Here is a 144179-nt window from a genome sequence, read left to right on the forward strand (position 1 = left end):
CTGGATGTGGACTTACGCTGCAGCCAGGGCTTGACCCTGAGCTCAGGAGTGCACTTGGACACTCAAATTTGATAATAACTCCAGGGCTAATGCTCTTTTGTCTTCACACATATGTGATTGTCTTTCTTTCGCTGCAATAGCCTGCTTGTGCTCACTCCCAGTTGGACTGCCTGTCCCTGGAAAGACTAATCCATACGTTGATGGTTCTCTGCATAAAGAGTCTCTCTTTAAAATGGAAAGAGGAAAAGTTTACCATGGCTAACTTGTAACTTGGAATAGCAGGTGGCAATTTAATTGGAAGATGTAAGCTGCTTACTACTAATTTGCATGATTATAAGATTTTGTAATTGCCCTGTAAAAGTTAATTTGGCATTGGGTTCAGTGAAACTCAACTGTGTTAGCATGATATTGATGTGTGTATGAGATTCGCTGTTGCTGTTTGATATGTTCCCCGCTGAAAGACCAAAGGAGAGATTTGAGGGGGCTATTTTTAAATATATACATGCACACACACAGAGGTGAATCTCATTGTAATGACCCCCGTGGGGCCTGGGTAAATGCATGTTGTATCAAGGAGTTCACTGCAGCAAGAGTTGGTAATTTGTTCTTTCAAAATAATGAGGAAATATCTGGTTTGAACTGAACATCGATATCTAGTAATTTTTGTGAAGACTACCTCATTGATTAACATTTAACCCACATTTTAAAAAGAAAAATGTTTAAGAAATGAAAATGTACACTTATAGGCTAAATATAACTTGCGCTGAGGAAAATGAGAAAAAATACGATTTTGTATTTAGGTCAACCTTGTATTGGTGTTTGCTCTAACACAGCTAATTAGGAAGGAAAGATTGCTTTTGTTATTGGGCATTCAGAAAGGGGAGTCTGAAGCGGAGCTTATCTTAGCGCCGCTTGACTTTGTGGTGTGTGTGTGTATTATCTGCCTGCCTCCTTCCCGCATTGTATAGACACATCTTGCAGGCTGCAATGTATGAAGGGTTTCTGCTGCGTGGCACAGGTCCCTGCCGGAGGTTTCAGGGCACGGCTGCAGGAGCGCGGAGCCATGCTGGGCTGTGGAGAGGGATTAGCTGGAGTCTCGTATGCGGGGCAGGGGGCCGGGGGCTGCTGGCTGGCGGGTGGGTGTCAGGGTTCCTGCCAGCCCTGGGTGGGACTGCCAGATCTGCCGCTCCACAGGGAGCCCGGAGTGTGAGGATACCTCAAGGCAAAACAAAGTGCCCTTGAAAAGCAGAGGGCAATGCCAGATTTGCCACCTTCTTCCTTTTCCCCTCCCTGGAAGCTGGCAGCCCGGAGTGGTGCGGAGGGGTGTCAAGGGCTGAAATAAGCCAAAAGAGGAAAGGTGCAGTGAGGGTTGTGCTAAAATGCCTGATTCTGATCGAGTATCTACATCATCAGAGAACAAACTACGCTTGACTGAGTTGGTAAGATACCCAAGCACGTACCTCGCTAAAAGTACAGTAACGGAGTTGCTGATGTTGTATATTTAAATTAATAACATGTCGATGTGCCTCAGTGGGCTGGGACCCAGTGTTGCTGAATGCAAACACACACACACATCCATATTGGTTTTTATCAGGTAAAACTTGATTTCTGAATTATTTTTTTTCTTTCTCTCCCCCTTTTGTCTCCTCCCCTTCCTGTATTCCATTATGTTTGTGGGAAAGAAATAAGAGGAAGGTTGTGCGTGATGTTTGCAAATATGATAGCCAAGTTAGCTTCATTGAGCGTGGCACAGAGGGGGGGGTCTGTATGCTGGTCTGCAGAGCATGAAGGAGGCACCTACAGACAAAAGGACCAGGAGTGTTTTATCTACTCCTGGCAGCAGGGGAAGGTCCTGCCAAAAGTTTGGCAGATGAGGATGGCCTGAAAGTTATCCTTGCAACTGTGTTAGTGTTGTATGTGTTACTGGGAAGAAAGCTGGAAGATTCAGAATAAATTACTACTGCGAGTGAAAGCACGGGGAAATGTATGACAAAGGTTTAAATATTGCATTATAGTCCTTAGACAAATTCTTTTAAGTTGAGAGCATGGGAATGTTTTTCTAATGGGATGCTGAAAGATGTGTAGATAAAGAAACAATTAGGGAGGAAATTGGAAATCTGGAGATCTGAACCTATCTTTTACTCAAATGCTTTAAAGTCATTCAGGTGTTCACAACTATTTAAATCCTTCACTTGTTTTATGTGCCTCATACAAAGCAATGAAGCAACGCTGTCATAAAGAGCTCTCGGCCCTGCTCCAGCCTAGATTCATCTGACATAGACAAAACAAAACAAAACCCCCAGAAGCCCAACAATGCCATTTCATGTGCAACATTATATCTACTGAATGAGAGGAAATGTAGGCATGCATCAGAGTAAAGTACTCTTAAAAGCTCATTTGGATGGTATGTTTTTTACCTAGAGGGGAAACTACTGTATATGCAAAACTCAGATGAATATTTACAATATCCAGGAATAGGTACCAGAGGGGGGGAAAAAACATGCCGCAAATGTAATCATCTTCCGAATGGTCCAAAAACAAATTGTTCTCACTGCTGTTGCTGAGCAACAGTCCCACGATGGGATTCAGCCTGTGCAAATGTACGGTGGGAGAGTCCAACCTACCCAGAGAATGAGAAATCAGAATATCAGGAGAGGCGGCGGAGGGGGCCTGGCGTGGCTGAGCTCCTCTTCCCAGCAGTTGTGACCCCCTAAGTACATATTTTCACCATTCTCCTGACCTTTCGCTGCCTCCCTGCTCTCATAACTGGCTTAAAATAAATAGCGAAGCAAGACCGGTACCGGAGAGCAATGGGACTCTGGCTGTTGTTGTAACAGGCCAGTTTGTATCTAGGACATTTTCTGTGAAGTAAAGCATTAGCGCTTCTTCTGAGGTGTTCAAAGGCTAGGAAACTCTGGGGAGGGAGAGGAAAAAGCAAATAACAAGTCTACCAGACAATTCATGGGATTTAAAAGCAGTGCCCCTCTGTGACTTCAGCTCTGAAGACCACATGTGCTCTCATTAGGTGGTAACACAGTAAAAATCCACTGTCTAAAGGGACAATAATCCACTATATTTTGAAATAAAAATTCTGGAATGCTTAATCATCTGACACAGTATGATGTCAGTTTTCATTCACTTCCTTCAACGGGTTATTCTTACAACAGTTTAGAGACACAGAAAGGAAAAGGAAACCACAAAACATGCATGTTCAAATAATGCTAATAGACTGTTCTGAAGTTAAAAAAAATAAATTAAAAACAACCAAAAAGTGATTTGTGGCTGATGGGATGACTTGAGAGAGCTCACTATACCGAGCTGTGGAAAATAGTACATTGGAATAGAGATATTTCAAATGTGTGTATGACAGACTTGGTAATTTAGTACTTGGTGGATATTGCTGTGGTTGTTCATAATGCAGTGTAAAGCTGGCAGTCTTCTGGGTGGAGGAGTAAATCTGGGCTTGCCCTGGTTTTCATGATCAATACATTTTATAACACTTTTTATTTTAGCTATTTTTTTAAAAGCTGACATGCAAGGTCATTATTTTTCTAAGTAACTTTGCCACCAACATGGTACTTGTTGTGTGAAACAAACTCTGCCTAGCTTTCATTTTGTATCCCTAAAATTATTATCCTACATGAAACTCTAATTGAAAATATGGTCTTTTAGGCTGAGATATCAATGGACAGGTTGACTCTTTATAGAAAGAGGCTTATGGGGAAAGAAAGGAGTAATGGAGTAAAATGAACTGCTGCAGCCTCAAAATATCTTATTCCAGTTTTGAAAGGTGGTAGCCGGTAGCTGTTCTTAGTGATAAACCAGCACTAAGTGTCCGTATCCCAGTCCCCAAACTGCCAGAGTTGTTCTGACCGCCTGTGTGGACACATTTCAAAATCATCACAGCTGGATCTCACCTTAATATTGGACCAAACTGAGCGCTAAGTGTAAACAACCGTAACCTTTCACATGCTCCAAATCAAGATCCCATTCCTGTCGGGGGACAGGAAGAAAAACAAAAGCCAGAGAGTAACCTCTTACAATTCCACTTCCTTGGTTCAAGGGGAAAACTTCCTTTTAAAATACTGGAGAATAAAGTTTTCCTGCTTGTTAGACTGGCTGCCAAGCTGCTGCTTTTGGGGTAGCAGTTTAATAGAGTTCCTCACATACACAACAGGCTAGGTGGGGAATCGCAGAAGAGCACAGAGGAAACTCTCACAATATATTTCCCCCCTATTATTTCTCAGCCTATTTTGAAATTAGGAAATCACATGGAAACAGCAGGAGGATTCCTAGCCTTGCACTATTTCCTTCCCCTGTGATCATGAAGTTTTATTGCTGCATGAGCCCTGCTGCCTACCATTTCAGAGAAACTCAGCAAGAGGTAAGGTTTTTCTAAGTGTGGGTGGTCAGGTCCGTGTATTCAGCAGAAGCAATAGGGCTATTCAGCTTGAAAAAAGGCAGCTCAAGATGAAGTATGGAAGAATAATTTTCAAAGAGAAAATAATGAAGAACTAACAAAAGCACCCAGGGAATTCATTCTTTTTTTTTTTTCCCCTTCGGTAATTGCCGCTGAAGAGGCTGGCGCTGAAATGACATCATTAAGTCAAGTTATCTCACTCGTACACTTGTGGGGAAAATTGGATGAAAAGAAGGGAAATTTCCCCAGGACTCAGCCCGTTGCATTGGAAAGCTCTTCTGGTGAAAAACAGTCTTACACACGGAAAGAAGAGTAGACATTTTTCGGTAGTTGGGAGGATAGATTTTGAGTTTCTAAAATTTTAGTATTATTTGTACATGCAGATATTCACATTCGTATCCACCTTTATGAGTGCATTAACATTATCTGTGTCAGAGCATGTTGCTTATTTTTCAGAAAGCATGTACAAATGAGTTTCCTGGAAGGCAATTTCACCCAAACAAACTTTGCTTTTAAGCAAATAGCGCATAATATTTCTAGGAAAAAAATATTGACTATTGTGTATTAGCAACACACTGCTCATAAATAAGCAGCAAAGTAATATTGGCACAAACCATGCAGTGGGTAACATTGACCCACAAGGAAAATCTTTCAAGAACTTCATATGATTGGAGAAAGATGAAATTTTTTCGCTAAATTGGTGATTAACTGAATTGTTCCACTCAGTACGGCTAATATTCCCCAGCCTCTCCCATAGGTATAGCACGGAAATTCATAATGGCAGAGCCCTGTTCTTTTTTTCCTTACAATATTTGATATCCCCACAAGCAGTTCAGGGGTACGTGCTACAGCATGCTATAGCGCGGGAGAGCGTTAGGATATAATCTGCATTCTGCATCTGCAAGTAACCTCTCTGAAGATCATGAGGAAAGGAGCACCTCCAAATACGATACTACGCTTGACTATTTTTTTTCTGAGATTAGTTAACCAACATTCAAGCTGCAAAAGGAGAAAACACCCTTCCCATATTTATGTATTTCTTTGCTTATTAACAATACTCATGGAAAGTTGCTATGAGTAGAGGCATACTTCAAAACAGACTACTATTATCTAGTCTAAATTACGATATTACAGAATCACAGGATGATAGTGGTTGGAAGGGACCTCTGGAGATCATCATATTGGACATCCTAGTTTCAGAACACATGAAAAACAATCCACAAAAAGCCTGGTTCTTCCAGTTTCACGAGGGAATGTAGTAATGTTGGAAGGACAAATAGGGGAAATTATGGCATGTAAAACTAGCCATTTTTTAACAGAGCAACATTTTTATTACAAAAGTTATACTAGTAACTTCATAACCAAAGGCAAAATTCTCTCTCCTGAGCACCTGGATGCTACAAGCTTTTGTTTTGGTTTTGGTCCTCACTTCCTCCCCTCATGCTGATTTTCAGCCTGCTGTGGGAGACGAGTGGTGTTGCAGTGTTCTTGAAAGCAGAAAAAATCTGCTCCTCTGATTTGAATTTACAAAGCAAAATGCTCTTCTTTTCAAGCTCTGCTCTGTGCTTTGTGTACTTTCATATGGTTAAACTGGATTAATTTATTTTCTACACTTTCTGTTATCTCTTCTCACTCTGGGGCTGTCACATCTCTTGCTCAGACAGGCATGGGAAGGGAAAACTTATCATTGCATTTAGATGGTATTCGAGGAAATATTTGGTCAAATCTATTGCTCTGCATCATATTTATCTTCTTGATGCATGAGCTCCTCATTGCTGTTCCTCCACGGCCAGGTAGGGAGGGAGCTCTAGAGCTGTAGCTGCGATTTGCCCTGTTACTCAGCATAACTAGCTGTTAACAGAAGAGCCTAAATTGCTTCCTTTTGTAAGTGAAATGTCTTACGCACAACCCTGCCCCCACTCTGAACACTCCAAAGGAGGATACTGCTGCTGTTTCCTACCATACTGCAAGTTATCTTCTCCTTTAAATAAGGTTTTACATTGAGATCTCCCCTCTTGTTCTTTAAGCCACCTTTTCCCCATCTTTGGACACAGGGGATGTGTCAGATCAGGAGAGGAGAAAGCCAGAGGAGCCAGTACTCTCGGTGACTTTCGGCTGGTAGAAAATGTCACTGTGCAACCTTTTTGGAGGTTCAGCCTGGAGCACAGGGCAGCCTGTGCCCTGGCTTCAGCATTTCAGGAGTGACTGCAAGGCACAGGCACTTGCGCTGCCTTTCCCCTCTGCAGCGCAGTGCCATTACCCAGCCACGGCGCCGAAGCGAGCCCACGTACACGGGATGCATACAAACTGCTTATTGTCTTTCTGTCAGAAGCATCACCAAATAGTCTCGCTTTCCCCAGACAAAAGCAGATATGGATTGCAGAGCTGGCAAGAAAAACAAACAGCAACCCTGTTTTAAGCGAAAACACTGCCAGATACCATGAGTAACACAGAGAACTAGCGTCAGACAGATACTGGGTAAGAGTAACTTACTCGTTTTAATAGAGGTTTTCTTACCTCTAGCTGTTTATGAGCGCAGTGAAGCTAAAAAAGCCTTCCCCTCTCTCCTTTCTTTACGGAGCAATGCATACTCTGCGCTGAGTACCTTGGTATAGTGACTCTTTGCGTTCTGTCAACTTAATGTAGTAATCTCAATATCACTGAGCAGGTTGGGGTTTGGGCCAGTCTTAATGAGATAATATCTCATAAGGGATTGATCCCAGATACAGTTAAGGGGCCTCGCAGCTAGTGTTTTGCAATACACTGCAGATTCTGCAGCTTAGTGAAAGAAACGGAAAATTAGTAAGGCATATGAAGAAATGCAGAATACGGACTCTTAGTCCCCAAGACATTTCATGCTCTGTGGATTTCAGACTCTTGTACCAGGCTTATGCAGTCGTTTATTTTTTTGTCTGCCAAGCATGGGTGACATCATTTGACAGGCAGTATGCTTACTTATCTGTTTTCGCGAAGTAATGCTTTTGCACGTTTTTCTTCATTATAAGCTCTGAATAAGTGAAGTGCAACGTTCCACTTAAATAGCTTTCGCATGCAAACATCAGCATCACAAGCCAGGTTGTAGGAGAAAATACAATAGGAAATAGAATTTTAAAAGCAAGTACTGCAGAAGCAGGGCAAAATATATTTCCTTAAGTGTTATTTATCCTTTTCGAATTGTTCACTTTGTGCCGTGACAGGAATGAAATGTATTCCATGGTACAAAATTGTTTCCTGGAAATGAAAAAGTGATTGACACCTAAGTTTGAATTATTGTGAATATGTGGAAAAAATGGGATTTTACACATTGACAAAACCAATAAGAAGTTTTAAAAGCATGTTTATATTGGAAAATTTTAGTACAGAACAGCCTGGCTTTTAAAAGCAAAATGGTCTTCATGCAACAGGCTCTAGTTGAGAACAAAGTGCCATTCAGCACGAAGGAACTGATTTAACAGCTCAATTATTGATGATGCTGAGTCAGGAATCTGCAGATTTAAAGTCTCCCTTTGCTTCGTCACTGGAAGTAGGGAATCAGCAATAACAGACTTATCAAAGATTTCTGATAAACCTGCGCTGTAAATGATGCATTTCTGATTACGATTAAATTTCTGTTGGACAAATGATGGACCAAGTACTGAAACCCTTTCTTGGCTATAATTCCTTGCTTTGCCAGGCTGGTACTGCTTACATCCAGTGGAGCTTTTACCGACAAAAGAAGAACCGTTGTCTGCCCCACACTCCCCCCAGTCCTGGCACCTCTGGGAGATCCCTGTGCATCCCCTCAGGGACGGCGACTCCAGAGCTGTTCACTCGCCCCTGCCTTTAACTAACCCTTCTACAGTGGAAGCAATACGTGGCTAAGTAGAATAAAGCATCTGAATAGCAGAGTGTGCTGCCTCTGGTTTTCTCAAATACAAATTGAAACTACTTTGTGTAAAGGATGAAAGAAACTCTGCTCTCCAACAGAAACATCCAAAGGAAAACCAGGAGCTCATATCGGCAGAGCATTGTTTGGCCTTTCATATTCACAGCGCTCGGGCTGAATTATCTATTCCCATTGCCTGTATTGTCTGGACACTATGAAACAAATTATTCTACTCTACCTGTCTCCAGAATAAAAGGGCATAAGCCTTCATAGTCTGCAAGAAAATATTTTTCCCCCTTAGATTTTTACCGGGCCGTTCCTAGTAAACCTTTTTACACAATTACTTTACCTTCCAACCGTTACAGTACTGTACAATTTTCAAGAATAAAGTGACCATTAGGAGGCATTAGCCAAGAAGTGAGAACATTAATTACTTCTTCAAGTAAGCAATAAATGAAAGCGGCTGAGTTTCCGGAGGGTCGGCACCTTTGCAGTCATTTTCAACAGACCTTTGCTACCCTTGGATACTTTTAAACCAGGTGAAGTGGAACACTAAATGTAATGCACTTAGTAGTATTAGTCCTACTGTTTTGTTTTCTTCTTTGAAGAAAAACTTACTTGATCTCCCTGCAGCCTCACCCTCGCCCTATGAAGAAGCATTGAGAGCGTAGACTTATTACTGTAAAATATCTTTTGCATGTGCAATAAAACCTGGATGTCCATATGGCCTCCAAATGGTCCATGCCCAACTGAGAAACAATGGGGTTCTGTTGTTTCTTAGATAAAAGAGTATCAAAACCAGTCTGACTCATAGAGATAGGTCTGGTTTCTTTTACATTTAAGTGTGTGCAGTTTTTTGACTCAGCAGGGGAATAGCTGGATGCTCTTTTCTTGAGGGTGAATAATGTCCCCCCCTGCTTCAGTATGACTTGATTTGTTGTACTACTGTCTGTTAGGTGTCAGTTTTGGAGAGGAAGGTAACATTCCCCCAAGAAGAGGCACCATTCTGCTCCCAACAGACCCTCCACAACCAGAGGGGCATTCAGGGCGTGTGGTGCGGCAAACCTGGCAGCATCTCTAACACACAGCACGCTCTGCGTCTTGGCTGCTTTATTACCAATATATATACTTGTTCTATGTACTGCTTGATCTGTTACCTATCAATTGGTTGCCTTGGTAAATTAGACAATTTTTTTAAAAGCATATATATTCACATACAACACGTGGGTGGTGCTTTTCCCTTCTTCTTTGTATAAGTATGGTCTATCCCGATTACAGCAAGCCTTTTGGGAATATTATAGGATTAGAAGCTCCAGAAAACTGATAGTTAAGTACTTATCAGGAATAAATGAATCAGACCAATTTTCTTTCATTTTTACTTTCAGGCAGGTGATTTTGTGGGACAAGGCTCTTTAATTGGATGTCTCAGCACTGTGAGGTCAACACAAATTCTGTTTCTCTGCATAAAGAGAATATATCACAGAAAAGATGGTAGAGTGCAGTAATACTGTCCATTATATAGATATATCTTTCTAGCTCACACTGATTCTCTGCATCAGCTGGGGTTTTTAACACAAATGAAAGCATATTAGCTTCAGAGGCAACCAGTCAGGAGTACATGTTCCCTAATTAGCACTTTGATGTAGTTTTGTCCAGGTAACGTACATAGCTTTAATCATAGCAAGCCATTGTCTGTGATGGTCAGCAAATCCCTGGGTCATCTTTTCATCTTACAGTCTGATGTCTCAAGGATAAATGCCTGGAAAGACTTTCTTTTAATACCTGCTTACTAGCAGATGCATTATGGGAGGCTCACCTTGATCCCTAAGATGCAGAAATTGCTTGGAACAAAGACCCAATAATAATGTAAAATATTGTCCCAAATGTATCTATTTCTCTGATCTTTTCTGGCTTATCAGCAAGTTTGATGACAGAAGAAGTAAAAGGGGAATTTCATTTGGAAAGAGTGGTAGTAGACCAGGTCCCAACTTCTTCCGAATGTCTGTCAAGAGCAACAATATTATAAATTCATCATACATTAATCATGTATACCCACTAGGGAATTTGCTGTTTCGGGATTTATCTGTCATAGGGAAATTCACACAACCAAATTATTCCATTTATTTTAGTATGATAACCAATCAAATGCAGCTTGTGACTCCGTAGTTTGTGATGCATTCAGACTGGCTCAGAAGATGCTGGCAGGGGACAAGCTGGGTCTGTACCTGAGCTTCGCTAAGGATGAGGACTCCCCATCTGCTCTGCTCCCTTTTGCATTGCACAGGACGCTGTTGGGTTTTCCAGACCTCCCTGGAAGGCTTGATTTCACTTGGTTACCCCTCAATGGGAAGGCTTGATTTCACTGGGCTGGTTGTGGTGAGCACTGTGGATAGTCATTCGGGCAGCTGTACAGATCTGTTGGCTTGGAATTATCATCAAGACTTGGGAAAGCAAAATTGATCGTGGAGTACCAGCTAAAGGATTTGAATCAAAAAGGTTTCGATGCAAAGAAGAAATGCAGGGTGATAGTGCAAGGTTGAATATTGTTAGTACGGATCTGTTCTGATAAATGTGGTCAATGGTTTGCTTTTCACAGTTCATTTAACATTTATTTCAAGGCTGAGAGGAAAACGCTATGGAAATTTCCAACCCACTTAGACACTGTAGGTGCAGGAAATTCTGCTAAGGACCAAAAAAATCATGAAATCAGTGTAGCAGGGTCTTCCTCTTTAGAAGCAGTGAGTGAGGGAGCGTGCATACATTTACCCTGCTAGCCTGCCTCACCCCGGGCCAGCAAATAAATGACATGGCATTAACAAAGCAGCAGCTTTGGAGGTAGTTGGCAACAGGCTTCAAGAGTCGCCCAAGTGCGATGCGTGTCAGAGGTGGCCCAGAAGGTCCTGTTCAGAGAAGAGAAGACAATTACCCAGAGGGGACTGGAGACCAGAGAAATGCCAGCGAATGAGTAGCAGAGCAAAACGGGGCAGGCTTGGTCTGGGCTGTGCTTAGGCACCTGCGGAGGAGGGGAGACAGGGACATGGCTGCCCCGGTGGCAGAGGGGGACCTGGGGAGGGGAACGCTGCCAGCTGCCGGGGCAGGAAGGACAGAGACAACTTGATGGCAGTGACAAATGAGCAGTAAGCACAGATAACACTGAGAGTAAAAGAAGGAGGAGTGGCAGGGGTGGCCGGGGCAGCGAGCTCCCAAAGCGGCCACAGGCAGCCACCCCAGCCCTGGCACCACAAAGCAACCGGCAAAGGGGCAGAAGCGAGCAAGCTGATTAGTGGCTGCCGGACGGGAAAACAGCGACAGAAAGGCCACTCTCCGTGTGGATCTGATAGAGCCCTGGCTGCAGTCAGCACAAAGATCCCAGTTCATCTCTGTGGGCTCCTGGTAAGGCCCGTAAGAGTGTGAGGACAGCCGTGGGGGAGAGGAGCCATGAGAGTGCATGGCTCACCCCCTTCAGGGTTAGAGGCATAGTCCGACACTGGTCCTGCCCGATAAACACATGTTGAACAACTTTTTAGAATTGTCCATATTTCTTGTCCCTGCTGTTGCCCTTGGTCTGTCAGGGGACTCATTCCCTGTGCAAGGAAGTCCTGCCCGGCCCCGCTGGCACCCTCCCTCCGCTGACGTCTATGCCTCCCTGCCCTCACTGGTGTCACCAGCTCCGAGAGCCTCCTATCGTTTTTCCTCTCTTTTCCCCTTAGGATGGCATGTACCGCAGTAAGGCCTCCTTTTAATCTTCTATCCTCAGCCATACAAACCTGGATTTCATCTCCAGTCCCTGGATAATCAAGATATTTCAACAGCTGTCAGTTTCTGGCAGAGGCCTATTCTACCATTTTTTTTCAACAACATATTTTTCATAGCTGGTTAGAAATATGCAATATTTTGTCATAAAACCAGCCTCATTTGCAGGATTTGAATGATTTTTTTCCCCTGCTTTACAGTTACCTTTCTCTATCTTACACTTTAGAGATTTTTTTTCCAGTTTCTTGCTGCTGTTCAGCACTTTTGCTTATGATGTTAGAGCTTTATCTGCCACTAACCCCATATGCTGTGCTTCTGTAATGTCTTGTAATGTGTAGTTATTGAGTGGATATTTTCTCTTCTTGTTTTTTGTTCCCAGACTCATTACCTTACATACTTTGAAACTTATAAGCTACTTATCTGTCTCCAGCTCCTAGACCATATATCCTGAATTTTGTTGCCCTCCTTCTTTGTTTTGACTGCCCCTTCACTTCATATCATCAGCAAATGTAATCCACTTACTGCATCTTCTTTCTTCCAGGTCGTTGATATATAAAGTGAAGAAAATTGATCCTCACACTAATCCTTGTGACTCTCTTTTAGTCACATCCTTACATGCTAGACTGTTAGCATACGTAGTTACCTCTTAAAAAAAGATTTGAGCTAGTTCATAGCGTATTGAAATCGGATATCCCAAGAAGGCTGAGACTGCAAATATAGAGAAACAGAATAGGAAGAAGGAGGGGTACCTGGAAGCCATCGGTCTTTCCCCATGGGGCAGGAGTTGAACAGGGGTCTCCAGCCCTCCTGTGGGTGCAGGCACCTCCCTAGCCAAGGGCAAACTGCCTGTGGGGAGCAGGGGCTGATGTGGGATATGGTCTGGGAATGCCAGCAGCCACTGACAGGTTTGCATCTCCTTGGTGAGTCCCAACATGAATGGCCGCATGAGCAATTCCCTCTTCCTAATGTTCTTGATTGTGTTTTGAAGCTTCTGGAGGTTTAAAGCTGTCTTCTCATCCCTGTCTCCATGATGTGAGAGAGGAGTCTTTGTAGTTTTAATGGAAAGCTGTCATAAGCAGGTGTTAAAAGTGTATTTCTTTTGTATACCTTCACTTCCCAAAGTCAGACATATAACATAAAGAGCCTGACTTTTCTAAATAAAAATCTAGTTAAACAGAATGTACGGATTCCTGTTATCAGATATTTTTATTATCCACCCTGAAAAAATCCCATCAGAGGATTGTTAAGCACAAGCTTGCTTTTTTGAATTCATGATGACTTTTCATAATTAAACCATAATTTCCCCAAGCCTGACCCTGACTAGTATTTAAATTTTTTCCTACTGCTGCAGTCAGACAAGCAATGCAGGGCTCTTGCATCAGAGGCTTTACAGTCACCTTTTCAGAGGGGAAAGACAGCCTGTCTAGCACACTGGGCTGGGACTCGTGAGACCTGGCTCTAAACCCTTGCTCAGATGCAGGTTCCGTGTGTGAATTTAGGCAATGGACCTAATCTACTATATGTCCTAGTACCACATTTCTGAGCAGAGATAATAACTTCCTATCATCCAGGAATCCAGCGCAGACAAGAGTGAGGCACTGAGATGCATGAAAAAATACCCAGTAAATGATTTTTGTGACGATATGGTGCTTCTTTATTGAATCATCTTGGTTGAAGATGTAACTCCTCAAAGGTGGTGGGCATCTGACTACAACAGGAATGAGACATCTAAACAAATACTTTTGAGGCACCAGGCCCAAGTTTACACCATCAGACTGGCTTCAGACTGGCCGCGGTTCAGCAGTGGGTCCGGCCTCTTTAAGCTGAGCTGGCTGAGTAACAGACACTGCTCTAGCTCCATTATAACTGAAGATGTCTTTCCACAGATGTGTCTGTGGCCACAGCATCTGAGCTGAGCAGGGCAGGCACCATGCTCTGTTGGGGTGCAGTTCCCACACCCCCTTGGTGCTGGCTCCCCCCCACTCCCCACCGGCCTCTGGAGGAGGACGGAGCAAGTGCTTTTGCCTTTCAAGCTGAGGACCCACACTACCTTTCTGGCTGGTGTTCAGGAAGCTGCACAATACTGGGGTAACAAAAAGGCTCTGGCTGTAAAAGAAAAAAAGTGGGAAAAAAAGGACCTCGTGCCTGCTGTTGTATCACATTCACTCATCCACTCAACCCACAGCTAGCATTCCTCTGGCAGGACACCCTGTCTCCAGCTCCTTACTGAAAAAAGAAAAAAAAATTCCTTCACTAGCAATGCATAACTTTATTATGTCTATTTTGCAGATGGGTTGGCTGAATTGAAGTAAAGTTGTGACTTTTTCACAAGACACCTAAAAGTGCTCTATGCTGAGAATCCTGGATTCTGTTTCTCTTCTCCAACTCAAAATTTCAACATTTAGAGCCAGGAGTGAATTTGTCAGTCATGGGCAAAAGAGACCATACTTGCCTTATCAGCATTGGCTAGCACAGTACCTGTTTCTGATCCTGTAGTGGGGAAACAGCTCCAAACTCCTCATCCTCATCCCATATCTCAGATGCCTTCATCAGTCCATACGCTGCATAGTACACAAGAATTTTCCTTTGTTTTATTCAATTTTTATTTTAATGCCACAATTGTAACTTGCATCTCCTGCAAACCTGCTCCGAAGAGACCAGGCCTTTTACTGAGACGTGTGAAGGTGGTGTTCACCAAATGGGTTAGGAAATGGGTGCTTAAGAACAAGGAATTAGTCTGGCTACTATGACAGACATCCTGAATGGGAGCAATTTACCATAGGGGGGCTGTGACCTGGAGAGGGAGATAATGGTAAATGTTAGGATCAATTTTGTTCACTTTCTGTACCTATGAAGAAATAAAGAGGCGTTAAGTGGATTCATTTGCTCTTCAATTGTGAAGTGGCAGTCAGGACAAAAGAGGAGGGCAACAAAGTTCAGACTGAAATCATAAGGAGCTGAGAAAGAAAGGTAACCTAAAAATTTCGAAACAATGTTTTTTTGTCTGGAAACAAAAATAAAAGCAAAGTAGATTTGCTATGCACTCAGAAGTCATAAATGATGAAATGGATACATACAGTACACTTGCATACACAGGTGCTGCCATTATGGATGTACATTATAAATCTGCAGGGCACTAAAGTGATTACTCTTTCCCCCATGTCTCTGAATGCCATATTTTTCCAGCATGCTGGATCCCATCTGGCCTCAAAGTTCCGTCATTCTTCAGACATTTCAATTTCTTGATTACCTGTCAGGTTATGATCCTCAGTTGTTTTTCTTTTTTAATATCTCTTCCTTCTCACTTGGGAGATGTCCATGTGTTTCTGACATCTGCCACCCCGCCTCGTGAGTCCCATGACAAAGCACTAATTAATCTGTTTATTTCGACAGTGTCCTCACCTCCTTTCAAGAAAAGACCCAGCCTTTCTCTCAGAGCACCCATACCAATCTTAGTTCTTATATTTGAGCTCTTCCATAGTTTACCATAACTGTCTCCAGGTTTTTCATTGAGAAAGAATGGCCTTTGAATCCAGAAAGATTGCTCTTCAAGGTCACAGCTGAAGGTGTTATGCAGAAACTATTTCCATTGTACACCTTTAATAGATAAGCTTATTTTCAGTTCTGCTGTCAAGCAGGACCATATCCCATCTGTTGATCTTCCTATGAGGTTCTGAATACCTTAAATTTTCATTAATTCTAAAAGCAAAGACATGATTGATTATTTTGAAAAGTAAATGCTCTCATGCTCTCATGTTACTGGAAGAATCCAATGACAAATTTTAAATGTGGATCCATATTTCCACCTTCCTTCCCACATTCTTCTAATTGTAATGGCTTAATACCATGAGAAACATATGAGGAAAATCTTGCCCTAAGTAAATACACAGCAGGTGTGAAATTTTGATCTGGACTTGTATGCTAGTCCTTGGTCTCTTCTGATGACAAAGGACCATTCAGAATCCAGAGTTTAATTAGGATTGTACCCACTGCTTTTGTGTTGTTTTCTGTGACCACAACCAGCACAAGTGCTTGGTTCTTTGTGTAGAGTCCAAAGATGAAGTTGGACTTCTATTGCTTCCGGGCAGGGATGGGAGCCTTTCAGAGGAGTCCAAAACAGCCAGATACTGAGTTAAGGCTTACCTAAGAGAGCCAAGAGAAAGGGCAAAGGAAAGCCAGTAGGACTCTGACCGACTGCTTATGATGGCCAAGGCAGAAGGGGTTGTGAACACCTGCAAAACCTTTGTCTCTTAGGGAACTTTATTGGCGCAAATGCAAGCAAATAACGCACTTTGAGAATCACTTTTTTTGGACTTAGATGCCCAAGTTCCACTGAAATCACCCTTTGGATATTTAAGCAATTTGGAAGGATTTGGGATGAATAGTTGTCTTATTTGTACAGCTGAAGAGCTAGTGTTGCCTAACACTATGAAGATTAGCATGTATAAATATACGAGCAATAAAGCTCACTTTTATTGTGCTTGTTTCCACCTCTTCCACTGCAGTGATATTTTTCTTGATTCTTATCCTCCACTTATGTCATTACTCCATAAAATTGTATTTTATACTAAAACCATTTTGATCGGTTCATAATTAAGGGCTTTAAAGCAGCAGATGAAAATGGGAGAGAGATGTCAGCTTTTTAGGAAATTAAAGAATTTACTTCATTTGAAAATGACCACAGTGCTTATAGAAGCAACCTCTGCATTGAAGTATTAGCATTACAAGCAAGAGCAGGTTACGGTGCCCTGGAAGTGAACTTGGATTGCAGTGGGGTCATGCCTGAATGGCAGTGCCCTTAGAGGATTACCTGTTCCTCTGAAGACGCCAATCGAGACAAAGTTTAGACTCACACATTGAAACGATGGTGCAGTTTGTATTGTTCGGGAGTTTGAGGATTTTGGAAAAGATACAACCGTTTACATTATTCAACCTACATTTTATTTGATAGTCTGTTTGTCAGGCAGTAGTTACAAGAGAAACAGGGCTGAGGAGCAGTTGCTTGATGAGCAGTAGGCTTCAGACTGCATGCTTTAAGTAGGGATAATTTGTAAATACTGATATTTCTTTTGGCTGAAGCCTATAATAATGAAGTGTACAGGGTACTGCTTTAGTTATCTCATTATCTTACAACCCCAAGCAACCTTTTGACATATTATATTGATTAAAGCCAGAGAAAGTTGGGCATTTCAGCATAATTTATGCAAACTCAAACCAATAATTAGAACAGCTAATTAGCTATTGGTATCTGATTTTGTAATAATCTAGGAACTAAGATAACAGAAACAATACACACAAGTCTTGTTTGGTAATAAGGAATTTGGTTTCTCTAGCCTAGCAGTGATCATTAATTTTGCTGTGTTTTGATTTAGTGTTTGTGTTAATATATTCCAGTATGTCTGAGGATATGAAAGTAACACCTGGTGTGCTCTGTGCAAATGTTTCTCTGCTTCAGGAGAAAAGCCAAAGGGGACACTCAGTTAAACCTAGAGCATCATTATAAACAGTCTGGTGGGGATAAATGCCCATGCTTTCTAAGGCTAAAAAGAAAAGCAAATGGAAATATGTGATTCTGTTTATGTATTTCTATACATGCAAAGAGAGTGCAGGGGGTAGTGCAGAAAGAGCATTTATGCTGTGAAGTTTGTTTGGTGTCTATTTGAACAGTACAAGGGGTTCTACATGCAGGTTTTTGTTTACATCTACGTTCGGTCTATGTTTGCAATTTGTTAGTGAAGGCAGCAAGCCCAATTAAAGGAAAACCCCTCTGCGCTCAGAGTTTTAATTTTGCTGATATCCCAAGACTGTCAAAAGTAGATATTCCACCTAGATTTGAGCATGCCAGCACTGAGCTTTGCTAGGCTAGAAAGAAAACAAAGACACTCCACTGCCTTTTATTTCCTCAGCTTCAAAACAATCTCTTCTCTCCTTATGAACAATACTCATCTCCTTAAGCAGAACTGAGATCTAGTAACTCACATAGTTAGCTTATTACATAAAAAAAAAGGCTCCAAGAATAACAGGCAGGGCCACTGACCCTGAGACACAAAACCAGAAAATTGTTCACACCAAGCCAAGTTGCTGGGTTGCTGGAGAAATGTGGCATAAACTAAGTCAACTTCAGCAAAGACAGAAGTATCTACTTTTTAATTTCAGAACATAAATACATCAATGTCCTTTGAAGATAGCTTTTATTCTATTATGCCTTTTCAAGAAAGGTTGGTAGCTGAATCAGACCCTTTATCAGATGGCATTTCCCACTGGTATAATACCTAGAGATGAAAACAAAATTAATCTGGCTCAATCATTCACTTTATTAAACTCGTCTTTAAAACAGGAAACTGTAGCCTACCTTTATGTAACAGAAAGCCAGAAAGAGTTGTTCAGACCTCTCATGTATCTTACACTAAATAGGTAAAACCATCATCTTTCTTACGTCCAGCCATCCCACGTGCATGTACTTCCCACTCTTTTCTCCTTATATACATTATTATGCACACTTACAAGCACTTCTAGCATTATTAGCACACAGAAACTGGAGCTTATTATATCCAGTGTATCTATACATTAGCATAGCATCTCTGGCTCAACAAGATGTGGCGGAGCTTCAGCATGAATTTTCTGGCCCATGAGGTGAATGTAGTGGTCAGCGGAGCTGAAGGGTTAGCTACATCAGCTAATTTACACGCTGCCAAATGCATTTTTGGAGCTGTACTGGAAGAAAATGAAAATCTGACTCTCTAACAAGCCTTCCTGAAGGCAGTATGAGAAAATGATTACATGCACCATAAACCCATGAAATCTCAAATCTCATCTTTGGGCTTTCAGACCTGGGATTTTGACTCATGCCTACCTCTGTATAAAACCTGAAAATCTAAGAAGAGTTTGGCCAATAGCAGGAATACTTTCTACTTCTTGAGTGGCAGCTTTTAAAAATGGATTCAAGCATGGTCCTGTCTTATGACTTGGTCCTATAACCCAGCCTATTTGAAAGAGCCCCCTTGCCCACCACCCCCTTGCTGCCCTGTGTATACACACACACACACACACAAAGCAAAGCTAGTGAAAAGAGAAAGAATGTGAGAGGGACTACAAAAAACCAGGCTCAATGTCTGTCTTGTTCAGTTAGCATGTCACCAACAGTGGCCAATGGCTGATGGCCAACAGAGATTTTAGACAAAGGCAAGTATATAGTGACACTTCCCTAGTTTATTTTTCCACTCTGCAGCAATCTGTAGGTCAGGGCACTCATGAACCAAAGAAGATTTCTTCCTTTTTGGTGGGCCTTGATGTTGCCTACTAAGCACTTTTCCAAAAACTTTTTTAAGCCTAGAAATGTCTGCCACCCACAACATCCTAGGACTCTGCATTCCATAGCTTGACTACGTGTTATAAGAAGGATTTGATCCCACCGTGCTCATGCAATATGAAGTCGCTTTGCACATACACTGAAAGTCAGACTCTTGATCTCCTGCAGATGTGAGGAGTGCAGGGTAGGGGACTGGGTTGGTGAAGAATTCATAGCCATCATTGTTGCTGCAGAAGGCTTTTTGAGAAACAAAATCCCCAATAGTTAAAAGAAGGGAACCTTATGGGGATAGCCATCTGATTACCAGCCAGGTTACAATGGCAGATGGATACCAGTGCTCCAAATTCGTGTGATGCAAAAGCAGAAATGTCACTTTGGGCATCACTCTCTTTCTCTCTGTACCTACCACCTAAGTAGGACTTCATAAGGTTCAGAGAGTAGGGGCACATGAAAACTTGTTCAAAGCCCCCTACTCACAGCTGTTGGAGTTCAAGTGGCTCTGGTGGAGGCACGTGGAGAGCAATAAGGGAGAGACAGCTGCTCCTGCAGTCTCCAAATGTTAGCCACAGAAACGTGCCTGGGGACAATGTCATAACTACAGGGGCAACTAACTCATTTCCCCAAAGCCTTTTCTAGCCCACACAGCCTCTGGAGTGGACTGGACAGGAAATGGTACATAACCCCTGAGGAAATGCAGTAGTGGCATTTGGAAAGATTGTGGCTAATTTCCACAGCCACAACTTCCAATGTTGGAATTTCAGCTGCTCGGTCTGTGCCCAAATTTTTCCACAGGATGAACCCAGGCTCATCTCAGCTTTTGAGTTCAATAGACGGTGTTCAAGATGCCCCATACAGGCTTACAAAATGACAGACCACATTTTTAATTTTCTGTATCTGTGTGCATGAGATGTTACATTTTGGACTCCATTCAGTGCCCTGAGGCTAAGGGGCAGGATGGGAGGAGGGGGCTACTAGAGACTCACTCCATCTCTGTAGCTCCATGCACCTTCTCACCAATGATCGTTGCCTGTATCACTCAGTGGCATCTCACCTGTAACTGTAGTATAGCTGTAATATACCAGCCTTACTCCGGGGAAGCACATGTCCATCGTCATGACTATGAATTTTGTGGTCCACGTGTGCTCAGCTCTGTTGTTGGTTGTGTGAGACCTGACTGCTACGAATGTATCGCTTTTTTTTTTTTTGGGGGGGGGGTGGGGTGGAAAACAACAAAAAAAAGACTTCTGGTGAATGCTCGTGGAGGAGGACTTCAAAGAACGTACTCAGTGCAATTGGATATATTTTCATTCCACTAAAATATGTGTGCACTTTTATATCTTGCAATATTTGTTCAGCATTGGAAACAGCCAATCAAATCACACAATTGGCTTTATTTTAAAATGTGCAACCAAAGCCATAAAGCCAAACAAGACAAAATTAAAAGTAAACCAGCCAGTTTCTCTCTTCTGCTAAGGACCTTTGCAGCAAGCTGTTTTGCAGTACCTATTCTTCCTCATAACCGTATCCTTTTTCTCCAGGGGATCATTTTAAGCTTTAGAAACTGCAGAAGTCATCCTAAAGCCATTTTTCCTGAAGGGTGTGCTCAAATGGAAAAGAACCCTCTTCTCTTGATTTAGGGTGTGTAAAATGCTGTCCTGATCCTACCAGGCTGAAAGCTGCACACCTCGTTCTTTCCCATAACTCTTGCATCTGCAAAGAGACCCACTGACTGGAGAAAGGCAGTGCATGGGTTTAGCAGCATGCCCATGTGTTCTACATTATAAAAAGGGGCCTAAGAAGCCATTTTCCTTGCACTTTCCAGAGAAACCTCCCTTTTATTAAAGAGCGCTTAATCTGTTGGGATGAAAATTACTACCAACTGAAAATCCACCCAGAGTCTTGAGACAATCCCAAATCGAGCATTTTCAGACACTGAATCTTTTCAGTTAGTTTAAAAGATTTTTTTTCCCCCCCATGTATAATGCCCTGCCCTGTCTCCTGGTTCCTTCCCATAAAGAAATACAGGATTGCCAGCATATCACAAGTGAGCCTGTGCTTCAAATATTTCCTGCCTGGTGGGAAGTAGTAAATATGATGAGAGAGAAAAATTGTTCCTGGGAGACATTCAACCTAATTTTGTAGACTTAAGACATCTGATTGTCCTGGGAACTCTGCGCTTGCAGCTCCCATTAATTTCGGTTGCAGGTGTCTAAATATTTCTCATGCCCAGAGGTTCACATATTTGTAGGAGGATGTAGATAAGGTTTGGATAAGCATATAGCAATTCTCAGGTTAAACAAAGCAGAACTCCTTTCCTCTTGCTGTTCACCTATTGCTACTTATTGTCGGATATTAAATACACGGTGACAAGGATGTGCCAAGCTGATCTGAGAGAGAACCAGAGGATGGTTTCCACTTCCAAAAGCACAATGCCATCTGTATAGGATGTGGGATACAATTTGTAAACTTTCTTTAGTGGATTCACTGAAATTTCCTCATTCAGTTTCTTAAATTTTGGGAAGAAAGAAAAAGGGAATAAAGGTCATTGTCCTCATCGTCTGTTTTCAGAGATTTGTTCTTTTAATCTAAGCCATTTTTCTCCTTCCCTCACCACTTTTTGGTCCCTGAAGGGAGGGGTATGCCCTATCCCACGATAAACTTGCTGTGATTCAGAAGAAAAGAAGCCCGCAAGTCTCAAAAAGTACATGACTCATGCTTCCAAGGAGACCTCTTGCTACTAACGTAGCACAGTGATTTTAAAACAACTACGATGAGTAGGATGGTGGCACAAGCTTTCTCTGAAAGTTCAATTGCTGCTTTGCTGGGGACACATACACAAAACAAATATTGCTTAGCTTGCATATGGTGACTTCCACTGAGCAAATAGTTGTGAAGTGACAAATTAGCCTTAGTGCCTTCACCCCGCTGCAAGGAGAGGCACATATGTGTCATTTCCCTGATGCCCTGGGGGTCAGAGAGATCTGTCCCTGCATCTGGCTGCCGCTTCTCTTAGAGATGCAATCCGTGGATCGCACACCCAAGTTGGGGAAATGGTGTTTATCTGTAGCTGCAGCACAGCAGACGTTCGATCTGAGATGATTATATTTAAGTTAAGGAGTTGTCAGTGACAGTCTGTCCAAGTGGGCTGATGAGGTCTTTTTTGCTTTCTCTTCAGCAGTGAGGAACACGTGATGCTCACGTCCATCTCCTCTATGACTCGTTCAGTTACAACCTTTGGCATGCCAGGACTAAAGGGCACGTCCTTAACGTTTCTGAGAGCAAAACATTACAGCTTCTTTCCTACCAAGGATTAAATTGCAGCTTCAAAATTTGATTCATAAAGTGAGCATTATAGCCCTGTCTATATACCCAGATTAATCCAAGGGGACCGTGGCCAGGTTGCAGCCATTTATTTCTGACATGTTAAATGATCTGAAAAGGATTTTTTTTAATTGAGTTTGGTTTCTTTCTATTTAGTTAGTTGTTTTCCTTATATCATTTAAGAAAGTCTTATGAAGGACTATCACTAAAATACGCTTCCTAACAATACAGGAGCTGTTAAGGGAAGGTAGTGTGAGAACATGGTTTTGATAGGTGCAAAAGCTAATATTTCTATGTCTTTGTATTAAAAAAAATAATAATCCCTTGCAGCTTGCCTGACAGCTCGATATGCAATGGCCCCATTTTGACTCTTTGTTTTGATTATTTTCTCTTTTTTTGTGGTGATTTTCTTTCTTTTTTAACTTCTTAAAAATGTTGATACGTAGTAGTGATATATTAATGCACAACCAGATAGGCCAATCAGAATGATAAAATAGGATAATGCTGATGAGGTAAAATGCTTCAAAAAGAGACATTATTTTAATATTTGTGGTTTTGATCTGGGTCTACGATAGTGTCTCTCTAGATTCCTTTTTTATCTGTTCATTGCCTGACTTGCCTTCCCACTTCGTTAAGACATTCTTTAATTTGCATTAAGTAACTAGAATCAGGCATTAAGGATCATCTAATAAAGATGCCTTAAGAGCTGGGCAGTTCATATTCTTGCCCGTAAGTCTCACATTGCCTGTTTTCTCTGAACTCTGTGAGTTAACTGTGAGATATTACTTAGTTTAAAATAAATAGAAAATCATAACATGGACCATGCTTCTGTGACTCTGAAAGACATGGAAGAGATTTTTATGCTTTTCTGATATAAAAATGTTCTTCTGATTTATTAGATTTTCTTGCCCTTTAACTTCAGATGTATCTTGAATGTCAAGCTTGATTTTTTCGTGTTTTAGTCATGTGCATTCATTTAGTGAGCTCAAATAATTTCCCTGCCTTTCTGGTTAAATTATGCCTTTTTTAAAAGTGTCCTTTAGACAAATAGCAGTCTCTGTTAACAAGAACTAAAATTTTACAGACAAACTAGTATGTTTTTTTCTCGGAAATTTGATTGCCATGCTCCTGACTTCTTCTGAGTTGGATTTTTATAATTTTTAAAGAGGAAGTGTAGATGGATGCAGATAGTATATGATGTGAGCTTGTTTTTTTATAATGTTCTTATGATTAGTTGATGCACTACACGTTGTAATCAATTGTTCCTACAGCAGGTTTTGAGCTCCAGTGTTTTTACCCAGTGGCTAGATCTGTTGCAGATACTCTGTTCTATATTTTAGAGCAAAAAATATCATAATTCCCCTCTGTGAAGGATTAGTGAGAGCGAGTGAGCTTTCAAATACCAAGTTTGTGGTTTTGATACCAGATGCAAAATGGCTAAGGGATATAAAATTAAGGGTAAGCTGGAAAAGAATGTTTTAATTAGCCTGAAATGTTATTCTGATTTCATTTTACTTTGCTGAAAATAAGTAATAGCGATGGCTGTGACGTTACAAACAATAGCAAGAATCTAGCGATCCGAAGTCCCCTTTGAAGAAGGATCCCTGGATGACCCACGTCTGCTGACACCTGGCCCCCCAAGACCTGTCTTTGTTGGCTGGACCACTGCAGTCATTTGTCTACATTAACACTAGCTCAAAAATCACAGTGGTATAAAACGTTGGCTTGAGAAACACCAGGTAAATGAGGAAAAGCTGAGGGTAGGGCAAGAGCAGTTTGTTTTTATAGGGCAGATAAAAGAAGTCTTTATTTCTAAATTGAGTTATATTTTTTCAGCTATTCCTGCCTATAAAAGTTTTAGTTCCTTGCCTTATGCCCTTGTCCTGCCCCATAAACTGGATGTTTTCACAAGACAATATCTTCCGCAACGCATATGGGTCACCTTTTTGAGCCAATATTGTCATCAGGTTCACATGGCTACTGTATGTTTCTGAAAAAATAAATCCCTGGTTTTGCAATGCATGCAGTAGTTTCCTATTGTCATCAAGAACAACAGAAATATAAATCCGTGCTTGAATTAAATCCCACAAATGCTATGGTTCTTTGACAGTTGTTTCTGTATTTTTGTAAGGGTTATAATTTTCAAGTTAGATTAAATATCAGTATTTTCAATGTAGTTCAAAAATAATATATAACAGCTGTTGATAAGGAAAGCAGCAACGAATCCTGGCATTAGATCCACTGGCACTACATTCATGCTTTTGCTGTACAATGTGTTATACCTCTTAGACACACTCGGTTCTGGCCAAGGACAGTGCAGCAAAGAATTAAAATTCAAGCACTAGAGGCAGTCTCTTTCTTTCCTTCTGAATAAATGAAGGAAAACACAGAAGAAGGATAAATACAGAAAACAAAGCAATGGGTGTATCTGCCAGGATTCATACCAAATATTGCCATGCTTTGTTGATACAGGTTTAACTAATGGTTAACTAATTTTCCTCCTTGAAAATCGTAATGTCTGTGAAAATATACGGTACAATATTCTAGTGCAGACCGACAATTACTATTGGCTTCACTGGGAGTGCAGATTGCAAGTCAGGGTGGAAGTGGGCCCAGACTCCACATATTAGACATGCAAAGGCTTATGGAGAACTTGTTATATACGGGAGCTACCTTGCATATACACACTAAGGAAAACATGGGCTTGCTGGTTTTTAGCCTTTGCATCACATTTGCAAAATAAATGCAGTTTGCTTAAGTATTTTCTAAAAAGAGGGGAGAAAGAGTTTGTCTGCAATAAACGCAAGGCACAAAGATACCCGTGTGAGTATGTATGACTAAAGCAGAGCAAATAAATCAATAGGTAAAGTATTCTTCAAAGAAAGCAGAGTCAGCTGAAAGGTGACGTTACACGGGGGCTAAATCATTTCTCCCTGCTCGTGTGGGGACAGAGGAGGGACAGGCCAGCTGTGCAGGAGGGAGGTGAGAGCCATCTCCCTGCACAGGGGCTGTGGGGAAGGGATGGTGGGAAAGCATCCCGCAGGTGAAGGCAGGACTGCTGGAGAGGGGCGGGAGGGGCAGGGCTGGCGCGGCTGTCCCTCGGGACCCCTGTGCCTTGCCCGTGCCCTGCAGCTGGGCCACCGTGGCTGTGACAGGGGGGCCCTGCGCTCCCCTCCCTCAACGCACCTCTGTCTCCTGTGAGGCATCACCCGGCCTCAGCTGTCCTGAGGCAGTGGTGTTTTCCTTGAAAAACACATCTTTATTGCCTTACAAATTCATTATAACAAGGGACTCGTGTTCAGACTGAAGGACACACTTATTATTGTCCTGTGGTTTTCAATTAATAAGTTCACAGCTAACAGTTTTTAAGTACAGTGAATCATGCAAATTTCCATATCACAGCAGCTAATTTATTTGTTTGTTGGGGAATAGCAGGCGCCACATGAATCTGTTTTGAAATAAATTCCAAGAAAGGCAGACGATGTTGGTCGGAGCTGTGGGAGGGGGGAGCAGGAGCGACCGGCGGGGTAATGTAACGAAGCCTCTGCGCAGTGCAGGGTGTCTAACGTGTGGTATGAACATGAAGTGAGCAGCAGCACGGATCTGATATCCTGGGGACAGATCCTGAAGCCCAGCCCTCACTAACTGGGGGATTTCTGGCCAGAACTAACATGACTGTATCTCCAGGTTGGAATGATAAAATCCAGGTGCATTCTGTACGTGATTGCCAATGACTTCATTCTGTCTTCCACATACAGTTCCAGCTTTTGTTCCCCAGGCAGTTTTCACTGCTGGTTGCAAACACAAGGATCATTAAGTTACAAGCTGGATTTATTTACCGTTTGCAGCTAGATCTGAAAATAGTTGTCTGTTGTACCAGATTTTAATTTCAAGCCTGTTTGATGGGTATATAAGATGTGTTCTTACCTGTTCTTGCAACTTCACACAATTATGCTTTGGATTCAGTTCTGCCTGTAAGAGCCATAACTGAGCTCAGATGGAGACTCAGGCAAGAAAGGCACAGCAGAGTGCTGTGCCAGAGGTTTCCAGGACACGGGAGTGTTGTGGCTTGAGGTGTTGCTGCTGCAGAGCTCAGGTATGGACACAACACCCACAGAGAGTTCTGCAGAAAGCGTGTCAGGCTGTGGCCATCACTAGAAGTTTGCTGGACGCCAGTGGTGCAAAGGCCCTGCTCTGCAAGGATGAATTTCATTCATCGTTCATATGGGTAATCTGCAGCTCATGTGGGCGCTCTCATATTGAAGCTGACACTGTGTTTTTGGCCTGGTCTTTGTGGAGAAGGAAGCACAGTAGATATTTTAGTGACCTTTTCTAAATAATCAGCACCATAGGCAAGGGGCTGGGCTCCAGATCCATCTCACTGAATTTTAGGCACCTGAGGCTTTTAAGTGAGCTGTCCTGAACTACATCATTGGTGAAGGGAGCTTGAGGTTACCTGTCAGCTCAGATCTGGTGCCTTGATTTCTGATTTGGCTACAGAGGCAGGCCAGGAAGACTGAGCTTCAAATGGTGATATGTCAAAAGCAAGGGGGGGGTGGTTCTGCACCAGCAGCACCCTTCCCGCAGGTGGCAGGTCACTGACTCACCTTTCTGGGCCCTCTTCCGAGTCATCTTTCTTTTATTTTTTTTTTAATCAGGCTGAGATATGGTCTAAACAAGTCTGCAACCCGTGCACTTTGGCTGCTTTATAAGACGGAACTAGTCTGCCTTATTGTAGTCATCTGTGCAAATGATAGCCCCTAAATGCTTACACAATGAGGCCATAATTTAAACTATAATTTCAATGTAAAAGTGACAGGAGGCTTAAGCAGGCTATCCAAGGGAGAGACTGAATGATGTTCTTGATGTTTGAAAGGAGATGAAAGAGTCACTGATATGGAGAAGCCCATTTGAGATAATGGCAGCGGAAGAGGAAATGGTTCCTGCAACACGAGAGATGAAAGTGGAAGAGGGAAACACTTATGCAGCTGTGAGAAGGAATTTGGCTGGTTGTGACTGAAAAAGAAAAGATGCTGGGAAGAAATAACATTGTGAAAGTAGCAAGGGGGGAATGGCGATGAACATTTTTAATAGGGAAATAGACCACTGGTCAGAAATAGGAACGTAACCAGAGTGTGATAGTACTGAAAAATTTCCCAATGTCTCTCTTCATGCAGGATGGATATTCACATCAACTGCTGCGATTTAATTAAAAACATATTAAACTGAATAACTCCTCTGACTGTCCTTACATGTGTATTTTTTTCACATTTTTCATTTTGTTTAACCATCCAGAATGGGGAAAAGGCATAGTTCCTTCAATTCGAGGAACCTGACTTGAATTTGATGGTTCCTTTTACAACCCATAAAACTCATATGGCTAATAAAGAACATTTCTGACCTTTCACATTAGGATCACTCTGACTGCTTTCCACATATTCAGCCCATCTGTCTTCTTCTGGATCTGTACTTCTCACCAGCAGTAAAAAAAAACAAACCAAACAACAGAAACAGGTAACAAAAAATGAAACTATTTAAGCTGCAGAAGACAGGAAAATACTTAAATAGTGTCTTTGGAAGTGGTTTACATTTTTCTGTTTGATGGAATAAAACTCAGATGTCCCAGTGTTTTCATTCAGTGAAGATGAAGGCAGAGCATCATGGCAGACAGAATCTAGAATGTCCCAACAGTTAACATTAAAATGTGTTTTTTTTCACACTGAGAGCAACTACTGATTCGCAGCATGGAGTTGCTGTAGCATCACTTGCGTCAGTAAAGTCTGTTCCTTTAAAACAGAAAGGATCTCTCAACTGCTCTTTATATTTCTCCAACATAATTTCACATGTTTTTAACAAGAAATAAATAGGTAGCAGGAAAAAGATATTTGTTCTGGCTTAAGTGATCCCCATGTAGTACACTAAGTTCACATTCTGGCCACAAACACGATTAGTATGTAAATAGTTCTGTTTGTAATCAAAGCCTTCAGAAACTCAATTTCTGGAAGAAAAGAAATCCTACAAATTACAGCACTCAGGCAGACCCACTGAAGTCACTGCAAATATCGTCTTTGTCAAGGTGGACTTTGAATCTTGGTCTTACAATAAAGAAATATTATCCACTGAATAGCTGCTTAAACAACAACAGTCTCTTGAGGGAAACGAGAGCATGAAAAAGAGGACCAAAAAGAGAAGGGGAATGAAACAACCAGAAGTCAGGAAGGGGAAAAAAAACCAGACACAAACTGGAACTGATCTAGAGGATAAATAAAGGCAAAGGGCATGCTTAATGCAGGGGAGAAGAAAATGACAGTAAAAGAGACAGAGGGAGAATGACAGGGAGAAATAGTGGGGCAAAAAATCCCAATAATAGAAAAATAGAGGCTTAAAATAAGAGTGAATGCTGAAAAGACAGATAGAAACAATGCTAAGAGGGAAAGAGGAGAAAGACTGGCATGAGGCCTCAGTGGCACTGTGAGGAGAGAGGCTTGAAAGAAGCCTCAGCAAAACAATAGAGGGATGTGAGACGGAGGCACGAGGGGGGCAGGACGGATTAAATGAGAACCAAATGTAACCGTAACAAAGGCTCTGAGATGTAGGCAATGAAAGCATGTTAACAGGGAAATGTTGTGAGTGTATGTGTGCATGTGTGCATGTGTGTTTTCACCCACTGGAAAAGATTCTGCCTGTCCCCCGCTCAAAAAAAAACCCCAGCCACCCAAAACAGCTCAGTCTCAAAAACAAAAGCCAGGAACACTCAATGTCATTCTGGGCTTCAGTTATTATCCGGTTTTTTGCTTTCTTCCATTTCTCAATTTTCAAACAAGCACCTCTGCAGTTGCTGCCCCTCCTTCAAATCCATTTAAAAAATCCTCTCTTGCTGTGATGGCTGCAAAAGATGCGACAATTGGCAGGCGGCTGCTGTGCTGAAGCTAGTATTTGTCGTGCTGACCAGTTTTCTACCTGTTTCCTTGTAATTCCTAGATAGCTCTTTGTACCTGCTTATTGTCTTTTCTCTCGGAGAGGAAGCACTTTAGGATGGGGCTGTCTCTGTGCTTGTGCAGCAGCCAGTGAAGAGGAATATTAGCAAAGATTCTCCTGTGATTGCTATAAGTCGCTTCTGAAAATTTCTGCCTGTGTCTGAGGGGGTCAAAATTGGCCTTTTTCTTGGTTGAAAGGAGGTATTTAGCTGCAACACTGCATTCCTGTTTACACGTGCTACATCAGAGCTCACTGAAAAGCCTCCAGAGCTGAAGGGAGGCTGTAGCAGCACCCACATGGACTGATGGCTGTAGCTCCCGTTGTGCTGGTGCAGCAGGGGTGGCCAGGGCTGTGTGGCACAGGCTTGCTGTGTCAACACTTCAGGCTCCCCGCTCACTTTCCCATGACCCGCTGTGGCAGGTGAACGTGCACGGTCCCTCAGGGTGTGTTTGTGTTGGCCCAGTCACCCACGGAGCACAGCAAGAGCCAAGAGAACATGAGGAAGAAAAGCAAAATTGTTCAGGCCTGTTCTGTGCCTGGAGGGGCTGTAAATCCTGCTCCCCTTGTGTCCATGCTCCTGTGAAGGGTGCAGAGCTCAGGAGGGCTCCCCTGGACAGCTTTGCCTGCAGAGGGGGTGGATTTCACACCCTGATGTCCTCTCAGACCCAGGTGGCTGCCCACTGTCACACAGCATCAACCTGGCCTGCCCTGACCACCATTTTGTTACCCATTCAGCTTTCTACACCAATGTCTGTCCATCGGCCATCTCCCCTCCTGGTGCCTGTGGCAGCAGATACACCATGACCATAGCAATGTGTCTGTACTGTGCCATCATCTGACGGGGAGGGTGGCTGTTGGTCCAGCTGGGGAATGAGTCCCTGGAGGGACCTCCTCCAAACCACTGCCTCAGCTGCAACTCAGCACATCATTCCCCTGGCTTTATGGACCTGCGTGCGGTGCAGTTCCTTAATTCTCTTCTGCAAAACAGCACAGAAATACAGCAACACCTACCATGACCTCCTGCTCGAACAGGCGGTACAAGAGAGCCCCTAAATCCAGGTGCAGCAGTGTGGGATATTCGAAGATGTTCCTTAAATATTGACTGCCACTGATATTTTGTGCAGGTTTTTCTTTTTCAAAAAAGAGCTACTGTGAGAATTGAACAGGTCACTTGGGACGAGAAGGGGAACATGGGAGAGGAATAAAATGCAATTATTTACAGTGCAACTGAACAGGTTTTTTACACAGAGGGTGACAAGAAGCAACAGAATTGAGGAATAACTGCTAACTTGACAGAAGTAAAGCTTCCTGGTTCTTGGTTAGATTTTTTAAATATTTTTCTTACCATGACGAGGGAAAAGAAACTCTTGACCTACTAAGTGCAGCATATGGGGCAGGGCGGGGAGCTGCTGTGAGTACCAGACAGTGCTTCAAGAAGCCAGTGCTCCTAAAGGTACTGCTCAGGTACCGTTCAATGCACAGATTGAAATAGGCTCAGGTTGTGAAGTTTGGATCAAAACCTGCAAAGAATTCCAAGCTTCCCAAAATCTATTTGCGGATACATTACTGGGAGGTTGCAAGGATGAATTTCTGTGAGTGGATCTGATTTCCCCAGAAGTCTGAGCTGTGCTTCCATGCCAAGAAATCCACATTATTGTGTTTTAAACAAATGATCATTAATGATGATCTTAATGATCATTGACATTGTTCTTGTAGAAGAGCCAGAGAAATGTCACCCAGTGCAATCTTTGTTGCTAAGGGGTTAAACACTTTCTTGGCTAAGGCTGCTTGCTGACCTAGCTGAAAGAGAATAAAGCTATAGGTCAGCGAGTGAGATTGCCCTTCCTTTAGAAGAACTGCCCAGACAGACCAGGAAGATTACAATAAGTGTGTAGAGACTAAGCTAGGAATTAGTGACTAGGGAGTGCTGATTTCAGTTCTTTTATGTGCAGTCTTTGGGCTGAAATCCAGGGAGCTGCATTGGCATAAACTATTCTGGTAACAGAGGATACACTGCTAAGGCCCACATAGCCCGGGGGCTTGAGCACCACCGTACTGGGGACTGCTGACACTTGAACTGGGAACTGGCGGAAGAAAAGATAGATTGGTCTTATTGGATAAGGGGAGTCATGGTTAAATGGTTACGCAGGGCAAAAGGGGATCTCAGGAAGAAAGCATTATTAATAATCTTTAGATTTCTCTCCATGAGACTTTTGTTCTCCAGCAATGAGAGGAAAGGAGGTGGCGAAGGCAATGTTGAACATACATTCACAGAAATGGTGTTGCATCTCAGCTGATACGTGGGATAGGAGGTTGTATGAAAAAGATCAAATTTGGCAAATGCAGGACACGATCTCACTGTTGGACTATTAATATGGTTTGGAGCCTTGGAGCAACAGCACCAGAGAGGATCCTCAATCTGCTGTTTCTCTGGGTGGAGCAGTAACAGAACAAAAAAAATGCAGATACTTGTCAACAATAGAGATTAGAGCTGATATAATTAGTTATAATTTACCAACAGCAATATCTCCAACTTAGCATTCTGAGTGTCTGGCAATGCCAGGCAGTCAATGGCAGCCAAGTTTACAACTGACAGCCAGTGTTTTCTTTTAACAATATTTTAATAACTTGTCTGTTTGAGCTCACAAGTACCCAGCACCTTGTGTCAGCTGGCTGGCACCTGTTCTCACAAAAGTAATAGAAGTAGTATATCATACTTTGGAACAGCAGTTGGCACTTAACAATGTGACCATGAATAGCACCACGTTCAGCTGTAATCATACTTCACCTTTTGGAAGTAAATAGCAGGAAATACCAACAGTGAATTCATCAGGAGCGATTTGGTTAGAAGAAGAAACGAATGGCTGTGCATTGATTCAAAACTCAAGTCACAGATGGAGATGGGTAAAGAAGAGGCCTGGAAGTGTCTATAAGAAACTGAATGGGGAATCTGAAAGCAATTCCTTAAAGTTCTCCTGGACGAAGCAGAAGACAGGTTGCAAAGCACTAAGTAGAAATCTGTTGGGAAATCTTTCTGAAGAAAACCACCTGGAGGCAGATTGCTTTCAAATGCGGCCTTGAAAATCACTCTGAAATTAAGGGACCCTGCCATAGCCACAGTGTACTGCCTTTGATGCACTGAGACAAGGACCATCTCCCTTCCGTGCTGACCTGTGCTCCCATGCAATTACCTCTCCAGCTGATTGTACAAGCCTCTTCCTCACAACTGGGAGCTATTTTCATAGACCTCATTGTTTTAGACAGTTTTAGAAATGATGGTCTATTTCTAATGCAAGAGAGCCCTAACAGTGGCTTCCCTGCTAATGGACTGTAATTACAGGATTGATCCCACATCCCTGGCAATATGAACCCTTCTGTGCTTTCTAAGGCAACAACAACAGCATAAATCAATGGTCTGCCACAACAAGCTTCAGAGGATTCAGGGTGAACAGACCTTGGTATATACACAGTAAGGCTTGGCAAATGGGGACAACACACACCTGATTAGCATAGTATCATTAACTTATCTCCATGGACATGCAAAGGATTGTCCTTGTACTGTACTGCATTTAACAGCTGGCAAGAAACTATCATTTTCAAAATGGGTCTTTACACTTGAGAGTGGCCCTATCTGTGTTAGAGGCAACAGCAGGAGCTGCAGAAGACATAGAACAGATGTTGAACAAGATTCTCCCCTTGAGGGAGAATGATTTCTTTCTTCCGTGAAGATATGGCCCTGGCATGTTATTGGATAGGAGCAGGGAAACTATCACAGCATGGACATTCACTTTACAGTCTCTCATGGATAAAGTGTCTGCAAAATCATGTTAATAAAGAGAAACACTTGTCTGTGAAGTAATAAAGAGGATTCCTTTCGGTATATTCATGAAAAAGGATAGCTACTTCATATTTTTGTATTTGAAAGTAAGTGAGACATCTGTTATGTCACATTACCAAAACTATACTTACAAAGGATAATAGATCTGATTCTTCCCACCCTATATGTTTTGGCAGGAACTGTTAAACGTGCTGTATGAGAGCCTTGGTCCTTGTCTCAGCAATTTTTCAGCTACACCTGTGCCTGGCCATACACGCATTGACGTGAGTTCTGACACTGACAGGCAGACTTGGCCTCCTGGCTTGACTTCGGACCTACCCCATTACTACAGACGTGTCTGGAAAACTTGACTCTAGGTTGGAGCCAGCTCCTGCCCCTGTACCTGCCCTGCTTTTGTTGCTGGGGCACTGTGAGGCTGTGTGGTGAGACCTGTGCCCTGCCTGCTTTGCTGCTGTGCTCAGCCCCTGGCCTTACCTTCCCTTCCAGAGCAGTCTGCTCCTTTTGTCTGAACAATCAGTTGATCGTGTCCAGCAAAAATGCCTAGATCCCCCAACTCTCATTTAATAGTGACATGACAGAGGCAGACACGGTGGGGTCCTGTAGCAATCTTATGCAGAATACAAATATGTGTCTTTGACAGTCAGCCCCTCTATTCAACAACTTAGGTGGATCCAATAGCATCCAGTGTACCCAGAGTCTTTGTCAGATTCAATTGTTCCGAATGTCCTAGAGAATGATCTCTAATTTAACAACAGAAAAGTGTTTACTTCTTATGAATCAAGAATCTGTATACACTGTCACATCAATCAAACTGGTGAGTTAGAGCAGTGGTTCAATTAAACTCTGAGGGAAATGATAAAGTGATTTATCTGAACCTATTCCTGCAACCAGGAGATACTGCTGTTTATTAACAGTGAGAGTAGTTTCACCAGGTTTTTCTCTTTTTGGCATCCTATATGGTCCACATCCAACAATAAAATGTTGCCTGAGGGGACAGGAAAACAACGCCCCTGCCATCATGAAGTATACCCAGAAACTAAAAGGTTGGCTAAGAACTTTATGTGACTTTGCACAACATGATGTCCATTGGGTCCAGACAGGGCAAGAACAAACAGATAGAGAAGGAGCCAGATGAAGAAAATGTGAGTCTGGGACTGAGTCTTGGTGTTAGAGTCCAGTTGGCCTCATTATTAGCCAGATGGCACATTCAGTATCAAGCCCTTGGAAGGGTCAGCCCAGCAAATTACAAGATCTGCCAAGTAGATTTGGAAAAAGAGAAGAAAAAAGAAAAAAAAAAAGACAGAAAAAAGCCAGATTTATCATGTCCATCTGCTGGGCAGATGGATGGCCAGAGAAGGGTTTCTCATAGTCTCACATAAGTATGATCCAGGGCTGGAGTTAAGTGGTAATTCCTCAGAGTACAAATTATACCAAGAAGATATCTAATCCTCGCACAGTACAAAACAATAACTTGTTTTGTAGACATGTTCAAGGCAATCTTTTTCTAGTTCTATTGGATTAAATATCGCTTATCTTCCAGTGCTCATTTCCATACTCCCATTTGGGTGTCTGATCTCCTTTGTGAGGGCATGAGGAGTGGCAAAAGAACTGTAGAAATGTGGAAGATGGGCACCATTTGTTACAAGCATTTGGAATAGTCTCATTGATTTTAGTGCCAGTCCAGATTACCCTGTGAAGTTCTGCAATGACCTCACCAGTATGTGTCTTACAGAAGATAGTACTGCTACAGGAATATGAGGAAAAAGGAATATCCAATGTCAGATTCAAGCCCACAGGTCCAATGTGGTAATGAAGGTTACAGTACATTAAGACTCTGAAATGCTGATATTAATAGTAACATTTTGTTTTATTTTATCTACCTTACATAGTACCTTGGGAATTATGATACAGTAGCATACTTGCAACAATTTTATTTCCTGATGAATCACAGAATCACAGAATCTAGGTTCTGAAGGGATCTCTGGAGATCATCTAGTCCAACGCTCCTGCCAGAGCAGGGTCGTCTTAGAGCAGGTTGCACAGGAACGCGTCCAGGTGGGTTTTGAACGTCTCCAGAGTTGGAGACTCCACCACCTGTGGGCAGCCTGTTCCAGTGCTCTGCCACCCTCAAAGTAAAGAAGTTCCTCCTCATGTTTAGGTGGAACTTCCTATGTTCAAGTTTGTGCCCACTACCTCTTGTCCTGTCCCCGGGCGCCACTGAAAAGAGCCTGGCCCCATCCTCCTGACACCCACCCTTTAAGTATTTATAAGCATTGATAAGATCCCCTCTCAGTCTTCTTTTTTCCAGACTGAAGAGACCCAAATCCCTCAGCCTTTCTTCCTAAGAGAGGTGTTCCAGTCCCCTAATCATCTTTGTAGCCCTTTGCTGCACCCTCTCCAGCAGTTCCCTGTCCTTCTTGAACCGGGGAGCCCAGAACTGGACACAGTACTCCAGGTGCAGCCTCACCAAGGCAGAGTAGAGGGGGAGGATAATCTCCCTTGACCTGCTGGCCACACTCTTCTTGATGCACCCCAGGATGCCATTGGCCTTCTTAGCCACGAGGGCACATTGCTGGCTCATGGTCATCCTGTTGTCCACCAGGACTCTCAGTTCTCTTTCAGCTGAGCTGCTCTCCAGCAGGTCAGCCCCCAACCTGTACTGGCGCATGGGGTTGTTCCTCCCCAGGTGCAGCACCCTACACTTGCCCTTGTTGAATTTCATAAGGTTCCTCTTTGCCCAAATCTCCAACCTGTCCAGGTCTCTCTGTATGGGAGCACAGCCTTTTAGTGTGTGAAGAATTGCCTGGATGACAGAGGATATTTGCATTCTTTGTTTTATCCAGGATGGGGTTGTGGGGAGCTGTGAACCAACCAGGAAATTAGCTTCTAATACATATGTCTGACCTGAATTAAAACACTCAAGTGGATGCACCTGTAGCCAGTTGATACAGCCCAGTTCATGTCTACCTAACCTCTCTCTCTCTAACTCCCAGGCAGGGCAACTATATCGAAAGATTTAATTTGAAACAAGCTCTGCTTGTTTCTTGCTTTGATCCTGATGATCCCTGAGCCATGTCCATTGCTTGTCTGGGAGAATATTGGACTGCCTGGTCCAAAGACATGCCGTGTACCTTGTTAACAGTTTTCCAGCATGGATAATGGCGTGCCAGTACTTGGGATATGCCCTAACCTTACTCAATTTACTGGCATAGTTGTAGGCGCAGGGTTCCAGGAAGGGTTAGGGGGATGAGGACAGGCGGAGGAAAATCAGATTCAATTACCAGCTCCAGTAGATGTGCTGCTGAAGCCTACATAGACGAGTGGTTTATATTTAATGGAACTAGAGACTGTTAATCCTGTGATAGATTATGGTCATTCTAGATTTGGCACCAAGGAGTACCAAGAATAATTTTAGCAGAGATCTAGCATAACAACTGGAAATTTGAGTAGGAAAGTAACAGAGACCCCATGACAAACCTCTTGCTCTCCTCTGCTCTTCCTGAGCTCCAAGAGGTGAAAAGCTGATGAAATCAGGCTCTGAATGAGATACTTGGTGCTCCCTTACAGCTGCTTTCTCATCTGCACTTCATACTGCTGCTTCTGCACTGCGCAAAGCATATGTTATGTGCTCACTGCTGGTGTGCACTTGCAAGGTACTCAAGGGTCAAAAATCTAACAAGAAGATGGGGGGAAAGCCCAGCTTGTGAAGGAAAGAGTTGATGAGTTTCAAAATTCTCAGTGAAGTAAATATATGATTTCTACAATATTCCTGCAGGCATCATAGGTATTGTGTTGCAGCTTTGCACATTTTTTCAAATTAACTATGATTTCTTGAATTTTTTGAGAACTTTTGGTCTTGTCAAGAAGTGAATGAAAATGGGGACAGTGGCTGGACTTTGGCATGTCATGTATTCTGCAACAGAGTTTCTCAGAAAGACACACATGGGTTGATGCGCTATCGTCACAGCAAGCTGAGGTAGACACCAACCAAATTAGGAGAAGCAGAGAGCTGGGGCTGTGCCTCCTGAGCAGGGGAAGAGTTGCTGACTTTTAGACAAAAGTGGCATTTCTTAAGTGAATCACAAAGGATTCTCCCACTGCTTGAGTCAGCAAAAGCAATGTAAACTTGTCTCATCCAGACGAAATTTTCATTGCTCTTAGCTCAGTGCATGCAGTTGACTCAGTGTAATCCTTCAGGAGGCAATATTTATCCAGGGAATATCTTAGTGTCAGTAGGCAAAGCAGTAAGTCAGCAGCACCCATGTAATTGAAGCCACAGCATGCCATTGCATGTAATGAAAGCAGCTCTATACAAGGTTACCAAATCTGTGGAAGCAAGACCCATATGAGGTGATGCGGCCATTAACTTTCTTTATCTTTTCCATTATGTTTGAGAGCCTGGTTGCAGGCTAGCAACCTGTGGCAGCAGGCAGCAAAGACAAAGTTTTGCCGAGATGCGATCCCCAGAGAGAAAATGTGTGACAAAATTGTACTCACTAGGTAATGTCCTGTTTATAGCTTGTGGTTGGGAATGGCCTTATCTGTGTTCTTTTATACACTGAGAAAGTGATTAAAGCCTCATTTTCATTTCCTTTCATACCTGACTGTTATCATCCAGATAATTTCAGCATCCTTAATCAACATTTGCAGGAGTAAACAATGCTATGCTAATAACAGTGTTGTGCCATAAACATTTCCTAAGTCATGAAACGTTACCACAAGGAAGGCAAATGTTAGATTGTCCCATTTTTAAAGATAGCAAAATGGAAGAAGAGACTGGTAAAGCAAGTGGTCTGTGATTATATTGGTCTGTGTCAGACCTGATATTCCCAGCTGTCCTGTATTTAAGCGCCAGACAGTTGTACATCCCAAGTTTTGCAGCTCTGCATAAAAACCTCCCATGTGAATTAGTCTATAGATTTTAACATGAAGAAAATTAAAAACAATAACCAAACCCAAAAACCCAAACCCCAAAACCAAAACACCCAACTTGAAGGAAAGAGATTGTCTTATCCAATCAAGGACAACTGTTTCTGTTCACAGGGCGGTGGATGACTAGAGAAAGAGATACACAAGTTACCACTCATTACCTGTTCCACAAGGAGGAAGCAAAGATGATGAACAAACCTGTTAACAGATATGACACCCCAAGCAACCATGAAGCACTTGCTGAAACAGTTGGGATTTTAGTGCCAAACATCTTGATCTTATCACTATCACATTACATGGCTAAATAATACAGAAGTGAATGCGATGTGTTCTCTCCAGCGACGACGTTATCCCATAAATGGAAAAGTGTTGAAGACAGAATGTGCTATATAAGCATAAAATATAGATGTAGGCCTTAATTTCCACTAAAATCAATGAGCCTGGCTTGTGCTTTGCACTTGTGTAGCACATTCCATCTTCCCTATGTTATTGCCTCACCAATTAGAAAAATTAAAAAGCCAAGATAGGGGCAGCAGCTGCAACATCCAACAAACAACACATAGAGTCTAGGACCTGAAGAAAATAATGCACATTTCTCATAAAAAGATAAATAATAGCAACCTTAAAGGCCTAAGAGAATTCCATCACCTTTATCTCATATTCTTCCAGTTTACTTGTAGTTGAAGCATCATGGCACTCCTGTCAAATCCTCTGAGTTTGGATACTGTAGATAGAAGTTTACTCTGAGTACATACTCTGAATGCAAATCTCAACTTAAGAAGCTTGGTCAGAGACATATTTTTGACCGTCTGTATTTTTATCTTTCTAAATTACATTTCTGCTTTGCCTGAAGTGCTAAAGACATGACTTTTTTTTTTTATTTTATTTTTTTTTTGAGTGCCACTATGACTCATCTTGCCTGTAATCACTAAACAATGGGAACATGACAGTTTCTGGCAGAGCACATGAGACATTTTATCACTACGACAGACACTCAAGATGGTCTGATTGCAAGGGGAAAAATATACCCGGTCAAATTAATATACGGACCAGACAAGAAAAACTACCATCAAACCAATATTTCAGACACCGTGCAATAAAGTGTTACTATATGCGTGTACATAAACAGTAACAAGGGGTGTCTTGAGCTACAGGAGCAGGATACAAAACAAGAAAGAGAGTGCTTCTTCCACAAAGCCGTGTGTCCTCCTCCACCCACCTGCAGCACAGACATCCTGGATGGCAGCAGTGCCTGACCCATTCTTACTGTTGTGCAAGTCCAAGCAGCACCTGGGAGCCTGTAGCAGCAAAGAGAGGGGATGGCATGGGTCAGGTCTTGATCCCATGCTCAGAGGCTGTTAGTTGCTCAGTATAGGCACAGGCAATGTCCACGCTGTCACGTAGATGTCAGTCCCAGCCCCCACTGAGCCTGCCTGTTGAGGCTGTCCTGATGAGCCACTGGGGTTGCTCTGGCTAAGCCCAGGCAGGTTTGGTGACTACCAGGGTTCATAGTCATGTTCGCATGTTGGGTGTGTTGGATATGGGCAGGGTTGGACATGTCCAGTGCGGGCCAACGGCAGGGAGTCTGACCTCAACTCTCACTGGGTAGCCCCACTGAATACAGTTGATAACCCAGTTACAGCCAACAACGAGGAAGGCAAGAGCATAATCATGGTGCTTTTGTCTAGTTACCATTTCATTCTTCTGGTAGAGCAGACATGGCTAAGAGATTGCAGTGTCCCAGCTGGTGTCTGGGATGGAGACATACAGACCTAGTGGAGTGGCAGTACTCACCTGAACTTCTGTTTAGAGATCCTTCTATCATAAGTGTTTCCCCTAACTTCTAGAGATCCTTGAGGGCATGTGGTTGCAGTGACAGATGAGATAATGTTGGGACTAAACTACAAACCCAGTATTTTTTGTGTGGAAACTTTTGAAAAAATTATGATTAAAATTTGTGTGAAAACAAAAATCATTTCTACACCTCTTGATTCTCATCAGAATAAGGGTCCAGCCAGTTGGAAGATATTTAGATTATTTTAGATTATTTTAACCTGGTGACCTGCAAGAACTGTCAGAAAGACTGTTCTCACAAGAAAAAAATCATGTAAATATTGCAGACAATTGAAGAGTGGAGACTTGATGGGGCAAAATAACTCCAGATTCAAAGCTCTGTTAAGACAAAACTCTCCTTGGCCTCTAAAAAATTTTGAATAAACTTGAAAGCAGAACATGGATATCAAATAACTTCAAATACTTTGTTTTCTGCATAAATCCAGCCTGCAATGTCAATAAAGGAGAGAGACCTAATTATTATCTGGGAAATGACTGCCTGGTGCACTGGGGAGAAATACCACACATTCCTCCTGTTCTTTCCTACTTTGATTCTTAGGAGACAAAATATTTGGTTTCATTTTTCTTTGAGTAGATAATATGCCAACATTAGCTGATATGAGGCTGTCACCCGCTCACTCTTTATAAGTAAATTACTACAAGCTCACTGCTTAATCTTGCTGATTGGCAAGTCTAAGAAATAGATATCTGTAAAGGGACCTGTGCTGTTAATCAGTGCACCAGCATCAAATTAAAAAATGTTCTCTGTCATGCAGATGACCAGCTGGCTAAAGCAAATAAGATAGAAGTCCAAGAAGCTGCTGTGCTTTTCTCTGTGAAGTGAGCAAACTCTTTCATGTCTAGTATTTCCATGCAACTAAATCCAAGCAGAACACCCAGGGAAACCAGACAAGAAAGGCAGATGTTTGGACTGACTTCTACTCACCACAATTTGATTGACACATTGGTTGGCTTTGCTTAGTTGCTGAGGAGACCTGTATGTGAAGTGGGACCTTTCCCAAGAATTGCAAGGCCACCTGTGACTTTAAGTCTTCCTTCCTCCTACAAGTTAAATGGTACCATGGGGATTCCTGAACTGGAATGCTGGTATGTCTGATCCCTCTGCTTGAGTTCAGGGAAATGGTATTAAATGGGTCAGAGATTGAGCTCAGGCAGTAAATCACAAGCAAGAGGTTCTTGGATTATTTCATACAAATATTTACTGATCAATTACCCATATTGCTCCTTGAGTTCTGTAGCTGGTCAGTCACTTGCCAATTTGTGTTGCTATTGCTGGCCCAGGAGACTGCAATATATTGACCAGTATGTGGGAGTTGGAATGTTTTGAATAAATTAGGTCTAAAGAGAATAAAACATTGCAGACTGCTTTCTAGCTGAGACATTCCTAAAGGACATATTCAGGGAAGGGGTAATTCAAGAATAACGGGTTAGGAAATTGCCCAATCAATGTAGTTTGATGTTTACGTGTAATTTCACAATATGCTATTATGCTAACCACTTGATTGGCATGTATTTATATTTTTGTGGTTTCCAAGCACTCAGGAAATGTGGACCCAAGGAAGGGGTGATTTCTTTGGGAGATAAAATAGCCATCAAATACAAAGAATACTGATTGCTGCTCCACTTTGCTTACCTATTTCTGCTGTCCTAACAAGTGAAATGAAATGGCAAAGCCCAGCGCAGCTGACACGTCAGAGATGAAGAACAACATTTTCGGAATCCAAGGAAGTTCAGCACCTTTGTGTTTATGGTTTTTTGAATGAAATTTGCTTCCAAAATCAGTTGCAAAACCTTTCAGCCCTAACCTGCTTCCTGCACCATCATAGAGCGTGGAGCTGAGCCTATGCTGACTTTGGTAGGTCTGCACCAGTCTTTAGCTTCCAGTAAACCTATGCAATTGTGCTGGCTTCTCATAATGGAAGAGTTTTCACTCCAAATCAGCAAACAAACATTTCATATTGGTCCTTGCTTATCACAGTTAGTCCTGTCCTTATAAATAACATTAATAGTTCAATAGCTTTTGTACTTTTGCCACACTACCACTTAGTCAGTTTCCATCAATCACATGCTCAAATAAATCTCTGATAGAATCAAATTAAGTGCTCTGTGAACAGTTTACATCACTTCCCGAGCTTAGTCCCTGAACAAGGACTCTCCAGTGCCTATTGAATATTTACTTCATGCTACCCACTGCACAATACAATCTATTGCTCTTATCCAGAATCCCCATCCTTAATGAGTCTTTTAGCGTGTGGAAAGGAGAGATTTATAAATAACTACACTATCAGAAAATACCCTCGAGCACTTCCTTTTACAGTATTTACTAACAGCTTTTCTATGTTATTTTTTATTATTTATCTTGAGATTAAAATCAGACTTTATTGTGTCATGTTCAATATTCTATGGGAAAATATATCTATAGCAGATCTTGTCTCACCAACTGCCATTCACAAATTGCCTGCAAGATGCAAAGCAAAGTGACATGTGGCCCAGAAAGTCATTATATGCCATGATAGATCCAATTGTGTCTGTCTCTAATGGATTCTTATATAAATTCTACCCTTAAGGTTACTTCCATGAAAGCAACATTCAAGAAGCTAGTCCGTGTCCTGGAAATGGCTGCATGGACACATCTCTCAACAGGTGGTTCTGTTCTTTGTCCCTGAATTCAAAGTAAGCATTACAGAGCAATTCTTTGCAGAATATTGTGATAATTTTGAAAAGAGAATAATATCTCTGAACATATTCGGAATAAATGGATCTGAATGAGGCATAAGCAAGCTTATCTAGAAGTGTTGCGCAACCCTCCTTCTGCCTTTAATTATGAGCAGGACATGCTGTTAAAGATCCCATCCTTGCCAACAACGAGGGAACTGTCCTTCATTCCAGAATAAATCCAAAATTTGTTTAGAACAAAGGCTTATATCCTGCAGTCTCTGTTCCTCCCCTGCTACGAAACCTATAGAATAAATACATCCATTGGGGAAGAGTTGCTGCCATTGTTGATGAATTTGTGTGTTCATATTTCTGAAATAATTATCAAAGTAGTAAAAGACTTGCTTAGGTTTAGAATGAGCTTTCGTATATGTTTGTATCTTAAAAAATATTAAATAGTCTTAAATAGAAAACAGTCTCTTCTTTCCTTCTTCTAGCAGCATATACCTGTAGATTTGTGTGTATACTTGTATTGGGTTTCTGTGTCAAGGTTTTGGTAGTGGAGTGCTGCAGCGGTGGCTTCTGTGAGAAGACAGGAGAAGCTGTCCCCATGTCAGACAGGGCCAGCTCCAGCCAGCTCCAAGACGGACCTGCTGCTGGACAAAGCTGAGTCCATCAGGGATGTTGGTATTGCCTCTGTGATAACACAGTTAAGAAGGGGTAAAAACCACTTCACAACAGCTGGGAGAGAGGAGCGAGAATGTGTGGGAGAAACAACTCAGCAGACACCAGTCAGTGAAAAAGAAGGGGGAGGAGATGCTGCAGGGCCCAGAGCAGAGATTCCCCTGCAGCCCATGGAGAAGACTGTGATGATGCAGGTTGTCCCACTGCAGACTGTGGAAGTTCATGGTGAGACAGATATCCAACCCGCATCCTGTGGAGGACCCCACACCAGAGCAGCCATATATGCTCTGGAGGAAGCCTACAGAGAGCCCATACAGAAGCAGGCTTCTGTCAGGAACTGCATCCCATGGAGAGGAGCCCATGCAGAGCAGGTTTTCTGGCAGGACCTGTGACTCCACAGGGGACCCACACTGGAGCAATCAGTTCCTGAAGAACTGTCCCCATGGAAAGCATCCACGCTAGAGCAGTTCTTGAGGAACTGCAGCCTATGGGAGGAACTCCTTGGAGCAGTTTGTGAAGGACTATATCCCATGGGAGGGTCCCCACAATGGAGCAGGGAAGACCATGATGAGGAAAGATCAGCAGAGATGAAGCATTATGAACTGAAAGCAACCCTCATTCCCCATCGCCCTGCTCTGCTCGGGAGGGAGGAGGTAGAATTGTTGGGAGTGAAGTTGAGCCTGGGAAGAAGGGAGGGGTGGGAGAAGGTGGTTTTAGATTTGTTCTTAATTCTCATTATCCTACTCTGTTAAATTGGCAATACATTAAATTAATTTCCCTAAGCTGAGTCTGGTTTGCCTGTGATGCTAATTGGTAAATGATCTGCCAGTCCTTATCTCAACCCAATCTCAACCCATGAGCTTTTTGTCCTAATTTTCTCCCCCTGTCCTGTTGAGACGGGGGAGTGATAGAGCAGCTTGGTGGGCACCTGGCAACCAGCCAAGGTCAACCCACCACAAAATCTGAATACATCTACTCATTTAAGGGGTAAAAAAGATATGCTTCTGCTTGTTATATATATAAATTTCTCTTCCTTTATTCCTTTTCCACAGGTTTCCATTAGATCAGAAGTGAGAAGAACAACTATAGGTTCACAGAATCCTAGTTATATACTTCTGTTGCTGTAGATGATATGTAGCATTTTTTGTGTAAAACTCCTAACCATTTTCAGATTAATTAAATTTTTTTTCTTCTATTGAAAATAACAAACATAACAGCAAGAAATATGAAGATTATACATGGAAAATATTTCTCTTTATTAATAAAGTGCTTGGATTCTTGCAAAATTTGAAATCAAAGTCTGTAGTGTCTATAATAGAATTGTATACAAATGCATCTTTTATTTGTTTTTCAATTTTGTGAAGAAATATTGCACATTTTAAAACATTTCCACTGGAAAGAGCAAACCCTGAAGGGGAATTTTTTTAGGAATTTCCAGGAAGAACCTGGATGTAGAATTTTTATTTTTGACACAAAATGAAGAGGTTTCATAGCTTTCCATTTGGGAAGCTTCCTCTATATGTCAACCTTATTCTTCTCAGAAAATGTTAATATGTAAAAGAACTTAATTCTTCACTTTTACGGCACATTTCCAGGGAAATTGATTAGTTTAAAAACAGGTACCTTTTGTGAAGAAACTCTTAGCTTTAAACTTTTTACACATATAAGGATTTATAAGGTTTTGTACAAAGAAGGATTTTTAATGCAGATTTATATTTACTTGATATCATTCTGCACAATTCTACCTGAGAATCTGTCAAAAAGAATTTCTAGATTAATTTTACTTGATACAATACAGGATCTTCAGTTGCATGTCCATTACTGCCATGCACGTGTAATTCAGGTGTGCCTCTTAACTGCACAGCGTACCTTGCTGCTTCGCAGGCATGTCACTACCTTCAGATCGCTGCTTTTTCACAGTTAGGCCCAGGAAATGTATAAATGATAGATGGAATAGGATGGTGGCACGGACTTTTTAAGGAAGCTCAGAGAACGTGATGAAGGTGGGTCTAAGAGCTAAAAAGTTCCTTCTGTCAAAACCACTGAAGAACATACGCCTTGCTATTCCTCTGTAACTGCACTAAAGCCCACTAAGATGTCAACTCAAAATGATGGGAAGGTCCTTATTCTCCATCCCAATAGCTCTGAAGAAGCTATTGATTTTTTTTTTGTAAATAATAAGCCCAGTTGCAGGAGAACCATAAAACGTCATGTTGCTCCTTCCAAAAGTGCTACCATGTAATGTCAGTAGCTTTGGTTTTATTTAATTTTGTGATTAAAGTTTTTATTGATTTCTCTGCAGTGTAGAATATATCAATATCTTTGGTTTCAAAGGAGCATTCGGTAGCACAGAAATAGAGAAGGACTCAACATAGAAGCAGGCGCTTTATTTTAAATTTATGAAACCTCCATAGCGAATCCCCTGAGCATGCTGCCAGCAATACCTTTCAATTGTGCAACTCAGCCTCTGTTGTCAAACCAAGTCCCTTTGGTGCATCTCAGTTCACGCGCTTGTGTTTTTTAACTAGAAAGAAGCTCGTTTAGGAGTCAGTAGGAACTAATATTATTATATGGAAAGCTTTTAAGCCGTCAAGCGAATGCCATCACAAGTTACTGTAAATCATGCGTGCTTATCCCTTCTCTACCATTGGCAGGCCATGGCATGCTGCCTGGGAGAGGAGGAGAGAGGTCTTTCTGTTGGAGCCTACGAGGACTCGTATGCTTCACACTTCTGAAGAATTATAGCCTCCCTGAGTTCAGCATGGATGATGAAACCAAAGCCCTGGCCACTGTCACACCTGCAACTTCTATGATGTCTAGAAAGACACGGACGTGTTGTGTTGGAGTGGGCCCAGAGGAGGGCCACAAAAATGATCAGAGGGCTGGAGCACCTCTCCTATGAGGACAGGCTGAGAGAGTTGGGGATGTTCAGCCCGGAGAAGAGAAGGCTCTGGGAACACCTCATTGCAGCTTTTCAGTACTTAAAGGAGCTCATAAGAAAGATGGAGAGAGGCTTTTTACTGGAGCCTGTAATGATACGACAAGGCGTAACGGTTTTAAAAGTAAAAGAGGGCAGATTTAGGTTAGATATAAGGAAGAAATTTTTTACTATGAGGGTGGTGAGACACTGGAACAGGTTGCCCAGAGAAGTTGTGGATGCCCCATCCCTGGAAGTGTTCAAGGTCAGTTTGGATGGAGCTTTGAGCAGCCTGGTCTAGTGGGAGGTGTCCCTGCCCGTGGCAGAGGCTGGTTGGAACTAAATGATTTCTAAAGGTCCCTTCCAACCCAAACCATTCTGTGGTTCTATGATTCTATAAACCCATAATACAGATTCAGTGGTTCATGGTTACAGAACTTCAAACAAAGCCACTCATCCAACTTACACACCTGTTTTTCCTCCAGGGTTGTTGTATAGTAGCGCATTTCAACAACAAACACATTGGCAGCCTTACATGGGGAAATTGTTACAGCCCACTCACACCTGAGTGCACGTGCATAATTCTTGGTATGTCATGAGGAGACCAGGCCTTGTAGGTTGGTGAATTCATAAATGACATAGGTAGAAAATCCTTTCACAGAAAACACAGCCCAAATCCCCTAGAGTACTTGAAATGGTTTTTTGAATAAACAGAGAAAGAGCCAAAGAAGAAACTGAATTCACAAAAGGAATCTCCAGATAAAAATGGAGCAGAGTTTACCTGAATGCACACGTTACTTTATTAATGTGGTTTTTTTTTCAGACAGGAAGGAGGTTGCCTAATAACCTCTTTGACAAGCCCCCGTCTGATCAGCTCCCGTTTCCACTTTAGAGAGAGATTCCACATCTAAGTGGTTTGTAAAGGGTTAATTAATTATTAATAATGTCTGAATACATAATAGGTGCAAGGGGCTATGCCATAGCTGGATGTAAGCATGCCGGTATGAGGTACTCTCGTTAATGGTGAACCATGGATAAAAGCAACCTGTTGACCCGCTGGACTGCTTACAACATTCTTAAACATCTATAAACATGTTATCTATGAACATTCAAACCTTTGAATGCATTTTGTAAGTAAATCCTTATTACAAAAGTGTAATCCTTTTTCCTTTCCTTTTATCAATCCATTGCTTTTAAACATTAAAAATGGCATGACGGCATAAGACCAGGTTGCAAAGGCATAAGTGCAAAAACAACTGACAGAGCGGGATACTGAGGGTTTGCGGGAGGACCTAAACACGTGTGCTGTGTCCTGCGCTGGGAGAGCAGGCGGGGTGAGATGGCTTCTCCTCAGTAAAAACAACATGTCGAAAGAATTCAATAAAAACAGATGAGCTTCATTTTTGCTACAAGGGTGGCCATTCCTCTTGACCCTATGAGCCACGTGCCCAGATCTTTGTGTGGCTGAGAGCCATGAGACACACACCTCGGAGACCCTGAAGGAAAGGGACCTCCAGGAGCGTTTCGGAGGCAGGAAACACTAACTGCTCCCCAGGGCGCCGCCGTCACAGCCGAGGCCGGGGTGGTCTGCAGTGACCGCTCTGCTCAGTTCCCCCGTGACCCCCCCCTCAATGGCAATTTCTGCCGCCTTGCCTGTCACTGCCAGGGCTTCGCCTCCCACGGCAGAGGAGAGCTCCCACGCTGTCCTGCCTGCACAGCCCCATCGCCCTGTTCTGCCCAGGTTTAACCCCAGTACGAGAGCCACATTTCAGCTGCTTGCAAGCCTCGGGCCACTGCTATTCTACAAGAACAAAAAGGAAAAATAAATTGGAGGAAGAGAAAAGTGTGCTTACTTTGCTAACCATAGCTGTTATGCCATCTTTGTCAGTTTGTCCCATCTATCTATTTCTTATTGTGTGTAGATTAGGCGACCTTTTGGGCAGAAATCCTGTTTTCACAATGTGGTCATTGCAATTCCTAAACAAATGGATGAAAACCTAACATACGTCCTTGTATCTAAGTAAATCTGGTGGGGAGCCATGTTCACCTAACTGACCAGTGCCCCAATCCTTTGGTCTTGGCAAAACCACTAAACTCCTTGGGAATGTTTCCTCAGATGTTATGAGGTACTGTTCCTATTATGGCTTTTAAACTGGGTTTGTTCCACTCTTAGTTCATGTTCAAACCACCAACGACTAGTTAATATTATTATTAAGGTCTTAAACCAGCATGTTTTAGTGCACAGATGCATGGTCTCCTTTTAAGCATGGGCAGAATGTTTCCATCCTGCCAGGCTTAGTTTCAGACATCTCAACCCCACAAAAACCTCACCACTCTTCACTGGAACACCACAAAAACCCCTAACAAGCAGGCAGGGAAACATTTGTTACTCCTTTCCACTTCCAGAACGTCTGATCATTCAGGACCCACCATAAATATTTCCTGGCTGACTTTGCCTTACACATGAACCGTGTTTTGACTTTTTTTCCCCTTCCCTTTTTTTTGGCCTTCTTTACAAGCATCGTTGCAATTTGTCAGCAAGCAACTTGGGCCAATCTCACAAATAGTTTAGTTAACAGCTTATGAAATGAAATGATGTAAGGGACCACTCCAAACAGGGTCAATTTAAACAGGCTGCCAAGTCTGTAACCTCGAGGGACTTGGATGGGGTTGAGGGGAGGCACCAAGCAGTGTGGGCTTGCAAAGATTGCTGCCAGGTGGGCTACAGATGTTCGGCTTCAGTCCACTTGCATGGCATTCACCTAGGGAGATGCTAATTTGGTCCTACGCACGTAGAAAATTAGCATGCGTATACACATTCACCCTGCAAAGGCCCCTCTCTGGCTCTGCTTTCTGAAGTGCTAAGGTTTATAGGTAGAGTAAAATGGCTTCGTAGGAAGCCGCAGCACTGCTTGTATCAGCCCTGAGTTTGAATTCGTTTAGTCAGCTATCTCAGAAAAACAAAAACACAGTGTCCCTTACTATAGATGGAAGCTGCGTTTCACGGCACAGGCAGCTGCGGTCACTGTCTTGCAGCTGTTAAATGAAGAAATACCATGTGAACACTTGGTCTGGTTTCAAAAGACCTAAAAACACTGGCCAAGAAAAATGGTACATCACGGTGCTGCTTGGCCATTTGCCAAGACAAAGAAACTTGTAGATTTCTAGGGACAAGAGGCCATGTGAAAGGAATTTTCCTCCTTTCAAAGGCACATCAAAATATACCGGAGGGTTTATTTATTTATTTATTTTGTGTGTGCTCTTGGCAAAGGTTTGATTGATCACTAATGCAGTATCAGCATTAAACGCACATCACTTAAAGAACAACTCAGAAAACAAGGCAAAGGGCGATATTTTAAAACCGTAGGTCTGAGGTGCACCAAAGAAGTTAAAGGCAGAATTATTTCACACATCGAATAACAAGTAGATGGATAAGAGTCCCAAAAAGGCAATTAAAGATAAAAGTTTATAGGGAGGAAAGGATTATTCTGTGGCAAAGGCTCAAGAAAAAAAGCTATTGGAACAAAATTTTTTTTTTTTTTTTGACTCGGGCTCAGACATCGGCATGGGCATGTCCACAGGGCAAAATGCTGTGCTGTGGAGCAGAGGTTCACAAGTTCTCCCTGCAAGACCTACCTCAAATCCCCAAACAATATAGATGCAATGCTCTGCTAATGGCTAATATTAATTCGGAGATGACAGTCCTCCGCATAGGGCTTTCCTCACTACCCGAGCTAATGCATATGTCCCCCCAAGGAGCTGCAACTACAACCTCCTTTCACTACCTGCAAAAGAGGGACAATTCCAGTGCATCTCATTTGCATCAGGAACAATCGCATACGTATCAGGAAACTGTCTTCAGAGTCAGCTGAAAATTTCATTAGAAATGCAGCACGAAATAGTAAGCTTTCTCATTGCTTTTGTTTGTCTGTTTCTCCAGAAGGATGGAGAGAGATGTTTAAAAAGCCAGGCAGAGGGATATAGGACACCCAAAAAGAGATCAGGTCCTCTGGGGGGAATTATATTTTCTTCATTCTAAAGCATCTTCTGCAGCTAGCTGTGCAACACGTCTGGCTTGGGCCAGCTCCTGGGCTTGTTTATGTACTGGAGACTGAGTGCCAAACTCTCCTGACAGGAAATGAGTGAGACTGCAAAGAGAGTATTTCGACAATACAAGAGAAACTCGTAAGTTTTGGTAACCATGTTATTTTATTGGTTTGTTTGTTTAATGTTGATACTATATTAAAGGTCAAAGGTACAATAGATGTTAGGGGAAATAAATATGCTGGTGAACAGATAAACGCTATGGAACCCCCAGTAATTAACAAGGTCCATATGTATAGTTTGTTCATAAGAGAAGAAACTTTTTTCCCTTCAATCTGAAAAGGCAAATCCCTTTTTTGCTAAATCTACATGCAGAGTTTATGAAGCAAACCTTGCCGCCCTTTCTCAAGGGAAACTCCCACTGAGCTCAGGGGGAGTTTCCTCTGAATAAGACTTTGGCCTATTATTTTGGTCTTCTTTACCTTGCCCTTGAAAATCCTCTTCAGCTTCAGGCGCCATAAAATTCAGTGCTGGAGTCACCCCACACTGACCACGCTTCTGTGAGCAGAGGACATGTTCCCAGGCTCTTTTGCCTGGTTCTCGGAAATAATATTTCCATTTCCACTTGGTTTTCTTGCTCACATTCCTCTGTGTGTACAAATTTAAAGAAGGAAGTTAAACTTCCTGTGTGTGTTAGTCTGAAATAGCATCCGAGGACTGGAAGAAGCGGTTGTATTATGGACTTAGTCCAAAGCTCTAAGAGGTCGAGGGAAAGATTCTCGTGACATCACCAGCTTTAGGATTAGAGTCCATTTGCAATAGAAAACTTGAGAAATATATTCATCCTTCTCATAGGACACTAGCCAGATAGCCTTTGCCAAGAATATTCCACAGATCTCTTCTAGAAGAAAGAGGTTAAAATCAAAGCCATCAGAACACACAGTTAAATGCATTGCATCTCATATGAAATATGTGTAAGAATCACTACCAGGAGATTACGATGGAGGCAAAATGCTATTTGGAATTGAAGCCAAATGCTGATTAAAGGAAGCTGAATGCTTCGCGCAGTGACCCCTCCCACAAACATATCTTGCGTTTGCATTCCCTTTGTGCTCCAGCAATCCTCTGCGACTGCATCGTTATCCCATTCAAAGTGTCCATCCTAGATGCTCAACAACCAGGACTAGTTGATAGTCTCATTTTCCCCAGGATTCCCCAGAGCACAAGTGAGCAGAGCTGGGATTCCAACCTTCAGCTGCTGGTCCTCCAGAGCCCTCCTAACCATGGCTCTGGATTTGTCTCGGAGAGATTGTTCAACATCTGAACTTATAAAAATAATTTAAAGAGTCAAAATCAATATCACACTGAACATTTCTAGGAAGAGAATTTAAATATTGTCATTAGCCCCAATTTTCAGGGACAGTTAAAGATTTTTTATACCACCCTTCAAAGCTGTCATGTTCTGTGAAGAACTTTAGAAAGGTAAGGTTGTGGGTTTTCGATGACATTCTGTGGTTAGCCAAGGAACAAGTCACAGCCCTCACCAGAAGCATCATCAGGGCCCATGCTGAGGCTGAGTGGTAATTCCCCCCCTTACCCCTTCTCTGTGAGCAGTTGCATCAGAAAGGCCGCGGGGATGACCGGCGTCAGGACCTGGGAGGGGAAATGAGGGGGTGAGCCATGACTCCTGCATTGAGGACTTTCTTTGAAGAGCTGCCAGTCTAGGATCTTTCACCAGTAATAACACTTGTTTCCTAAAAAAATCCAAAGGTAATAAATTACAGGGAGAACAAGGTATTTTATGCTTTGTGGTGTGATGATCAAAAGATGTTATCATTCCGTTTCATGTTTGCAGACAGTTAGTTGTTACTCCAGGTAAGTAACAGGCAGCTATTGTTTCCTTTGAATGCTGAAATTTTATGTTCTTGTCAAAGGATGGTCTGTGGGTGAGTCCACAAGGGAAAAGAGAGGAGACTCTTCACCCTTCTGGCTCCCCTTTCTGCCTTGTCTGGGATCCAGCCTCAGGTTCTCCAATAGGAATACTGATGCGGAGAGTAACACTGGGAAAAAGAAAGAACAGAGGCAAAAATGTCAGGTGCCTCTCTGGTTAGTATTTACAGAATATGCTAGAGAAATTTTGCTGGAATATCTAAAGGGTTTAGAAACATAGAATCATAGGATGATTCAGGTTGGAAGGGACATTAAAGATCATCTAGTTTCAGCCCTCCTGCCTGGGGGCTGGAGGGTAGGGGACGGGGGGTAGTAGGCTGGAGGTAGAGGAATGGGTAGGGACACATTCCACTAGACCAGGTTACTCAAAGCTCCATCCAACCTGGCCTTGAACACCTCCAGGGATGGGGCATCCACAGCTTCTCTGGGAAACCTGTTACAGTGTCTTCCCACCCTCATAGCGAAGAAATTTTTCCTAATATCTAATCTAAATCTGCTCTCTTCCAGTTTAAAACCATTATCCTTCATCCTATCCCCACACTCCCTGATAAAGAGTCCTTTCTCATCTTTCCTGTAGGCCCCCTTTAAGTACTGGAAGGCTGCAATAAGGTCTCCCTGGAGCCTTCTCCAGGCTAAACAACCCCAAATCTCTCAGCCTGTCTTCATAGGAGAGGTGCTCCAGCCCTCAGATCATCTTCGTGGCCCTCCTCTGGACTCACTCCAACAGGTCCATGTCCTACTTATGTTGCGGGCCCCAGAGCTGGATAGAGTACTCCAGCTGGGGTCTCACCAGAGCGGAGAATAAGGTCAGAATCACCTCCCTTGACCTGCTGGCCACGCTTCTTTTGATGCAGCTTGGGATGCAGTTGGCTTTCTGTGCTGCAAGCATGCATTGTTGGCTCATGTCCAGCTTTTCATCCACCGGCACCCCCAAGTCCTTCTCGTCAGGGCTGCTTTCAATCCATTCTCTGTCCAACCTGTATTTGTGCTTAGGATTGCCCCAACCTACGTGCAGGACCTTGCACTTGGCCTTGTTGAACTTAATGAGGTTCACATGGGCCCACCTCTCAAGCCTGACCAGGTGCCTCTGGATGGCATCCCTTCCCTCCAGCGTGTTGACTACTCCACACAGCTTGGTCTCATTGGCAAACTTGCTGAGGATGCACTCAATCCCACTGTCCATGTCATCAACAAAGATGTTAAAAGGCACCGGCCCCAGTACTGACCCCTGAGGAACACCACTCATCACTGGTCTCCATTTGGACATCAAATGGTTGACAAAAACTCTTTGAGTGCAACCCATCCAGCATATTCCTTATCTACCGAGTGGTCCATCCATCAAATCCATGTCTCTCCAATTCAGAGACAAGGATGTTGTATGGGACAGTGTCAAATGCTTTACCCAAGTCCAGGTAGATAATGTCAGTTGCTCTTCCCTTACCCACCAACGCTGTAACACCATTGCAGAAGGCCACCAAATTTATCAGACATGATTTGCCCTTGGTGAAGCCATGTTGGCTGTCGCTGATCTGCTCCTTATTTTCCATGGTCCTTAGTATAGTTTCCAGGATCCATGGTCTTGCCAGACACAGAGGTGAGACTGACTGGCCTGTAGTTCCCCGGCTCTTCCTTTTTCCCCCTTTTAAAATGGGGGTTACATTTCCCTTTTTCCAATCAGTGGGAACTTCACCAGACTTCCGTGAGTTCTTGAATATGATGGATAGTGGCTTGGCAACTTCATCTGCAAGTTCCTTCAGAACCCATAGACGAATCTCATCAGGGAGCATGGATTTCTGCACCTTCAGGTTCCTTAGATGGTCTCGAACCTGATCTTCTCCTACAATGGGCGGTTCTTCATTCTCCCAGTCCCTGCCTTTGCCTTCTGTGGCTGGGGTGGTGTGGCAAGATCTCTTTCTGGTGAAGACAGAGGCAAAAAAAAGTCATTGAGTACCTCAGTCTTCTCCATATCACGGGTAATAAGGTCTCCTGTTTCCTTCTGAAGAGGGCCTACATTTTCCCTAGTCTTCCTTTTACCACTGACATACCTGTAAAAGCTTTTCTTGTTGCCCTGGCCGGCTTTAACTCTATCTGGGCTTTAGTTTTCCTAATGTGATCCCTGCTGCTCAGACAATTCCTCTGTATTCCTCCCAGGCTACCTGTCCTTCTTCTACCCTCTGTAGGCTTCCTTTTTGTGTTCAAGTTTGTCCAGGTGCCCCTTGTTCATCCATGCAGGCCTCCTGGCATTTTTGCCTGACTTCCTCTTTGTTGGGATGCATTGCTCCTGAGCTTGGAGGAGGTGATCCTTGAATATTAACCAGCTTCCTTGGGCCCCTCTTCCCTCCAGGGCTTTATCCCATGGTACTCTGCCAAGCAGATCCCTGAAGAGGCCAAAGTCTGCTCTCCTGAAGTCCATGGTAGTGAACTTGCTGTGTGCCCTCCTCACTGCCCTAAGGATCTTGAACTCCACTTAGGATGACACACAGCTCTGAGTTCTCCACAAAATTACAAATATTTGTACAATATTTGTGCAACAGAGCTCTGACTCCATTGCTGGAGTACCAGGACAGTCCTCCTCCAATCCTACACCCTGTGGACACTGTGGCTTAAAAGTCACCATGAAAGAGACCAAGCCTCTTTTCTTGATCTGAAAGAATCAGAAATCTTTAATTTCGTGGTGGTTTGTTCTAGTTTTTATGCTGTTCTATATTTCCAGGTTCCATCTGGTACCTGAAATGAAAATGTTGTGAGAAGCAATTCTGGTAGTACAGCTGAGGTGGCAAAGAACAAAAGCAAATCCCTATAAAAAAAGGCAACCACATCTTAGACTGATATCTAATCTTGATTAGATTTTTAGTATTTCTTTGAAAGTTTCCACTTTGCATCTCAGGAAATAAACCCTGCATGTTGTTCTTTAAATGCAAAAGCCATTGGATAAACTGAATCTTAAAACAAAACACAAAAAAAAAAAAAAAAGAAAAAAAAGATATATTTGTAATGCAACATCAAACAATTGTTCTATTGGCACACCTTCATAATGGTTTCTTTATGCAAACTTTATAGCCTTCGCACCGTTTCCTGATTCTGTTGTTTCCAGTACATTTATTTCAATGAACGCAGGTGTAAACCTTTTAAACAATTCTGAAGATCGGTCCTTATTCTCGTGCTTTAGGATGTGCAGTTATACAAAGAGCTTGCATAAACTGCTAGTGGGTAGCATAAATGGAGCATCCTCCTCTTCAAGCTACACCATTTACACCCCTGTGTAAGTACATAGTGTTTATGGTATACTTCCATGCTGCTTCTTATTTCCTACAGAGATCTTTTTTTACATTGTTAGATAGATGAAGAACAAAACAGGAGCACAGGGTAAATTGCTTTGAATAAACAAGAACTGACCAGATGCTTTACCAAGACCTTGAATTAAATAAAATCTAAATCCTTTGTGTGTTTACATAGAAGAGTTTGCGTCCTTCTACTTTCTGGTCTGATCCAGTCCTGTGAAGATTAATTTGTCAGTATACACATCCAGTCACAACCCAGCAATACTGCAACCTTTCAAGAGGCTCTACTGTGGCAGGATTTCTAGCCTAGTTAGCCTAGTTTCTTCTCCATATGTTCTAAATTTGCAGGCATTTCTTTGGACCTTGAAATGTCAAGATATGAACAGAGGTAATCTGAGCTTTGGGCAAAATTGGCTGCTGAATCTCACACTATGGCTCGAGTCCCATCTCAAGGTTTGAGGCTTGTTTGTCATCAAACCAGAATAGTGATAATATCATACAAAATATTCTTCAACTTCTATCTCAGCAATTTCAGTACCATAATATTTGTATAATAGCAAAATTTACATTGCTTTCTTGTCTTCTCTATGTCTTCAAAGCATGTGCGGGATTTATTATTATCATTATTCTTCTTTGGTATTTTATCTGTCTCCCCATCTTTGTTTGTTTTGCTGAGAATGAAAAAGTGAATCAGACGCAATAAGTTTTGGTTCTGACTTTGAAAGTTATGAGATCTGCAATCACACTCACCTTTTTCAGAAGAGAACATTGTAATCTTTGGCCATATGTTAAGAGGATTCTGTGACTTGCTGAACTTTAACAGAAATGTCAGCTTCCCTAATCAAAGTATGTGCCAGGGTTGCTCTTTCAAATGCTGGAGATACCATCTCAAACACTTCATTTATGGTGTCAGGCTGCTGAAAAGGATTTGCTTAAGTTTGCTAAGGCCATTGAGAATCATATCCTTAATGTTGTGTGGTTGGTATTGTCCTATTTGTCTTAGTAACCTTATCTCTTAGCAAAGTAGCTAGATGACAAAGATATTTTCTCTAAGGATCTTTAATCTCTTGTGTTGCATGTAAACTGTGTACAGAGAGCTTGCAATAACGTAAATTAAAAGATGTGGTTTCTCTTACCCTTTACACAGGCATTAGTCTAATATTGCTGAATTCTACCACGGTGAATGGGATACTTTATGAATAGCTGCAAAAAAGATTGGAAGGATATCAGGGTGGAAGCTTTATAGCTTTTTTTCCCCTAAAAAGAGAATGCTGGAGCTATCCCGGGGTTTCTTTGCATGGTGTGGTTTAGCTCTACTAGCCAGCCCCTGGCAGTAGGGTGCTAACAGCAGACACAGTCCCAGCTCCACACAGTCCCAGTTCTGAGCTGTGCTCAGAATATAAGCTGAAGAAGTTTTAAAACAGTGTATTTAAGGGCATGATGATATTTTCCCTGAGTATTTTCGGTTTTTATTGAAATCAGTATCTGTGAAGTCTGCTCAGATCCTTAACAATTTCCTTTTGAATTTATGAGTTTGCATACTGAAAGCAGTTTTACATATATCTTCCTTTTAATTCGCATGGGAAAGATATTCACTAAGTCATTTTATTTCTTTTTCTCATGGGAGAAAGAGCTGCTGCACCCATCTCTATTTACGTTTTTGTTAACTCTTTTCAAAAATACAAGCTGAACTTAGATCTTGCACCTCTCATTCAGGAAGAAATCCAAAAGAAATATGGGTGAATTTAGCCTGACCAAAGAACATAAGATTGGATTTTAAGATTTTAATGGAAATTCAACCCTGTCCTTTGAGGGAGATTTTTTCCCACTCAGGACTAAAATAGAACTACAGTTTGATGAGCACTGTTAAACAGGAGCATCTTTATTCAAATCTTCCCCTGTTACAGAGCTATGCCAGTTGCATTAAGACTGACATTAAGGAAATATAAAATATTTCAATAACTTATTTTCCACACTGCTCTTCCTTTAACATGTTTTGTTTATGGATTATAACATTTATAGAAGCAAAATAAAAATAAGTCTTTGTAATAGTGATTATGTGTAGCGTTTTGAACACACGATAAGAATTGTTAATGTTTTGCAACATGCCAGGCCAAATCCAAAAAGCTATTTTTGAAATATCATTCTGTAAATGTTTTTAATTTGTGGGCCCACTTTGCCTGTAACCTTACCAGGCTCCTGATGGAGGCCATGGCCCTGGCCTGTCCATAAGAGACCAAAGATCCTCCAGGATGTTACTACACAGCAGTCGCTGAGGTCCATATATGCATGTATGAGCCACCTCCTGAAGATTAATAGCCAGGGTATTAACTCAGCACACTGCAACACCACCCAGCACAGCCAGTTTAAAGCCTCCTCAGATACTCTAGCAGAGATTGCAGTGTTGTCAGCCCATGTCCCGACTGGACACGCTCCTGAGCACCCTTCTCTTCATCTCCAAAGGTGCCTTCCCATCTTAACCAATTCCGTGATTCTGCAGTATGTCATTACTCCTCCTCTCTTTTCCCCTGGCTCTTCAAATATTGAAGTACTTCACCTCATTTCATGAAGCAGATTAATCCAATATCACCATGTAAAACTGCCGGCTATGCTTCCCAGGGCAATTCCCCCTCCTCTCCGTCCTTCCCTGCCCTTGTAGCAAGGAGCCTTGGCAGACCTGTTTTAATCCCCTGCCCTTCTTGAAGGTGGCAGCCCCCTCCACCTGGCTGTGATGATGTGCAGAGTGAGAGCCATTTCCCAGTCTGCTGTGCTGCCGATGCGAAGGCACGGCCGGGAGCAATGAGGAAAAGGATGGAGCCGGCGGAGCAGTGCCGACATTCAGGCTGTCACTGCTCTTTCGGGCAGTCCTTTTCCAGATAGCGTAATGAGGAATAAATTGGGACCTGGATGAATGCTCAATAGGAGAAGGGTGTAAGAAACCATCCCTCTCTCAGTGGTGCTTTTGCCTGGCCCTCATTTCGATTGCTGAATCTATTTAAAGTTTATCTTTGCCCTGCGGTGCTGGTAAGCAAGGCTGGCAATTCCCTCAGTCTGGCAGCCTCACTTTGCTGCCCTTTTCTTGAATGCGAGCGTTTTCTGTTAAAAGGATTCCATTTAATACCCTGCAAATTATCTGGGGTGGTGCAGAGCGATTTATTTTGTAAGCCTTATGCTGGGGATTGAAATTGCTTTTCCTCATCTAAGCACGTGGAGCGGGGAGCGAGGCCTCCCCCCCGCCCCCCGCTCCCTATGCTGTGCGTGGGGCTTGCAGCGGCCACCGCAGCACTAACCACGGTGGCCACCGGCACTGCTGGCACCCTGGTGCAGGCTGTGATCGCCAGCAGGTAAACCTGCTGCTGGCTCCTTCCAGGGGGCAGGAGGCAAAAAACCCAAGCGGATTTTACACAGGCGGCTGTTTGAAGAGGCTCAATTCTTCAAAGAAAACAAGGCTTCAGTTTGGTTATCCCTGTCTGAGGGAGAGAAAAGGTTAGACCTGCGCTTCTCACTGGGGCTTCGTACCCAGAAAGATGCCCAAGGTGCAGTCCCAGGCGTAGGATGAGCAATTAGTGGTGCTGGCACTGACCCTAGGTCCTTGTCCAGATCAAATGAAGGCAGAGCAAAGTCACGCAGGGAGACAGCGGTGTCACATGCTTCATCCAACCTGCTTTATAAACCGAAAAATACTAAATCTGGAGGAAAGGAATCCCCAAACTTCCTGTTTTTCTGAAAGCAAAGCTGCCTCAGAGTCATCTCAAATTAGAAAGAGGATACAAAAGAGCCGACTCATTTGTTTGATATAGTTTAGCAAAGAAATCCACTGCAAAATGCACAACCCAACACTTTATTTCATGACTAAATACTTGACAGCAAACAAAGGAAAGGGAGTTTAAAACTGTATGAAAGAACCCTCTTTCCTCCCTTTCTTGGACATTTGCATCCCTACCACTATCTTTATGCGAATAACCATAAGCCCCAGCCACAATTGTACCCCATAGCATAGTTATAATAAAAACAGACATTAAAAATCATCCAGCAGAATGCATTCCCACATTATTTAGGGGCATTTAGAAGAGGATTTGGTACAGATATGAATAGCGAGAGCAGCTTATAATAGTTAAAATAAATTTGTCTGGATAGAAAACTTCATGCTTCATGGTTTAGGTCAATCTCTAATTTCTAGGGATTAGAGTGAATCTTTCATAAGGGTAGATTATGCTACTGTTCCTTTCCCTGGAGTATCTTTTACTGTCTTCTGAAGATTTGCTCTTAGTCACTGCCAGAGGGTAGGTACTGCGTTTGATGTGTTTGATTCTGTAAGGCAGTTCCTGCTTCTTGATGATTTTTATTCAAAATAGGCCAGAAAGGTTAAGAATGGAAGAAATAAAGTAATATCATTCTTACTTTAGCAATGGAGGACCAAAACTTGGACACTTTTGTGGCCTTTTTCAAGGGCATTTAAAGAATTTGTGGTCAAGTCAGACCTCTTCGTTACATTATCCACAGCAACAACTTTATTCTTGACCAGTTTTTTTTTTTTTTTGATGGAACAGCACCCTTGGTTTTAGTCTTGTGCCAGAATGAAAATCACCAAAAAAAATGATGGCTTATCTTGAGACTCCCAGAATTCATCAGATTTTGGGTTTCAGTTGGGATGCGGTAAAGTTGGCTCACTTGTTACTGATATCACTTCCAGAACCTGCATAGCTATTTGAGCACTCGCTTAACACAAAAGTGATAGAATCTGAGATTCATGTAATGGGCACAAGAGATACAGAGTGCTGAGGAATAAAAATATGTTTGTGACTAATTCATTAGAGAAACTCCTCATGGAAGATGTAGTTGATCATGATTTCCCTGTAGTGTTGTGAAAATTAGTATCTGCCTGGGTTATATCTACCCTGTAAATGAAAAGAGCTCAAGAGAAATGCTAACGAAATGCTAGCTTCAGTCTTGTTTTTAAGAATGTGTAAATCTGGGGGGGGTGTCTGAATAATATAACTTGCTTTGATCCTAGATCTTCCGCAGTGTTTCTCTTCTTCAGGCAGAATTTGAACATAATTCCACATTGTCTGGTACAAGGGTATCTGCCCACAGGTTTGTCACAGCAGGGAAATAATTTCCACACTACCCATTTCATTAAGAGGGGCTCAATATCTCACTAATTTATTATATTATTTTCTTTTTTACAAATTAAAGTAACATCCTTCTTTTTTTCGTTGGTTGTTTTGTCATTTTAAATGACCTCTCTTGTCTCAGCTTTCTCAGCCTGTAAAATGTAGTTAATACAACTAATCTGGGAAGTTCTGTGCCTAAAGCTCTTTCATAACATGACACGATAGTATAATCCAAGTTGTATCACATATCCAAAATGGGAAAATTTGTTCCATTTTAATACCTAAGAATAAAGATGGGTCCAGAAAAAAAAGAAAGAAAGGACATGTATTTCTCTGTCTCTCTCCTTTTAATCTGAAGAGGGTTTAAAGGTGAAGCTGAAGTTGCCACAAGATTCCTGTAACAGTTGAGCTATGTAATGAATGCCTTGTAGAAGGAGGGGTAAATATTTCCCGATAGATAATAAATTTTAGTTTATAATAAAAATTATAAATTTGTAATTGAAAACAGGAAAAAAAATTTCCACCTGATTCATTCTTCCAAAATCTTTGGATTCCACAGCTCTCTTCACTCAGATCTGCCTGGTTCAAGCATGGGACATGGGCTATCCAACCCTATTATCATGCAAAACCATACGGAGTTTTATAGAAGGAGAACCTCAAAGTAGGGAGGTTTCCAGCCCCTCCAATGTGTGAGAAAGGATCATCAGTGAGCTTCCACTTTACACAACCAGCATGTTTGTCAGTGAAACAAAGGCGGGGAAGTACATTTCCCCTCCATAAATACGTATTGCATCAGCCTCGAGGTTTCGAAACCAAATTAAATTCCTTTCCTTCTGGTCTCACTGTTGTATAGAGTGGCCACAGGCTGCCGCGCAGCTGCCATTTACGCGGCCTTACACGCTCAGGAGTCACTGAAGGGCCTGTCTGGTTCGGTTCTGCAGCTAGTGTTTTATCAGGGGTAAGGGCTCACTGGTGTTTTTCAAATGCTATGCAGGATATCTATTCACAGAAAATGAAATACCTGTAAAGTGATAGATGCACATGTGCAGTAGCTTTTACCTGCAAATATCCTGAGCTGAGGGTCAAACATGTGGGTCTCTTACAAGCTTATCCCTTCTTTCTGCTTTAAACCTCCCAGCAGAATGACTTGAAAATTTCAGGGGCAAAATAAACAAATCAGACTGACAGAATTGGAGAAAAGCAGCTTAAGAGGAGCCTGTCAGCACAACCTGCTCCCTTTTCTAACCTGGCAGCAATTCCCTCTGGGTTCCTGCCGTTCTCCTCTGCATTTCCCTTCCAACGCTCATTTCCCTATGGAGCTCCCTCAGCCCATCCGATCTTGAACATCTGCTGGCATTGAACTCCTGCAACTCTCAATCTGTTTCCCCTTGGCTTCCTTCTTCCTTCCAGTTCATCTTTCTTATTTTTGTCTTGGTGAGACTTCCCTCCTTCTTCTCTCCGTCTTCCTGCTGCTATCACCATTTTCATCTCTCCGCTCTCTGGGTGACACCAGGCTGACTCTCACTGGTGAGGAGACCTGAGCGGGTTGAGTCCCCCGCCGCGAGGCAGCCACATCTGCCTGCTAACTTGCTGCCACCCAAGGGTCAGTCCTACTCCTCTCCTTCAGACTACCAGCATTCCTCCGCTTCCCCTTTGGTTGTTCCAGTGTTTGACCTGAAATAAGCTGGCTACACGACCTTGAAAGTGATGGGAAACTAACCCAGCAGAAAGCAGTGAGTAGTTTTCTACCAGTTCAGTGAGTTAAACTGGCTGACTGAAGCAGGACGCTGCTGGGGGAGGAGGTTTAGTTTTCTTGCCCTCTATACCTGTAGTCCATAGTGGCAGGGTCATGTTGTCAAGAAACTGGGTGTGTGGATGAGAGGGGAGGTAAAGGAAGAAAAATACATGAATTTGGGAGAACCGTTGAGTCTGTACCATCTTAAGCTTGACCAAATCCATTCCATCATGTGGGATGTATTCCGTAGGCTGAGAAATACGGTGATCTTGTAAACAAGGGCCAATACATTGCTGCCTCAATGGCAGGCCTTCCTGCAGGACAGTTGCTCCTGCTCATTCCCACAGACAGGTCTGACCAGTCTGAATATAAGCCCAGAAGCATTACAGCAACCCAGGCCTCTGTCTGGAGGCAAGGATGGAGGACTTGGGTTCCCCCACCTTCAGCTGAGGGTTCTTGATATGTAATTTTGTGCTTCATCTCATCAAAAAGCCACATAAACATGAATATCCATGTTAATTACATTATAATTCAGCCTTAAAGAGGAAGAAGCTGAGACTGCAGAGGTTAAGTGACATGTGTCTACAAAGGGAACAGTCTGAGATCAGCCCCTGTCTCCACTAGTTGTCAAGAACCAGAATTTTAGCTCCTTAGTTTGGGAGAAATACTATTAAAGACAAAGGGGTCTAATGGCTTAAGCATAAAGCCTAAGTTTGACTTTAAGCTCTTTCAATAACTCCGAGTAGCCTCAGGTAAGCAGTGTAGTTCTCTAATGTAAAACAATAATGGATAAGGGTGCTCTGACAGGCACATCATTCTTATTCCAGTACAAATTGGAAACCTAATGTTGGGAAAAATTAAGCAGGGCAAATAGAAATTAGCATGTAGAAACAGGGGACTGATGTGAGAAAAGCATATACAGAGCAGTGTAAGAGGAGTCTGGGGAAGTCACATGTACATCTGTCCCAAGGGACACTTTTCAGGTCTGTGGTCCTCCTGTACATTTCCTGCAGAGAAGCACAAGCTTATAAGTGACACGTTAATAGGTAACATATTGATTTTCTTCCTACTTCTTCAGGTTTTGAAATACGGAAATTAGACCAAGCGATTCCTGATTCATGCAGTGTAAATGAGAGGAATTCAGTGCTGATAGAGATCTGACCTGAAAAAAATTATACATGTTTCCAAAGCGGCAGTCTGCTTTATGTTCCTTATGTCATGCAATACCTTGTTGTACCAACAGGCAGGTAGGCAACTCGTCGGCAACAATGACAAACATACACAGGTGTATTGTTAGTGCAAAGTAGTTGTGCTTAATTCTCTTTTTTTTTCCCTTGATTTTTTGGAGGAATCTTTTGTAGTCATCTTTTTCCATTCCTGTATGTCTGCAGTTGATAAATTATTTCTGTTCACTTTAATCCATTTTTTATTATTCTTCCAGATCTTTTTATTTTTCTGGTGTTGCTGAAAATAAATCTTTTCAAGTCCTCAGCAGTATATTCAGAGTAATGTTCTGAACTGTATGGGTGCTTCTTCTAGGAGTTAATGAATTAGAAAATAAGGAAATAGTGTTTTAAAATTAGTTAATTATATTTACTTTAAAAAAACATGTATTAATGAATGCTGTTAACTAAATTGTCATGTATTGGTTTTGACATATTCCCCACTTGAGTTTTCATGCTGTCTCTTTGTTTCTGTGCTGAGTGCATGAGCGATGTCCTAATGCACCACAGCTCTGCAGCCACATTTCCTATGGAAACAAGGCTTCTGCAGTCAGCTCTTGGACTTGTACTCCTCTAAATTTTGAACCTGATGACTGTTTTTGACAGAGAGGCAGAAGTCCCAAAGACAACGAAGTTCCTACAAGCTTCAATAAAACAAGTTGCCACATACAGAAAAATCTTCTAAGTGACTTGACTGAAGGAAAAGAACATTACATACACATACGTGGCCAGACTTCAGAGAATACACGCAGAAGAGACACCATACGAAAATACACTTAAGATAGAAATGAGCTTTAGTCAAATCTCCTTAAAAACCAAAGACAATCAACTGAGAAACGTAAATTGTAGTAAATCAGACTTCATTAATTCTAGGGCTCACCAACATAATTGTTTTCTTGTGCCAGATCAACACATTCTTGTTTTGTTGCCTTAGATGACCTTACATCTATAGCCAGTATATTTTTATTACAGTTTATTCTCAAAGCAGATCCTCCTGCAGCTGCCCTTTTTCCCAGGCTCCTGCTGGTTTCACCTCTACTGCATTTCCAAGTATTTATTTTGCTTACAATGAATCACGCTCTATCTAGATTTTAATAGACTGGTAAGTCAACTGAATCAGCACTGCGTCCATGAACAGGACCTATAGCTACCTCTGTATTAGTACATTAAGCATGCCCAGGAACATTTGCTGGCACTGTGGCAAGCTGATGCAGAGCAGCCTGCATCCGTACTATTGAATTAGCTTACCCTCCAGAACAGGGTGGCTGAATGCAAACTGCCTATGGAGAAGGACTCCTTCCCCGTGCTGTTGCTGGGAATTGCTTGGCAGTGTGTTCACTGGGGTGTTTGTACCTTTGCCAAAAACATGCCAGGCATCATCCTAACAATTTCATAGTATAAATAATCAAGCTCCAATGCCTGGGAATGTCCCTTGGCCCTGCCTAATTAACCGTATAACTTGAAACTCCCACATCCTTATCTACGGGCAGTTTGTGCATGGCCATCTCTGCTTCCAGCGTGCCAATTCAATGCTGGTATGAGTTGAGCATAACCTCTAAGCACGTGAGCTGAGCATCCCTAAGCTGTTCAATTTAAAAAAGAATAAGCTCAGACCTTCAATTTAAATGAGTTCAGATTGTTTTGCCCAAAACAGAGAAGCTGCATCTCATATAATCATCTCATCTGAAGGCTGTAAGGGAGGCAATTTCTTATAGGCAGGCTCAGGAAGCAGGGCAAACCAAGGAAGACGTGTCAACAAAACTGATTCCACACAGTCCTGAAGCTATGAGTTCTCAGTGGTCATTCTATTTTTCTGTAAAAGTGTAAGTTTCCTGGCTTTTCCAGTGCAGTGACTTTAATATAAGGCCAACAGGTGTTGAATTATTTCTGCAATGTATTATGCATCTTAATTTCTCTTTGGTCTCAATCAGAAGTCTTATCAACTGCTCAGAAATTCTGTTTGTATTTTTTGGTTTTTAACCTAAGCTGGGTTTCCTTCCTTCCTTCCTTCCTTCCTTCCTTCCTTCCTTCCTTCCTTCCTTCCTTCCTTCCTTCCTTCCTTCCTTCCTTCCTTCCTTCCTTCCTTCCTTCCTTCCTTCCTTCCTTCCTTCCTGCCACTCCTTCCCGCAACACAAAGTAGATAACTAATCCTTATACTCCTTTTAAAAGCCACACTCCAGAAAAGCACCTAACCACATGCTAATCTCAAGTGAAGAGGCTACTCATATGCTCAAAGTTATGCAAGTAATTAAGTGCTTTTGTAGATCAAAGTCTGGATTTACTGATGTGTATCTGAAGATCAGAGGCTGATCCATTACTCCAGAACACCTTGGAAATAGGTTTTATGTTTGCTCCTTCTTCTCTTGTTTGCATTCCTCTGAGACTTTGGTAATGAAGGGAACTATTTATTTTCTCACTACTAATGTTCTTGACTGGAAAGCAGAAATCCTATTTTTAGTAGTACATTATTCTGTCTCAAAAGGGAGAAGAAGAGGGAAGGATGTAAATTGTTACGAATATAATATACTTTGGATTAAGATATAAGGCTACTTTATCAAGGCTTGCTTTGTTACCATTGTTAAAGGGACCTGGTAGGGATGAAAGGAATTAGAACGGAGGCTCTCATCATTGCAGTGCCTGTGCCTGGATCAGGACTTCCATGCTTCCAGGCACCTTTTCTCCGGGCCTTCCTTCTCAGTAGCAAAAGCCACACATTCCTGAAGCTCATAAAGCAAAGCTCAGATCAGGGAAGATTTTTTCATTTTATTAATTTGTTTCCATAACTTCTTGTTTAATTTATTCACATTTTAGAAGGAGTTTACATGCTTTAAATACTAAGTCACCTTTAATTTTATTCTTCAAAACCTGAGTTAATTAAAAAGAAAATTCAACTACAAAGCAAAGAATTATTTCACAATCGCTCAAGCCTATATCTCTCCTCTCTTCTGTGAGCAGCAGCTCATAGAAAGAAGTAGAACTGGCTGATCCGTGGGAGAGGTGAAAGCAAGAGAACCTGCTCCCTTAGAGCCTTGTCTCTTACCTGGACGCTGTGGGAAGTCCTCAATGAGTAAACCACGGGACCAAAATCTTCCACGAAGCTTGGAGGCGGAGCAAAATTTCCTTGCAAACCTTCTGACATTCCTGTTGGAAATCCATTGGGGAATTAATGGGGATGTAACCCTGGAACACTGATTGTAGAAGAATGTCCCTATCTCTTCCCCAACTACTCGGGCGGTAACATTCATTTCAGACTAGGATACCTTCTCTAGATGAATTCTGGTGCTTCAACATCTTAAAATGAGCTTCATAGTACTATTCTGCAAGCAATCTATTAATCTTCCCCTTTCCAGCCCTCTTCCTCCAGTGGCTGCTTTATGTACCCTAGGGCTCATGCCAGTCTACTGGGAACATGGCAATATCATTCACCCAAAGGGAAAAAAAAATCAATCCTTTTCAAGATCCCTTCATCCTGGTTCTTTGCTCTAGGCAAGCGACGTCCTCTCTGCCCTCTAGATCTGCTCTTCTGTTTAGCTTGGGATGACTTCTTAGCACAGTGACTGCCATTTATCAGACTGTCGTAATGCCCACAAATGCTTGATGGGATCTGCCTTTATACAAATGCTGTATTTGAGAACAGGATGGTTCAGCCTACTCTAGGATCTAGGCATGGCCAGATAAAAGACCCAGGGCTTTGTTCTCCAAACAGCCACCCATGCTGTAGGTCTCTTGCTAAGCTCTTGGTCAGTGCAGAACAGGGCAGGAGGGCAGCAAGGATGCTTTTGATCCTTGGAGGGGACCTTGCTTGCTTGTGGCAAAAGAACAGTTAAAATCCAGTTTGAAGGGCGTGCTAAAATCACCCCTTAAAGCTTGCAAGATCTTTTTCAGTAAGTGGGGAAAAAGTCTTTAGATCAAGATATCTGACGTATGATGATACAACTCAGCCTGTGAGGCAAAATGCTTAACGAAATGGAGGCCAAAAGAGCCTCAAGGAAGAAAGTTCAAGGAGAATCAATTAGCACTTTCCAGTCATCAAAACCAAACATGCACAACCATAGCTGTTCATCACAGTTGAATCTATTCTCACACAAGCAAATACATGGGCGGTGAAAGTAAATAGCTGCATTACCCTAAGTGCCTCATAATCATCCTTAATTATGAAGAACAACCATTATTACTATTATTATTACTATTAGACCTGTTAGACATAACACTGGCTTCAGGAGGATTTGAATTAGGCCTTAAAGTGTCCCATACTGTTATGGCACTTGCCTATAATTTCCATTTGTATTTTCTGATGCTTTCTTTAGTTCTGCTTTGCCATAGTAAAAATAAAGCTATTCTAGTGGAAGGAACTTAATCTCTCAATTTAAAACACTGATTTTGCTCAATCACTACCGAAATTTTTATTACGTCTTAGTTTGGTTTTTCATTTCCATTGTGTTTGCAACAGTCTACATATAAGACCCTGACAGATATAAACAGTTTCTATAAGAGCAAAGATCTCTCCCTAACATCATTATGCTAATGCTTTGTAAGCATAGCACCTATGGGAATTTCAAGTTGTCAGGTTTTTTTCTGAAAGGCATGTGTTATGCCAGTGTATAATATACACTGTCTCTGCTGCAACATTAAACCATGGAAGAGAAGAAAATTTAATCCAACTTGCAGAGCAATTATTCAAAACTAAATAGAGCAGTCACTTGCAGTAGGGATAAGAACAAACCAAAACTCTCATGTAAACCAAATTCCCGACACTTTATTTCACTCCCTGCCTTTCTTTTTCATTACTACACATGCCCGATCAGAGTAAATCTGGTCAGGTTGTCCCTTTCCCTCTGCAGAATCTGGTTTCTTTGTAATGACGGACTTTGCCAAGCGGCATTAAATGACTTTCTGTTAAGGACTGAGAACATCTTAATTACATATCCTAGGTACAATTTTCCTTTTCTACAACTGCCCACACTCCCAGTCTTCCTGAAGGCAATCCAAGTTACAAGTCCACTAGTCCTTCAAAAGGAATTCCAGGAGTTAAAACTCAGGATCTCATTTACTATGCCAAATCTGTGATTACAATGCAAGTTGCTGGCTTCCTGAGAGCACAGTCCAGCTCTTTCATAATGGGGATTCTGTGTCACAGACTATTTTACTGGGAATGTAAGCACTTTAATAAGAAAAGGATTGATTTTGCAACTGGCACAAGATTCTAATGATTGAAAATAATGTATTGATTTTTTTTTTTTTTAAATTAAAGCCATCTCTCTATTCATAATGGAAGGTTGTGCCCTGCTTGAGATTTATCACCATAGGCCTTGGGTGAAGCTTGCAATTTTGCTCTTACACAGTGAACACAAGGGAAAGAATAGACTATTAAGATGGATTGCTTTTTTATTTTATTTATTTAAACCAGGTTAATGTTAGCTTTTTATGTAGACAGAGAAGTGTGGGCAAGAAAGTCTTAGGAATTACGTGGGAATAGATACACCAAAAGAAGTAGAACCTTGCACTCTCTATCCTGCTGTACCCAGCATACAACAGGATTTGAAAGTAGTCCTTCAGGTCCTTCAAGATTGAGACTTCAGGCTTTCACCTGCCTGCCCGCAGCTGTGAATGCCTGGTTGAAAAGGTAGGACTCAAGGCATAGATGTGAGACAAGTCACGCTGTTCCAGATCCTTGGCTGTGTATTTGAAAGCACAAGAAAGGAGGCAGAGCACTGAAACACATGTGTCTTATATTGTTACAGACGCAGACTTGATACCTCCAAGGCAAATAAATTTGCTGAATTACACTGGGTTTAGGGGTTTCTCTGGTCTAATGGGTTCACATGTGCAAGGCATGAGGCTTCTTGGACAAGTTTCCCAGCTGTGATGATGTTTTTTTCTGACCCAGAATATATTCCACAAGGAGATGGTGTCCTTTTGCTACTCTTCATCATTATTGTTGATCTACAGCATTGTTTTGGGTTTTTTTTAAGCCAGTATTTGTTATTATTATTATTCCATTTCTTATTGCTTGTTTTATTAATTTACAAGACCTACAGCCTAGCAACAAGTGGGTCTAATTTTTAAAAAATATAAATTAAAAAATCCCCATAAATTAACATGCCATCCCCAACAAGTGATGGTACTAAAACTATCACTAACCTGTCTCTAGCTGATGATTAAAGGAAGGGACAGAATAATAATCTGCCTGAAGCAATGCAGCAGTAAGAGTCACACGCACAATGTGCACTGAAGGAGCTCCGTTCCTCCCTGCAAGCGGTATCACAGTGAGTCTAGGAGACAGGAAGCCACCTGTGGGAAGAGGAATCTGTCTTTCTGGCTCAGGAGCAGTGGTTTCAAGTTTGTCCAGCCTATCTATGTTACAAGGGTGCTTTCCTCTATTCTGCATGCTGGTACAACTACCTAAAGTTATTTCGTGTTTGACACCTGGTATAATCTGCATGGTGAGTACCATGTGCCCAGTGCTAAAAGAACCTGGACTTAAACTTTCCTGAGCAGAGTGCATGGGCCAGATTTTCCCTGTGGCGTAGAGTAGCTCCACTGAGGCAGGGAACAAATAAAAGCCAGTCACCGGACCTCAGTGGTACTGAGATCCCACCTCAGAGGTGGTGGAGCCTCAGGGTACCTTGCGGTAGTTTCTATTCCAATGGTATTCACAGTCACTGTGCCAACAACCCGCAGAGATCTCCTGTTTGCCTTTTTGCCTATCTATAACTTGATCCAATGTTCACTAAAGCCAACGGAAAGCTTTCTGTTGGTTTCAATGGGGTTTGGCTCTCAGAGTGTTTGTGCAAATCAGAAATGTTCAATTTACACTCTGCAGGCCATGTGCAGGTTGCTAGGATAATTTATCTAGGTCATGGCCTGCCCCAATCCTCCCTCTTCCCCTGGGAAAATGTACCCTCCCCGACACATGACGGTGATTTGGAAAGAGGGCAGCCAGGAGCAGGCAGGCTGGATTGCTGCAGAGGAAGATGTGCCTGCTTGGCTTCCCACTTTTTCGTGGAAATTCGGTTCCTACCTGTGTTCTTTGACTCTACAACGTGTGCAAAGTCAGTCACGTAAGCATGAGCATATTGAAGCTATGCATGTAGCAGCAAGCCCACAGGAGCCCCGTGAATAGCCTCTGCTTCATAGATCAAGGTATGTTCTCCTCCCTGGGAAGAGTTGGGTCCCACATCATCACAGTCATAATATCACGTAGCCAGACTGTAGAGACAGTGTGCTGGGTTAGTCTGCGGTCAAAGGGAAGGAGATATGTAGCTTTTGCTACTCCTGCTGTAACTGACTTTCCATTCTTTCATAATGTAAAATTCTCCCTGGGTTGCAGCCCAAGCCTTTCAGGAGGCAAAACCACTTGCTGAATGTCATGAAGAAAGCAAGTTGCTATGCTAAAATGCTGGCAGGAGTTCAAACCCTGCAGAAAGTTTAGGGCAGTATGAAAACACAACACAGAAGAATCGTGTGAGCAGCACTTTTTGTCTGCTGCAAATAGTCGGCGTGCATTTGGGCAACTTTTTTATATTATACAACAAAATGTTTTTTAAGAAAAGGAGAAGGGAAGCGAAAGAACATTTTCTTAAAGGGAGACCACCTGTTATGAACATAGCCATGGTTGTTAGCTTTGGCAGTAATTAAGAGGGGGCAGTTATTCAGCGGCCTCGGCTTGTTGGCAGTCTCTGCTCGGTGCCTATTGCTCTGGTGTTCATAATCACTGACCAAGGACACGCAGTAGGAAAATTAAGGGTTTGAATGGGTTTGGAAAGGACTGACCTGTTTTGCTGTCTCTGGAGTGACTCTTTCTAACAAAGATACACTGAGGCTGCTTAATCCTGCAAAGTGCAGTTTACAGATACCTCCAACAAATTAGGGGTATTAGCCCAGTTAAATTAATTAAAGCAACGTTAACATGCACAGACTGCTTCTGAGGCTTGGCTAACCAGCTCAAAGCGAGCTCCTCGGTTTTATGCAGCTTAGACATACTTTTGCAGGGCTGCGTGGGACTTCGTCACTGTCACACACTGAGCACTTCTTCTGTCTTCCAGTGCTAACACTTGCTGTCTTGTGCCAACACTAGCTAGTCCCTCTATAAAAACACTCAGTTGCACATTTTGTAGCTTCTGCAAGCCATGTTCTTGGCTTAGTCTCCAGAGGCTGCAGTCTTCCCTGTCTCTCTCCTGACGTGTCAACCTCCTGTTGATTTTTACTTCTCCAGTTGCCTGCAATGCCTCCTTCTTGCTCCTTCATGCCAGGGAGTTGATAAAGCTTCAGTTTCCTTCCTCTTTATGCTATTTTCTCCCCTGATTAGGGAACTTGTAGGCTCCCAATTCATACTTTCTTCTGGACTCCCCCGTCGCCTCTTCATGCTGTTTTGACTACATTGGCCTCAGTTATATTTCTCATGCCCTTTCTTCCCCCATATCAGAGGTTCAGTTTTACCCTGGTTCTCCCTCTTTTCCTGCTTGCTGGCATATTTTCCTTCCTACTTTTGGCCAAACGATACCCATATTGAGCCTTGAAGTTCTGGCCAGGCTAGCAGTTATCACAAAAGCAAGCATTTGTTTGACCTTAAATAGCTGAGAGATTTAGTTTCTTCAAATAACTTTCTCTTTGAGTGGGGGTGTGCTGCTCACCAGAGAGACATCAGCCAGTCCCGGGGGGTCTGTCAAGGGGGACAGCATCACAAGTAACGGACTTCTGAGCACAGCAATCCCCCAGATGCTGAATAAGGATATTCTCGGATGTGCAGCTATAGGTTTTGCACACCCAGTAAATACAAATACCTTTCCGCAGCTCATCTTCTTTTGCTGTCGTTGGCAAAAGGACCCTTGATTCTCTCCTCTCTTTTTTTCCTTCTCCTGTGAAGTATCTTGGAGGCAAGTCTCAAAGTTTTACTGATGCTTTAATGGAAATAAGATAACCAGCCCGTGTAATGGGCAGTTTCCTGGCAAATTCCCTTTTCTTAAACGTACTTTCTGAGTTTAATGAGTTGAAACTCACAAGTATAATTAGCAAAAGGCTTAAGATACTGCTCTCTGAACTTAATTGAATTTAATTTACAGTCTGGACAATTACATTTACATGTTGAAGCAAATGTTTGCCTTTATTTTAAAGTATTCATCTCTTCTTATCTTCCAGGCCTTAGTGAGGCGAAAGTTCACTCATTAGGCTTTGTGGTACTAGGACATCTGACTTTATTTGGCTTGAAAACTGAATTCGTGAAATGCGATCCCTGAACATATCATAAAAGGACTTAAGCTTTTCTAATGGAAAAAAGTGTTATCAGCTGTTAAAATGTAAGTGCTTAAGCCTGAAAGGAATGCCATATAGTATTAGCATAGCAACCTGCAAGTATACCAGAGAAAGGAAGGGCTTACAGTAATTAAGCTGTGGACTGTGTTTGAAAGAGGTTGGGGTTTTTGTTGTGGGTTTTAAAATTTATTTATTTATTTTTATTTATTTCTGATTAATTTCTAGGCTTATTGCTATGGAAGGCTCTGTTGCTTTAGAGTATGTTCATTTTACTCTGTCACTATGGGACTCTCTTTCAAGAGTTTGTAAATTATATCTATATAAGACACAGGACAGTTTGTTTTCGTATGGAATCTCCTAATATATAGGCATTGCTAATACATAGGTATTAGGGCTTTGAGTAACCTGGTCTAATGGAAGGTGTCCCTGCCCATGGCAGCGGGGAGTTGGAACTAGATGATCTTTAAGGTCCCTTCCAACCCAAACCATTCTGTGATTCTATGATCACAGTTAGCCAAGAACATCATGCTTTACAGATCTGAGCACCATGGGCTAAAATTCTCCTTCATCAGCCAGAAGTCATGAAACCTAAGGCAGGAATCCGCATGAGGAGACCAGGCACCCGACTGTCTGCAGTGTTAATCTTCAGAGCCCATTAAGGTAAAAGGTAAATAAAGGCCCCCTCTGTTCTGCTCTGGACTAGGAGAGAAAATTCAGCAACAGTTGGGGACTTTCTCTAAAGCAACAAGAAGCCAACTATTCATCAGAATATGAAGTGTTGGAAAGCCATGGATGGCAATATCCTGCAGTAGCAGGTGCAGGGGCTGAAGTTAGACCAAGTGGAGGAAGATGGAAGAGGTGAGAAAAACAGCAGCCTGTGAGCAGCGAAACGGCTCACAGTGCAGGCTGGTGGAGAAGGATGCACTGAACAGGTTCTCTGCTGTCCTCCCTGCGCTCCTGTATCTGTATTTTTTGAGAGAAACTGCTTCTTGAGAAAACCAATTAGAGAGAACTGAGTGCAAAAGCAATATAGTTATGCACTTACAGGCTGCGCAAAGGCAAGCAGAAGACAGGTTTTACTCTCAGATATTCCAATTTGGTCTTGCTTTGGCAAACAGCAGAAAATTGTGATCTAAGCCAAACAGCAAAGACTGTATTCTGACTCTGATTTACAGCTTCTTCTTAAGCAAATAGGCTACTGGACGTCACAGCTTGCCTGGCCATATTTCTTGTTTTCCCTGGGTCTTCAGAGCTAGGACAGAGTCTCTGTCCTCTTCCTGAGTGCCATGGGTAGAAATATAAATATGCAGGTTCATGATTTCAAATTTGATATTGGTCAGAAACTCCAAACAGGAACCACTACACTGTCAAACCAGGCACTGTACGAGGTACTTAGCGGTTGTCTCCAGTAGTCTCAGGATAAGGTAAAAGTAAAGCATTATGGTTTGAAGGAATATTTCTGAGTGTTTCCATGCTGCAACACAGCTAGAGGCACGCCAGGTACCTTTAGACTAGCCAGGCTGAGGGCAGCTGGCAGTGGCTGCCGCAGCAGCAGCACAGGGCCACCTCTGAGGAGTAAAGGCACTAGAGCTCATTTAAAACTTCACCCAGGTATATCTACAGGAGCTGCAGCAACTTTAAAGTGTTGCCTAAGTATATATCTGGAGCAAGCGCACACTGCATTACATAGTTAAAACTGCAAAATTCATGTCCAAACAAAAGCTGATTTTGCCTGTGATGGGTGAAGGTGCTGTGATTCCCATCAGTGTCCACAGATTTGTTTGATTGTGTCAATGGCTGACCAGGCCTGCAAATGTTCATACATTGTTTCCTTTGATAATTACACCTATATTAAAACCGACTGGGGAGAAGCCCACAGACTCTCATGTCATAAATGCTGTTGTCTTTTATTACACTAACCATTAGCATCAACATATACAAAAGCACTCATTTTAATTTGACACCTCTTTCCAAATAGGTGTGCATGGGAAAAGGCCTAGTTCACTGTGTGAGGTCGACTGCGACATTGGCCTTTTGGGAAACCGTGTGGCTTCTGGACCTCTCTGCAGCTGTTCTTCTGCAAGTGCTGCTCTCGCCATGTGGGAGCCCCGCTGCCCCCTTTTGCAGTCACGGTGTTGCGCGGTGGAATTCGCTCTGGGCTTTGTGAAACCCTCCTTAGGGCTGTAAGGCTCCAACCTGCGCACGTGGCTTCCTCCCTCTCCTCTCATTTCAAACCCAGGAATACGTTTGCAAGTTCTTCAAGCTTCCCAGCCCTGTCGAAATGGAAGGGAAGCACAACATGGTCACAAGCATGCACGGTGCCCCGGGATGCCGAGGAGAGTTATTTGGGTGCTGGGAGGAAGGATAGAGCCCTCGCGCCTTCTTTTCTCTCACACCCACACACCTGCTCATGTGCATAAGGACGAAGCTCTGATCCCATGCCTGTGGCTACCCTGCTTCCTCTTGAATCACACCACCCACAAAGTAAGCAGGCTTTAAAACTTGGCATTAAGAAAAACAGAAGTAGATTTTCCTGCTGGTAAATTAATCTGCCAAGGCAAACCCATCCCTTATAACATGAAACTTTAACCAGCTCTTGCGTTGAGATGCCCTAATTTGAACAAGGAAAAGTTTGCAGGGAACTGAAACCTGACTTTTCACTAAGAGATAAGGCTATATACCTCTCTGCCTGCAAGCCCACGGGTATTTAAAGAAAAACCACAAAACAAAACAGAATGTCTTTACATATTTAAATGAATTAAAATGAACCTGCTCTAGATGAAACATTCAATTCAGTTCCTTAACTGAGTTTCTAAAGGGTGAGTTCCACTACAAAAGAAACTTATTAAAGAATAATGAAGACTGTCAAAAACCATATGCTTAAAAGCTGGTAAATAACAAAGTAAGGCTTTTAGTCATCTTGACTGGACAAGGTGAGGTCAGAAAGAAACAACAACACATCCAGCACCATGGCAATGGGTTTTTCATGCTTCTTGTGTTAAGCAATTGCTTTTTTAGAAACAAGTCTTGCTTTACTTTGGTCATACATTCTGTTCTGTTAATCACTGTCTTTACCCTGACCCTCTGATATAGAAATTCTCTTTTATGCAATATTTTAATTGAAATGGTGTGTTTCTTTTTTCTTCCTTTTTTAACTGAAGCTATGTTTCCCTCACTTGGAAGCACAGACAACAGAATGAAAGAATAACATATTCTAAGCCATTGGTGAAATGCTCTTTCAAACAACTATATGTTGTATGGATCCTGGGGCTGTCGTTATTTTCTTGACGTTCATTTATTCTGAATCAGTTAATAAGTCAGATCCTATGTCATGTTAAACATTTTTTCCGTGTTTATTTTCCCTCCATTAATAGCTATATTGTAATAGTACACAATGCCCTGAGCAAAATTTAATTCACTGGCACTGATTTACAACTGTAGAACATGTTCTGATGGGGATAGCTGTTGAAGGAAAATCACTTTAAAAGCGTATGCAGGCATAAAGAACTGATCAGTTGACATCTAGTTTTTGCTGTGTGGGAACGAAGTAGTTGTTAATTATTTTACTTTTGTTGTTGTTGTTCATTCCTTAGCATATTCTCTTTTCTTCTTTATAAGTAGGCAAATGATCAATGATGATCAGGTGCTGTTTCATCTTAAACACTGTTTGAGAGCCTCAGGGTTAACAGAAATCTCACTGCAAAATGTTCATAAAATTACAGTGACAAGAACAGAGGCTTGGAGTACTGTGCTGAGTCGTGTAAGAATACACCTGAAATTGAACTTAGAAGCCAATAGTATCTGAACGATCAACACTGCACGTGTTACACTTTTTTAAGTAAAGCAAATTGTTCGCCAATGGGACCCTGATGTGTAAACAAGAGGTAATTAATGAAGGCATTGGTGCAATTGCATGGAATATGAACTTCCCCCTCCAAAATCTTAGTAATGAAAATCAAATTATATTTTGTTATTTTTGATGCCCATAGCATGTAAATAAAAAAGAAGTCTCAAGTTACAGAACCAGGATCTCATGGCCAGAGAACGCTGGAGGGAGTATAAGCAAAAGCTGTTAGTAAGAGCTAATGCTAATTCCTGTCCCTAGGAATAACATGACGATGTGGCTCTGCAGCTTGCAACATCCATTTCCACTCCTCTCTTTTTTCAACTCCTTTACTGTAGCCAAGCAAATAATAAAATATTTTTATCGTTACCTTAGTATCCTATGTCTAAACTAGTACACAGAATGTTTACTTTACATTGTTCACAATGAGAAGCTATTCTAAAACTAAAAAGTTTCGTTTGAATCTAATTCTGACACAGCTGAAGATTTTTTATATAAACCTCATGCATAATAAAAAAAAAAAGCATATTTAACATAGGCCATCTGTAATTTCTGTGTCAGTAGAGAGCTACATAATTGTTTTGAAAATATACATCATTCATTATATATGAATACTTATATAACCAAAAAAGACATCACATAAATCATTTCAACAAACGGGACCAACTCACTTTTGACCCTAATGAGTGTGTGAGGTACTAATTTCCAAAATATAAACTATATTTTAAAATAATGGAGTGAATTTATTAAATGTTGCATAAAGCTGATGTAGTGTGCATACTTAGGGTGACAGAAGTGTTTAACTTTGCTTTCAAGTTGTCATACCTTAAAAGCTTGTGAGGCACTCTGCCATGAAAAAAATCTTTAGAAAAAGGGAAAAAATAGGAAAAAAGGCTAAGGGCAGGAGAGAGGGTGAAAGGGAGAGAAGGCAACAGGAAGGAGGGAAGGGAGAGAGGAAGGGAGGGAAAGAGGGACACACATAGGCAAAACTCGTGCCTCAGTACCTAGAGAAGTGTTTCACTCGTACCATCATTGTCAAACAAGGGTTCCTAAGTTTTATTGTACATAATTATCTCTTCCTGCAAATTCAAGTCACAAAACTAATTGTTAAGCATCACAGGTAACATTGACAAGCAAGTGCAGTGATCTGTAACCTCTACTTAGTCCCTGTCATTTGAAAGTCACACTGTGCTCGCGAAGCAGGACGCCCGTTTCAAGGTCTCCTGAGTACAGTTCAATCTCCTTTTGTTGATAGTCTAGCGGTAGCTACCTTGCCTGCTGTAATCTTATTTGTCTCAAATTTTTGCACTGAAAAGCCACGAGAAATTTATTCAAACATTGTCTGTCTTTCCAAAAGATAATTACTATTCCTAACAGGATTTGTATGCTTTACCACTGGACACGATCGAGATTTGGAAAAGCACCTTTAATGGGTTTTTGAGATCTTGATTGTTTTTCATTTCTAATCAGAAGAATAGCAAATGTTCTGCAAAACAGAATCCCAAAACAATTGTACTCTGAAAAAAAATAGAATTTTACTTTATTTTAGTATTTTTATTATATTTACTTAGTTTGTGATGTCATAGTATGGCATATCATCATTTCTTAGTATGTTATTTTAATAATAAGTAAGAATTGTACTCACATTCATTATACTTTAACATCTTTTCCAGATTAGAATTTCCTGTTTATCCCATAATGAAATAGCTGACAAAAAAAACAGTTTCATTTAGAGAATAAGTATACAAATTAGGGATTTGATTACATTTTTAATATCCTTTTTTTCTACATATTTTAATATTAATAGCAGTACTTTTACTCTAATTCATACCTTGAATAACTTATCTGCTAGACTAGAGTGTGTGTTGTAATGAAACCTTAAGTGTCAAACACTTGCGCTACAGCACACACGGGTGACACTGTGCTCCTGAAAAGGTGATGCATTTCAATTAGAACCGATTAATGGCTGTTTACAGTTATTTTAAAAATAATGTGAAATGAAGCCTTTTGCTCTGTTTTCACATGATTCACCATAATTCTACAGTGCTGCTGGTAACATTTCATGCAAAATTGTAAACAAATAAAAATGAAGACAAGGGAAAACCATGTAGAATTCAAGTTGACCTGACAGGGAAGTTTCAGTGTCTATAGAATAGTGGTACCTGTCAAATTCGTGCTTCCTCATTCACTTTGGTTACATGTCTGCACAAGAGGTTGGACAGCCTTGGCCTTTGCAATGTAACACACAAGTCAGGACACCCAAATATGAAAAACTATGATGATCAGCATTAAAAAGAATCAATAAAAGGGAAATCGCAGTTGGTAAAACTATAGATCAGGTGCATGTCGGTACTTATGTTTAGCTTAGAGATGAGCAGCAGCCATCAAGCGAGGAAGAGCCCTCCTGAAATCTCAGTCCAAATTGGAATGAAATATTATGCAGTTCTGAAAGTTTTAAGTGTTTTATCACTCAGACTTGCTGGCCAAGCGCAGAAGGTAGGCATGCCCATGCCAGCAGGCTGTGAAGAAGGCTGTTCCTGCAGTATTCATGACTGCAACTAGAGAGGAAAATATTTTCATGCGAGATTCTCATCTGAGTTTTGCAAATCAGAGACAAACACCCTGACTTAATTCAAAATTTGAGCTTGATGTGTCTGCACGAATAATAGAAACCTCAGCAACAGAAAGACATATTATCTATAGCTTGGCAAAGAGAAGCCACTTTCCATGGGATCTCTCAATATTCATTTATTTCTTTCTTCGTTTACTGCACTGCTGTAGATAATTTCTCTTGTTCTGTCTCACATTGTTCTTGGTTAGTGGCACTTGCCTGAAATTAGTTTCTAATTGGGATAAATGAACTGCATGTATTCATGGGGCCTGGGCAGTTGTTTTTGGCTTCCAGCAAAAAGGAGTGAACAAGCAGATTCTGGTGGCTGCTGACAGCTGTTTCACATAGGCTTGTGTTATCAGGGCAAACACATGTAAACGATATGAATAAATAACATGCAAATGTTTATAAATTGAGTGAATTTATCAGATTATCCCCAAGCTAGTTTTAGACCGAATTTAGTGGCAGTAAATCCTTTAGCGAGTACCACAGACTAATGCTTCCTATTAACACATTAGAAAGTATGGCACCTTTTTTTTGTTGATTTTTTTTTAAAACTTTCCACTTGATACATACAGTGCAGGAATTTCTAGTTCAAGGCAAAGCAAGGGCAGCAGTCGGTGTGTGCCAGCCATCCTGGGTGTGTACTCAGGGGAACACTTCACCACCCCATCCTGCGAACAACCTCACCAAACCCAATGTGTACAGAGGTACATTCTTATTTTCTAGCCAAAAACATTACTGGTTTTGGCTTTCAGATGTTGGCATTTACAAAATACTGTACAAAGAAACATGTAGTGTGAACTGTAAATCATAGTGGCTGCTAAACAGTGGCTCAGTTTACCTGGATACCAAGAATGGATTGGGAAATTGGACACAGAATCCTTCACTCATTTTTCTTTTTTTTTTTCTTTTAATTAGAAATTCACTGCAAAGATTCATCCAGAGTCAGTGATCTTAGTTCCCTGCATCCTAAACAGAAATCACTGCAAGAAGCAACCAAACATGCTTAAAAAAACCTCCAGGTCTGAGCTAATATTCCTGGGGTGTCTACCTCCACCGAAGTACGGTGAGTACTTACCCTCCTCTGGGCGACATCCACTCTTACGACTCTTCATCACTTTTCTATAAAATTGCCTAACACCACTGCGACGGATTTCCAAAACGTATAACATTGTTTTTAGACCTGACATTTACACTGTGACACCTTCAACTGAGCTCTAAGTTGGCAATGTATAGTGTTGTTGCATAGTGTTAGTCTTGTTTAACTAGACAGTTTACTTAACAATTTCCACTTTCTGCTTCTGCTGGGGTCTGCTTTTGTCTCAGTTTTATTTATGTCGAATTGCTAGTTGCCCTTTAATACATTGAATTGTCATTTTATTGCTTCTGCTAAATATGTTTTTATCCATAATCCTATAGTGGCTAAATTAATCTGCACAGTTAATACCATTGATTCAATTATACTCTGAATGAATATTACATATTGAATTCTAGCCTTCTTTTTTGTTTAATATACATGGGAACTAACCACATAGGATTTTGATGTAAATCAAGAACTAAAATACTAGAGATGTGTAAATATTTTTACCTCCCAAAGTCCTTGGAGATTCACTAAAGATGTAATGCTTGTAGCAGAATTGAGTTATAGTGAGATTCAAAGCTGAATCCGAAACAAGTCTGAGTTTAAATTCAAATCAACAAAACTTCCTTTAAGTCCTTAATATAAAAATCTTGCATGGTCACTTGATCATTTATTTTAATAAAGATTTTGGATTCTGGGAGTCGGTAGTCATTGCAGAAGCTGTTTCCATTGCATATAAAAAGTGTGTTTAATCTCTAGAAAACATTTCCTGGCCTTTGGTCTTTTCTTACTGGGACTTCATCTACTGAATTTAAGAATTTGCAATAAGATAGCCTCTCCCTTTTAGACCAAGCTGCCTCTTAACTTTTTAGTTGATCAACAGAATAGTCTGTTCTTTCTGGATTTGAAGCCAATCCAACAGAGTATCTGTTCACATAATGTCTTGCCTACGGACTGGAGCCTGGTTTGTTCTCTGCCTCCTATGAAATTAGGAGGAATGCAGATATTAACATGTTGTGCTTTTCACACCCTTCTTCCTCCCTCCTTTCTTTTACTCTTTGCTTTCTTTCTGCTTTTACAAAATTCTGATTACAGCAGCTTTGAGAATAATGGTGTCATTGGTTGTTCCTTCTGAGGGGGCCTTTTCTTACCAGAAGTACAGTTTGATGCTTAAATGACCTTGGGAGTTAATCACTTCTTCCCCACTGGGTCTTAGATTTGGAACAAAGTAATTCTGGGAAAAAGATCTGGCAGATGAAATTATTTTCTTTCTTTCTCTGGCATATCGTCAAGGTACGTTTACCTGAGATAAAAAACACCAAATGAAACTCTTCAAAAATAAAGTCTGCTACAGTAAAGTTTCTTTCTTGCTGTTCAGCTTCCTAAGGATTATGCACAGTTACATGTTCATTTATGTGCCCAGAGATCAAAAAAATATTTATAGTCTTTAGTTCTGAGGAAAAGATTATAAATAGATGATTCCTCTCGGAATAATTGATATTTGATGGTTTTTGCACAGGATGTCTTGGTGGATATCAAGAAAATCAGATCTTGGGAGAAGACTGGTACACCCTCCCACATGTTGGTAGATAAAAATTAGACAATTATTGTTTTCATGAAACGAAATCCTTTGTTGGTGACAAACAAGGCTCAGATATAAATTCCGCACGATACCACAGTGTATTGATGAGGAGGATGTAATTTTTGCATTCCTGTGGAGCACCTGTGAGGGATTTAGGTGCCCAAATCATGTTGGCCTTCAATTCATCCCTTGTGGCTGAAGCCCTGAGCCTGCAGTGCAAGCATCAGTAGATCCTGTCTTCTATTTCTATGTTCATTGATAATAACAATCCTTATCAACAGTCTGGAAAAACAGACATTCCTGAAAAGTATATGTGTTATATTAGCCATATTGCAGTCAAAATGCCATTACGGAGACACTAGAACTTTGGGTTACATTAAGTCACGAGTATCAGTGCACTTGCGTATGCCTCAAAGTCGAGATTTCACTCCAGCTAAAAAGCACCATGTAACAGAGGTAGCAGATGTTTAATGGCTGCACCATTGACAATGTGTTTAACTGTTATTAATATTTATAATTCAGTAATGATAACCATGGCTCCAAAGTGCACTAAATGCACTATCGTTATTGCTTTAAGGTAAACCTTTATCTCAGTTAATTGGCTATGTGTCCCACTCATATGTAGCCCATATGGCAAGGCCAGGAAATAATAATATTGTTATACTGGAAAAAATGAGTGACTGCTCTCAAGTGACTCTTTGGTCTCCAGACAATTATTGAACTGGCTTAAGCAATGGTCATGCTAAACAACCATTGCTCAGCCTTAAGGAAAGGAGTAATTAAACTGCATTTAGTGAGATTCCTAGAAACAACAGAAGCCATTGCCAAAGGCAATGGGTCACACGGCAAGGCTTAATCAAAAGCTGCTACCTGTGGTCTGACAGGTTGACTGGTTATAACTGCATGGCAAGCTATGGACAGGTATTTCAGCAGCAGAAGTGAGTATAAAGCCATCAGAGTGAGTGAAGTAGTCGTGGGCATGGCCAAAGAGAATGGAGAAAACACTGCTTTGTCATGGAACTCAGTAGAAAGAAAGGCTGGGAATTCCTTAGCAGTAGCTAATGAGCTTCAGGAAAGACCCTGTGATGTGTTGTCTTTCAAAATGATGAAGACACACCGAGAACATACCCAAGAAGTTTCCTTCCCTTTCTCCTTGAAACAGAAAGCAAGGCTACTGGCATTTGACTAAGTGGCTGTGCCAAAAGCTGTAACAACCATGCAACTTTGATCTTATACAGCCCCTTTGACGATAGTCTTAAACTAATCAACAGATCATGACAGCAGTACTGTACTTCATACTTTTGTATAAATTATTTTTTTAAAATATTTGTATATTTAGTTAGGCTCTATGTCTGTCCTTCATATAATCACAGAAAATATTTTTCACATGCACAAAATTGGATCTGACCAAAGGCAAATCAGGACCCAAACACTGGATGAGGGATTGAAACAGCACACTGCAGTTTTGCATATATCTATACTACGTATACAACATCCACTTATATATGGCATAGAGACGCTCTCTCCCTCACCTCCTGGGGATCTCAAGAGAGGAGACTGAGTTTGCTCAAGCTGTCTGTGACAGTTTCCCTTAGCAAGGTCTTCTCCTTCCCCCTGCAAATCTTTCCAGATGTGCAGTGGTCCTAGCCATCACTTGATGTCCCAAAGCCTGTTTCCATGTCTGTTACCTTTGTGGGCTGGACTTGGTATGTCTTCCTTCACTGGAACCTTCCGGGTTTTGGGGTACCATTGCCCTTATTCTGCATAAAAATGAATGCTAGCTGTTAATGCTGAAAAAAAAAAATTAAGAAAGAGAGAAAAAAAGCTGAAAAGGACAATGCTACGTCCCCCACAGAACTTGTTTCTTGGCCTTTGCAAATACCAATGACAGGATGTCCTGACTACTTTTTGCTGACTGATCCCATTAGGAAATAGGTTAGATGGTACCTGCTTCCTGCGGCTCTGGCTGGCAGGTCCCCAGATGGACTCAAAGGGCTTATAAGCCCAAGTCCCTTCCCATCTTTGCCCAGTTTACTTTTGTCCAAGAATCCTCCTTGATGAGGTGTACGTGCATGAAGGAGTTAGAGGCAATGATGCAAAGGGATGCACAAGAGGTGGAGGGGCAGTCCCTACCTGTGCTGCACCTGGATCAGCCAAAACATCCTCCTGGCCACTGGGTCAAGGTATTAAGTACATTGACTGTCTGGATCCAAACCATGGAAAATTGTTAGGTAACAAACCATCACTGTTTTTTCTTTATATCTAACTTTTCTCCTTCAAACCAAATACTAGTAACATTAGTAATTGGTTATTTATTAAATCTCGCTACCCCAGGGTGTATTTATAAATATATGACAACTTCATGTCTAAAGACAAAAAGAAGAAATGATCAGCAATACAGATATTTTTAATATATTAACTAAAAATAATCAAGACTTTAAAAACAAAACAAAAGAAGTCAAAAAGAAAACAAGAATTAAGAAACAATATTAAAACATTTTCTTAGTTGAAAATCTTCTTTCATGAAGCTCCTGCAATCTGGAACTGTTTTCTTCTACCTCATCAAATCTCAATTTAAAACACGTTCCCTGTCCATGATCATTTCCTCTATTCCATTTTCGTACATATGAAGAAGTCATGTCCTGTTATTGGTCGAAAAAGCATCATGTACTATGTTCATACATTCATACTTTAATAATATATTTAGAACTTTCGTGAAAAGTAATAATGACTCACATCTGTACATTCATAAATGCAGATAAATGCACTCTTGCCAGTATGTTCAACATTTCTTTACCCATGGAAGTCCTGATTCTTGAATGCAATGCTAATAAAATGGAGAATATAATTGCTGGTATTTCTGACATATATTACTCATAGTTCCAGGATGTTCTGGAAGCTGCCAGGTATACAGGGAAATGTCTGAGTCCTAAAAGTTACATGAATTATGTATTTCTTGTATGAAATTTCAGATGATCCAATATTTGTTATACCCTATTTGCTATTCATCATTTGCTATTCATTATACTTGTATTTATAAGTTTCAGTTACCCAATCAGGGAGTGCAGACAATAGTATGTGATTTGGTTGACCAGTCAAACACTTCAAATAGTGAATAGATGACACTAACAATTTGCGAACAAAAAAAATAGGCTGAAATCTGTTCACATAAAACTCTTCAGTGAATACTCACAAATAACAACTGTGTTTGTAGAAATCAGGATTGTTTCCAGAATGATTCAGGAACTGCAAAACGGCCAAATTAGCAACAAACACTATTTGCAATGGATAATTCAATCAGTCATAGATAAAGGAGAATTCAGCAGAATCTGTGATTCTCCTCTCAGAAAATGTTGAGTAGTGTTTTCTTTCTCTGCCCCACCATCAAAGCTGACTGGAAAACATGCTCTTTTCTTGCAAACTTCAGTTTGTATGAGATGTTAAGCAATGCTTTTAATCTTAACGGCATTTTGCAAACTGTTGTCCTCCCTGTCTTGAGTCCCCAGGTATTTTTTAGCCACACTGACTGGCAATAAACTGAGGCATGACTGCATTTATTAAACCTGAAAATCCATGCCTGTTTAAGTACCTAAATAATCAATCAGTTTTGATACTCAACTTCAGAAATCTGGCTTAACTGCTTTTGGGCAGCCCCAGAAAGATGGTGTCAGGACTGGATTCTCTCCCCTTTACATGTAGATTATCTGTGAGAGCCACAAAAAGACCAGAGAAGTTCGTGACTGCCCCTTATCTGTTCAGGCAATCGAACTAGCCGTATAACCATGGTCTGGTGGGATGACTGATGGCTGAGCTGTATTACATAGATACAAACTATTGTATAGATTTGACAACTCCTTTTTAATAATATTCTAGCGCAGGGAGACAGATTGACATTCCCTACCTTTAGCCATGTCAGAGACTACTCTGTTTAGTCATCTAGATTCCTTCAATGGAAGGAGGGAAAATTCATTTAGACTAAGTCACCTGGGACAGGACATATGACTGACAGTGGTAGGAGACTGGATGATAAGCCCTTAGCAGACACATGAAGGGGAATTCATAGGGTGATGTTAGAAACCCCTGGTATCCCATGTGGCCTCCAAAGGCCCCTCCAGAAAGCTGTGGGTCTCTCCTAGGTCCTGTGCCATATCTGCACTAGTGTCCTGCATATCCTGAGTTGCATAAAATTGCATAAAATTGCACTAGATGTCTCTACACAGGCAAGTGAATTGGTCTGACTTTTACGTTACATTGGAAGTATTTTACAAGTGTTATTGAATAACTTCACTTAAATGTCTTCTCTTACCTGTGTTTTCGTCAGACACTGAATGCAACTTAGAAGTCATGTTCTAGATTTCCCTTGTTTTTTTATTTAAAACCCACAACACATCTAAGGAAATGTTAGAGATTGTATTTAGCTCTTATGTACTATAACAAGTAACCCAGAATAATGTGGAAAGATCACAGAGTTTCAGAGTACGAGATAGTGAATTTTCTTCTTTTGCTTTAATGACATTTACACTGTTACCTCTTTACGTGTGTGCACTACCTGGTTCATAAAACCCAGGAACAGGAGAAAATGCATTTGCAGCCTGTACAAGAGCTGTGAATCAAACACGGGGTCCTGCCCTGGCTCCCTGCCTGCTTTGTCCTCTTTGGAATGAAGGGAAAACAAGGATGTGAAACTACCTGTCTCCCACCCGACCACAGCTTTTGGGATGTGCAAGTTACAGGAGACACTCAGGTTACTTCTTACTCCTCCACTATCACCTGCTTTTCTACATATATTGTATTTCTTGTTTTCTTCACCAGCTCCCTGTGCCAAGCTACAATGTAGCAGTAAAGCAGCCGTGCAAAGTGGGGAAAAGTGTCACAATGAGCTGATTGATCAAATATTTCTCAATTTGTTCATACACTGTGTACAGTACCTACTTACATTTCCTCATAAACTATTCCATCAGCACTTTTATATAGAATCATAGAAGGGTTTGGGTTGGAAGGGACCTTTAAAGGCCATCTAGTCCAACCCCCCTGCAATGAGCAGGGGCATCTTCAACTAGATCAGGTTGCTCAGAGCCCCGCCCAACCTGGCCTTAAACATTTCCAGGGATGGGGCATCTACCATCTCTCTGGGCAACCTGTTCTGGTATTTCACCGCCCTCATTGTAAAAAATTTCTTCCTTATGTCTAGTCTAAGTCTTGCCTATTTTAGTTTAAAACCATTACCTCTTGTTATATCACAATAAGCCCTGCTAAAAAGTTTGTCCCCTTTTTTCTTGTAAGCCCCCTTTAAGTACTGAAGTACTTAATAGCAAGTACATAACTTGCTGAGGGTGCGCTTGATCCTGCTATCTATGTCATTGATGAAGATATTGAGCAGTACTGGTCCCAATATGGACCCCTGAGGGACACCACTAGTCACCAGTCTCCACCTGGACATTTACCTTCTGGATGCGAACATCCAACCAACTCCTCATCCACCTAACAGTTCACCTGTCAAATCTCTCTCCAATTTAGAGAGAAGGATGTTGGGGGGGACCGTGTCAAAGGCCTTACAGAAGTCCAGATAGACAACATCCGTAGCTCTTGCCTTGTCCCCTAAGGTAGTCACTCCATCATAGAAGGCCATTAGCTTGGTTAGGCAGGACTTACACTGGTGAAGCCATGCTGGCTGTCTCCAATCATCTCCTTGTCCCCCATGTATAAGGCATCAAACTGCAAAAGCTGTATTAATTGTCCTGCTTCTTAAACTGTGAGAATGGTTTCTTCTGCTACCCACAGTTTAGATACACAGGATTATAAGAAAAATCTGCTGTATATTTCTAAATGTTCTCTTTGATGTCTATAACTATGTTTGTTAAGTAACAAACCCATGAAAATAGAAGGCAACAGAATGAAGTACATCAGGACAATACTGAAAAATTGTTCATTTTAACTTGCAGCACTTGTCACAATGAAATTTCATCTTGAAATTCACATTTACATTTCTATATTTATTATTTTAATCCTAGGAGACTTTAATCTTCAGTCCTGGAAATGGGGATAAATTTAGCACCTATGATTTGCTCACCTACTTCATTGTTTGTTTTCTTTTTTTTTAATATATCTGTGGTCTATATTCTAGCCACACAGCTATCTTTTTTTTCTCTTTTCTTTTTTCTTTAACAGGAACATGTTGCAGTTTTACAAGCCTTAAAGGATTTTTTTCCAGATTAATTAAAAAAGGCTTACCAGGCTTGTACTAGAAAAAAACAGATGGGATGACTCTGTAAGTAAAGTCATTCATTTACATTAGAGCTTGAAATGAGTGGGGCTACTCAAGTACATCAAGTTACATAAGTAAAGCACAGTTTGGACAGCAAAATAGACTATTACAGCTAATCATATGTTAATACTGGGAGTCCAAGAATGAATCCCAAATCTGGCAAGATGCTTTAACCCACCTTGAGTTGAAAAGTGTCACAGAGGAAAGCCTGAATGTTCACTGGAGAAACTCTTTAAAATAGAAGCATCATAACGTCTCTGAGTCACAGAGCTTTACAGAATGCAAAAAGGTCACAGCGTGGTCATACCCTTGAGGAAATCTGAGTAATATAAAAATTTTCTGCCCTCTGACTTGACTGCATGGGTGGCTGAGCTATTTTACCACTCAGGAAGTCTTGAACAGCAAAAATGCTGATCAGAGGACAAAAGTTGCAGTACTGTTTTCCTTCCCCATTCAGTTTCTTTCACGTTTATTTTGATATTGGGGGTTTTAAATCACATGGAATGATTTGGCTGATTATTTTTCCCAAAATGATGTCCTGGAAAGAAAATCCTATAAGACTTGTAAAACAGAGAAGTTTTTTGCTTTAAAAAAAAGTATGTGAAGGAAGCAGAAGGTAAATTAAATTTTAGAGAAAGGAAAGAAAATAGAAAATTGGATAGCTCAGCCATATGCAGGAAGACATGAGTGCTCACACATATACGTTCTTTGCCAGTGTAAAAATAATACCTAAATATATGCAAACAGATCAACTCATGTAGACATTCATATAGTTATAGGGGGATACTAACACAGGCATACATTTTTGTATTCCTTGTTCATCATATGAAATTATATATAATCTGGCATGCACCATATCATATTCATATTCGTTGATCTAATTAGAAAATTTTTAGTCTAGCATCATTGTTTTTTAATCATTTCCACAGTTTATTTCTGCCAGAATATAGTGTTTCTGAGAATAATACAGAAAGAGTCTTACTGGGTAATTCACCACTGGGAGGTTGTGAATTTCCTGAAAGTGATCATGTTTGCTTTTAGTTAAAGTGCTTTTTCATCTCAGTGCATTCCCAAACCTATCAAAAAATTTCTTGAAGTACAAAATTCTTTATAAGGTTGTCTAAGAATGAAGTAAAAAACTTAGAAGTGATAAATTCATTAAGAGCTCCTCAACAAAACACAGCTATAGATACACTCTAACAGCTAATTATCTTCTGGCTCTTATTTGCACATTTATACAAGGTAAAGGCAGAGTGTGGAAAAACTTGCTGAGCTGGTCCTTTGGTTAGACTCCTTCCCATCTACCCCTACACAGGTTGTATCTTGCCATTAAGATAAGATTTTTGGGATAAGGACTATCTCTTGACTCCATATTTGTATGAGAGCCAGCACAGTGACTACTGCAAAACACGGCAAAAGGAAAAATTCCTACTCACAAGGCCATAGCTAGATGAATGCAAAAACAGCTGTTCTGGCTTAGACCAACAGTCCACCTAGCTGAGTATCTTGTGTCCATTAGTATCCACAGATAAAAATCCAAGGAAGAGCCAGCACATGTAATGCTTTGCATATTCAGACTAAAACTATTTTCAGCTCAAGGATTTTCTCATCTTGATGAGATTTTCCTATTTAGTAATCTCCAGAGGTCGACTCTTGCAAGTATTTGTCCAGCTGCCTGTTGATATCATGCCAATTTTATGCACAACACCCTCTGGCAAGCTGTCCCCACAGGTCCATCACCCACCACATGAAGAACCACCCTCTTTAGTTTGTCCTGAACCTGGCCCTTATGCATGCACATGATGGCCCCAGTTCTCATTTTTGGCAAAGAAAGTGAGCTGTCAATCTTCATGTCACCCATAATTATACTGAGCTCTACCAAATCCTCCCTAAGTTTCTTTTCCAAGCTGAGGAGCTCCAGCCTATGCAGTTGCTGTTTGTGCAGAAAACATTTGAGCAAAAAAGGGATCATCCTTGTTGCCCTTCTCTGGACCTTTTCAAATCCTCAAATACCTCAGAGACCCTTTTTATAAGTAGAGCTGGGACTGCTTTTCCTTATGTGCATCACTTTACATATATCTACATTGCATTTCATCTATCATTTTATTGCTCAGTCACTCAATCTTTGTAATACTTCACAGTCTGCCCTTGTCCTACAAGTCTGAATAACTTTGTATCATCAGCATATTTCCTTACCTTACTGCCTACTTTCTTTTTCAGGTCATTTTTGACATTTCTCTCTGAGGCGGTATCGGTTTAACCAGCTTGTACCTGCTGCACACCCTCAGCACAGCTAGAAGAGCTGCCCATGACCTGGACTGGGGTGACACAGTGACCTGGATCGGGAAAGTGACCTGCAATTTTTTTGCTGGACTATTTTTAAACGGGGAGGCAGGAAGAACATAAGCTGATACTGCTGTCAAACATGGAAGCTTATTCTTCCACTGCCCCAATGGTGAGGTGAATGAGAGAGCTTAACCTTGAAATCATCGACTTTGACTGCACCACTCACACATTTAAACCTTCTCAGCCACTGTACATAGTGCCCCAGCTGACCAATAAGAAAAAGGATAGAGAAAGAAGAAAAGGTATGTGTATTCCTACTTGGATTAAACTTTGCCATTTGCATATCATAAGAGATTCCAGCTTAAAAAAAAAAAGGCAGGAGACTAACTGGACTCTGTAAAATGTTAGCCCAGGGATCTTACGAGGAAGAAGACGGAAGAAATGTGGGTCAAAATGAATATGGGTTGGAGTATGTCTCCAAAGTTTAGGTATCTTAATGTAGAAACCGATGTTTTTCATTCAAATCTCCCTTTAGTCAGCAAAGATGGGTTTTGTTAGGAAGCAATTCATACAACCTCTTTTGCATGTCTACGTTAGAATGATTTCAATGACCATATTGATTACATCACCACTAACTGTAAATAAGCTTGGGACGATCAGTTCAGAAGTAGGCATCTTCTGATGTTCTGAATCCCACTTTATGCCTTTCTACCTTGCTCGTGTCTAGAAAAAGTTAAATGATCTATAATTTGATAGCTCATGAATGGGTTCTAAAGTTTAACCCCATGGTTAAACCTTTCAGCAAGGTCTCAGCATGACTCCCTAGGTCATCTCAGTCATCCTAGGACATCCAAGATAAACATCACAGATGATACCTGCAATTTTTCTTCAGTTATCACACTTGTCCCAAGATATTTCCTGAAAAATCTGCTCAGCATTTCTAGCATGAGCTATATACGTGCTCCAAGCTTCAAAAAATAAAAATCTACTTCAAAATGTCTACATCAATCTCAATGGAAGCTGCTTACCCACAGCTAAGTATGGTAAGTATGAGTAGCAAAGCCATTTGAAAACAGTGACCAAAACTGTTTAGTAATAAAGAAAAACATAGAGGGTTTGTTTCATTTCCTTCCCTTATTCAAAATCAATAAGTGAGAGCTTTAGAAAGTTATGAACTACTGAAAACAAAGGACTGGAATGGAAAACATTATACAAAATTAATTATAGCAATCACTGTTGCCACGTTTGTGATTTACAAAACATATCTCTCCTTGCAGTAAGAAAGACATAAAACAGGATATGAAATTAGTTGGAGAACAATACTTTTTCTCTGTATGTTTTCCTGAGTACCAGATTTCTAAAAATTCCCTGACCGTGACCAGTTTTCTCCGGTGTCGCAATCGTATTGTGGGTAGCTTAATGTCCCAATGTGAAAGGCATTAGACAGCATAAGTGAGTCAAAATACAAGGTTAGCTAGTTTTCCTGAAGGCAAGCAAAGGAATCAGAATAGGATGCTGAAAAGTGGGACAACCTTAAAGCTGTGGGACATCTGGCTGCCCTGTACGAGATGGAATCGAGCAGCTGCTGAACTGTCACAGGAATGCTCTACAAAGGCGCACAGGAATTGTTGTTCCAGATCAAACTAATGGTACCAGTACCAGATGCTTCAGAGGAAGATGTAAAACTTCCATAATAGGCAATTATGCAACAACATGTTGGTGAGGGAGGTTTCTCCTTTAAGTCTCAGACATTTAGCGTATGATTTATATCCTGAAGAATGTGGATTGATTTATGTCCTGGAGAAACCACAGTTATCCTTATAATTCATATAATGGTTAATCCTTCCTTTTGAAACATCTACATTCTTTTTCTGCATGTTATGGTAGGAACAAAATACGAAGAAATACTGCAACCAACTGAAACTCAAGGAAGGACGTAGACGGAAAACGCAATGAAGTAAATTAGAATATGTCCAAGAGGCCAGGAGTAATCGCAAAAAAAATTTGACACACATGTTTTCTCTTTTAACCATGTGACAGGGTTAAGAATGGCTGGAGTATAGCTAACAAAGCACAGGTTGGAGCATCCAGGTGTGAGGTTGAGCAGAGGCGGGGAGCTGGGAGTGAGCACTGCCAGTCGGCTGGATGAGGCCCCCTTCCCCCCCCGTGTCAGAGCTGCTGACTGCGGCACCACCACAGAGGAGAAGCACCAACAAAGAGGCTCTGAAATCCAGTTTCCTTAGTCATTAAAACACACACATAATTCTATGATTAAAAGATACCCTTAAGTCCCATTCTTCTCAGAGGCAGAGATTGTATACCCTCATCACATGGCATGGTATTACTTTTGGGCAGCTTGTAGTCCAAATTTTGACCAGGCCATTGAGCTGCTTCTGAGAGCTGCTAAATGATAGACTAAGCCAATCGAGTAGTGTCATTGAGATTGCTTCTCTAAAGAAGGCATTAAATCCCCATTGGTCAGGGTTACTACAGTAGACTGAGCAATTTTTCTCTCTCTCAGTGCATGAGCATGTACTCTAAACTATTTATGTTAAGAAAATGCATGCCAGGATCTGAATGTTTGCTAGGGGTATGACATGACAGGCACACATGCTACAGCTGTGTACATCCTGCTGCTGCCAGAGACTGTATTTCATTTTGAACTACTTAAAGGAGTAGTTTAAGTTTTATGGCAACCCACAAAGTGCACCAGCATATAAACACGTTCTCATCTGAGAGAGGGGTTTTGGTCCATTCTACCACTTTTGAGCCAGCACAAAATAGTAAAGATACAAATGGCAGATATCCGTTTAAACATAAGCAGGCAGAATAGTTAAGTCACCCAAGTGTTTCTTAGATTATAAAACCTCGAGGAACCATTGTGCTAATCTAATCCAATCTTTCTGAAAGACATCCTGTTCTGAGTTACAGATTTCCAGAGACAGAGGTTTCATCATAATCCTTGTTAAATTGTTCCAGAGGTTAATCATCCTCTTTATAAAAATAATGCCTTTAAATCTGAATTTTTCCAGCTTCAGTGTCCATCTACCGCATCTTGTTATGTCTTTGTCTGTTGAACTGAAGAGCCCCTAATTATCAAATGTATTTTCTCCATGGAGATACTTATAAACTCTGATTATGTCATCTCTTAACCTTTCTTTTGATAAACTAAACAGATTGAACTCATTGAGTTTACTCTCCTTGTTTTCTTGTCCCTTAACTATTCTTCTACTTCTCCACCAAATTGTTCCTCTCCTCTCCCCAGTTTGCAGATGACTTGGTAAGGTGGTGAACCCTATAACTGGACCCATTAATGTAGTCACAACCACACAGATGCAAAATATAAAGAAGATATAACAGCTCAACTCCACCTCACTCTTCCAAGGATCACAAAAGCCGTATTTGTTCAGTTATGATTCCCTGTTTACATTTTGAGACCTACCAGTTAGCCAGTTCTAATAAACTCAATGTGTGCTGTGCTGATTTTTAGTCATTACAGTTTCTTAAAGAAATGTTTGCTGGGCACTCAGACGAATGCCTGACATAAATGCATGTATATTGTATCAATGCTATTTACCTTTATTAACCCAGCTTGTAATCCCATCAGAGAAAGACATCTGCTTGGTTTGACAAGAACTATTTTCATAAACTCGTGTTGATTGACATTGAATATATTACACTCTTTTGGAAGTTGCAGTATCCCAATTGATATCATTTCATAAGGAATTATTCCGTCAGCTGCTGAAAGACTGCGTTCTGTCCCTGTGGAAATTCTGTGGGTCATTTTATATTAAGTTGATTCTAACTTATATTAAACCTACCTCAGACTTTTGTCATATACTATAATACAACCATCATTGCAAAAAGGCTACCTTACATGAGCGAAATGACTGAGGTACGAGTGCAAACACTTCACTACAAATTAAACTAAGCAGGTAGTCATATTTAAGCCTTAGGCTTCCAGAAAATCAATCTTCCCATGTAAGGAAAGCTCATTGATCTACAGCCTACATGAGTGTGTTTATTTAAAAAAATAAGTTAAATACATTATGATAACATAGGTGAGCATGTAAGAGTATGTGTTAAACCCAAAACACCTCAATTTATCCAAAGCTATCCAAAATTTATCCAAAGCCCAGTGATAATACTATAATAGTAGATAAAGAAAATTCCCATCATTTATTATAAAACACTTTACTCCCAAAACCTCATAAAGGCAACAGAAATAATAACTAGTATTCCAGGCCTGAACTGCAGCGGACAGAAGTGTAATAAGATGATATGTAATCAAAATGCCCAAAGTTAATGAAGAATAGGTTCAGAAATTGGTAGTGGATTCTAGGGTGCAAAAACTTAGACCGTATGATCAACAAGAGCATTGCACTTTAGAACACTGTAGCATCTAGTCTTTAAGTTACACATCAAGGTTTACTATATACCTAAAGCGTTGAGATCCTGTAAAAAGTTCTACCTAAAACAACATAGTCTGCTAAACTGGAGTTTCTTAAATTAGATAGTAGGAAATGACAATAAAAGCATGAGTTCCACATCCTCCCTCCTTGATCCCCAGGGTCTGGGCACTCATTCTCCCATTGTTGTGCCAATTTCTCTCGGAAAGCTAGGTAAAAAACTGTTTCTTTAATGGGTTCTTTTTAAAACCAGATGGAGAAGGAAATGCTATTATCCCGCACCCCTGTTTTCCAGAACTTCCAGCGTCTGGGGCGCTCATCTAGAATATGGGGTTCTGGATTCAATTCCCTTCTCTGTCTAATGAATTTAAGCCGTATTCTCCCAACTCGTAAGGTGCCACAGTCATTAAGGGGGCTTGTAAAGGGTTGTTCTTGTTCCCACATACTACAGTTCTTCCACTTTAGCTGACCCATTTAAACAACTAAATGGAAAAAGAGAGATGACTCTAAATCCCAGAGTTTAAGTCACTCACAGGAATGTGTAATAGTAAAACATTATAATAAACGAGGTGGTTCCCTAGTCCAACCTCTGTTACTTGGTACTCGCTTTCTCTCTTTCTCATTGAATGTTTAAGTTGGCCACATAAAGTGGTAGAGCCTCAGAATGCGAGAACGAGAGTGTCCACTCCATCCCACTGCTGTTAGCGGTAAAGACTCATTCCAGGAGACAGGACATGAAGGCTCAAATCCACCTCGACCTAGGAAGAAGTTGAACTTCTGTCATGGATTGGTGTTGATGAAAAAAGTCACTTGCTGCATTCTTGTTTCCTGGCTTTCTTAGAGGCAGATCAGCTGCTAGGTTTGCTCTAGAAGGCACTGATCTTTGTAGGAGAATGCATTTGAGTTATGGCAAGATTTAGGCCAGGGACTGGTTTTGAACTGTTTTGCGAGTCTGTCTAGAGTGGGAATTTAAGAAAACCAGGCAGGATTAATCTCACAGAAGTTGAGTTGACTAACGTGTAACAGGTTTAGTCTAAGTTGTCTGGGTTCACTTTGTAATGGATATGAAGTAATAGGTTCTGTAAGAAGGCAAGTCACTCCAACTATCATATAACACCTTGCACACATACCTGTTTTGCTCCAATGACTACAGAAGAAGGCTAAACAATCCATTCAGATTAGATGCCTCATTCTTAATGGCTCAATTAAGGCAAAATGAACCCTACTCTTAAAATCATAGATCTACTTCAGGTTTAAGGGACAACTACTGAAAGAGCTGCGGAGCTAATTTGTGGATCTGAGTACCTGAGATGGTCAGTCACGTCTAATACTCCTGGTTATGGCACAGCCTTTTATGGTTGTACTGAAGAAAAAAACAATCCTGCTTATTTCTGTTGCAGAAATTCAAAATCATCCCTTTGGAATTCACCTTGCAAGTCCAGCAGTATATATGAAGTGTGGCTCCTGTTTTCTGTCACACATGGCTTCCCTGCCCTTTTCCCTTTGACTGCACCAGCATAATCCCAAGAAAACATCCTTTTCAGGGCTTAACTCCACTGATGAAGTGTACTTATTTGTGCCAGACCCAATGTACTTCACTAAGCTGCAATTCAGTTATCAACATAGTTGACCCAAAGCTGACCTGAAGGCACAAGATAAGGTCCAAGACTACCTGTCTAGAAGCAATCAAAATTACTTTGTATTAAAGATAGCCACTTATTAACTGGTTTTTTTTTTCTGTATCCTTTTCTTATTCAGTGATCATCAGAAATGAATCTGTTCTGACCACTGGCCACTGACTGGTAAATTGATTCCTTTCCTGGCTTGTGATGAGTGACCGCAGAGAGTGACTGCACAGATGAGAGATGTCTGGAATTGCCATTCTCCAGATCTCCTGAGTTCTGAGAATCCATGATTTTTTTTTTTATTATTTTTTTCCTGAGGGGAGGGGGATAAAACTGAAATGAACATTTTTAATTTTGTGGAAATTGACTTTTCTATTTAATAAATTATTCTGACAAAACATTCCCAAATAATAATAATTCGACAGACCATTTTTTTGTTCTCTAATAATGACACAGTGTGGCCAAGGCTGTCAAAAGGGTAAAATGTGGAGCAGAAAAGACTCATGCGCATATTCCACCATGTTGTTGAGATTTGTTCTGAGATGGTTAAAAATTGTCTGAGTTGTCTACAGCATCACTTGTATCATTGCTCTCAATAGTTACAAGACTGTCTGGCAAATACCATGCATGCATGGCCAGAGGATTGTATTTGCTAGACAGAAAAGAGAAATAAATAAAAAGAAATAAATAGGGTGGGATCAACTACTGGAAAACCTGAAGGATTCTTCCAGCACTTTTGTGTTTCTAAGCGTCGTTGCCAAGGCCTTTAATTATACACATTAGTTTCCAGCACCTGCGTTAATGGCGTAACCATGTCTGACAGCCAAGCCAAAATTATCATGTAGCGTATACTTGGTGGCAAATCACAGATACCTTGAATCAAATAGTTTCAAGAACTTTCTTTGCAAACTATCGAGGAGCCTAGCTTGACCCCTGTCGACCTTCCAGTATGTTATAGCTAAAAACTTAAAAATGCAGAGCTGGAAATGGAATGTACAGAGAACTCATTCAGCTGTCATTTTCTGCTACTGATAAAATCAGATACAGTACATAGGAAATGCTTCATCCTCTTTCTTCCGCCCCCTACTTCAGTTTTTAAGGAAAGTAAGTCACGTTTTCTCATATATAGAAAAAAAGGCGACTCATTTTCCAACTAAAACAAATATTTTTCTTAAACCAACTTTATTTTCCCAAATATTTGACAGGAGCAGACTGTACAGTTCTGAAGAAGTTTAGTCAGCTGTGTGGAATGACTTTTGAAGTGTAAAATAAACCTTTACTTAACAGATGTCAAGAATATGACTTTGTGAGATAATGACAGGTTTTGTAATAGGTTGGTGGTGGTTCTTTCTAAGTGGAATGAATGAAGTTTTGGTGCCAACTCTTTAAAAAAAATGACAACATGATTATTAACAATTGACTGGAATCAGGAAAGAAAAATCAACAACAAAACTGACTGTACTTCTTTTTTGTGTGTTTGGAAGGTGCAAGTTGCTCACTAAATTGCACGGAAGTACAATTATCTTTAATAGGTACACACTTTCTTTATTTGGGAGCTGCAACAGAACTGCAATCCAGTGCCCAGGAGGACAACCTCAGACTTGAGACACCAGACAAAGTTGACAAAGTTGATCTCTTCCTTCGGCCCATCTTCCTCTACAGAACTTGCATATCCTGATTCCACTCTAAATTGATGACAATTTCAAGAGATAACTCATCCCTTATTCAGTCAAAACCAGTTCACTGCCCCACCAGTTCACACGACTTCTACTTCTGGGGACAGAAATAGGATCCACTACAAGAATCATGTATTCTACCACCTTCCCAGGAAACAGGGCCGCTTCTGCTGTCAGCACAGTCAACAGCATGAGAAGGACATTAACACCCCCTCTAAATATTTCACACAGAGCCAACACTTTGCTGTGCTAAACACCAGCAGTGAAGGCTTGGAAAAGTTGATGCACCTGAGGTGAGTGGCACTAACTTTCCCTGCTGGCTGAACCCATTGGTATTTGGTATAGATTCCAGTAAACTTTCTAATCGTCCAAAAATAGTCCTGTGGACTGTCCCAGTGCCGTCTGGTTGGCTGCAATTGTTCTGTACTGTCAGCCGGAGTATATCATCCTGAGCTGGAAACAGAAATGTGGGCTTATTGCAGGATTCAGAGAAAAGATGAGGGACATTTGTATCTCTCGTGGCCCCACACTGAACTTGCTTGACGGCACTAGGCAGACCTGAGAGCGTGAGTTTTCACAGGGGCGGGGTCCCCATTAGAAGGGAGTACTAACATGGACATGTGTACTGACTTTTCTCGCTTGCTGGCCTTGTGCCTGAGAGCCAGACCTGCTTCTATATATATCAAAATTTTTGAAGTCCCCTGGGAACAGCTATCCTTTGCCAGTGAAACCACGTGTTGCTCATCCCCCTGTCAGTGCTATATTCCCAGCTCCCAGCCCTGCCAGCTGACACACTGCTGAGGCCAGCAGTGGAGAGGATGGCCAGCCATCCCGACCTGCCTGTTAGGTCACCCAAGGACCAGCGCTCACCGCCTCTGCTGCTTTCTCATCAGCGTCCTTCAGACTGGCCCCTCTGGTACTTGTCCTTCTACTCCAGCTCATCTCTATATTTCTGCCCATTTTTATTTGGGATCATCTTCTTCTTGTCAGTTCCTCACTGCTTTGTTGAAATTACATATTTTCTTTCCTCTCATCTTCTCTTTATTGCAATCTTGTCTGCTGTTTCTCAGATTCCCCTTCCAACCTTCAGGTTCCCACGAATCCTCTGCACCCAGTTTTATAGCTCTCCTCCACCCATTACTTCATCTTTCCTTCCATCCTATCAATACCCATTTGACAGTCCTCTCCACTCTGTTGCTCCTAATTTCCGAGTTTACTATACCCCTGATTATTCTGTACAGGGATGTGAGGAGGAGAGGGATGAGTCACCTAAAACCTTTGTACATGTGTACAAATGCCACTTCAAGTCTGAGGTTTGAGAGGCCATGTTATTAAAAAGTGACCGTTAATATCCAGGCCAAATGTTATTTCAAAGCATTTCCTTCCTTCCCTCTCTGAATTGCCGGACTTAGTTTCCAACAGAAGCTAATGAAGAAAAAGAAAATACTTTGCTCTGCGTAGGGTATTAATGCAGCAGGCCTGCAGTGGCTCTTCTGGAGCCCTCCTCATCTACAATGGAAATCCATGTAAGCCCCCTGTAAATACACACCCTCAGCATTTCTGCTAAATGCATGCTATTTACACAATAGCCCATTACAACAGCCCATCTGTCAACCCTCTTTTATGGCCACAGGTGGAGGATGAAAAATTCTTTTGAAGAGAGCACTGAGGGTCTTTGGAGGAAAGCTTGTTTGCTGCTGTATAGCTGGGCCTCCCACAGAGCCAAGATCTGCAACCTTCTGGGGCTCCCAGCCATGGCTGGCCTTTAGTCAAACAGTGCCCAGGGCAAGCCAGAATTTCATGCCTTTCCAAATCACTAATTGATTGGGGATAAACATTAACCTAGAATTTCAGTCGTACAGTCTAGTCTTAAGCACGCCGGGCAGCCGCCCAGCTAACCCACCCCTCAGGCTAACCCTATTTCAAGGGTCTTTGTATAAGACCTAGAAGGTCATGGAAGTTTAGTTCGTTTTACGGTATGGACAACTACAAAGCATCTAAACATTTTTATTTTTAAGAGCTTCCCTTTAATTCAGAAAATTAATGTGAAAATATAGTGGACAGAAGCAGGGCATGTCCCGAGCTCTCAAGATGGACTCCTTGGTTCAGAGATCAGAGCAATGAACCAGCACCTCAGCCCAGATTGCAAACTGAAGCCAAACAATTATTTAGATCACATACACACTTACAGTGACAGATAATCCACCCGCTCCCTGAACTCTGAGAGACATCTTGCCCTTCCAAAAATGTCATTGCAGGTTCTCAGCGGATCTGGCAAAGAGTATGTGCAGTTTGAATACCGCTGGCCAGAGTCCAACACAGAGCGTATAAGTCCTGGGCTCTCACCCCATCACCACTGTGGGAATAAAGTTTCTAAGAGGCGGCTAGAAATCAAAGAAAGAATGACAGAGATTTTTGTGACACTCTAAAACTATTTGCTGAGAGCTGTAAGGTTGCTAGCCATTCTCTTTTTTTTCCAGAATGATTCAATTACTCAATTAAAAAAGAAACAACACACACTGATACACAATTCAAGCTGAAAAAAAGCCAGCATGCGGCAGACTGTCCTTAGAGCCAGGTTGCCCCTTGCCTTGGACATATGGAATGCATTTATTATATTATTTTTTCCATTACCTTTTTCTATTTTTTTCTCATTCTGCTCATCTCAACATTTGTTTATAATTCTGCACCATCCTAGCTGATCCCTTCTTTCTTTTTTTTTTTATTTTCTTTTTTTATTAGAAGTGATTCTTTCTGAGTCTTCTACCCAAGTTTCATCCCGGTAGAATATCAAACTAGTAACACTGAAGGCAAACTTTTGAACGCAGGGTATTGAGTTAGTTCAAAATTAGGCAAAAACACTCAGAGACCAAAGGTCCTCTTTATGTTGAAAGAAGAAATGGGAAGGTAAGACATGGAGAAAGTGGTAAAATAAACCTCTCATTCTCTGCAGCATCATCAGCTGAGGACATGTCCACACCTTCCAATGCAATATTACACCTTTGGCTGCTGCCCAAGTCCAGTGTAAGCAAAAGCACCCTGGCACTGACATCCCAGCTCAGGTCCTGGAGGCAGAAGAACTACATTTACATAGCACAGGACCCTAACAAAATAACTCTGCCTCTCAGCATGGCTAATTATCAAAGACACAACATTATCCTGAAACCAGATGAGAAGCTGGCTTGGGAATATCTATAGTATGCTGTATGGTGCAATATAGATATGCCAAATCAAAGCTACTGTTCAGTAGAATCCTTCCTGAATGCTACGCCCACAAATGTCAGTCAGATTGATTTCTGACATGAAGTGCCCAATGACAGCAACTGTGAAGTGTTTGGGAGTGTGCTGCCTTCCAACTTTTAAGCCTTTTATGTATTTAAGATGTATTGCTGTCAAAAATAGAAGTTCTTCCATTATTCTTTGTCCTTTCAATCTTTTATTTTGCAACTAGGCACATTCTCTCCCATCTGCTTTCTCTCCTGCTGATAGTTTTCTGCCTGTGGTGCATAAATGCAAAGTATTGGGTTATGTGGGCAGGGATGGAGGGTCTGTTAGACAACTGAATTCTATGAAAAGGTGCAACCCCAGAATATTCACTTTCATAAACCTAATTGCCCCATCAGGGTCCTAATTGTCCTGTCAATAGCCCATTTCAAACTCCAGGAGTGTTGAGATCTGAGCAGTTGGAGATAAACGTGTTCTAAAATCTGCCCCAGTAATATCTTACAGGGGACATAACAGCAGATCCGTGTGCTTTTCCCAGCAGGTTTCCCTCTGTAACTCTTCTCCAGTGAATAGAGCCGTAGCTCACAGGAAATATGACCTGCCTATTTTGTATGGTCTTGACTATGGATCAGCTCTAACTATATATACAACTTTGTCTGGATGCTGCTCAGAGTAGGCTGGTGAGCTGTGGTACAGAATGCTGTAATGCTTTTATTCTGGGTCTGCAGTGTCTGCCTGTCTTATTTGTAGCTGATGGCTAAATTTCTATCTGATACAATTGCTGAAATAGCCTTGAAATGGGAACTGCCTGTAACTGATGTAGTGATGTCTACCAGCATTTGCAGAATCTAAATGACAAGCTCCAAACACTAGCCTCATCTGGAGTAGCATGGCCAGTTCTGTTTATCCCTGTTCCAAAAAGACATAATAAAATTGGTGCAGGCCAGGAAAATTACTCCCAGTTTGGCATGGAGAATAGATTTCATTTCAGAAGAGACTGAGAACAAGACTAAGTGAGAAGATAGAGACAGAATTCAGCTCTCCTTAGAGTACAATAGCCAGATCACAGCACTCTGCTTCCATACCACAACTGTGTCACATCTGGCCCATTCAGGGCACGGCAAGGGTGATCTTGGTTTGTCTGTATGCACCCACAAAAGCATGTGGCCATGTGGCTTGTTTAGCCTAAGACAGCAGAAAGTGTGTTTACATCAGTGTTTTGATTCAGATCAATTTTGAAGCAGATCTCCTGATCTGATAGCTTCACCTCGCAGATTGGTTTTAGAGGGCATTCCTTTCAGATGAAATTAATTTGGAATATGTGATAAAAGTTCACATGGTGAGCTCCATCCACTAATGGGAGTGCAGCGCGCATGATCAGACTCAACCAAGCAGAGTAGGTAAAATCCCCAAAGTGTTTGTAATGTGGACGTGGACTCCTCAGCACCAAGTTTCATTCTACAGGTTTGGTGGTATGAAACCATGCTTCTTGCTAATGTAGACACAGCTAAATAATGTGTCCATTTGCTGAGAAACAAACTAAGAGAGCCCATGCTGAGCATCACTGCCCAGCTAGGTTGTTTCAAAGACTCTCAAGCATTTTCACACAGCTCCAAGTTAACAACAATGACTGCGGTGAAGAAATTAAAAAGAGCCATTAGACTTATGAAGTTCTGGATCAACTTTTTTAGCAAGACCAAAAAAGGATAAGGAATTTTTAAAAGTTTTAACTTTATGGAAAGGATTACACAATCTGACTGCCTGTGTTAAACAGGGGATGGAGAGGACTTCCTCATCCCAAGAGTTTTCTCCTACTTCTGCCTACTTAGGAGGTGTCACTTCCTACATTTATTTCAATATGTGCTATACTAAACTAAGTAATAGTATTACAAATAGCAATGAAACAAAAATGGATTTATTTGAAAGAGAACTTTCCCTCCAGGGATCCAAGACAAGGTCTCTAGCACCACACAGGGAAAACCTGGGTCAAAAAGCCCTGGTGAACTGTCACACCTGCATAAGGGAAATGAACTTTGTGAAACCCAAGAAATGCATCTTTTTTCTTAGACCTGAACTGAATTCAAGGGAACTCAGAAAAAATATAGGACCATATGTGGAATGTAGTTGGAATATAGATAAGGGTTGTCACATGTAGATGGACCTTCTTTCATAGACAACGGACTCTACTTCCTTTTTCAATCAGGAGAGAGGCATAAGGGAGTTTCTTATGACCCCCTAATTCTTTGCCATTGTTTAAAAACAAAATTAGAGCAGCCTGAAGGTTGCTGCAAATTTTGTGAACTGGTTCCCAGGGCGTCATATCCTTTGTGGCTTCTCAAAATGTGCTCGGCTCTGGCACTTCAGTAGTCACTGGAACACACACAGTCTAGCCGATACCTATGCCCAGCAGGAAAATTTGTATTGGTGCCCAGGTCCTTCAGCCTTAACAGATCTTTACCTCTCCCAGATACATGCCCTGGGCTGTTGCCAAAGGGAAGGAGACCTGACGCTGTGACGAGCGTCTGTCAGGGACTCACCCAGCAGGAACATACCTCTTGCATTTCCTAAGGCTAAAGTGGTAGAAATTTGATTCTGGCCCTTTCACCGTTCACCTTAAAACCTGTATTAGATTATACTTGCTACACAGGGAATTTTGCAGAAAGGACCAAGTAGAGAGACACCTCTGAACAGTCAGTTCCCCAGCAGCAATGGAAAAATCTCTGAGGTACGCAGAGGACATGTGGTTTTGTGATTAGTGAGCAGGACAGAGAGGTCAGGAACTCTGGGCTTCTCATATCTCTCACTGGCTTCCTCTGTGTCCTTGGGAGTGTCACTTAAACTTCTGTGCCTCAGAACCCACATCTCTGAAATGGAGATCATTAAACCTACCTACTTGTGATCTGATCGTATTTGTAAAGTCACTTCACATCCCCAAATGGCAGGACTTTATGGGTCCTAAGCGCCATTAGTGTGGGCTGAGATTTACAAAGTAAATAGCTAGAGTTCCACTATTAGAGTTATTTAAAGAAAGTGTGGGTGTAAGCCTAATTAATGTAAGTCATGTTCAAAAAAAAACACTTTCTTTGTTTCATTGTTCACTTCCCACTTGGCATTCAGAATATTTAGAAACTAATTGTTTTTAACACTTGTGTATATTTTTTCCTGTGACTGAAGATCACAGTAGTTCATAAAAGTTGGACAAGTTTTAAATAAGCAAAGTAAAAACCCACGAACTTTGGAAATTTGAGTACAAATTAATATATTCTTTAAAGGAGGATTTTTTTTTCCTTACTGTCTGTGCTTGTGATGAATTTAAAAGAACATGACTACTCATTTTGCAATAAATGAGGAACTCCAAAAATATCAGTATGATTGCTACTTAATTCTGCACATTTTTTTAAATAGCATTGTTTTGAATGACCTTCTTAAAGTGAATGATACTAAAGCATATATCGATAACAGTCTTAGGGAATTACATCAAGCACCATGTGTTGGCTCTGCCTGCTGTGTCTGCCCATCTCTTTTAGTGCCACAGCTGTTTAGTGCTTGTTCATAATCAGAATGTCTATACAATTCCAACAAGAAGCAGTAAATCAAGTATCATAATCAGAGTTCTCTTGAAAGTCTAGCAGCAGTCACCAAACCCTCTGAATGTTCTGCTACCCGGCATTTATCCCACATGTATGAAGATTAAAGGCTGACATTAGGTCAAACGATGGATGTTCGGATCATGTCCAAACTGGAATGGAGAGAAGATTTGAGACTGAAACCAAAAGTCAGTTGGTTCCAGGATTAGTATTTTGGGACAGGCCTGTAAAATATTCTGTGTAAATTGTAATTTCGTAGAGATACAATCTGTAACATACAGATATGCAAATATAACTGTCATTTCATATGCACTTTAAGTCTGTATCAGTCAGAACTCATGCCAACAAAAGTGATCTTGCACCTACAACCGTAGACTGACTGTTCCTGCCTTCATGTCACTATTTACTTAAAAGACGTGTATGTGTGGTGCTTAGGGACATGGCAGTGCTAGGTTAACGGTTAGACTTGATGATCTTAAAGGTCTTTTCCAAGCTAAATGATTATATGACTCCAAGAGTCTATGATTTCTCTGATCAAGTCCGTAAGAGAGTTCACATGAACAGTTTTGCCAGCATTACAGAAAGAGCAGTGGGAGGATAGTGATGAACAGCAGATGCAGAAGGATGCTGGGAGCTTTTAGTGACATCACTGACTCATGTCGCTCTAAAATTGCAGCCTATGTCAGCAGCAGAAAAAAAATCTGTTTTCATGAAGGTGTAGTTTGTGTGACTTGTGTGACTACAAGACTCTTATCTTTTTATCTGTTGCTATGCGGTTTGTGACCATGGGGAAAAACAGCAATAAGCTTCCAACAATCAGATGACTTGACATCAACTTACAGTTTTCAATGTGATTTTCATAAGAGCTTTTTTTCTTGAAAAGAACCAGAAGAAAAATAGACATTCTTTCACATTTTTTTTTAAATCAGAGGAGGTTTTAGTTGTATTGACCTGGTAGAAATATCATATGCAAGACAAAGTCAATTTTGCATTTCAGACGTTCTTGTGGAAGTTTAGCTATTCTTTACAGCACCTGACTTTGATCCGGAAAATGTTCTCCTTCTGGTTTGAATTCAACCCAAAGCTAAACCACAGAGAAAGCTGAGGTCCAGAACTTGGACTAAAATCCCGCTAAAAAGGCACAAGCGCCATTGCTGAGAAATTTCTTCTACAAGTCACGTTTGGTTACACCTCAGTAAAATGCCAGATCAAATGCCTTGCAGTCACTATGCAAGTTAGATTCCAAACAATATTCTGGTCTCTTTGAGGTAAGGACAAGTAAGGACAAGTGAGGGAAGAGTGTGCAGACCATTCAAGGGTCACACACTGAGAGCAAACCCCCCACACTCGGTTCCCAAAATGTACACAGGCAGACGCGACCCCTTCCATCTCCACAGCACTTCAAAGCCACTCTTCTGTTCTGCGACCCAGGTGCCAGACCCAGCTGGACAGCCAAATCTACTGTCATGTCTCTTCAGAAGAAGGGTGGGATAGATGAGCAGAGAGGGTGAATTCTTACCTGAGCCCAACACCACGGCATGTGGCTGACCTTCTCACCCACTGGGGGAGAAAATCCTGCAGAGCTCTGTCTTAGAGTCTTTGTCTCACGAGTGTGCCTGCAATGGGCACTGAGTACTGCCCAAACTGAAGCAAACCAGCCAAGACAGAGCCAAGGAGATACTCATGGAAAACCAATGATTTTTCTGAAAAAGTGCACTCTGTACTTCCTTGCTTACCATGAGGCTGTGAAAGGGATGGTGCCACCTCAGGCGTGGTCACTCCTTAGGATGCCCCTTAAGCAGCCTTCTGCAGGTCCCAGCGTCTCTTCCTTCATTTTACAGAGATACTTGTTACAGCTGTTGGCCATGCTAATGTATTCTCCTCATTTTGTTAGGGACATCTGTGAAATAGCCTCAACAGATTTTGGTGCATGCAGGCAGGATTTATGAATGGGTTTTAAAGCAGAAAACCTGCTGCTGAATACCCATGCTCAGTCGCACTTTGATAACCAGTCACTTAGATGGTTAAAATATAACTTCTGTGAGATGGGCTTCCTCCCACTTGGGCAATTACTACAAAAAGAGTTTGCAGACAGGGCCCTCTCACCACAGAGCCCTTCTTCCTGCTTCTCCATCCTATGGCTTCATAAATCTCTGCTTGTGACATCATAATCTGTGGCTGTGGGAATCCTGCTGGTATCACAAACAGGGGATTATGACCTCAAAGTAGGAGCAAACAGAAAGAAGAAATTGGTTCTGTGAGAAAAAAAAACATCCTCAGGGAAGATGAATAGATCGTTCTCCCAGATCTGTTAAGATCAGGCTTACCCACGTCCTGGAAACCTGAGATCAGATTCCAGATTGGTGTGCCTTAGTAACCTCATCTGCAGTGACAAGAACCTATTGAAGACTCCCTTCACATCCCCCTACAAAAAGCTGGATAGGGATGCAAGGCAGATAGGCTTTTAGAACAAGTTCATAGGCAAAACATAGCAAAAGATCTCTTTTGTGGTGACAGTGTAAAACACATTCCTTACCAGATAGGGTAAACTGGCTATAATCAAATATGCATGTAAACTGAGTTTATATAAAGAAAGTTCAGTTCAACCTCTATCATCTGCCCGTTTTATGACTTTGTTTTCGTAATTTCATCTTTGAAGAACATGCCACAAGGTTTTGGCCATATCACTGTGGACACCTAAGAGAAGGGTCCCCTATGGGAACAGCTGCAGGAGACACTGTCTGAGCAGAGCACTTACATCTGAGCAGCTCAGGGACCCAGTGGGTCACAGGCAGGTGTCAGCAGTATCATGCTGCTTACACTTGCTTCAGTTAGAGGGAGGAGAGTGCCTCAAGATGTTCAGTGCAACCATGCTATGGCTGACTGAGACCCCTGAGAGTCACTGCAGTTTTGGAGCTGATGCCAGGGCTCTCAGGGGTACTGCGGCTGGAAAAGTAGAAGGGGTTTTGTGCCCTCCTTCATAATTTGCACACAGGGCTCTTCCAATGTTTATCCTTTACTATTAATCTATTCGAATAGAATTTGAAGGAAATGCAAGATCAGTAAAGGCATATGCAAATATAACTCTTTTCTTGTAGGTCATTGCCATAGAAACTATTGCTACAGGATCTAGAGAGACATGGACAGATCATCAGGGCACAGAAATGAGGGTCTCAGCCTCTTGGGTCCATTAACATTAATACTTATGAAGGTTTGCTCTATTTTTTAGACAAATTATTTGTGTTCTTTTTCTTAGTTTTCCTACCTGCTAAATGGGAATAAAAATCCCAATTCATCTCAGTGAAGTTCTAGGAGGAAGCCTCATTTTGTGTGGACCAGCAACTGGAGAAGACAACGCAAGTGCTTTAGGGAGTGACTTTTCAATAAGGTTCAATCTCTGTTCCAGACTCAGGCCTAAGGAGTCTTTGTGTAGCCCCAGCCTGGGGACTTTCCTTTGTTCACGCCTCAGGGCAATAACAGTGTCACCCAGCAGAGCCATACTCTTCACTTTGATAACCAGTCACTTAGATGGTTAAAATAGAACTTCTGTGAGATGGGCTTCCTCCCACTTGGGCAATTACTACAACTGAATTTGATTAGAGTCAGTCTGCAATACTCTGTATTGCATCCTACATCACATAGCGAAATGATCGTGCCTCTGTACTTGGCGCTGGTGAGGCCTCACCTCGAGTACTGTGTTCGGTTCTGGGCCCCTCTGTACAAGAGGGACATGGAAGTGCTGGAGCGTGTCCAGAGGAGAGCTACCAGGCTGGTGAGGGGTCTGGAGACCAAGTCACATGAGGAGAGGCTGAGGGAGCTGGGCATGTTTAGCTTGGAGAAGAGGAGGCTGAGGGGAGACCTCATTGCCCTCTGCACCTACCTGAAAGGAGGGTGCAGAGAGGTGGGGGTTGGCCTCTTCTCCCAGATGAATAATGACAGGACCAGAGGAAATGGTCTGAAACTGCGGCAGGGGAGGTTTAGATTAGATATTAGGAAGAATTACTTTACTGAAAGAGTGGTCAGGCACTGGAACAGCCTGCCCAGGGAAGTGGCTGAGTCACCCTCCCTAGAGGTGTTTAAAATACGTCTAGATGTGGCACTTCAGGGCATGCTCTAGTGGCAGAGATTGTAGGGGGTTTTTTGTGTCTATTTGATTGGACTCGATGCTCTCGAAGGTCCTTTCCAACCATGAAGATTCTATGATTCTATGTGCAATACCTCTGCTCCACGGGCAGCACGTCAGAGAAGGCGGGAGATCCCTGGAACTGCTCTTGCAGCAATGCTGCTCTCAACTGTCCATGATGTTACCCCAGGCCCCCTCTAGGCTCAGCTTGCCTATTTAGCAAAATTGAAAATGTGTTCCTTCAAAATTAACCGCTCTAGCTGAGGGTCTAGTTTCTCAGTGAGCAATCTTAGACCGCACTGTAGCCTTAAGCAGTCTTTTCCTCATGCTTCCTGTCTTATGTTCTTGATGACGCCTCTCTTGTGCTGGCAGTAGGAATTGCATAGCCTCACAACACAGAAAACAGATCTCTTTTTTTTCTGTATCTTTTTCAAACAAATCAGCTTGTTCATATGGTTGATGATATGACAGCTAGCACTGCCCCAAGGGAAGGGAATGTGTGGTCAGAGGCACGGGAGAAGAGCTGAACTGCTGCTTTTGGCAGAAGTCCACATTCAGACTCGGCTAAACTGTTGAGGAAATAATTCCCTTACCTGCCTATTCTGTCATCATCATCTAGCCTTCTTTTACCATCAGTCCCATTCCTCTGGGTAGGTACTGAAGGACTCCACTTAAACTTTGTTTCATTACAGTTGCTTCCCAAATTTTCCTGGGCAGGTGAACATACAGGTAATGTGGAAGTCTATATTACATCTTGAGAGAGTACCGGAGTGGAGGGTGCTTGGGAAGGCTGAAATAGTTGTTGAAAGCTATTTGCTGTCTGGTTTCTAGGAGACAGCATGACTCATTGCATCTTGCCTTGTAGTCTGCACCTCTCAACCATTTATCAACTAACACACTTGATCAAGACTGATAAAAAATCTTTTAGAAAAATTATAGAGAGCTGCACTATAGAATGGGAACATTAAAGTGTGGAAATAAAATGATTGCTGAAGATAAGGTCTGTTCCACTAACATTGAAGAATGTAGGCTCACATTCATCCCAAGGGATTTATTGGTGGAACTCCCACTAGTGCAAGTAATAAATGCATGCATAAGTCTCTTTGTATCTTGACAATTTTCCCCTTACCATGCTTTGACCAAACTTCACAGTCAGCAGTCTTTCGGGGGGGCGGGGGTGGGGGGGGAGGGCTGTAGCTTTAAATTATTATTGCCCTTATTTCATTCAGCACTACCTAAATATATCAAAGCTAGAAAAGAATCTTAACTTTAGTTGAAAAGTACCATTTACATATGCACACCATTGTAAGATCAATGGTGTACGTACCACACCATTATAAGGACAATAAATAACACTAATAGCAATAATAACAGTAATGGTCCAGAACATGATTTCAGAACCACAAAAGAGCAGACGTGGATTTGGTGTGGTAATCATAAATAAGAAATAGCTGGCAATTAACACATTGCATTTCAAGCTCTGAAAGGAAAATGACACTAGTGTGATAAGGATATTTTCTGCATCTCATTTAGAATAAAGGTGTAAACGGCGTATATGACATTTCGTAACTGTATATGCCCAGAGATTAGAATGCAGGAAGCAAGCAGAGACATCACACATAGATTATAATGGAAAGTTCAGTTACTGCTGTAGAATGTACAGATTCGGTCTTATGAAAACAGTGCTTTGAATGCCTTTTCTGACAAGCAAGAAAATGTTGTCAAACATTTGATTCATCAAATGTTATCTTCACTATACAAGAAAAGTATTCTAAGCCCTGACAAGGCCCAGGAAGCAGAAAATGAAATGAAACAGAACAACTTTGCTGCCTGTCCAGAGGAAAAAATCAATAAAAATGACCACTGAAAAAGAGAAAATTCCTCTTTATGCAAATATAGGGCTTCCATTTTGAAGCTGATAAGTTAAACGGCTCCGTTCATGTTGAATTTTAAAAGGCACAGCTGAAGAATATGGGTGACATTTTCCACAGCGTGTACCTGTTTTAGAACTGTAAACCTTGGGTTTAGGTGGTTTAGATGCCTATGAGTGACATGTTCAGGATGGAGGCACTAGAAGTCGTGGATGTGCACCAGAAAGTGCAGTTTCAGATCGACCAGATCTTCTGAACCTGGGTGGAATCCAGGTAAGGGGGTTTGTATGAATGAAAATAAATGAAGAACAAAACTCTGTCTGAGGTTACTGCCTTCGGCAGCCCGCTCCACCTCGAGTGCACGGGCAGCTGCTCTCCTTGTAAATCAGGGCTCGGCACTGCGGTGTTGCTAAGCAAACTGGAACCGGAGACGGCTTCCTCCCGACCAGGGGCTCCGCTGCGCCACGGACGGGCAGCCGGCTCCGAAAGGGAGCAGCCGTCCGTGCAGGGCAGCCTGGCAGAGAGCCGGGGGCAGTGGCAGCCTGGTCTGACCCGTGCCCTCCATGCTTGGACCTGCCGCCTGTGACTCACGGTGAAGCCTGGCCTTCTTTCCCGAATGTGTTTTTCTAGCACTTTTTTCTTTCTATTTTCACTTCCATTTTTCATTCCACTGGAGAATGAAATGCTTTATCCAGCTCAAAAGTTTACATTTTTGTTTTGGTAGAAATTCTACACGCATGCACACAAAGGGTACACAAAAGTACTTTTTAAATTTGTGTTAATTTAACCAGCAAAATGACTGTATGAATTAACTATGCAGCCTGACTCTTAATTGACTCTGACACTTTACTGGTAAGTCTTAGGTTTACCTTGGATATTTCCAATTTAAATTATTTAAAATTAATACGTGACCCATTTTGCTGGCCCCAGCTTAAATTCCTGTGCATCTCTATCAAGACTATTTATTGCTATGGCACGAAGCAGGGAGGGGGGGGGAAAGGCTGGCGCCCGGGTGATCCGTTCTCCAGCAGCATGTGGGAGAAACAGGTTCTCTTCCAACCCTCTTGTTCCCCAGGCTGTCATGGGCACCGAGTGCTGCAGAGATAGCAGCAGCAGCTTCTCCAGCTGATTAACCAGAGACAGTGACAGACTTTAACAGGAGTGCTACCCAGCACTCCAGAGCCAGAAGAATAGTTGCCTCAAAATAGAAGCAGATGGGTCTGCGCAAAATGATGGGACTTTGGAATTCAAAAAAGTGTGTTAGTGGGGAGGGAAAGAGGGAATTGTGTATCTCATTTTAAAAGAGGTTTTTAATATGTACGCTCTGTCTCTTACTATCTTTTCCAGCAGGAAGATAAGGAGGTCAGGCTGTGCTAAAATATAATGAGCTGTGGTAAACCATCGTTTTAAAATACGTTGAAATCTTTAATAGCAACAGTAGAAGATATTTACAAAAGTACCACATTATAGATAATTTATACAGGGATAATTATCCTGGTAATAAATCTAAATAGGAACAAGCATGTTTTTTCTTTCATATTGTGGACAAGTCAAGTGGAGTGTGTGAAAAACAGAGAAACGTCCTATTTTACAAATCAGGTCTGAGTATGGAGCTGAATTTGAAATTTCTCATTGAGATTTCCTGAGTCTAATAGGACTTTGCTGGTGTAAGGATCAAACTCTGAAGTCGGCAAGTCTTCATCTCCACCAGCTTTTACACCAGGGTAGCTCCTTAGATCTCAGTGAAATTGCTCTGGATTTATGCTAGAAACATAGATAAACAGAATTATCCTCAAAAGACAGCTTCCCATTTACTGTAAAAAAACCCTAAGGATTAGAACTTTATTTATTGATCTGATCTCAATGTGGCAAATCTGCGTCTTAAGGGCTTGTTGCAGGGCTTTAGGATTGTTTTACACTGCTCTGAGATGGAAGTCACTTGTTCCCCCACTATATAACAGCTGTGACGTAGCATCTTCCAAAACATTGAAAATTACACTTATAGTATTCAGCTCATCTTCGATTACAGATCTCTAAAAGTTCACACTATATTAGAAAACAACATGGGACCAGACCCATTCTCCAACCCTGGGCTAACTTTTTCACGTCCGCATGATTAAACTCTCTCAGCCCTCAAAAGCAGACTGACCGCGTTTAATACGTTTATTGAGGATGTGTCAGGCCCATGCTGAGCCCTGAACTGTGTGTGGGCACTGTCTGGGAGAGTGCTGGGATGCCGCTGACGGTGCTCGCAATTTGACCATATGGATGGTCACGCACCGGTGCGCAGGGCTGCGTGAGAGCCTGCCTCCGTTTAGTACTGTAAAAATAGTCTTGGTGTCTAAGCCTGTCTGCTGCCTCTTAAATGCCCTTCTGAGATGAATTGACACCTACAGATGCCCATTTCTCCTCATTTAGTTTAGACAACATCTATGGTGACTAACTCAGACCTAAATTTTAACTTTGCATGCGTAAAGTGAAGTGAAGCGTCTGCTAACCAGAGTGTTTCAGGTACAGCATATACATGAATGAAGAAAGAAAAGGAGGGCAGGTTTCTTACTGCATTTAGTGTCTGGTAAAGCTGAATCTTTGTGTAAAGAAATAAAGAGTGAAAATAAGGGAGCCTCTGCCACGTGTAGATCGATGCAGAAGCAAGCACTCACTGAGCCAGGAGAGATGCTGACACCATGCTTTTCTCCTGTCTGCTCTGTAAGCAGTATAAACAGTAATAGACATTGTATCATCTCAAATTGCCTCGTCGAACATAATGCTGATTTTAGACTTGGTTTGAGCCTCCTAACTACCGTGGAGCAGGGAATATTTACTCTCATCTTAGAAGATTTTACCTGGCGAGGCAGAGCGAACAGCAGTCAATACCATTAGGGTGAGCAAGACCCTTCTGCACTCCCAGCAATTCTTCAGGGCATCATCCCCGCAGAGCCCTGGGGATCTCAGACTCAAGTGGAAAAACAGAGTAATGGGCATGTCAGTGCAGACTGATTAATCATCAGTCAAGTCAGAGTTTGGGGGACACACAGACACTTATCCTAATGTAAGGAGAGCAAGCCCCCACTTACTGCCCTTGTTACCTAATGCTTGACATGGCCTCAGTACTCACCCAGACCTGGCAGAGACCCAGAGAGAGATGCTGATATTCAAAGCTGCAGTTGCTGATTCCTTGAGTGTCCCTTGATGCATCTGATTAAAGCAAATGATCGATACTAAACTTTGAGAAAAACTAGTGGGGGGATGTTACACATGACAGCCCATGAATAAATAACTCTGATAATGGCATTTGTCTTACTATAAAGCTCATTCATAATTTAGCAAGAATAATGCCCATTAAAGAACACCTAGAATCACTGACAAAATAAAGAGTTGATTGGTTTCTGTCTTCTGGGAACTCTCTCATAATAAGCTCAGTATGGAAAACTGGCTACGAACTCTATATAGTGATTATAAAAGTATCTACTCTCCAGGTTGCCTCCTCCTCATTTAGTCTTTCTTCAGCACTTCTTGGACGTCTGCTTTTGATACATGTGCTCTAACTTGGAAAGGAAAAATGTTGAGAGAGGGCCTGTCTCTTTCACAAAAATGAGGAAGAATTTCACCCAACCTCCACTGAAGTCATTAGAAACTGATTTGGGTCCCAAAGTAAATATCATGGGACCCTTAAAGTAAATACTGCTCCTTATTAAGCAAATCAGTGTTGCTGTATGCTAAATTTAAAGGAAGAAATAGCCCAGTTATGTCGGAGGAGTTATGTACTTTAATAAAATGTAGCTTGAATATTCATAACGTACAGTTATGTAACGCCTATAAAATGTTTCCTGCCCCACCACCACAAAAACGGTTTGCAGATGTCTTTTAATCTAGAAATACTGTCTGTCTAAGGCAAGAGGAGAATGCCAGTACCAGAGCCTTGCTCTAACAAAATACAAGTGGTTTGTATTTTCGCATAAGGATTGTGCATATGCACTGGCACATCTGCTCACTGTGCGGTCCCGCAGCCTGGAATGGATAACGCTGACTTCGGGGATTAATGCCAGCCTCACTTGAGTAACAAACACTTGTACTCTAACAGCCTTTGCAGCACTAAAACAGGATACGCTTCTTTGGACGTCGCGTCAAAACGCAAAGTACCATCCGATCCTGCCCTCACTGGGTGACCACCTGTTTCTATTTAACGTCTTCTATTTAACAAGTATAGTATGATGGTGATGGAGCCAGAGTGTTTCAGAAGCATCCTGGAACAATACTCCATGTGGAAAATTATGGTGTCCCGTAGTGCTTCACATCTACCTCAACTATATTAAACACTACATAAAACAATCCGAATTCCAGACGTTCTCTCTAGATATTGTAAGTATGCTACGCCAGTATTTATGAGAACAAAAACATGCCAAGGCTTTAAATCCATGATTCTAAATAGAAACTTTGGGTTTCATGCAAGGCTGAGCTCTCAGCGTACTGCTCCCCTCCCCAAACATGCCTCAACCTTGAATGTGACCACAAATGTCACCACTGTCACTTCTCTTGAGTTAAAATACAGAAAAGCAGGAAGGTATATAGCAGTGCACTCCAGAGCTTTACTTTTAGAGACTGAGCAGTTCGGATATTGAAATCCAGTGACTTCCTACAGATCAGCTCATCTGATGCCTCTGCACCCAGGCCCTGGCAGTGCCTCTTCTGCCTCTCATGCCTGTGGGTGAACACCAGGGAACAGCCATTGTTAATTGGCACTTCTTTAGCAATCAGGGCAGGAAGAGAAATGGTTTCAGAGGCCTGAAGCCAGAGGCCTGAAGCCAGAGGCCAGGGAGATGTGTGAGAGGGGAGGGGAGGCTGCGCGGCTCCCCTCAGGCCCACCAGCAGCAAGGTTTACCAAGAACTCAAACAACACCCACTGTTTGCACTGCTATCCCCTTGCACTATCATCCCTTACATTCCTGAGATTTCCCCCTCTCCTTCCAGGCCATTTCAGTCTCTTTTACCTGCTTAGGTTTGTGGGAGAGCAAAGACTGGGGCACTGAGGTACCAGGACAGATGGATGGAGCAAAAGAGGATCCAGGGCGGAGGATAAAAGCTGTTTGACCTGGAAGGAAAAGTATTCCTGTGGTTCTGTCCCCCTGGATAGAGTTACGCCAGAACAGGAAACCACCTGGCGCAACGTGAGGGAAACCACCTCAGGGCAACTGCCCGCTCAAACACACCCATAGAAACACACACAGGTAGCTATTCTGGGTGGAAAGGATGCAGATTGGAGTCCCTTGAGCTCAGAGAGTTTCACCTCAAGCCAAGGGGTTATGTCATGTGGACAGTTTTCTTGTGATTTTTCTTTTCCCCAGTGGCAGATGGGTTTTTCCTGGAATAATACACGTGTACTTCCGTGCACTGAATTACACTTTTCTCCTGTGGCTGTCTAGAGTGAAGTGTGGAGGACTGAAGCACGCTAATGCGAAGAGCTCGCACTGCGTATGCCATATGAGCCGTACCAGGGAGATTTTAGTCTCCAAGGATAGCAGCCCAACATACTTAATGAACACTGTTACTTTCTGTTATTTCCTGTAAGAGAAAGTGGAGAGAGACGATTCACTAAGGAAATCTGCATAATTAGGGTCCATCATTTCCTAGATGGGAACATCACAGTCAAAGCAGAACATTTTCCCCCATCCTTTTAGCAATTCTTCTCAAGTAGCTGTTAGCTCCTCCACCTCTGGGAAGGATGAAGGGAGAGCTAATGCCAAAGAAACCTTCACCAGGAGAACTGCTTCCCCCTTGCTCAAACTGCCACTGCTCCCCCAGCTTTCTAACTCCATGTATTTTCTGCTTGGGAAGTGTTCGTTTCAATTTCATTTTCTCTTATTGTGTGTGGCTTTTATGTTAATTTACAAATCATATACTAACCCCAAATTGAATTTTGGTCTGGCAGCTCAGGAGCAGTATGGCGGTCTGCCGAGGCCTGGTCTTTGCCAGGATCTGCCCGATGCCATGGGAATGGCACAGACTGCCATCGGATCAGTCCTTGAGAACAACAGTCTCAAACTCCTGCTTTGGCCAACCTCATATTTTGCTCTGCGTCTTTCCGAGCAGACAGGGTCACCACTGTGTGCCATTCATGTGGAAGAGACTATCCAGCCAGTGGTCATGGAGTGGGGAAAAGGGAGGGAAAGGGGATGTTGAATAGTTCAAAATGGAGAGGGAGAGATGTTAGAAATGTACAATCACAATTTATATGTTTTGTATTACTTTACCAGAAGTTAGTGGCATACATTTATTAACACTAAAATAATTTCTAGATAGTCCACTGCTACCAAAAATGGGAGGTCCCTCTCTACTCCACCTTTCCCAACTGCAAAACACTAGCTCCTATGTATGGCTGGCTGTGGCATACATCTGGATGGCCCTTCTCCCTTTCCTGTGCTGGTTTAACTCACTACTCGGGCAGAAAAACTAATTCAAGGAGAGTGGAGAAGGGAAAGGGAGAAGGTAAGATTCCTGTTGGCTCGGTGAGTTAAAGCAGCCCAGGGACACATCTGGAAAATGACAGAGCAAGTGTAAAGGAGAAAGTAGAGCCTTAGTGTTAGGAACAGGGGAGGGAAAGGGAGTGGAGAGGAGATCAACATTTCAATAGCAGCAAACTCTTTTACAGCCTCAGTTGCTCTTAGGACAGGACTTTCCTTTGTATCAGCATGAAGGTAAGTAATACCAGTCTAAGCCAACTCGAAGTCAGAGCATCACCACAGTGGGTTTGCTTTTAAAACCATTTCAACATAAAAATCCCCTATAAGCAAAGGCTGGGGGTGAGAGAGGGGGGAAGACTTACAAATGTGCAAATCAGGCCTGAGTTTACCTTCATTCAGAGTCTCTGAGCAGCTTAGCAGCATCAGGGCTGGAATGCCTCACTCGAGGATGTCTGCTGGCGTGCTCGACCTTCAAAACTTTTTCCAAGGTTTTTCTCAGTTGGGCGTTTGCATTTATGTCTTATTCTCTCATTCTGCTATTGTTTTTCTTATTCTGCAAACTGAGGAAAGGCTTGGAACTTGGATTGCTCGATACGTTTAATATAGTTTTTTACCTTTTAATGGGCTTTTAAAATAAAGTATATGACAAGTGAACAACATAAAAATCTTCAAAAGAAAATCCTGCAAGTAGTACACTTTATGTAGAGTTGATCAAATTAGGAAATCAAACAGATTTTCTAAAAATTGTTCTTGTGACAACAGATGATCATAATCTCAGCTTTGTGGTAAAGCGCATGGACTGTATACTTTCCAGTTCCTTTTATTTTTTTCCTCTCTTTTGATTGCTAACATATTGAATTATTTTTTCTCCAATCTTCATCCACCTTTCTCTGATTAGTCACTCAATATATTATCTAAAGAATCATTTCACACAGCACCACACTCAAGTCCAGCAAAAGTGGGAAGTTTCATAAATCATGTGAGAAAGCCTTTCCTTGTAAGTCTCTAAGACTTAATCAGTCTGGATAAGTTTTGTATACAGTCCTAAGCACCTCATTTTTTGCACTAAGCCTTCAAAAGTTAGAAATCAGCCCCTCTGCATTCCACCTTTTGAAATGAGGATAATTACCCTCAGCTCCACAGTAGCTGGAAACCTTAAAGCTACATCTAAAACCTGTGCTGCATCTAAAGACAGAAAGAAATGTTTTGGCTTTTTTTTTTTCTTTCAGTACTGTTAATGCTGTTACTGCTTTGTAGATCAATAGTAACTTTTCCCAAACAATAGTGTACTTTGTAAATCAAGATCCTGGTTTGGGCAATAATAAACGGTCAGCTTATGTTAGCTATTTTGTGATGTGATTAGTTTATTATAAAGTATTCACCAGGCCATGTCTGTGGGGAGGGGTGGATTGCCAAAAGGGATAACAAATGGCAGTCTGCCACTCACAGAGACCACAGACCTCACTGCTTTGACCAAAAAAGCGACGGCCTGAGATTTCTTATCTCTTCTAAAGTTTCACACTAAATCGAAGACCTCGACAAGAACTTCCTGTCCCTTCACCTAAAAGCCGCTGGAAACTTGTGGCCTTCAAAGGTGAGATTTGAATATCAGCTCTCCCCTAGTGCCACTTTGCAATACAAAGGAACCTCTGAGCTTTAATTGTCAGACAAAAGAGACTGTCTTAACCTACACAGTCCCTTTAATTAGGGTCTGCATGTGTATACATCAGTGACCTTTAATGGCAGGCCATTAGCACCTTTAAACATTACACCCTGATTTGTTTGGAGTCTGTGTACAGAGAAGGTCTCTTTAATCTGAGGGAAAAGATAATAAGATCCATTGCCTGGGAACAGAAGCCTGCAGAATTTTGTACCTGCTCGTTTCACATTGAGGACACCTTGCCACTGCAATACCTTTCTCAAGGCCGGTCTCTCTTGGAGGCTAAAGCCCCTAAGTGTTGACAAAGTTAAACCAGTAAAGAGTGGTAAATAGCAGGAAAGGAGTGTAAACTGTAGAGGGATATATGTCTGGCCACAGGACTGTTTATGGCTCAGTTAACAGACCTCAGCTGAATCGCTGTAACTAGCCCTCCCCTGGGGCTCCATCACACTATATGGGCTGGATCCTTTCTCCTGCCCGTGGCTACTTGATCCCCATGCCTCTCCTCCCTGCCCAATGGTACCACCACAAGCGCTTGTGGGGCTGCAGACTGAAGTGAGCAAGGGAAATAACTCGGGGGGGGGGGGGGGAATAACAACAAAACCCAGTCTAGACTTCTTATCAGGTGGACTAAACTGGATTCATTCATTGATCTGGTTCATGGCAAGACCCCACCAACCACTGAACCCACAGAAACAGGGAGAGGGCCCTTGCGGTACACAGTGAGGAATAAGTGCTGGGGGTAAAGTGTGGCAGTATTGCTGCCAAGCACTTAACCTTGGCTTTAATATGTTGTTTTGCAAGGTGACGTAGTCTAGTTTTAACATTGAAGTTATCAGCTTAGTAATATGGAAAAACTGAAGTACAAAAACCAGTAAAAGGGTAAAAGATTAGTCTCAGTTCTCTGGCCAGGCCTCCTTCTGGTAGAGGATTTCCATTGCCTGCAGCTTTCCAGCCAGAAACCCCTACCTCTGGTCATTGACAAACTCTAAGTAAGCATTAGCTTCCGTGTTCCTGGTGACCATGACCATGATCATTGTAACCAATGATGTTTTCCAGGCCTTTGACTAGGAAGTTGTTTAATGGTCCATTTAAAGGGAAGTGATCCGAAACCAAAATTGGTATGAATAAATTCTGTAACGCTGTAGTAGCAAACTTACTCCTGATTCATTAGCAGCAAATTTGTCACTTTCAAATGCAGTATTTTTTATTATGCTTATATGTGGTCCCCTTCTGATTCACCTAATGATCCCCCTAATAATTGCCCCACCACTGTGCACACTTTCAGGACAGGCCTATCTGGTCACCTTCTGGTCTCTACCACTCTGACATCCCAGAGGCTGTCTGTCATTTCCCACCTTATAGGCTAGCACAGAAGCACATTTTTCCATTTCCACAGACATTCCAGTGATGGAGACTGCGAGATCTCACCTATGCCTTTACCTCTCTGATCACTGTGAGTGTCCCATCTGTCCCCTCAGGTTGCCTCATAAAGATTTCAAACTCAGTGCTTAGGAGAAAAACAAAGGCCTGGCAGGCCTGAAAACATGGAGACTGACAAGCCTATTGCACACCAGGTAGATGCCAGAAGCCCTTGCTCAAGGACTTTGAGAAGTACAGAGGTGGACGAGAGATACTAATCATCATTCCAGTGCAGAAGGTGCCACAACCACTTTCAAACAGGAAGCTGGTATGGTCTGCGAAGGCATCACCTGAAGTCATCTTTTGCTGCAGATTCTGCAGCATTTATATTGATGCCATTTATATTCTTGTGGTTGGATGTGACAAAATGTTCCTCTACCTTCCTTTTGCTTCTTATTTTCTTTTCTCCTCGTCTCCTCCTCACATAAAGGCTGTTGGCCAGACCTGCATACAAAACTCTCCTCCCTTCTCCCAGACTTATTATCTCTCTTAGGCAGACACCCAAGTCCCTTCAGACTTCAAAGTTTTCAGCATGTATGCCAGGAACCAACCATTCTTCGTGCACTCCTCCTCCTCTCAACCTCCCCGTGACTTCCCCAGGCTGCTAAACTCCAAAACAGAGTTTTCAGTTATCCAGAACCCAATTGTTTATCATAGCAATACCCACCAGGGTTCCTGGAGGAGTCACGACAATGAGAATCATCCTTCTCATTTACTACCGTAAGCACTGGAGAGTGCAAACATAGGCCAGTGCCTGAACGCACATGTGCTGCTGACCCTTCCCCTGCCAAAGCCCAAAATAACTCTTTTAGGAGAGTAAAAACACAGTAAGTTGCCAGTTACTGCAGATAAGCATTTGCAATCTGACAGTGCTGGGTCATGTTTGCTTGGGAGATAAGGTGGAGGCTGAGACACAGGAAGCACTCAGGCCAAGCTGTAATGTTTGTGAGGATGCCTGGCCTGTCCCCAGTTCCTGAATTAGTAACATCCCTTTTATAACCCTGCAAGAGCTCTGGTGGCACCAGTCTAACTAATACAGGGCAAACCTTTGCAAAGATGCCCTTTTACCACAGAGGACGTGGCATTTGTAATAGGAATTATCTGTGGTCCTATACAACCTGTGTGACGCTGCTACACTCAGCCTGCCTACATCCCCTCTGTTAAGAATCCATCACCACCTGGAAACTCGCCCTTCTTTTCCTCCCATGCAACACCATTGTTCTCAAAGCAATGTGCATCCTACACCGAGAAATGTCTGGGGCCTCGAGGTGGCTATCCAGAACAGCAGATGTTATGGCAGAAAAGAACTCCCAGACATGAAATCTCTCAAGAAGGAATATCTGTGAATATGACAAACTGGAAATGGCTGGGAGATCAAGAACTTCACTCACAGGCTGCTGAAAGAGTACAGGAAATTATCTGTGTGTTACACTTCTTACTTTTCAGAGCTGACTACTTAAAGCATATTGGTGATCACAGCCACTGAGCACCTTGCTAACCTTGAGCCAAATAAAACCAGTGTCCAACAAGAGCTTGTAGACTCCCAGCATCACAACCTATATTTTCCAGAGAGATCTAATGGGGTTTCATCAGAGGGAATGGCAAAGCTTAGAGAAGACCCACGAGTCTCTGGATTTTCATTAGCTGAGCTCATTCAGCTGACATGGTAAACCATAATAAGGTAGTTAGAGAGGCCCGAGAGGATGCTCTGCACGCAACTAGAGGCTAAAATTGCGGAGTAAAATAATTATGTATTTTACACTGTGTTGTGAAGGAAGATTTAGTAGTCCTACCTTCAATAAACAAAATGTCCTTACCTTGACTACAACCTCTTAAGATAATTTCAGCCATATACGATGATGTACTACACCACTGGCAAGACCACAGCTTCTCTATGGCAGGCAGGGATGACAGCAGCCCCTGGCTATCTCACTTCTAAACATGTTTGAAGAATTGCTTTTTCAACATTCAGGGTCTTGGCACTTGCAGCAGGTGAAGGGGGTTTTTGCCTCCATGCATCCACCACTGATACATTCCAAAGCCCAACCAGTTGGAACTAATGCTATTCTGCATTTGAGCTAAATTGTACCCACTTCTCTTTGCTCTTGAATGGGCATTTAAATCCTTTTTGTATTTGTGTTACACCTATGTTTTAAAGCCCTGCCCAAGTATTCATTGTCTGGTTTTGTTCTAGACAAAAGTAATTTTCTTGTGACTCAGAAGGTTTATTGCTCATTTCACCCAGCACCTACAGAAATCAATTGATGAATGGGGTTTCCATGCAGTGGCCTGTCCATGTGTGGTACACAGACCAAAGGTACTTGGATTGCTGGCAATCAAAGGAGTTCGTCTACAGCAGACATAAATTTCACATGGGGAAAGACTGGTAATAAAAAATTATGATTAACGAGGGAGGTAGAATAACAAAAGTCATCCACAACCAATAGAGATGTGTGCCAAACTCTTTATAATTTATTGGCCATTTTTTTGACAGGCAAAGACATTACTTTTTTTTTTTTTTAATGTCTGCCCACATTTGTTAATGGGAAACATTGTGGCTTTCAGAAAGCTTGTGCTGCTTGGCTGATGTTGCCAGCAAGTCTGTGGGGCCTTGGCCTTAACTCCATACCTAAAGGAGCTCTTCTTAACCATGATGCTCACCACCAGTGTTGGTGACTGTAAAGAGGGTTACTCTGCCAAATGCAGACGTTCACAGTGACTGTTACCCAGGTTGCCCTTAATAGTGGGTACCTGGTCAATATGTCTAGTTCTTATGGAAGCCTGGCATGAGTGGTTGGGCTGCAGATGTCTGCTCTGTGGATAACTAACGTTAAGTGAGATGAATCTGAACATGGTTATTTGCAGTACAATCTCTTCCAACAATTCCACCTTTATTTTCTGCATCCTGAACAGGCTAGAGAGAGTATCAATGCACGCCATCTTCATTAAGTGTCTGTTTACATTCTCGTCTTTGGGCAGATTGCTATCACCCTCCCAGAAAAGGATGCAAATGTCTGGTAAACTGAGTGTTTCGGAAATCTCCATCTTGGCCCCTTAATCTTGGAGATTTCTGATTAGCCACCTCCAAATATCCCATAAACACTGAGGAAAATATCCCATATTGCAGTGAAAAAGATAAGGCACAATTCGTGGGAATGTTTCCTTCAATTTGAACAGATTTTAGTTCACAGCCAATGCCTTCAAATGGAATTGCAATTGGACAGCTGTCCATTTCCATGATATTTGCTAGTCTGGGACATGGCTGGAAAGGATCTTAGATATTTGATTTAGTGGGTAACTACTGCTTTGACTAATTTGGCTATTTGAACTCGCCAGATGCAAATGTGGACATTTCGGAAAGCACCTGCTGTCTCCAGGGATATTTGTGAAAATGAGGTGCTGTCTCTCTTGAGGCTTATCTTGGCAAACAGAACTTGGTAAACCAAAGCCAAATATTGCAAAACATCTCTTACTCTTTTACATGTCTGCTTTAAAAAAAGAAACAATAAATGTCTGTGAGACCAAATAGATCCTAATTAAGTTAAATCAACTGAAGGGCACAGGGAGAGAAAAGGAGAAAAGAATATTTCAAACAAGCTATTTTTGGTTTTGCCTTCACAAAACTCTTTTTCTTTCTCTCTCTTTGTTTATATGGCTGGGCTCAGCCTCAGCTGAAACAGCTGATTCCAATAAAGAAGTACTGGCAGCTTTAAGACCTGCTTTCCCCCTTGAATCTAAGAGAAAAACAGAAAAGAGTTTGCAAACTTTTCCAAGTGGACCTGGAGGGGCTCACTTTCTAGAATTTGAATGTCTGGCAAAAGAACTCATGCTAATTATAACATCTCAATGCTCTCAGCTTCCCAAACCCTTTCCTGGACTTTCCCCAGAGCAGGAGAAGGAATGTGCAAGACTTCTATTGCCAGTGAATGGTAAACTCAGGAGCCCCCATTTCTTCCCTTTCTCCAGCTGAACCCACACCTGCCTTGGACAGGTCCGTCTATAACAGCTGTGAAATGCATGTTTCATCCTTGTAGCTTGGAATTGCTATGGTGTGAGACCACAGCAAATTGAAAGCCTGTATCCTGCTAAGACAATTTGTCAGTCTTCATTTGCAGCAAGCTGTGTGGCAATGCCACTGCTAGTTAAAGGGTCAGTATGACTTTCATTTCAGATTACCTGTTCTTTTTGAGGGCCTCTGTGCATTCCCACTTGGGGGATGTAGAATTCCTTTTGCAACAGACCTGCCTTGAAAAGCTAAGCACATAATAGAGTGCTTAAGAATGCATGCAAGGATGCCTTGATTACCTGCTCCTTATTAGGGACTCTGTCTTCCCAATGGCTGCATCTCTGCAGCGAAGAACAGCTGGGAATCCGCTGTATATTTTCAGACTAAACCTTTCCTTTGCTTAGGCAGACTGATTACGAGAAAATAGCTAAATGTTTTTGGCTCCTTAAATATTCTCCATAACGATGCATTATAAAGGACATGATTTTTGAATCTAGCCAAACATCACATGCGTTCATTGTGAGAGGAGCATGAGGGATCCTCATGCATATGTCTCTGGAAAGCTGGGTACAACAGTGATACAGTATGATGCTGGGAACAGATGAGCGTCCCCCCAGGGACTCTGATTTGGTCTGAGACTGAGATGTCCTGAGGAAGAATTACACAGCTGGCCTCACTTCTTTTTCCTAATGTATCTGTAGCACATCATCCTGTGCAATCCCTTGGATGTCACGATGTACCCGTATGCCAAGAGAACCAGCAACTGCCCACCTAGAGCTGCTTTTCACAGCAGAATAGCAGAACCTTTCTGTACAGCAGAATAGCAGAAGCTACAACCTGTTTCAGAAAGCTTATCTTATAAAAGAGTCTATTTTTCAAGCAAGAATTTTGCAATCCTTTCAATAATTTTTTTAACTATTATTTTCATTTAAATGTTCTGCCTTCCATCAAGACCTAGTAGTTTATTTCTCATGTTCTATTTCCCCTCTGAACATTATTTTCTGCCCATTTATTTCTCAAGTTTCCTCTTTTTTTTTTCTTCTTTCTGTATCTGTAATGTCTTACTTATACATTTAATGAAAACAACAAAAAAGCATGGAAAATGAATATATAGCAAATCATGTTTCAGCTACCATCTCAGACAGGAAATGGAGAAATCAAATAAAATGGTATTACCTTCTGGGCCCTGATAATAGTTCTATATCTTTGCATGTATTCTTCACCTTTTTTGCTGTTCCTACCTTCTGATATTTGTTTGTAATTTGTGCCCCGGACTCCTAATACATTATTCAAACAATGAGTATCTCCTAATTTCCACTATCTTTTCTGATAACCTTGAGCCTCTTTTTATCTCAAAAACTAAGTGAATGAGCCTGTTTTATTTTTAAATGCTGTTTGCTGAGCCTCAGCTAAGCTTCAGGTTTGAAATACTCAGACTTACTGGAACCGTAGGTTTGAATACAAGCAGGTTAATCTTTCCGACACACATAACTGAAGTGCAACAGTGTTGCACAGGAAATAAATTATTTCTGAAAAGCACTCCCGAAATGACAGGCTTTGCATGGGCACCTTAAAATCGGGTTTTCTTAGAGGCCTTCTCTTCTCAGAGAAGACGGGTAAGTTCTGAAGACAGACCCCTTCACAAACCATAATCTTTGACCGGCAGGCTCCTTTTTTTTATTAGAGCTTAGAAGATATATTGTGGGTCTGCAAAGATTTCTGCTGCTTCGGTACAACACAAAGAAAAAAGTAGTCTCTCAAGGGAGAAATTAAGCTAGTTAGTGTATCGTAAATCCAAACCAACACTCTAAACTCCACCCAAAAATCAATAAGCAATCAACACACATCACAGGGTACCCAAAATATAATCATCTCGACGTTCCTCCAGTGAACAGCTGGAATCCTTTTCTCTGTACCAACCAAATTATTCCAACAGATTTAAGAAGCAGAGTTTACATAAATCATTGTAGTGCAGGTTTGCACCTATGTATGAAGATTGCACCTTCCTGTCCTCACACGAAGATAAGAAAGTTGTTCCAGCTCCTTTTAAGATAATCAAGGAATAACTGAGAATAAAATCAGACTATTCACTGGTAAAACAAAAACAAATGGTTGACAAACACCTGCAATCCAACAGAAAGATAGATTCTTCATAATAATCCCAGTTTTTTTAATTTTATCTAGTTTGGGCACTGTAACAGGATGCCAAACTGGCTACGGTGGGACTGGGTCTAGACCATTCATTGCTCTATAGGGAAATCCTCAAAGAAGACCAAAGACAGACCAACCAGCTTTTATTTGGGAAAAGAAAAAAAATAATAATACAACTTTTCAAATAAGGAAAATTAAGTAACCACGGACAAATTAATAAGACTTCTTTTTGTACACAATCTCTCTCTTCATCCACTACATCCTTGCTTCCAGGGAACTCATTACCATGGAATAGTAACAAACTTCCCTGTACCCTTGTGTTCCTAGGAAACTTATTTCCGTCTTCTCTGAGGCCTGGCTGGCTTCTCTCAGCACCATGCCACAAGCCTCCGGCTCCCTGTTCCTTTGCCAGGTTCGTCCTGCACTTTCTCCATCACATTGTGTCCAAATGTGCTCATAGGCCTGATGGGGAGGAACCATCTCCCCTTTCCCCAAGCCCCATATCACCCAGCCACTGTCTTCAGCAAAGATATATATAATTGTGAAGAATAATACATATTATAATAATATACAATATTATATATTATTATTATAATATAATAAAAATACGTAGAACACAAGTCTCAATTAACTTTCATATATCCATGTGGCAGTCCCAGCCAGACCCAGGAACAAGGATTTAACTGTGCCATCTGGAGCAGAGAAGAGAAAAGATAACGCTAACTTGTGCCTGGGCATTGAAGGCAAGCTAACCAGGTGTTCCTACCAGCACCTTCAGTAGCTTGTTTTCAAGCCGAACAAGAGAAATAGAGCAGGAAAAACTCTACCAAGAAAGTAGTTCTCAGAGGAGAGAAACCACCTGTCTGACATGACTCACTAGTGCTTTCTCTGGGTAAAGAATAAGAGCAGACCGGTGCATACCACTCAGGTTTATAGGTATTTTAACAGCATCACATGAACAGCCAAGCGGATATGCTAAGTGCTCCGACTTCATCCATCAGAAGAAGAAAAGTCATCTGCCAGCTAAACAATGTCAGTCTTCACATTGTGGCCTGACAGGAAACTTTGATTACACGTATATATGTATATTATATATGTATACGTGAGTGTGTACACAGATAAAACGTGCAATTTTTATTTCACTGTGACCTTGTCAATAAGCTTCATAAAAAATGAAAGAGCTAACAAAAACCAAAGCTTGCCAACCCTCCCACCCATGTCTCATTAACACAAGCCATATCACTGCTGTTTAAAGCAAAGACGCTGGCCTGGGCTCTTGAAGTAACTATTCCATTTGCACAGGATCTGGTGCCTCCTGTTAGGATTTAATAGCTGTGAAACTCACGTTTTCAGCCTCCCAGTCATGGCCCAAATGTCACCAATCTCTTTGCTACTACACAGAGCATGACAAGGACAAAAACAAAGCAGAAATATTGTAGCATTTCTGCTGGGAAGATTTTGCACTAGCTCCACAGAGACGATGTCCATCTGAAAGCAGTCTGACTTTTCTCACAAGTATCTCATGTCAGTCGTGGAGTGGAGCCAGGTAGGATTTTCCTCCTAGATATCTGTAACCTAAAGCAACTGGGGGATTTGGTAAATCCTATGGGCAAGAATTCTCTTCTTTGCTTCCAACGTTGTGCTCATATTAGAGTTTTTACCACATTTTTGCAGCAATCGGGTAGCTTTTGCTTGACAACCCTCCAGTGAGGGCTCTGCCTGCTTTCTGGGCCTGCTCTGGAACTGCTCTGAATGATCCCAATCAATGTGATCTCCAAGGGCAAAGCCATCTTGGAGTCAGCTCGAGGTCTGAATCCATCAATAGAGTGCCCATGGGAGGATAAATTATCTTCCTTAGGGTTCAAACATGAGTTTCATCTGTCTTTTAGAACAAGCCATCAAAACAGGACTTCAGTGCTGACAGTAGAGCCGTGACCAAATTTCTGATTACCAGCCCAAAGGGAAAAATACACCAGTATCCAAACCTGATCTTAGGTCAAACAATTCAAAAACTCATCAGACCCCAAACAACAGCTAACTCGCACCATCGGCTGCCAGAAGCAATGAAATAGAAAGCTTCCCTACCCATACCCCCCTTCTCCGGTGGCTTCCCTTCTGCAGAAACTGACTGAGTCCCTAGCCACCTGTCAAGTCATGCCTTACCTCCTGTACTCTTGGCATCTTGCTTTTTTCTTCCTACATGTCACTCGTGTGCCAGCAGAGCTGGCCACCCAACAACTTCTGCTGTGAGTCATCCCTCTGAAAAACACTGCAGAAGATTCCCAATTCCTCCAACCATTTTAAAGAGCACTTCAGTAGTTTTTACAGTTGGTATTTTTTTTAAAGTCATGACCTTTTTTTTGTCTGTTGCTAATCTGCAAAGAAGGTTAAAAACTCTGTGAATATATACACTGCTGAAAGTTATATTGGTGGTGTATGTTTAAGTTATCACAAAGACCCGTGAGAGGAGAAAGTGTCTCAACTTCTAATTGCGAAAGCAAAAATCTTCAGAAGGGGAGCAGCAGGGAAGATCAAGGAATTTGGCAGTGTATATATTCTGGAAACAAATGATTTTCATTTCTTTCAAGGGTGAATAAAAAACGAAATATTAAAGGAGAGAGAAAAAAAACCCTTTTACAATAACTTTAGAGGTTATACCTCATCCTGATGTTTCAGTAATCAAATACTTTATCAAGCAAAAAGAGATTTTAATTTGCTATTTTAAAAGCTCCCCAGCTGGAAATAGTCTAATCTCTAAAGGAAGGAGTGCCAGATGCATAGGACAAGAACAGTAAAAGCTCTAACCCAGCAGTCTTCCTCTTATCTTCACTGGTAAGAGGAAATGAATGAGTCAGCAGATCAGAGAGGGAGAAATCGAGTGTGTCGCTCCAGTAGTTCTAAAACATATGAACCCAAGAAAGTGTCTGAGTTATCAGGCAAACTTTTAATGTTAATAAAGAATCTCATTGGAAGTCAATGGAAGGATTTCAAGTTTGACAGCGTAATAAGCCAGAGTTTCTTTGTACCAGTCATTATTTTGTATCTTGGTTTAGTAATAATACCTAGTTCTCACATAGCATTTTTCATCATTTGATCAGAAACTGCTTTATCAAGGAGTTCAGTATTTTTACTGCTATTAAATTGAAGTAAAAATAATCTAAAAAAAGAAGTGAATGTTGTTTGATAAGACATTTCAAGAGCTACAGGACAGTGCCATGTGATCAAGACCAAAAGAAAAAACACACATTAGTTACCATATTTGCCTTTTATTGCTTAGATTGTGCTGTTCTCACAAGGATAAGCATGTTAATTAAGATTGTAATGTGTTTCTTAAATGGCAGTAAAGTCTCAAATACTATAAGATTAATTTAGTTTTGAAAAAAATGTTTAAAAAGAAAAACATTCAAGGAGAGAAATAACCAAACCCTGTTTAAAGTAAAATTCCAAATGTTTCAGAAAATTTTAGATAAATATTCCATACCTTCTGTACATCAATTCCATTTCCTCTAACCACCAATTTGATTGTAAAGCTGCAAATCTCACAAATTCTCACAAGATTTCAAATATTATTTGCTTTCACACAATTTGGAATGTTCTCAAAGTACAAGTCTTTAAAAATACTTCAGTATTTCCACTTGTGGTCATAGATATATGTCGTGATTAAAAAAAATTTTCCACTTTGGATTAAAGATATTGACTAAACCGCATTAAGCCTGCTAGGAGAGTTGAATTTTTAACCCCCCTTGTATTTATTTAACTTTTCATGGGTAGAATCTACTTAATATATTTCTGATGACCTGTATATCAAAGGTACTTAGAATAAAACCAAATAAGGGCTCTTACCATTTTCCTGTTTCCCCACAGTAAATGACTTGGGAGACTTAATAGTTGACCAACTATGACAATCTAAACATCGTAGGACGTTCTTTCCATTCTTAATTTCATATTTTAAATGCCACTCTCTACAAGAAAAAAAAAATGTTATGGAAGATAAAAAATGAACAGTCCAAATTTAAAAGGTGGCTTCGTGAGGCATGCAGAATTTCCAGCTTGCTTTGGTGCCTGTAAGAAGCCGAAATTCGAGACCAGTAGTTTTCATTTTGCTATGTACTGGTTAGACAAGTGTGGCCGTAGCATTTGGAGCATGTGAATTGCTTTTTCTGAGGAGCTCTGACATACTGCGCACATGAGATAAGATATCCCAGACCCTGCTGTTACACAACCAAGCCTCAGAGATGTAGATTGAAATTCTCCTGCTCTGCAGAGGTCTGCCAAGCAAAAGCCACGGGCTTTTCCAGGACAGTTTTTTCAAGTGCATGTAAGGGAATCTGTTACCTACAAAAATATGAGCATTTATATCTCACTGGTTTCAACCTTTTGTCCAAGTTCTGGTAGTGATCACAGTAGTATGCACTGTGATTGCATTGACATTGCACTCTCTGAGCATGGATTCCTTTCTAGTTTCACTAGAATCACGCTGTGCAGATACATTTCCTTTTCATAATGAAAATATATAGGCCCCCTGCCTCCACGGTGCTCACCAGGCCGTAAGGGTGGCCATGAAGGATAGTGGATGCTGCCTCCCCACACCCCTGCTCCTTTCTTTGCTGCATTTGCTTGACTTTCACTCTCACTGGCAAAGTCAAATGCGAAAAGCGTGGACCCGTTAAGAGATTATTCCCAAAATCTTAGACTGAGAGTCATCAATAAGCACGCCTGGAGAACCACTTTAAAATAGCAGCTCCTGGACATGCCATCGCCAGTAGCTAATTCTCATTCAAATGAAACAATGTGAATGAGGCTCTCGACTGCTTTATTAGGAGTAGAATCACTCAGGCATGGCTTTCAGCTTTGGTGCAAAATGAGCTTTCTCTAACCAAATGGCTTGCTTTAGCAGGGTAAAGTGACCACCTGCTATTCTTTGAGCTGCAACCAAAGCACAAGGAGCACTTTTTTATTTTAACTAGCTTACAGCCTGAGTTGCATATCCCCATGGATATTAATCAGCAAATTTAGAGCTGTAGTGCTATCAAAAAACCTAACATTTTAAATTTATTTTTGCAAAGTACAGGGTCAAAGTGAACATTAATCTTTAACGGGATGAAAATATGTCATTTCCTTGTGGGAATTAAAAAGTAGACATAATCTATAACTGATTTATAAAGTAGACAATAAGGCAGTCAGCTTTATCCAGGAATAAAATATTTGGCATTTTAGAGGAGTATTTTCTATGAATTATTCGAAACACAGATAGAACTATGCCTCTGCTGCAAAATTATTTCCTGGCATTTGTCAAAGCTCTTTTCCACTAATTAACTAAATATCTTTAATCAGTGATTTCTGTGTTTATTTATTAAATAGACCACAATACTTTGTAAGCCATGTTGCCAAGTTGTCTTTTATTTTAAAGAAATAATGTTTAGAAACTAAATACAGAATTATTTAGAAACTAAATACAGAATTAGAATACATGCCTCTGAATTTCAGGGTGCCATCCAGGTATTAGTAGAAATTACTTATCTCGGTATTTATATATTACTCTTCTGCTACCTGTGGTGGGATTCCCACTCTGGAATTCAGCATATTCTCTCTTAGATGATCTCTCTACAAAACATGAAATTTCTTTAAAATACCTGACATTTAAGTGCCTTACACAATTGTTTGATTGGTCAGTGCTTATCTATAGTTTGATCTCCTTAAAGGGAATCAGGCAAGAAAGTTTAAGAGTATCTGTATTTCCTGTAAAGAAGCAGAACATCAGTCCTGACAGGTACTAGGGACACTCTTTTTAACTTTAATTGTATTATGCAAATATAAAACTAGAGTGGTAGCACCAGTTACTTTTCCTCATCTTAATTATGGTTTAGATGGAATGATGGATTCAGGATGTGCTAACGAGATTAAAAACTTATGAGTTGTTATGTATTAAGATAATACTTCAAAAGTTCAGAATGCTGCAGAAAAATACACACTCCTGCACAGAAATCACTATGTCCTTTTCAACAAATAATAGACACTTCTGGGTAAAGACAAATCTACTGTTCAACAAGTCACAGTGCTGCTACATAGCAGAATGAGAAAAGTGGGGGCCCCAACTCACCCTCCTATGAACAAAAACCTGCTTTTATGCCCCTTTAGTGCTGCTTCTTTGCCTTCCTCTAAATAAGGTTCAGGTCCAGATGTTCATAGCTCACCACTGCTGTGGGGCTCCTGGTGGGACTTGAGCTGGAGAATGGGATTTATTCTCAGGGTAGTAACATTAACAACATTTTCTCTGACTCTTTTGTTTCGAATAAATGGTTGAGAAAGTAAACATAGGTGTCAAGGAGCTGTGGCCCACCTAGAGAGGGGTGGGGGACTGCAGGGGCTCCACAGGGCAGGCAGGAAAAGACCTGGCAGCTGGGGCCCATCCCAGCAGCCCAGCCAGGGAGCACAACAGCCTCCTTGGGGATGGGGATGGCCAAGGCTGGGCAGGACATCGGCCCACAGGGGCTCGCTGTGGTGGGAGACCAAGCAGGGCACAGCTGTGGCAGGGCTTGAGATGGCGTCCCATGGCTGGGGCAAGGACTGATGGCCTCAGGCTGGGTTGAGGTGGGACCAGGGGAGAAGACACTAAGGCCCGTGGATGCCCTCAAGGCCCTTATGGTATGCAAGATTGCTTGTTACAGAAAACAAAGGGATTTAAAATTATAACGGTTGTCTTTAGAACAAATATTTCTGGTGGAGCATCATCAGCAAGGAGATGAGGGGGTGAAATTCTTAACTAGCTGGCTCTGCTTTGTGCCAGCTATAAGACAGCGAGGAGCGTTTCCAGGCATCCCCTTCTAGAGGTAGGAGTCACAGACTAGAGACACTCTCACGTGCTGACTGTCTTCAACCAGAATTTGGAGAAACGCTTCAGAAAACAGATAAAGAACCTTAGTGCACATTAGAAAGTACACATCTTCAAGCTGAGGAATGACTGCATGGGCAGAAATTTTTCAAAAGCAAGGGCGTACCTATTCAGTTCAATACGTATATTTCCATCGTTATGTGGTATTATTAACTAATGAACAGCTTCTGTTCTGCTATACCTTATTTTTTAAATAAGCAGGATACTTTTCAAGCTTTTAGGTAGGTCACTCAAAGTGTTCTTGATAGCTTTTCTCCTTTTTAAAAAATTCTAAAAATTGGTCAACTTAAAGAGAGAAACTTTTTTCTACAAATCTTGTTTTGCTCAATCTTCAATTTACCTTTTTCACTGTTGTTGAGTGTTAGGTTGATGCATTCAGAGAACTGCCCACAGTGGTTGTGTCTCATAAAAATATGATTATAACCCATGACTGTTTACCTGGAACAAAACTTACTTTTTTTGTGCCCACTTCCCTGCTTTCATTGCCATTGAATTTTCTATTGAGATGTTAAGTTATTCTCTAGCTGTTCGTGACAGTGAGATCTTTTTGTAGCTCTTCAGAGTCAACTTCAAAACAGACTATGCCAAAATGTCTGTACAATGTAGAGACTTAACAGTGACTGACAACACATTCATCCTCATTTTCAGATCCAGACTATGCTGAACTTACATATGTCCCAGTACTGATCTTAAGAAGATTTTGGGGTATCTAACCGTTTTCCATTTCTCCATTTTATAAATAAGTCATTTGTTTCTAACCTTCTTTGATCATCCATTAATCCATAAGAAAAATTCCTCTGTTATCCCATGAGTGCTTAGTTTCTTTAAAAGAGATTTTGTCAAATGCTTTTTGAAAATCCACACGTATTATATCCTTTGGATCAGCCATATCCACATGTGCATTTATTCTCTTCTCAACTATAATAAAACTATGTCTTTCATCAAAAGCCTATTCCCAAATATGTCATATTCCTCACTGCATTGGTAAATTTATTCATTATGAAGTTTTTTAATTTCTACTGTTTTGTGGAAATCAGATTTACTGATTCATATTTCCCAGGATCATGAGTGCAGCTTTTCTTCAAAGTCTGATGCCATGTTTCCCATCTGCTTTCCTCTGACAATAAGACAGATGTAAACAATAATCACAAGTGTCAATTAGCCATTCAACAATTTTATATTTACCTTTTTTTAGAATTCTAGAGAAAATGCTACTAAGTTCTAGTGATTTGTTATTCTTAAGTGTATTAACTTATTTTAAAACTCTTTCATTGACACATCAGTCTGAAATGTTTCCTCAGGCTCATTCCCTACAAAGAATGACTGTGATATGGCAATGATTCAGTCAACCTTTCTGCAATCATTATATATTACATAAATATTCCTATCATTTCTTAACCATATCTTGGAACTACACTAGCTTTCTTATTCTGATAGGTTTGAATAAGAAGCAGCTTCTGTATCACTAAAGATTAGTTTCTCCAAATCTTTTTGGCATGTTTTCTGTGATTTCAGTTTTAACTTGTCGAGGATTATGGTCCTTTCTAGTCTTCTTTCCCGGACATCATTTCTGCTTTTTGGTTTTGAGATATGTTCCAGACTTCACCCATACGCTTGTACTTTCTTTTTCCTTTACTCTAGCTTTCACCTTCATTTTTAAATTAGCTCCCTTTTAAAACATTCTCTTTAGTTGCCTTTTTTAAAACTTCCACATTACTTAGAAATGTAGGAGATGGGGTAGAACTCTTTCTTTCTCACATGTGGAATTTGAATACATACAATTTCTCCAAGAGAATGGAGATCCTTCAGGGGTTTTACCTGAACAGAGAACACACCAGCAACAGGTTTATTCTTTATGTCTTCAGATACGAATGGAATACCTTTAAACAAGGCTTTAATACATTTATGGAAATGAATTAACAGTAGGTGGCCTTAAAATCTTACTAACAAAACTCGAATCTCTGAGCTGTAACTTAAGAGTCAAGCTTTAAGATAGTGGGACCTTACTCATTCCTAATTTTCCCATTCACCTAAGCCTACTTAAATAATCAGGTTTTTATAGCTTTCTGTGTAATTTATAGCCTGATAGTTCACATGTGATAAAACTGTAGCATTAATATAACTAACAGATATAATGGATTCTCTGATTAATAGGTTCCCTATATCTCTGGCAATATTTAGCACACAGCAAATAATATACTGCTTTTTAATTAGCACTACTGAGAGAGAATTTTTTCCATTTCAAATTATTATGGTTATTATTCATATAATTTTTAGGAATGAAAACTTCAAAAGGTTGAGCAATCTTGTTTTGCAAGGACCATAAGATTTCCTGAGAGTGTCCGAGTTTTTTCCTGGTTCTTCAACTGCCTCTTCTCTTCCTTTGGTCTTCTGTCATACATCTCTCTCAAGGGAGATTGTCTCAATCCCACAAAGATTCTCTTTTCTGCCTTTGAGCGCTTATCTATGTTCTTTTGTCATATTTTTGACTTTGTCTTTGACCTTCCAACCAGCTGGGTCTATTAGTGGAATTCTAAATTCAATAAGCATTTTGGCTGACTCATGTGGGTTCTTCCAGTCCCTTCCTACCCTCTTTTGAGGCTTCTCTTTTACCCTTAACCGCATACTCCTTCAGCCAAACCCCATTGAGCTTCTAATTTTTGTCCCACCAAACTGTCTGTGCGACAGTAACAGATGTTGCAAAGTCTGCATAATAACATTGAATCTGTATATTTTTTGCCCTACATCACTTAGTGCATATGACATTGGACATCAGCAGCCAGCCAAGAGATGATTCCCTTTTTGGCTAAGGCCTTCAACAGAGGGGTCAAATATCAAGAGAAATGTTTGGGGTGGAGGGTAAGTCAATTGTGGGAGGTAGAGTCAGAAAGTGATTCTTAGCAGGGCGGTGATAGAAGCTGGAGGTTAAAATTTCCACTTCAACTTACACTTGTGATTTTTCCAAACTAATTTATCCCTCTCTAATTAATACTAAGAAATAGTCATGAGCAACATTAGAGTGCCACCACTTAAGATAATGCTAGTATTCCCTCAATACAAATCTATAAAAATTCACTCTCGGTCAGAGGTGCTTAGCCTTTTGTGCTGCAAAATGCAACATTTGCAACTCTGACAGCCTAAGGGTTGAGTTTAATTTGCATAAAATTTTAAATACAATTACATACACTTGTCCTGCAAATAAACGGTAAAATCCAATACTTGTTATTAAGACTTAACTGAAAATAGTAGTGAAGGTTGTATTTAATGACAAAAGAAAAAAGACAAGACAGAGAGAAAGTTATGCTACGTATAAAGCTTATGCAATGTTCTTTCACTGAATATTTTATTTACAAATGAATTCTGGCTAATCTGAGGATGATTCCATAAGGAGCATACACTATTCCATTCCAGATCAAATCTAAAATGTGCCTGGTATGTTACTAGAGGTCGATGGTTTTTCAATACTATTCACCAATTCTATAAAAGTTCTTCTTTAAGTGACAATTCCTTCCAGGAAAATACAACAAACAAAAAAAAACGATCCAACAAACAAACCAAAAAAATCAAAGGCATGAAAAAAAGAAATAAGTTGTCTTTTTAATTTTTTTACTAACTCTTTCCTTCTTTCCCTCTCTTACCTTCTTCCTCCTTTATTTGAAACAGCACTTAGACAGTTGCAATTTCAGTATGAAAGCATATGGATATTCCTGGGTAACCAAACGAATAGTGAGAAGAAAAAACAGCATCTCAGAAAAGCAAAGTTCGTTACAGCACCCTGTAGTGAGAGCTGTCAGGACCATGCACTAAGAGCTGCATGTGAATGGCTCTTCTGAACATAAATTTCTTCATTCTACAGAGAAAGGCCACTTTCCAGAAAGATGCTCACAACATGGATTTGTACTAGAGCTTAGTCTGCAAACAGGTCTACAGGAATGTACCTTAATGGCTGATGGGCTTTGTGATAGAAATGTAATACAGATGGAAGCTATGCTGTGCCCCATAACACACTGCTTTACACATTTGATGAACCCTTAACAGAGGTGGAGGTATTGACATCCTAAGGGAACCCCAGTGCTGCTTTGAAGAAGGTTGGTTGTGCTTGATGGCCAGTGATTGGTGCTTGCTATAGCATAGATATCCCTGTCAGATAAGTCTGTTTCCGAAAGATTTGGGGTGGATCACTCAGAATGTTCCCCAAAAATAGGGATGTGACCTGCTTTCTCAGTGGAACAGTTTTTCTTATCCCTTTCCACACATTTCCTCATGGGAAAAGGCAGTCAAAAAAAACATAGTGTCTTCAAGCTTCATGTTCTTCATACCCCTTGGTTTTGCTCTACATCCAATTTTAAGATATAGATGTATATTTACTTCCATGTAGGTAAATATACCTGTGGAGTGTCAGTACAATATATCTGTACAGTGCTGCCAAAATGCTCATAATAACAGTACTGTTTTATCTGTCTCAGATAGCCTATGAATTTAGTCATGGCCTTTATTGTCTTTAGCTGATAAATGGCCTCTTCCATTAATATTGCTTTCATTACATCAAGAATCCAAGGCTTAACCCATAACATTGACATTGTCATACAGAGGAGAGGTATTTCAATTTTAGCAGGCAACAAAGGTAGTGATTTTGTTGGTGGGACTAATTAAATGTTTGTTATATTTATGTTGCAACTGATGCATCATGGTCTGGAGATAATTGCTGGAGCCAGTCAGTTTTACTTAATGTTCCTTAAAAACAGTCAAGGGCATCCATAGCTTAAGACTGGCATTTATCTTTTTGTGTGTGGGTAGAAATCTAAGTAAGGTAAATTCTCTTCTTCTGTCAGTGTAAATCTAGAGTAATTTCATTGAAACCAGAAAAGTGAGTTAGATTTGTACCAGCAGAGTAAAGGCAAATTCAGACCTCATAATTTCTTCATTTCTATTCCCAATGCCATGCTATGAACTTGAAGAAGATAGACGTGTCTCTGTTTTCCTTAGTGGTAGCTGACAGCATCTTCATAAGCATGTGCATCTCCATGAACATTTCCATGCTTCAGGTAAGAAGATGTCCATATTAGCACTGGAACTTGAAATTACCACAGTGTGCTAAGTTATCATTCTAAAATATTCCACTGTTTCAGTAGTCACAAAGGTTTTGAAAGGAAAAATTTACAATTCTTCAAAAATTTTGTTAGCGATTTTTGAGGGTTTTTATTCTACATTTTGGCAGATGCAGGAACTGTTCAAACCCACCTATGTCCTTTCTTTCCAGCTGGAAATTTTGCTCAAGGGGACTGTTAGGGCTGTGCACACAATCAGATTAAAAACAAGATTTCCCAACATCCAGCAATCAAGTTAGAGCAGCAACAGAGCAGTATGGAAATCCTGGCTATGTCCACGGCACACATGGAGATCAAGAGGGCAGCACATGCATAGTAGGAATGGCCCGTCCAGATAGCACCATACCTCTTGCAAACGTACAGACTAGTTGTGGGAGCACATGAGCATAAATCACATAGATCAGCTTATGTACTTCATTCTGTCTGAGAGAACCTGGAAAAGGGTATGCCAGCCATTGCATTCCCCTTGCCAAGGAGGCAAGGCAATGGACTCTCACTGGGAACTGATTCTCTTTCTCTCTAATACAAAGCACAGGCAGTTTCCACTAGGGATACAACCTTTTCCATCTGAATACTCGCAGACTGGAGCATGGAATGTGGGAGACTGTTCAGTGCCTTTCTCAGATGGAGATTATTCAGACTCCTATTTCTCACCTCCCAGAAGGGTGTCCTAACCACAGAACTAGAAATGAGAAGCCTCTGAGATCCTTAAAGCAACAGCCATGCTGTAGCTGTATTAAAGCAAGCCCACATCTGTCTCCATGAACAACAACCGCTGCGATCAGACTGTTCAGCACAGTTTGACAAGGTGCCCAGATTTCAAAATTTAGATTTACAAATGCCTTCTGAGGCATCATCAGGATTTCTATGCTTCTCAGGGACTTAGGGGAGCCCCTTAGGTCCCTGGATATCACTAGGCATCCAGTTCCCTGCTCCAGCTGATGTGGCTGCTTGTGTGCGTGTGTCAGTCTCGTATGTCTGCACAACTTACCCTGTTCTGGAGAGTGAGATGGGGTCTGGTATTGAATATGCATCAGGGACACATGGATCTGAGCCCATGGCAACCTTCACAGGAGTCCTGTGGAGCAGACAGAGAGGCTGTCAGGCTGACACAGCCGAGTGCCTTGCATATTATAATCTGTTTCTTCCAGTCTCCAGCTGCCTCTGTTACCGACGGTGTTTGCCACTGGGGTTTAGATTTGTGACCGACTCCCCCTACTCCACCCCACCTTAGTCTTCAAATCTGTATTTATGCAGTCAGTTTAGTAAAACTGCATTAAATAGCACCACTGCACCTCACACTTTCACCATTCCTTCACGTCTGTAATAGTTTAACTGGGGTCAATAACATTTTTAAATGACCTGCAGCAAATGTGGTAAGTACTTAAACAATAGACTCCATCAGTTCCAGAGAAGCTGTTTTATTCTACTAAGTCAATTATCAGTGGTTTTAAAAGTCCCTAAATAAGTAGTTGTCTGACAAATCATAATGGCTCCTTCTGTTACTCTATGCCAACTCATATACTGCTGCAGAATAATTTGTCTTACCCTTTTGTTTAGGATTTGAAAAACTATCATATTGAAAGGAAACAGAAGAAAAATTATAAAGATAATGGAATAAGAAAACAAAAGCAATTCTGGGAAAAATAAACTTCCTACTCTAAATATTGCTGAGATCTTTTAGCAGTGTATTTTGCCATACGAGCAATGGATTTACCAAAGCTCTCAGTTCTCTGGCAATCGTATTAGTGTGCCACAGTTGCATTGGCTGAAATCATCTGCCCCTTATCCCCACCAGATTGGTGTTCACTGCCAGCCCCTTTCACAACTGATGCTGAGCCTTAGGGAAACCACCTGGTTGCCTGTGCTGTGAGGGAAAAACCTCACTTCTTAGTTCTCTTTTATGCCAAAAGCATTGAGACTAGAGGTAACACTGCCAAAAAAAAAAAATTTAAAAAAAAATTTGCAGTTTTATTAACGGGCTCCCTTCAGGTGTGCTGTATCCTTTCACTTTACGTAATTGCTTCAGGGACCGGGCTTTGCTGAGTGTTCAGAGAGGCCAGACTTCAGGTCAGATGTGCAAATGGCTGTGGCGCTTTGATTGTCCAAGGTTAGCTTGTAGGCTGCCCAGTCAAGGAAAGAAGGCAATACTACAAGACCAGTTGTGACCATCCAAACCAGGCAGCATACACGTTAAGAAAAACCTGTATGATCACTTGCCAGACATTCTTTGGATAACGTCTGCAAAGCTACAGGATCCCCACAGATGTCATGGACTATGGACAGGCAGACAGTCTCCGAGATAGCAGCAACCAGAGTTGTCTGCAGCTTGAGGGATGAGGGCCAAGGGAGGGTGTCGTGGTTTAGCCTCTGACGGCAACAAAGAACCACGTGCCGCTCGCTCGCGCCTTCCTAATACAGGAAGAATCGTAAGAAAAGGCAAGACTCTTGGGTTGAGACAAAGGCAGTTTAACAGGACAGCAAAGGGAACAGGCAAACAACAACAACAACACGGATAGGGGAATATACAAACGCGATTACGGAACCGCTGCTCCCCACCGCTCACCGGCCGGCCAGACCCGGGACGCCTCAGCCCGCTTTTAAGCAGCAACTTCCTGCCCCCTCCCCCGGCAGCTCAGGGTGGGTGTGGCTCACATGGCATGGAATACCAGGAAAAATTAACCCTATCCCCGCCGGAACCAGGACAGAGGGGAACGCTGAGCAATGCAGAGGCCGCAGCAATGTGCTCCTTGTAGCCTATGGCAGCAATAGAATGAATAGATGAAAGTCTCTGAAGTGTTTCCATGCGCTGTCCCAGATACAGGAAATTTCACAAATAATGGATGGAGAAGCTGATTACATGCACAGCCAAGGCCAAATTTTAAGATGGCAAGAAGCCACTGATTCCCACCTGTAGCAAAAAGAGTTAGAAGAGTGAGGGTATATTCCCTTCCATTGACCATCCAAAGTGTCTGGGACTAATGCGTAAGAGAAACTCAGTCATTTAATGAACTGAGGCACATGCTCTTTTTTGTCTCCTCCCAATCATCCACATTATTTCAGCCCTGCATGTATCCAGTTTGAGCCACTGCATCTACAGACAGTATCTGCAGGCAGTGTGAAAATGTTGTGGTAGAACTAGTGCACAATGAGGTATCCATTTGGGTGAGGATCCCCATGCTTCCAAATACTGTTTGTATGGACTTCTACTATCTGCCTTTTAGTTCACGAACACCTGCTCATTCCATGAACTTAGAGGTGGTATAGTAACTACTGTAAAAGAAATTATAAAATAAACTGAGATGGACACGTGGAGGCCCCTTTCCATGCAGAAATCCATTTCCAGTGGAATAATACATAAAAAAAAATCAGTGCAATATATAACCACAAATCTTCAAAGAATAATTTAAGCTGGCTTTACCTGTGCTTTTTGCTGAGCGGAGAAAAGCAGCCAAAAATTTGGCCCAGTGTTTTTGCTTAGCTTATACTTCATATGCAGTTTGCTGTTTGCCTTCATACCATAAAAGCATTTTCAGAAGAGCCTTTCCATCTCTGTGCATGATTATATTCCTACTATCCCATGTTTGGTCAATTGCTATACACAAATCCAAACATTTCTAGCAATTCCTGGGTCATTTTTGGAGAAGTTCTTGAAAAAACATGCATTTACGGGTTTGCTTTCTTTGTCCTCAGAAATTTTCCCTCTTTCTGTGTGTATTGTGATAGGGGAAAACTGAAGGAAATAATCTGTCTCCTTCATTAGAATTCGAAAACAAAGTTTCTTTGATGCTTTGCTCATTATTTTTATAAATAGCCATAAAATAGTGCATTCTTTATCCATAATTTAACAGATCACTATGTTTATTTCCCTGTACTTTTTTTTTACCCTGCAAACTGCAGATAAGGAGTCACTCATATGTGGCATAAAGCTCTTTTTAAAAAAAATTAGTCATGGTGAGTAATAGTTGGAATCTTTCAAACTTCTGGCTATTCAGCTACTAGATGATTGAGATGCAGAATCAAAAATTCATAAGAAATATCGAAAACCTTTTGTCAGACTGAGAAAACCAAAGGAGTATGAAGTTGTATTATCTCAGGCACAGCGAGATGAGAAACGGTAGCATCCTCCAAATGAGAGATTTTAAAAGGTTTAGCCAACAGTACTCAATGAACACTGCTTTTTCTTAAGGCAAAATTATCTGAAATAGTTTGGGAACACTGCGTAAGGTTACCTTTCAGGGCAAAAAAAGAGGGGATATTATATATTATTACTGTTGTTGTTTTAAATACATTTGACCACATGCCATCGAAGCAGATGATAATGGGTTTTTTTAGCAGGAACATGTTTTCCATGCGTAATAAGTAATGATGAAAAATGCATATGAAAAGGAGTAGTCCAGTGATAGGAGACTATTTGTGGGTTTTCTTACTGTAATGAGAAATGGACTTTTATTACTTCTCTGAATTTGTATTGAGGAAGGCTATTTTTGTCTACCTGGCTGTTGCAGTCCAAGTAACCTCTATGTGAGAGGCTGTGCTAATGCCATGTAGATCTCAAAACATCAATCTCTGGAAGAATAATTCAAATTTACCTTGGAGATATCTGAGACATCCCTCTCTTCTAATTTTTTCTGAGTGGACTTGCCAGCCAGACTGAGTTGTATGTAGTCTATAAGAACTGTCGTCCATTGGTAACTAAACAGGCTAACACCTTAGATGTCCTCCTATCTTTTTGCCAAGACTCAAAACATGGCTTTTATTCTAAGATGAAAAATGCTTCCTGCAAAAACATTTGAACCACTAGCAGGAGACCAGACGACTTGCTGTGCTTTCTGCAAGTTTTTTGTTTCAATCATTGGGATGTCTTTCATGGAAAGGTGTTGAAGTCCTCAGAGCTATGTCTCATGAAACTAATCTTGTGTCAGAGGAAATCTGAGAGAAAGAGAAATCTGCGTCAAAAAAAAATCAGAAGAAACTGCAGATTTATATCTTCTGTGCCTCACAGGAAGCCCCCCAAGACACAATCCTTGGTGGTGCCCCCTGAATTTCCTTGTTTGGAACCTCTTCATACCTCTGTTAGCAGCTTCTCTCTGCATTGTACACAGCCTTTCTTTCTTAGTCCACCTCACTTTTAATATTCTGCTCACTGCTTCTCCTATTTGTTCCTCG

This window comes from Chroicocephalus ridibundus, chromosome 2, assembly GCF_963924245.1.
Source record: "Chroicocephalus ridibundus chromosome 2, bChrRid1.1, whole genome shotgun sequence".
In the NCBI taxonomy this organism is placed as follows: Eukaryota; Metazoa; Chordata; class Aves; order Charadriiformes; family Laridae; genus Chroicocephalus; species Chroicocephalus ridibundus.